General features: G+C 59.0%; 14 protein-coding genes across 14 annotated transcripts in view; 10 read left to right on the forward strand and 4 right to left on the reverse strand.

Annotated features, from left to right (window-relative positions):
- LOC148091112 (leukocyte immunoglobulin-like receptor subfamily A member 6) overlaps positions 1 to 1,970 on the forward strand; it is a 12,448-nt gene extending 10,478 nt beyond the window's left edge. The window contains 2 exon segments of the mRNA XM_087827061.1: positions 166 to 257; positions 1,824 to 1,970. Of these exon segments, the coding sequence (XP_087683187.1) occupies positions 166 to 257; positions 1,824 to 1,970 (239 nt within the window).
- A 1,340-nt stretch (positions 1,971 to 3,310) lies between these two features.
- LOC148091113 (leukocyte immunoglobulin-like receptor subfamily A member 5) lies at positions 3,311 to 5,498 on the reverse strand. The gene is made up of 6 exons (XM_087827062.1): positions 5,456 to 5,498; positions 5,257 to 5,292; positions 4,826 to 5,110; positions 4,381 to 4,683; positions 3,646 to 3,696; positions 3,311 to 3,504 (listed from the first exon to the last, which is right to left on the reverse strand). Exons 1-6 carry the CDS (start codon positions 5,484 to 5,486, stop codon positions 3,311 to 3,313), a joined length of 900 nt encoding a protein of 299 aa, XP_087683188.1. The 5' UTR covers positions 5,487 to 5,498.
- A 4,032-nt stretch (positions 5,499 to 9,530) lies between these two features.
- LOC148091114 (leukocyte immunoglobulin-like receptor subfamily B member 3) lies at positions 9,531 to 24,683 on the forward strand. Its single transcript, XM_087826934.1, has 9 exons — positions 9,531 to 9,561; positions 9,720 to 9,755; positions 9,901 to 10,176; positions 10,318 to 10,620; positions 21,033 to 21,335; positions 22,954 to 23,079; positions 23,480 to 23,532; positions 24,305 to 24,462; positions 24,536 to 24,683. Exons 1-9 carry the CDS (start codon positions 9,531 to 9,533, stop codon positions 24,681 to 24,683), a joined length of 1,434 nt encoding a protein of 477 aa, XP_087683060.1.
- Positions 12,146 to 13,965, forward strand: LOC148091115 (leukocyte immunoglobulin-like receptor subfamily B member 5). The gene is made up of 5 exons (XM_087827375.1): positions 12,146 to 12,179; positions 12,233 to 12,358; positions 12,758 to 12,810; positions 13,579 to 13,739; positions 13,815 to 13,965. Exons 1-5 carry the CDS (start codon positions 12,146 to 12,148, stop codon positions 13,963 to 13,965), a joined length of 525 nt encoding a protein of 174 aa, XP_087683501.1.
- A 3,820-nt stretch (positions 24,684 to 28,503) lies between the features above and the next one.
- Positions 28,504 to 43,467, reverse strand: LOC148091116 (leukocyte immunoglobulin-like receptor subfamily B member 3). The gene is made up of 9 exons (XM_087827063.1): positions 43,437 to 43,467; positions 43,243 to 43,278; positions 42,823 to 43,098; positions 42,373 to 42,678; positions 31,679 to 31,981; positions 30,113 to 30,235; positions 29,658 to 29,710; positions 28,728 to 28,885; positions 28,504 to 28,654 (listed from the first exon to the last, which is right to left on the reverse strand). The coding sequence occupies exons 1-9, from the start codon at positions 43,465 to 43,467 to the stop codon at positions 28,504 to 28,506; spliced, it is 1,437 nt and encodes a 478-aa protein (XP_087683189.1).
- A 4,455-nt stretch (positions 43,468 to 47,922) lies between these two features.
- On the forward strand, positions 47,923 to 50,105 carry LOC148091117 (leukocyte immunoglobulin-like receptor subfamily A member 5). Its single transcript, XM_087827064.1, has 6 exons — positions 47,923 to 47,965; positions 48,129 to 48,168; positions 48,311 to 48,594; positions 48,739 to 49,041; positions 49,723 to 49,773; positions 49,915 to 50,105. The coding sequence occupies exons 1-6, from the start codon at positions 47,935 to 47,937 to the stop codon at positions 50,103 to 50,105; spliced, it is 900 nt and encodes a 299-aa protein (XP_087683190.1). The 5' UTR covers positions 47,923 to 47,934.
- Positions 50,106 to 51,445: 1,340 nt separating this feature from the next.
- On the reverse strand, positions 51,446 to 69,390 carry LOC148091118 (leukocyte immunoglobulin-like receptor subfamily A member 6). Its single transcript, XM_087827065.1, is given in 14 exon segments — positions 51,446 to 51,592; positions 53,122 to 53,213; positions 55,095 to 55,145; positions 55,440 to 55,742; positions 55,888 to 56,163; positions 56,308 to 56,343; positions 66,775 to 66,798; positions 66,801 to 66,950; positions 66,953 to 67,055; positions 67,337 to 67,356; positions 68,296 to 68,598; positions 68,744 to 69,019; positions 69,164 to 69,199; positions 69,360 to 69,390. Coding segments are annotated over 14 exon segments (1,848 nt in total).
- Positions 60,775 to 62,959, forward strand: LOC148091119 (leukocyte immunoglobulin-like receptor subfamily A member 5). The gene is made up of 6 exons (XM_087827376.1): positions 60,775 to 60,817; positions 60,981 to 61,016; positions 61,163 to 61,447; positions 61,590 to 61,892; positions 62,577 to 62,627; positions 62,769 to 62,959. Exons 1-6 carry the CDS (start codon positions 60,787 to 60,789, stop codon positions 62,957 to 62,959), a joined length of 897 nt encoding a protein of 298 aa, XP_087683502.1. The 5' UTR covers positions 60,775 to 60,786.
- A 9,131-nt stretch (positions 69,391 to 78,521) lies between the features above and the next one.
- Positions 78,522 to 81,803, forward strand: LOC148091120 (natural cytotoxicity triggering receptor 1-like). The gene is made up of 7 exons (XM_087826940.1): positions 78,522 to 78,555; positions 78,631 to 78,666; positions 78,918 to 79,202; positions 80,033 to 80,311; positions 80,554 to 80,604; positions 81,454 to 81,498; positions 81,610 to 81,803. Exons 1-7 carry the CDS (start codon positions 78,522 to 78,524, stop codon positions 81,801 to 81,803), a joined length of 924 nt encoding a protein of 307 aa, XP_087683066.1.
- Positions 81,804 to 98,584: 16,781 nt separating this feature from the next.
- LOC148091121 (leukocyte immunoglobulin-like receptor subfamily A member 2) lies at positions 98,585 to 99,782 on the forward strand. The gene is made up of 3 exons (XM_087827066.1): positions 98,585 to 98,732; positions 98,895 to 99,179; positions 99,427 to 99,782. Exons 1-3 carry the CDS (start codon positions 98,585 to 98,587, stop codon positions 99,780 to 99,782), a joined length of 789 nt encoding a protein of 262 aa, XP_087683192.1.
- Positions 99,783 to 102,601: 2,819 nt separating this feature from the next.
- On the forward strand, positions 102,602 to 104,181 carry LOC148091122 (leukocyte immunoglobulin-like receptor subfamily A member 2). The gene is made up of 4 exons (XM_087826944.1): positions 102,602 to 102,653; positions 103,097 to 103,132; positions 103,295 to 103,579; positions 103,826 to 104,181. The coding sequence occupies exons 1-4, from the start codon at positions 102,620 to 102,622 to the stop codon at positions 104,179 to 104,181; spliced, it is 711 nt and encodes a 236-aa protein (XP_087683070.1). The 5' UTR covers positions 102,602 to 102,619.
- Positions 104,182 to 108,249: 4,068 nt separating this feature from the next.
- LOC107541317 (leukocyte immunoglobulin-like receptor subfamily A member 2) lies at positions 108,250 to 112,844 on the forward strand. The gene is made up of 7 exons (XM_087827067.1): positions 108,250 to 108,283; positions 108,727 to 108,762; positions 108,925 to 109,209; positions 109,455 to 109,754; positions 110,979 to 111,086; positions 112,563 to 112,615; positions 112,704 to 112,844. Exons 1-7 carry the CDS (start codon positions 108,250 to 108,252, stop codon positions 112,842 to 112,844), a joined length of 957 nt encoding a protein of 318 aa, XP_087683193.1.
- A 5,235-nt stretch (positions 112,845 to 118,079) lies between these two features.
- On the forward strand, positions 118,080 to 126,277 carry NLRP2 (NLR family pyrin domain containing 2). Its single transcript, XM_087827068.1, is given in 12 exon segments — positions 118,080 to 118,351; positions 118,353 to 118,511; positions 118,513 to 118,780; positions 119,417 to 119,475; positions 120,282 to 120,452; positions 121,809 to 121,973; positions 122,672 to 122,773; positions 122,775 to 122,816; positions 123,065 to 123,235; positions 124,426 to 124,596; positions 125,525 to 125,695; positions 126,139 to 126,277. Coding segments are annotated over 12 exon segments (1,890 nt in total).
- A 592-nt stretch (positions 126,278 to 126,869) lies between these two features.
- GP6 (glycoprotein VI platelet) lies at positions 126,870 to 132,041 on the reverse strand. The gene is given in 7 exon segments (XM_087827070.1): positions 126,870 to 127,011; positions 127,013 to 127,236; positions 128,069 to 128,106; positions 129,409 to 129,693; positions 129,919 to 130,176; positions 130,262 to 130,297; positions 132,008 to 132,041. Coding segments are annotated over 7 exon segments (1,017 nt in total).
- Positions 132,042 to 133,571: the final 1,530 nt, after the last annotated feature.

Here is a 133,571-nt window from a genome sequence, read left to right on the forward strand (position 1 = left end):
TCCAAAGCAAGTCCGACCCCAAGATCACTGAGCAGGAGAAAGTCTAGTTCTGGGGCTGGGTGCAGGCGGACGTCCTGTCACGGGGAGGTGGGTGCCGGGGGTGCCTGGATCCTGGGGTGACTGGTCTGTTCTGTTCTTTGTGAACCCTTTGTCCCCAATTCCCAGCCTCCCACCCCCAAGGCTACACCGTGGAGAACCTCATCCGGATGGGCGCGGTGGGCCTGGCCCTGGCGGTGCTCGGGGTGCTGCTGTTCCAGGCTCGGGGTGCTGCTGTTCCAGGCTCGGGGTGCTGCTGTCCAAGGCTCGAAACAGCCCGGGAGGGACCCGTGACGCAGCCGGGACGTGAACACAGAGGGAGCAGAGCACCGTTCAGGGCGGGGGAGCCTCGGAGCTCATCCGACGGCCCCCGCAGGTGCTGAGCGAAGGTGTGGCCCGTGGGCTGAGGGAGCCGCTGCCGATTTTCCTACTGGGAGAAATGTGGTTTGGGTCGGGGAGCGCAGTCAACTTGTTGTGACAGCTCTGGGTGGTGCCGGTGGGTGCTGGATTTATGGGGGATCACTCCATAAAGTCCACAGTTGCCGAACCAGTGCGCTGTCCACCCGACGCCAACGTGGAATACGGCGGAACCCCCGTAACTGGCTCTCTTCCCATAAAGTTTCATCACCACGGAAGAACTGGCAGTCGTGTGACTTATTGATCGGATTGTCACCTAACACCGAGGTGGCATCCGATTGCATTATGCTAATGCGTTTAATCAAGAGCCGTGGGTCTCAGACTTGCACAATGTGATGTGTTGAGTGCGTCGCAGTGAGGCCGGAAAGAGGCTCAGTCCCGGCGGGAAAGCTTCCCGAGGCCGGGGCCTCCCGACAGCGACGCTGGGGAGTTTGTGACCCACCCGCCTGCTTCCATCTGTCTACTACCGGGGGCTGGGGATCCGTCAGTCAGCCTGTCTACCTATCTATCATCTCTATCTATCTGTCTGTCTGTCCGTCTATCTATCTATCTATCTATCTATCTATCTATCTATCTATCTATCTATCATCTATCTATCTATCTATCTATCTATCTATCTATCTATCATCTATCTATTATCTATCTATCTATCTATCTATCTATCTATCTATCTATCTATTTTCTATCATCATCTATCTATCTCCATAATTCAGTCCATCTCTCTGGCCTCCAGACTCTGAGACAATAAAAGTAATTTCTGCTGTCTTAAGCCACCCAGTTAGTTGTAATTTTTTGTGGCAAACTTACGAAACTAATTCCTAATTCATTCTTTCTCTCTCCCTGTCTGTCTGTCTGTCTGTCTGTCTCTCAATAGAAGACATTGAGTCTTGACACATACAGAAGAAATGATTTCAACTAAAACAGCAAAAAGCAGACCCTTCTTGAAACGCAGAATCAGACTCTCCCTCTGCTTTCCGTTCGGCAGGAGAGTAAACGCTGAGCCCGAACAGGGCCCGACAGACAGTAGGGGCCAGCGAGGTGCCCCGTCCCCTGAGGGCTGTTCTGTGCCGTGAGCCACTTGGCACGCGAGCGGCCCGGGAATATGAGAGGCTGTGGCCGAGTCGCTGCCCGGCCTTTCGCGGGGCCGCGGGCGGCGAGGACCTGCCCGTGAGGGGAGAGTGGGGAGAACTCGCTGGAGCTCAGCGGCGGGCTCACCTCGGGCCTCAGCGCCCGCTGCTCTCGGGGAGGGGACAGCCGGGCCCTTCCTGTGCCCGCTGAGGCCTGGGCCCGCGCCCACCACATCCTGAGGCCTTCTCAGCTTTGCTCAGCCCCTGCCCCCGGCAGTCACACCGTGTTCCCCAAATCCTCAGCCTCAGGCAGAGGAGGTGACAAGAGCCACCTGGTCGGAGCTGAACATGGGCTTCGCGTTTCTGGGTTTCGCGCCCACCCGCTCCTCGGGCAGCGGAGGTGGGAAGAGCAGGCGCCTGGTGGGCGAGGGGCTGGAGGGGAGGTTCTGACACCAATGAGACACGGGCACGGTGTCTTCATGAGCGAGTATTTCAGCACTTTCAGGTGGGTTCCCCGAAGCGGGGAGCTGGGCCAGACGCTAGCTCTCCATCATCGTTTGAGGAACCTCCACACTCTTTCCCCCAGAGGCGTATTTTCCATTGACTTCAGAGAGAGAGGAAGGGAGAGGGAGGGAGAGAAACATCGGGGCTGAGAGTCGTCGAGGGGCTGCGTCCCCCACGCCCCTGCTGGGGTCCAGGCTCCCGGCCCGGAACTGAACCCCGACCTCCGGGTTCACGGGGCGACGCTCGGCCCGGACCCGCGCCGCCCGTGGGCTCAACCCTTAGCCTCCAGCCAGAGTGAGAGGTGGGGCTGGTACCCGAGGGCCTCGTGGCGTTGCCCCACGTCGAGGTGGACGGCGATTTGCACCCCTCCCAGGCATGCGCCGGGGTCTAGGCGCTCAGTGTCTCTCCACAGTTGGTCTTGTCTTGCTTTTTCTTTTTTGTCTACTGGGCGGGACTAGCATTTTGACAGCGCAGCTTCACTGAAAAGGAGGCAGGGCACTCAGGAGGAAATTACCTCCCCGCTCCCCCGGGAGCCGGGAGCACAGGAGCTGGGGGGCAGCAGGCGGCCTGGGCCTGGCCGAGCTCCCGGGGAAGGATGACTGTGCTCCCTGCACCCCGGCCGTGCGCGGCCCCCACGGCGCCACCCTCAGGGCGACAGGGCTGGAGCCTCTACACCCAGGAACCAGGCAAACGCCACAAGTCAGGGCTTTGGATAAGACGCTAATTTACTTTTTACAGCTTATTTTCCAATAGATCGCTGTACTCTCATGTGAGACACCAGTGTGCTCAGAGAATCAGGATATTTCTGGAGAAACTACGCCAGGTGTCACCTGAGAAAGAGAAAAGCACTTGCTGGGTCCACAAAGGATTTTTTTTGTGTGTGTTTTTTTTAGAATAATTTTTATTTCAATCCGTCCCCAGTTCTTCGTGATATGCACCCCCTTATCCAGGTATTCACAACACATTCGGTGTCTGAGCAAGCACACGACCGCCAGGGAATGTGCTGAATGGAAGCGGGAAGAAAGTCCCCATGAAAGTGGACAGAGCTGGCAGCCGAGCACAGGGCTGGGCCCAAGCCCGGGACGGGGCTCGTAGCCGCTCCTCACAGGGCTGAGGAAAGAGGGGCCCCATCCAGGGAAATCAGTTGTGCACAGAAGTGACATGAGCACAGTTTACTTCTGGAGAAGTCTCCCCAGCAACGGCCCGGCCTCTCCCTGCACCAGCACCCCCCCCAGCAGACAGTCCCCAGCATGGCCCACATCTGCCCCCAGGGCCCCCGGGAGTCCTCAAGGGCATTTCCCAGGCTCCACCGAGCTGAGCAGCGGGTTGGCTGTCCCCTGTGTGTCCCGTTCGGCTGCACCGCGGGGTCCTGGCCGACTGGGCCTCTCCTGAAGCAGCAGCGCCCCGAGGCCCACGAGGACCAAGCCGGCCACAGCCATCCGGACGAGATTCCCCCCCGCGTAGTCCTGGGTGCTCGGGGCTGGAGGTTGAGGACAGAGGTCACAGCGGTCAGGGCAGTACCGAGTCACCCAGCGTCCCTGAAGCCTCTCCAGGCCCCCCGACTCCATGACTGGGTGGGACCCTCGGCACTCAGCCCCGGCCGCGGGTTCCGCACACACACCTCTCTCGGCCTCCAACCTGTTCTGTGACGGCCCCAGGCCACGGGCTGCTCCTGAGAACCAAGCGCACAGAGCCGGGGGCGGGGATGGGGGGCGGGAGAGGCCCCTCCTCCACCCCCACGAGCCTGCAGAGCTAAGCACCCCCATCTCAGTCCCTGAGAGGAGCGCCCTCGGTGCCTTGTCTTGTGCGTGTTGGGGACACGAGATGAGCATCGGGCTTCATTTGTCCCGAGGTCGGGAACACGAGCCAGGGCAGGGCTGGGCCTACCCCTCAGCCCCCACCTCACCAGCTCCTCGGGTCTCTGACCCGGATTATATACGAGGGTGTTGTCCTCACCGCCACCCAGGGGACGGGCCGAGTCACACCCCGTCCTGGGGTTTCCCTGCGAGGCCCCCTCTCCCAGGAGCTCGCATCCAGAGCTGACAGGGAGTCTGAGCTCTGGGCACGATTCTCTCCTTTCTGCTTGGGGACACTGAGGTCCAGACAGGGAAGGGCAAGTCCATGTCAGCGCCTCCAGAGGTGCCTGAACCCCGACACGACTCAGCCCCTGTCCCCCACGGGCCCACCCACCCCTCCCCACAGAGCCCCTCGCTTACCCCTATGTGGGCCTGACTCCAAGGTGGGGAGGGGCCGATCCTCAGAGCCTCCTGGGGATCAGGATGGGGGGTGACTGACAGGGCGGCCTCCTACCCCTTGACCCAGCTCAACCCATGGACGGGACAGTAACGGGACTCACCTGAGACCAGCAGCTCCAGGGGGTCAATGGGCTGTGAGCACGTCTGAGGCCTGTACCTGTCACAGCCATAGCATCTGAAGGTCCACCTGTGGCTGGGGGTCACGGGGCCCACGGGGAACAGGGCCTGGGACTTCCCACTGGGCTGTGGCTGTGAGTCCCGGGTCCAGGAGAGCCTGTGGTCTCCTTCCTTAGTCAGAATGAACCTGCCAAATCCCTGCCCTGAGCCACACTGGAGGGTCACGTTCCCTCCTGAGGCCACCACACGGCTGGGCAGGGCCGAGAGGCTGGGTTTGCTGTAGGCTCCTAGGAGAGGAGGGGACAGCGAGTTAGATGGGGTCACACCTCCCTCACCCCCAGGCCTGGGCTGTGGGAGGGGGACACCCTGAGAGCAGACCCCCTTCCCGAGGGCAGAGCCTGAGGCTGGGACCCCTGAGTGTCCTCTCACCTGTCACCACCAGCTCCAGGATGTCACTGGGCTTTGACCTGCCTGAGAATCTGATATAGTAGCAGTGGTATCTCCCCGCGTCGTGCTCTGTCATGTGTGTGATGGGGAACTTGACCTTGTCCCTGGGCCTCCATTTAGTCTGTGTTTTCCAAAGCACCCGCCTTTCTTGTCGGAACATACAGAACTCCTGGGCTTCCATCGTCCCCCGACACCAGAGGGTCACAGGGCTCCCGTAAGGGACCACAGAGCCTGGCTCAGCCCAGATGGTGGGTTTTGGGGGGGGACCTGGGAAGAAACCGGAGGCTGCATTGCAAAGACCTCCACCCTCACCCGCAGCTCAGCCCGAGGCCCTCCTGGTTTATCGCCTCACCCCAGGGCCTCTGTGCTGCCTCCTGAGCCCAGGGGTGGGACATGGAGCCTGGGGGACTCACCTGCCTGCACGCGGGGCCTCTGGTCCAGACTCAGCCCTGGAAGAGAGTCCCCGTGACAGGTTTGCACCCGGACGTCTGAGCTGATCCTCTCCCGTCAAGGCCCCATCCACTCAAGCTGCCCACCCCCGAGATTTCTCACCAACGGGGGCTGTGAGCTGCTGTGTCCCCTCCCCTGTCCCTCCCCAAGTCCACAACTGACCGAGGCAGAGAAGGGCACAGAGGGCGGCCATCGTGGCGTCTGCTCTGAGCCTCCTGCTCCGCAGATGGACCAGGCCCTGGGCCTGGAGGACAGAGTCGCACAGGATGTGGCGGGTCAGGGGCCGCCGCCCTTCCGCTTTCGCAGCTGGGGACCCACAGCCAGGGGACGGCCCCTCCTGGGCCCGGTCTGGGCTTCCCCAGGCGAGGGCTCCTGGCCCCAGAGGACCAGCCGTGGCCTCTCCCCTCAGGAGCCTCTCCTGTGTTCCCCGGGCTCTGCCCGGGGTCTGAGCCGTGGGTCCTGTGACGGCAGCTTTGCATTTACTCTGCTCGTCTGGTCGCTGCTGTGCGTCCATCGGAAACAGGCGGCTCCCAGCGAAGATGCGACAGCGGAGCTCTTGGCGGTTTACCCTTCAGTCGGGAAAGTGAAGCTCAGAAAGGCAGCTGCCTTTTCACCCAGCGACCCCAGCTTGGGGACACATCCTAAGACCCCCGAGACACCCTCGGAGAGCAGAAACGCACCCTTGTCTCCAGCCCACCCTGGCTCCTCAGGGTGCTCGTTTTTAAAAGGCTCTGCTGAGCGGTGTCCCAGTGGCTACAGCATTTGTTTTAAAACAAAATTTTTTTTAATCCTCAAGCAAGGATTTTTATCCATCGCCTTCCAGAGAGAGTGGAAGGGAGAGGGAGGGAGAGAGAGAGAAGCAGCGACGTGAGAGGGACACAGCCGCTGGTTGCTTCCCAGGTGACCCCGGGCCCAGCCTGCAACCGAGGGACGTGCCCTTGCCCGGGAATCAAACCCGGGACCCTTCAGCCCGAGGGTCGGTGCTGTATCGGCTGAGCCAAAGGTTCCGGGGACCACAGCACGTCCACCACTGTCCCCGGGCGAGGGCCCTGGTAGGGTCATATCCATGCCACCCGTAGTGTTCCCCGCCTCTTTTATATTACTCGTTCCGTGTAAGCATTGGTTCCACCGGGTGGTTCAATGTACATTTTCCTGATGATTTATGAAGCTCAGGGCCATTTATTTTTTATTTTATTTTTTGCACTTAATTACATTTAATTTTTTAATTTTTGAAATTTATCTACTGTTGAAAGTACTATTTAAAAATATTGTTTTGTTAATCCTGCCCTCAAGGATACTTTCCCCCATTGATTTTTGGAGAGAGTGGGAGGGGGAGAGAGAGAAACATCGATTGGTTGCCTCCCACGGGGGGGGGGGGGTCCGGGGATCAGACCCGAAACCCTGTGGTGCCCGGGCCTAGGCTCTGACCACGGAGCCACCCGGCCGGGCCGGCGCAGCCCCTGGGCATGTTGCTGACCCCGCGGGGCCGTCAGCTGCCTGTGAAGCTCCCTGCAGCCGCGTCGCAGGTCCCCACACGATCCTCTGACCCGAGCGCCGCCCTGTCTCCCTCGGCGTCGCCAACGTCCTGTGCCCCCCGCCCACCGTGTGGCGTCCTCTCCGCTCTCGCCGGCGCCCGGGGGGGACAGACGCTCCTGATATTAGTGGGTTTCAGTGTGTCCCTTTCCGCCAAGTTCATGGTCTCGTGTCCATTTGCGTAAAGATTGTCTTCCACGAGCTGGTAAATAGTCTCTGGTTTCTCCCCTTTGTTTTTGCAAAAGAAACCGTGACTGGTTCACTTTCCCCTTTTGACCTGTGCCCGGCTGACCCCGATTATTGCACGTGGCCCGAGGCGGTGAGCTCACCCCGTCGCAGGGGCTCGCCCCCCAGGCCAGCAGCAGGCGGGGAAGCACCACACCCGCCACCGCCCTGCGAGGGCCTGTTGCTTCAGGTGACGCCACACGACGGGTCCCATCTGGACTCTTCCCTGCCCCCGGACGAGGGGTCTCTGCTCCTCAGTTTCTCAAACCTCTAAAACTTCCATGTGCTTTGAGCGGCTGGTGTCATTTCCCCGCGTCTCAGGCAAGAGGAGCGCTCAGCACGTTTGTGGGGGTGGCGCTGGCTCCGGGTGAGGTCGAGAGGACGTAGGTGGGGTGTCCTTCAGCCCTGCGGGCGGTAGTGTCACAGCTGATGAAGTGTCTGCATTTTACCGCCTGCTAACTGGACTCCCGGGAATGTCATTCTGGTCTGAATCCTGAAGAGGCTCCGCAGTTTAGGGCAGGGTGACACCGGAGACAAAGGTGCTCTGGAGAGGCAGAAATGACAGAAATCACTGACCCCAAGGAGAGGGGGAGACCCTGCTGCGCACAGAAGCAGGTCGGGGGGAGCTGTGCGGGGCTGTGCTCCAGGCCGGGGCACGAGCCGAGCTGCCCGTGGGCAGAAGCTCATTCCCCACCCGGGCCAAGGCTCCCCGCCGGGCTCAGCCTCCCACCCAGTCCTAGCCTCTCCACCTGCGCTCGTCCTCCCACCTGGGCTCAGCCTCCCCCCAGGCTTGGCCTCGCACCCGGGACCAGCCTCCCACCCGGGCTCAGCCTCCCCCCTGGGGTCAGCCTCCCCACCCGGGTACCTGTCTCTGAGGGCACCTCGGCATCTGCGGTCAACAGGGCAGGGAGGGGTCACCCCTCACACCTCTGAGGCAGCGGTCGTGTCCACCCCCTCCCTGGGCTCTGAGCTCCACGCCCTCGCCCCTTCTGCAGGTCACCGTCCACGCCAGTCTCTCAAACCTGCATTTCAGAATCTACCCTTTTTCTGCTCAAAATCCTTCCCTGGTCCTCACTGTCTTCAGGGTAAATGCAGCGTCTTTTCTCAACAGACGGCTGTTCCTGATCATCCACCTGGGGCCCTCCAGCCTCAGCTCTCGCTTCTGCCTCCCTCACCCAGACAGGGGCCGTTGCCCCGTGAACACACAGGGACACACAGGGACACACAGGGACACACAGGGACACACTCACACACTCACACTCACACTCACACACTCACACTCACACACTCACACTCACACTCACACACTCACACTCACACACACACTCACTCACACACTCACACTCACACGCACACACTCACACTCACACTCACACTCACACACTCACACACTCACGCCACCTGCTGCCCCTTCCCTGCTCCTCCAGGTCTGCTTTCCTGGGGTCCCATCCACTCCCAATCCCCCCCAGCCCACAACCGAAAGCCCAGGATGGGGAGTGACTGAGGTGCCTCTGCCGGTCCCTCCTCTGCGCGGGTCTGAGGCGGCCGAGGGCCCTGCGAGGACCGTGCGGTAAAGCCACCGAGCCCCTCGGGGACCCCTGAGGGACACGCCCGAGTGGAGCTCAGTTACTGTTGAGAGTGTATTTTACTCCCACATGTTGCATTTCTCTCCTTCGTGTGACCTTCACATTAACACTGACCCTCAGGGCCCCTTCCTACGTGTTCCTTTGGCCTAAAGATGCCACTGAGCCTCCACCAGGTGGGGGCAGGGCCACGACCCGCCGCCGCCTCAGCCTCTTCCTCGGTCACGGGCTCTCTGTGCCTCTGGGGTTCCCTGGATCGTTCCTTCCTCTCAAGACTCTTCTCACTCCCACCTGCTAGGACTCCGCCTCTTCAAACAGCCTTTCCCTCACCCAGGGTCTAGGCACGACCCCAGGTCGTCTCGGGTTTTCTCTCCTTTCTCCTCTCTAAGTAAAGTGCTGCAACATGCGCCCCAGAATACCCACACTCCGCTAAGAAGAGTCCCCCAAAAGCAGGAAATGGTCTCCGGGACCCAGGATGAGTTTCGGGTTCTCCTAGAAACCCTGGCGGGCAGTAGGGGAGCAGCAAGTGTTTGCTTAGGGGCAAGTCAGGCACAGAAAGTAAACGGTGCGTGTGGGAGGCTGGGAGCCTGTGGGGGGTCAGGGTGGGAAGAGAGCCTGGGCCCTGCCCCCTGAGCATCAGTTCAGAGCAGGCAGGGGGCCGGGGGTCAGAGGAGACCCCAGGCCTGGGCTGAGTCGCCAGAGGGCCCGGAGCCCCCTGACCCTCAGGATGGAAAACCCCCGACCAGGCCAGGGCGGGGCGGCCCCTGGCTGTGGGTCCGCGGGGGGGACCCGGAAGGGCGGCAGCAGCTCCTGACTCGCCACATCCTGTGCGTGTCTGTCCGTCGGGCCCGGGGTCTGGTCCATCCGCAGAGCAGGACACTCAGAGCAGACGCGTGATGTCCCCCCTCTGGGCTCTCCTCTTCCTGGGTCAGCTGGGGACACGGGGAGGGGGCAGCAGTCGGGACGGGGAGGTTACTCCCCCTGGTTCCTGGGGAGCCTCGGGCCCGGGCGGCTCCAGCGGACTAGGCCCCGGGGGAGAGACCGAGCGCCCTCGGGGCCAACCTCTCCCGGGGACTCTCTTCCAGGGCTGAGTCTGGCGCCGAGGCCCCGCGTGCAGGCAGGTGAGTCCCCCAGGCTCCGTGTCCCCCCCTGGGCTCAGGAGGCCGCCCCGAGGTCCCGGGTGAGGCGATAACACAGGAGGGCCTGGGGCTGAGCTGGGCTGAGGCCGGGATGGTCTTTGTAACGCAGCCTCCGCTTTCCTCCCAGGGACCCCCCCCAAACCCACCATCTGGGCTGAGCCAGGCTCTGTGGTCCCTTATGGGACCAATGTGACCATCTGGTGTCGGGGGGCTCTGGATGCCCAGGAGCACTGCCTGTATACAGGAGACAGTCCTGCAGACTTGGGCCGACAGACACCACGGGAGTGTGGGAACAGCACCAAGTTCTCCATTAGAGCAAATTATGCAGGAAGATATTACTGCCAATATGACAGCCCTGCCGGCAGGTCAGAGCCCAGTGACGCCCTGGAGCTGGTGCTGACAGGTGAGAGGACACTCAGGGGTCCCAGCCTCAGGCTCTGTCCTCAGGAAGGGGGTCTGCTCTAGGGTATTCCCCTCTCACAGCCCAGGCCTGGGGGTGAGGGAGCTGTGACCCCATCTAACACACTGTCCCCTCCTCTCCTAGGAGCCTACAGCAAACCCAGCCTCTCAGCCCTGCCCAGCCCCGAGGTGGCCTCAGGAGAGAACGTGACCCTCCAGTGTGACTCAGGGCAGGGATTTGACACGTTCATTCTGACTAAGGAAGGAGACCACAGGCCCCCCTGTACCCTGGACTCACAGCGACAGCCCGGAGGGAAGTCCCAGGCCCTGTTCCCCGTGGGCCCCGTGACCCCCAGCCACAGGTGGACCTTCAGATGCTACGGCTGTTTCAGGAAAAACCCCCTGGCCTGGTCTGACCCAAGTGATCCCCTGGAGCTCCAGGTCTCAGGTGAGGGGCCCCTGACCCCGTCCTTTTTGAGCACATTCGGCTCAGGGTCCTGTCCCCAGGAGCCATCCCAAGTTGCATGTGGGTGATGGGTTCTGGGTGGTGGTCACTCAGCAGAGATCTGCCCCTCAGGGGCCCTCTCACCTCCCCCCAGTTCTCCCCATTAACTGGGTGTGGAAGGCGGCAGGTGGGCTGGGGCTGTGCCTTTGGGGCCCCAGAGCAGACGCAGGAGAGTCTGAGTGATCTGTGGGCTCCAGGGTCAGCCCGGCCTCCACCCCCCTTTATTCTCATTTCTAGGACTCGCTGGGGGCCCTTCACCCACAGGGCCCATCCCCACAGCTGGTGAGTCACTGAGCTCTGCTCAGAGGGGCACAGAGCACCCAGGAAGGTCCTGAGGGTCTCCCAGGGGATTGACTGTCCCCAGATAGTCAAGGAAGGGGTGTGACCCTGCAGCTGGGCTCTCAGTGCCGTGAGGCTGGCAGGTGACAGGTGGGCGGTCATGGCAGAGGGAGAGGTTGGGGCCCCGGCTGGTGGAGGAGAAGCTGGGATCTAGTGGGGAGATGCAGCCCCACCCCTCACCCCCATCCTGACCCCCAAGAGGCTCTGAGGATCGGCCCTTCCCCACCACGGAGTCAGACAAGCAGAGGGGTAAGTGAGGGGCTCTGTGGGGAGGTGGTGGGCGCGTCCATGGGGGACAGGGGCTGAGTCGTGTGGGGGTCCAGGCACCTCTGGAGTCACTGACTTGGACACGCCCCTCCCCGTCTGGGCCTCAGTGTCCCCAAGCGGAAAGGAGAGAATCGTGGCCCAGATTCAGGTTTCCTGTCAGTTCAGGCCCTGACCCCCTGGGAGAGGGGGCCTCACAGGGAACCCCCAGGACGTGATGTTAGGGGGACTGTCCCCTCTGGGGCACAGACTGTGACACTGTACAGGGAGGGACAGGCAGGACAAGGGTCCGGGGCATCCAGGGCCTTCCCTCAGCTCAGGCTCAGCTCAGAGGAGGCATCAAGGGGGGTGGGGGGGTGAGACCTGGTCCAGTTCTGGGCTCTGCTGCTCCTGCTGTGGGGCCAGGGGGGCCCTTCTCCTCTCTGAGGGTGGGGTTCGTGCCTGGTCGTCCCCGGTCCCATCTGCCCACAGGCTGCTGTGAGAGGAGGTGACATAAGGGGCCTCACAGAGCTCAGGAGGCAGAGCCCCCGGCCCAGGGTGGAGACAGATCCCAGGAGGGACACGGAGTCCACCCCACACCCCTGCCCTTCCCGCGTCAGTGCTGTGCTGGGGGAGGGTCATAAGGACGGACCCTCAGCTCCCGGTGGGACAGGAACAGGCCCCTGCCGATGAGGGGCCCAGAGCACAGAGCTGGTGTCCCCCTGGGGGAGCATGAGGACAGCCCAGGGAACCCACAGCCCGGTTCCAGCCCAGCCCTGCCCCGTCCCTGCTGGGTGACCTGGGCCAGGTGACTAACTTCTCTGAGCCTCAGTGAAGGGGGTGTGGGGCCAGCACTCCCTGGTGCACCAGGGCTGTGAGGTTAGAGATGAAGGCCAGACCCAGCACGTGCCTTGCACACAGTAGGTGCTCATTAAATGGCATCACTGGCTCATTCGTATCACTCCTGTCCAAGGTCTCAGTTGGAACCTGCCTGTCCTGATCGGGGTCTCAGTGGCCCTGGTCCTGCTGCTCTCCCTCCTCCTCTCCCTCCTCTTCCTCGCCCTCCGACACCGGCGTCAGGGCCAACGCAGGACGTCGGGTGAGTAGGGAACAGGGGACCTGGGTCCCAGGGGGGAGAGGGGCTCAGAGCACCTGCCCAGGAAAACCTAACAGATGGAGAAGGTCAGTGAGGAAAAGATTTCTCCAGAACCTCAGGTCAGCCAGTGTGGAGAGAAAACGTCTCACGTGCACACACTTCATGTCACGCCCCATCGTCTCCCCTCATGACACACAAACCCCGCACAAGTGCTGAGGTTCCCTTCTTTCCTGGGGAATCACACGGGGAGGGGCCTGACCCCCCAGGGCTGAGACTGTCCCCTTTGACCAGCCCAGGGATACGGTTAATTCCTGGCTTAGTGTCCCACCTGGGAAGAGGGAGGGTCTGCAGCCCTGTGATCCGGGGCCCTGCCAGGAGACACCCCCTGTTCTGCCCCAGCAGATGCTGCCATGAAGGACCCAGAGCCTGGGGAGAGTGTGGAGCTGGACCCTCAGGTGAGACCCCTGCTTCTGTCCAGGCCAAGGACCTTCTGTTGCCCAGTTTAATCCAAAGGACCCTCCCTGTCCCCACCCACCTGGTTCTCAGCAGTGTCCACCCTGACCTCTGCTGGGCACCCAGGTCGTCCTGCTGTGCATCACTCCTCCTGGTTTCCTGTGACCTCACAGCCCCTCCTGCATGGTCCCCTCTGCTGGCCCCTCGTCCTCTGTCTGACCTTGTGCAGCCCAGGTCTCAGGAGGAGGCCTGAATAAGTGAATCACCCACAGGTCCCAGCCTCCCCTTCATTCATTCACCCAGCAGATGGGACGGGATCCCTGTTTACCAGCTCCACTCAGGAGCCACTGTGCAGCTCTGAGCAACAGCCTCCGCCCTCCTCGGGCTCACCTGTGGGTGGAGACACCATGCAAACAAGCAGACAGTGTCCTAGAGGGCAAAGTGCTGTGACGGAAAGTAAGGCAGGAGGAGGGGACAGAGTTCATGCAGGGGACACAGGGAACAGCAGGGGCAAGTGCCCTGAGGCAGGACACGCTTCTCAGGAAGATGGGCCATGAGGCTGGAGCCAAGTGAGCAAGAGATGGTGTTAGGGTAAGAGTCAGATCCTAGAAGCATCCAGAGGCCCCAAGGCCTAGGGAGTCCCTGCAGATTCCATTGGGAGAGTGACCTCATCTCTTTGAAGTGAAAATCATCACCTGGCCACATGTGATAACTGCTGGAGGATTTCAACAGTGGAGTCCAGGAGACGCTGTTTGTCTCTCTCTCTCCAGCAGAACAGGCAGGACGCAGACCCCCAGGGAGGGATGGACGCCCAGGGGAACCACTCAGGATCCAGACTCAGGCAGGGAGTGGCCACCTCGCCTTCCTCTCTGCCAGGGGGATTGCAGGACACGAAGGGCAGACAAGCAGACAAGGACAGGCAGATGGACAGTGGGTCCCATGCTCTCCAGACATCCAGGCTCCCCCAACCCCAACCACGTTTCATCCCTGTCTCTCCCCCCCTGCTCCAGGCTGCTGCATCCGACAGCCCCCAGGAGGTGACCTACGCCCAGCTGAACCTCTTGGCCCTCAAACAGGAGACAAGGGCACCCCCTTCCTCCCCGTCAGAGGAGCCCCCAGATGAGCCCAGTGTGTATGCTGCTCTGGCCACCCACTAACCCAGCAAGGACCCAGGCCCCACACTCCAGGGAGGGGGCCTGCAGGGACCCCAGAAGTCATGGGAGCTGCCCCCACGGACACTCAGCTAGTGACCTCAGCCAGCCTGGAGACCCAACGTTGACCCCCAGGATCTCCTGGGCCCCTCTCTGTGTCACCTGATTCTACCGTCAGAGATAACCAATATCCCTACGTTTTGGAAATGAAGCGATAGACTTCTCAATAATCAATCTGTGAATTTAGAACCAAACCGGAAGTGAATGTTTAGATGAAATGATAATGTAAATATTACACATCCAACGTATGAAAAGAGAAAATTAAAAACCGTGAATGAATATATGTGAAAATAAAAAGTCTTAAAAGAATCAGTGGCCTACGGTATTATATGAAGCATTTGGCCGTGGTCCGTGTGGCTCGGTTGGAGCGCTGTCCCCTGCACCCGGCTGTGGCAGGTTCCATCCCCAGGCCGGGCACCAGGGCTCCCCTTCTCCACACCCTCCCAGCGCTCGTTTGTTCCTTTGTGGATGTGGCCTTTGTGACAGGTGTGAGCTGACCTCTCATGGTGGTTTTACTCTGCCTCTTTGGTGATTAGTGACACTGAGCATCTTTTCACATGTTCCTTGGCGTGTGCATGTCCTGCTGGGGAAGCGTGTATTCAGGTCCTCGGCCCATTTTTGAATTGGATTGTTTGTCTTACTGTTGAGTTGTGTGAGCTCTTTATATATTGTGGATATTAGTCCTTCTCAGATGGGTCCTTGCAGACATGTTCTCCCTACGGCGGGCTCCCTTTCCATTGTGATGCTGGTTTCCTTTGCTGTGCAGGAGCTTCGTGGGTTGATGGCGTCCCATTTGTTCATTTTTTCCTTTGTTCTTAGAAACAGATCCTATGACCCCTGAGACGCCAATCAGAAGGAATATATGCCCGCTAGGACCACAGCGGCGTTGTTGACCATAGTCAAGGTCAGGAAACAGCGCCAGGGCCCATCAGCAGGAGAGTGGATAAAAGGCTGTGGGACGTTCACACCGTGGAGTCCTACGCGGCCGTGAAAAAGCAGGACCCCTTCCCCTGTAGACAGCACGGGGGACCCCGAGAGGATTCTGCTCAGAGAAAAAAGCCGGGCAGAGAAAGACGAGGATCCCAGGACCGCACTTATAGAACCAAATAAACTGACCAATGAAACAGACCCAGAGGCCTAGAAGCAGGGAGCAGGCTGAGGGGCCTCAGGGGAGGGAGAGGGGCCAGGAACAGAGAAACCAAAGAGCTTTCGGGGCCCATGACACAGACAACAGGCTGGTGACGGCCTCGGGGGCAGGAACCCGGCGGGTGGGGCGATGGGGGGAGAGGAGGGAGGGAGGCATTTGTAATAAGCTCAGCATAAAGGTAAAAAATAAAATAAAAACGAGAAAAGAACCGCGAAGCGTCCGGGAGGTGAACACAGAGGGGGCGATGCCCTTCACGGGGAGCCTCGGAGCTCATGTGATGACCCCAAGAGGTGCTGAAAGTCTGACCACGAGTCGGGGAACTGCCGCTCCTTTTCCAGGAGAGTAAACGCGTCAGGGGCAGGAAATGCCCGTGGGCTCCCTGTCCCGGACTCTTCCTCCAGTAAATGTGCATTTTCTCTCCCCATCCTGGTTGACTTTCCGTGATGAAGCCCCTTCTGCTCTCACCCCTGTGGTTTGAGGGTCCATCCCACACGGCTGGTTCGGGCCCACACGCCTAAGACCTCGCGCCCTCCCCACTGGTATGTGATAAAATGCTCTTTATTTCTAATCCCCGCAGTGCCCGCTGGACATGGCCCACTCAGCTCAGAGGAGCGAACCTGGGTTCAATGACTGAATAAACGGGCGAAGTGGGATACAAGCCTGGGAAACAGAGACCCAAAATCCAAAATGATGCCAAAGCCTGTCTGGACCCACAGCCCCTTCTCTGGTCACCAGCGACCACCCGAGTCACTTCCCAGAGCTGTCACCACGGGGCACGAGCACATGGTGTTTGGGGCCAGCCGGGGGGCTGCTGCCTCTGAGGAACGGGCCCAGAACCCGCTGGGCGGTGGGATTTGCCAGTTTCTGAATTTATAAAACAATATATGAAACGGAATGTCACCCAGCCGCAGGAGAGGGAAATCCTGCCATTTGCAACAACACTGATGAGCCCCGAGGGCATTGTGCCCGGAGGCAAATGGGACAGATACACACGAGCGCTGAACGAGCTCACGTGGGACCTAAACAGGCCAAAGCGATTCATTGTCTCTCAGCATCTCCCCCTCCTCTCTCAGAGAGGAAACTGAGTTTGACTCATGCACAAGAAATGACCTCAGTGAAACAGCAAACCCAGACCTCGCAGGTTTTCTTCTCTTCCTGAAACGCAGAATCAAACTTTCCGCTCTGGGTTTTGTTTGGCAGGAGAGTAGAAAATATAAAAGCCCTGCAAGGCCTAATAGATTCCGGTGCTGGAGAAATTTCTCATTTCTTTTCAATGTTCTTTTCTGTCGCTGCCGTTTTGTACGTCAGCTCGGCCCAGGAGTGTTCCCTGAGTCCCAGGAACGGAACCGACGCTGTGGGTTCCTCGGCAGCGAGCGCCGTGGGCGTCTCCATCTGACGGGGACTTTAGGGACAGTCGCGGGACAGCTCAGCGGCGAGGCTCCCGCCAGGCCCTCGGCACCTGCTATTTTTAGGGTGAGAAGAGCTGGTCGCTTTCCTGTGACAGCACCTCGCGCCCTGTGCACCCCGAGGCGCGGGACCCTGAACACCACATCCTGTGCTCTCGCCTCTGAGCTTCACTTGAGCGGCTGGAACACGAGCCGCCGAGAGCTCTGCTGTTTAACCTTCCCCCGGAGGCCACCCCTTCCTGGCGGGGGAAAGCGGGAGCCTGAGGACTTCAGAGCTGTGCTCACAGCAGCCACAGGCCAGGCCGGGCCACCCGGTCAGAGGAGGCCCCGCCGCTCCGCCCGCCCCGGCCGGGACCGGGAATGTGCATGTGCACCTGGGGGCCATCTTCAGACCACGGGCCACCGCCTCCCCAACTCTGGCCCACTTGCCTGTCACCCTGAGAGGAGGTCAGTTCAGCCCTGGGCCCTGGACAGCTCCTCCGTCCACAGGCCGCCAGGCGCGTCCCTTTTCTAGTGTCTCCTGAATTTTATACCAAAGGGGCGTGTACACGGGAGCTGACGACTCACATAGGCCTCGTGCAGAGCGTTTTACGGGCCTGGGCTTCTCGTTGAGCTTCACTGCAAGTGCGTGTTAGTCTCAGGAGACGGGGAGGAGCCCAGGGCCCGTCGGTGGCCTTGGAAAATCTCATGCAGACATTTCGTGCCCGTGGTGTGCTTAGCACCAAGGACACGTCCAACAGGAGGAACTGGAGCTTGTCTCAGAGGAAGTAACAGGACCAGAGAGTTCATTTTAGGTCCAAAACCAGAGACCCTTGGGAGCGGGGGAGTAACGGAGCTGAAGACAATAGCAGGACAGCCCCTCCGTCGAGGGGTCGAGCCCCCCAGGCCGCTGGCATTTCCCTCCCAGGAAAGGGCCCGAGTGCCCGGAGCTTCTTCCCCGACGGCCTCCAAGCCCATGTCGAGAACGGGCCAGAGCCTCAGAAGGGGACACATTCCTGCGCCCCAGCCCGGGTCCCGGAGGAGGGATGTGAACCCCCTCTGAGGGTCCAAGCGCCCGAGCCGAGGAGCCTGAGAAACGCGAGTGACGAGATGACCCTGATGTTTCCAGGGCGGGGAACTGCCGCTCAGCTCCCACTCTCCAGGGAAAGGACCTTCTGGGGACATTTTCAAACATGTCACTAGCTGGAAGCATCTCTGGTTTGTGTTTAAATATTGACAAGCGGATTCTAAAATTTACAGGACAAAGAAAAGAGCTAAAAGAGCCAAACAATGTGGAAGGAAAACAGGGGGGACTCCCAGGGTCACATTTCAAACCTCACGGAAACCTCCTGAGAAGAGGGGCCTGGGGGCTGGCGAAGCAACAGGCGCAGAGATTAATGGAACAAAACAGATGCAGGCGCCGGCCGCAAACACGCGCACAGCAGGAGGCGGCGTTTGCACAATCGTGTATTTCCCAGCTGCGTAATGTTGTCGCCCGAGGCCAGCCAAACAAATCTCCAGAACAGAGGTGGAGAAACAGACCCGCCCAATGCAGTCCACTCCGGGTTGGCAATGGCGCTCAGGCAAACCAAGGCGAAGGTTGCTCTTCCCAGCAAATGTCGCTGGAAAACTTGGACACCAAGGCTGTTTGGGGGCTGGTTGTGGAAGACGCCAGTCAGCACTTGCCCGAGGGCACCCACCAGTTCCCCCGTCACTCGGGCCTGGAGCCTCGGCGGGTCCGACCCTGCCAGGCCTGGGAGCTTCGGCCTGGACATTTCAGCCATTCTGGGTGTGTCTTGGGCCCAGGCTGTGGGCTGACGTCCACTTTCTCATGAACCATGAAGCCGAGGGGCAGTTCAGGGACAGCGTACGGGGCGGTCAATGCGGGCAGGTCCATGCCAAAGGATGCGCTTGTTTTCCTAAGCTTCCTGCCGGCATCACAGAATTTGTACAAATTTCTCAAATGCGCTCAGAACCAGTCCCCGGTCTCATCTTGGCATCAAAAATACCTTCTCGGGCTGTTTCACTCTGTGGTTTCCTCTCCACTCTCTTGTGGGGGGTTTATGAAAAACATTTCTTCTGTTTATTGTTTTTGAATTGACCAAATTTTCCACTACGTTGGTGACTTGGTAGAGATTTGAAGGCACCCGTGTTTCCATAAAGCTATAAAGATATTTTTCCACGTTTGTTTTTGTTTTTTGCTAAAAACAAGTAATGGGTTTGCTTTGTACATCTTGGCCTGTAGCCCGTCGACATCGGTTACTGTAAATGGCGTGAGGCAGGTAAGAGGCTCGCCTGTTCCACAGACTCAGCCACCCGGCCTAGCAGCAGGCGAGGGAAGGACCGAGATCTGCCCACTGCCCGGGGAGGGTCAGTCGTGCTCCAGGCGACACCGCACGCGGGCTCTGACCTGGGCTCTTCCCTCTGCTCCACTGAACGAGGGGTCTCTGCTTCTCAGGTCCCCCAAACTCCGACCTCTCCATCTGAGCCTGGAGGCCGGGTCTCCATTCCCCATGTCTCAGGGGGGTGTTCGCAGCACATTGCGGGGGGGGGGGGGGCACCACTGAGCCACAACGGAGGGGATGAGATCAGGGGGAAGTAGGCTGCCCCGGTGTCCGCCAGGCGTTCAGGATGTGGCAGTGCCACTCTCGACATTGAAGTGCGTGCCATTGTCCTGCCACCTTCCACCAGGCACTCCATGGACAGGGAGTGGCTGAGGGGCCTCTGCCGGTCCCTCCTCTGCGCGGGTCTGAGGCGGCCGAGGGCCCTGCGAGGACCGTGCGGTAAAGCCACCGAGCCCCTCGGGGACCCCTGAGGGACACGCCCGAGTGGAGCTCAGTTACTGCTGAGAGTGTATTTCACTCGCACATGTTGCATTTCTCTCCTTCGTGTGACCTTCACATTAACACTGACCCTCAGAGCCCCTTCCTACGTGTTCCTTTGGCCTAAAGACGCCACTGAGCCTCCACCAGGTGGGGGCAGGGCCACGACCCGCGGCCGCCTCAGCCTCTTCCTCGGTCACGGGCTCGCTGTGCCTCTGGGGTTCCCTGGATCGTTCCTTCCTCTCAAGACTCTTCTCACTCCCACCTGCTAGGACTCCGCCTCTTCAAACAGCCTTTCCCTCACCCGGGGTCTAGGCACGTCCAGAGGTCGTCTCGGGTTTTCTCTCCTTTCTCCTCTCTAAGTAAAGTGCTGGCAACATGCGTCCCAGAATCCCCACATTCCGCTAAGAAGAGTCCCCCAAATGCAGGAAATAGTCTCCGGGACCCAGGATGAGTTTCGGGTTCTCCTAGAAACCCCGGCGGGCAGTAGGGAAGCAGCAAGTGTTTGCTTAGGGGCGAGTCAGGCACAGAAAGTAAACGGTGCGTGTGGGAGGCTGGGAGCCTGTGGGGGGTCAGGGTGGGAAGAGAGCCTGGGCCCTGCCCCCTGAGCATCAGTTCAGAGCAGGCAGGGGGCCGGGGGTCAGAGGAGACCCCAGGCCTGGGCTGAGTCGCCAGAGGGCCCGGAGCCCCCTGCCCCTCAGGATGGAAACCCCCGACCAGGCCAGGGCGGGGCGGCCCCTGGCTGTGGGTCCGCGGGGGGACCCGGAAGGGCGGCAGCAGCTCCTGACTCGCCACATCCTGTGCGTGTCTGTCCGTCGGGCCCGGGGTCTGGTCCATCCGCAGAGCAGGACACTCAGAGCAGACGCGTGATGTCCACCCTCTGGGCTCTCCTCTTCCTGGGTCAGCTGGGGACACGGGGAGGGGGCAGCAGTCGGGACGGGGAGGTTACTCCCCCTGGTTCCTGGGGAGCCTCGGGCCCGGGCGGCTCCAGCGGACTAGGCCCCGGGGGAGAGACCGAGCGCCCTCGGGGCCAACCTCTCCCGGGGACTCTCTTCCAGGGCTGAGTCTGGCGCCGAGGCCCCGCGTGCAGGCAGGTGAGTCCCCCAGGCTCCATGTCCCCCCCTGGGCTCAGGAGGCTGCCCGAGGTCCCGGGTGAGGCGATAACACAGGAGGGCCTGGGGCTGAGCTGGGCTGGGGCCGGGATGGTCTTTGTAACGCAGCCTCCGCTTTCCTCCCAGGGACCCCCCCCAAACCCTCCATCTGGGCTGAGCCAGGCTCTGTGGTCCCTTATGGGAGCCCTGTGACCATCTGGTGTCGGGGGGCTCTGGGTGCCCAGGAGTACTTCCTGTATACAGGAGACAGTCCTGCAGACTTGGGCAGACAGAAGCCATGGGAGTTTGGGGACAGGACCAACTTCTCTACTGAAGCCACTTATGCAGGAAGATATTACTGTCACTATGACAGCCCTGCTGGCAGGTCAGAGCCCAGTGACGCCCTGGAGCTGGCGGTGACAGGTGAGAGGACACTCGGGGGTCCCAGCCTCAGGCTCTGCCCTCAGGAAGGGGGTCTGCTCTCAGGGTGTCCCCCTCCCACAGCCCAGGCCTGGGGGACCTGAGGGAGGTGTGACCCCATCTAACACACTGTCTCCCCCTCTCCTAGGATTCTATAGCAAACCCAGCCTCTCAGCCCTGCCGAGCCCTGTGGTGGCCTCAGGAGGGAACGTGACCCTCCAGTGTGACTCAGGGGAGGTATTTGACAGGTTCATTCTGACTAAGGAAGGAGACCACAGGCCCCCCTGGACCCGGGACTCACAGCCACAGCCCAGTGGGAAGTCCCAGGCCGTGTTCCCCGTGGGCCCCGTGACCCCCAGCCACAGGTGGACCTTCAGATGCTACGGCTATTACAGGAAAAACCCCCTGTCGTGGTCTGACCCAAGTGATCCCCTGGAGCTCCTGGTCTCAGGTGAGGGGCCCCTGACCCTGTCCTTTCTGAGCACATTCGGCTCAGGGTCCTGTCCCCAGGAGCCATCCCAAGTTGCATGTGGGTGATGGGCTCTGGGTGGGGGTCACTCAGCAGAGATCTGCCCCTCAGGGGCCCTCTCACCTCCCCCCAGTTCTCCCCATTAACTGGGTGTGGAAGGCGGCAGGTGGGCTCGGGCTGTGCCTTTGCGGCCCCAGAGCAGACGCAGGAGAGTCTGAGTGATCTGTGGGCTCCAGGGTCAGCCCGGCCTCCACCCCCCTTTATTCTCATTTCTAGGACTCGCTGGGGGCCCCGGCCCTTCACCCACAGGGCCCATCCCTACAGCTGGTGAGTCACTGAGCTCTGCTCAGAGGGGCCAGAGCACCCAGGAAGGTCCTGAGGGTCTCCCAGGGGACTGACTGTCCCCAGATAGTCAAGGAAGGGGTGTGACCCTGTAGCTGGGCTCTCAGTGCGGTGAGGCTGGCTGGTGAGAGGTGGGCGGTCATGGCAGAGGGAGAGGTTGGGGCCCCGGCTGGTGGAGGAGAAGCTGGGATCTAGTGGGGAGATGCAGCCCCACCCCTCACCCCCATCCTGACCCCCAGGAGGCTCTGAGGATCGGCCCCTCCCCACCACGGAGTCAGACAAGCAGAGGGGTAAGTGAGGGGCTCTGTGGGGAGGTGTTGGGTGCGTCCATGGGGGACAGGGGCTGAGTCGTGTGGGGGTCCAGGCACCTCTGGAGTTGCTGACTTGGACACGCCCCTCCCCGTCTGGGCCTCAGTGTCCCCAAGTGCAAAGGACAGAATCGTGGCCCAGATTCAGGTTTCCTGTCATTTCAGGCCCTGACCCCCTGGGAGAGGGGGCCTCACAGGGAACCCCCAGGACGTGATGTTAGGGGGACTGTCCCCTCTGTGGCAGAGACTGTGACACTGTACAGGGAGGGACAGGCAGGACAAGGGTCCGGGGCATCCAGGGCCTTCCCTCAGCTCAGGCTCAGCTCAGAGGAGGCCTCGGGGGGGTGAGACCTGGTCCAGTTCTGGGCTCTGCTGCTCCTGCTGTGGGGCCAGGGGGGCCCTGATCCTCTCTGAGGGTGGGGTTCGTGCCTGGTCGTCCCTGGTCCCATCTGCCCACAGGCTGCTGTGAGATGAGGTGACATAAGGGGCCTCACAGAGCTCAGGAGGCAGAGCCCCCAGCCCAGGGCCCTCCAGGGTGGAGACAGATCCCAGGAGGGACACGGAGTCCACCCCACACCCCTGCCCCTCCCGCGTCCCTGCTGTGCTGGGGGAGGGTCATAAGGAGAGACCCTCAGCTCCCGGTGGGACAGGAACAGGCCCCTGCAGATGAGGGGCCCAGAGCACAGAGCTGGTGTCCCCCTGGGGGCAGCGTGAGGACAGCCCAGGGAACCCACAGCCCGGTTCCAGCCCAGCCCTGCCCCATCCCTGCTGGGTGACCTGGGCCAGGTGACTAACCTCTCTGAGCCTCAGTGAAGGGGGGGTGGGGCCACCACTCCCTGGTGCACCAGGGCTGTGAGGTTAGAGATGAAGGAGGACCCAGCACGTGCCTCGCACACAGTAGGTGCTCATTAAATGGCATCACTGGCTCATTCGTATCACTCGTGCCCAAGGTCTCAGTTGGAACCTGCCCGTCCTGATCGGGGTCTCAGTGGCCCTCATCCTCCTGCTCTCCCTCCTCCTCTCCCTCCTCTTCCTCGCCCTCCGACACCGGCGTCAGGGCCAACGCAGGACGTCGGGTGAGGAGGGAACAGGGGACCTGGGTCCCAGCGGGGAGAGGGGCTCAGGGCACCTGCCCAGGAAAACCTAACAGATGGAGAAGGTCAGTGAGGAAAAGATTTCTCCAGAACCTCAGGTCAGCCAGTGTGGAGAGAAAACGTCTCACGTGCACACACTCAGGTCACGCCCCATCGTCTCCCCTCATGACACACGAACCGCGCACAAGTGCTGAGGTTCCCCTCTTTCCTGGGGAATACACGGGGAGGGGCCTGACCCCCCAGGGCTGAGACTGTCCCCTTTGATCAGCCCAGGGATACGGTTAATTCCTGGCTTAGTGTCCCACCTGGGAAGAGGGAGGGTCTGCAGCCCTGAGATCTCGGGGGCCCTGCCAGGAGACACCCCCCTGTTCTGCCCCAGCAGATGCTGCCATGAAGGACCCAGAGCCTGGGGAGAGTGTGGAGCTGGACCCTCAGGTGAGACCCCTGCTCCTGTCCAGGCCAAGGACCTTCTGTTGCCCAGTTTAATCCAAAGGACCCTCCCTGTCCCCACCTCACCTGGTTCTCAGCAGTGTCCACCCTGACCTCTGCCGGGCACCCAGGTCGTCCTGCTGTGCATCACTCCTCCTGGTTTCCTGTGACCTCACAGCCCCTCCTGCATGGTCCCCTCTGCTGGCCCCTCGTCCTCTGCCTGACCTTGTGCAACCCAGGTCTCAGGAGGAGGCCTCAATAAGTGAATCACCCGCAGGTCCCAGCCTCCCCTTCATTCATTCACCCAGCAGATGGGACGGGCTCCCTGTTTACCGGCTCCACTCAGGAGCCACTGTGCAGCTCTGAGCAACAGCCTCCACCCTCCTCGGGCTCACCTGTGGGTGGAGACACCATGCAAACAAGCAGACAGTGTCCTAGAGGGCAAAGTGCTGTGACGGAAAGTAAGGCAGGAGGAGGGGACAGAGTGCATGCAGGGGACACAGGGAACAGCAGGGGCAAGTGCCCTGAGGCAGGACACGCTTCTCAGGAAGATGGGCCATGAGGCTGGAGCCAAGTGAGCAAGAGATGGTGTTAGGGTAAGAGTCAGATCCTAGAAGCATCCAGAGGCCCCAAGGCCTAGGGAGTCCCTGCAGATTCCATCGGGAGAGTGACCTCATCTCTTTGAAGTGAAAATCATCACCTGGCCACATGTGATAACTGCTGGAGGATTTCAACAGTGGAGTCCAGGAGACGCTGTTTGTCTCACTCTCTCCAGCAGAACAGGCAGGAAGAAGACCCCCAGGGAGGGATGGACGCCCAGGGGAACCACTCAGGATCCAGACTCAGGCAGGGAGTGGCCACCTCGCCTTCCTCTCTGCCAGGGGGATTGCAGGACACGAAGGACAGACAAGCAGACAAGGACAGGCAGATGGACAGTGGGTCCCATGCTCTCCAGACATCCAGGCTCCCCCAACCCCAACCACGTTTCATCCCTGTCTCTCCCCCTGCTCCAGGCTGCTGCATCCGACACCCCCAGGGAGGTGACCTACGCCCAGCTGGGCCTCTTGGCCCTCAGACGGGAGACAAGGGCACCCCCTTCCTCCCCTGATAAGCCCCCAGATGAACTCAGTGTGTATGCTGCTCTGGCCACCCACTAGCCCAGCAAGGACCCAGACCCCACACTCCAGGGAGGGGTCCTGCAGGGACCCCAGAAGGGGCAGAGACCCTACATCAACCCCCAACAGCTGCCGGGACTCTCAGAGAGTCCCCTGGTTTATGGGGAAGATTACCAGCATCCCTGCATTTTGAAAATAAAGCAATGGACTTCTCAATAATCAATGTTTAAATGACGCAGAAGTGAATGTTTTTAATTAAATGATAATGTAAATATTACACATCAAACTTATGAAATGAGAAAATTAAAAACCATGAATGAATATATTGGAAAAGAAAAAGCCTTAAAAAAGTTAATGGCCTAAGCTATTATATCAAGAGTTTAGAAGAATGAAAGAAAAGATTACGTTGAACCTTTAGATCCGTGGACGACCGCACAGAAGCACGTGGACTGTATGCTCAGTGGACCTTGTCAGCCACAGGAAGAAAGAAACCCTGCCCTTTGCAACACCATGGGTGAGCCCTGAGGGTGTTATGCCGAATGAAATCGTTTAGACAGAGAAAGATTTCACTTACATCTGGAACTTTTAACCATAAAACAAAACAAAACAGAAACAAACTTATAGAAACAAAGAAGAAACTGATGGTTGCGGGGGGGGGATGGGTGAAACAGGAACATAATCAATAACCTGTGATCACTGCACTTAGCGTGGGGAGCACATGGGGTGACACATAAATATCAAATCAGTGCTGTGCCACTGAAACTAATACGATACTGTGTGCCTGCTACGCTTTAATAAAAATATTCAATTAAAATAATTGGTAGGTTTTTTGTCAGGGGGAGGGCAGGTCAGCACGGCCGTGGAGTAGGGGGATCTTGCTCTCAACGCCTCCTCGAACCAGACGGGAAGTTACAGCTAAACTGGAAAACAATCACCCTGAAATACCAACTGGAGACTATCCGAAGGGGAGACTTTTAACCAAGGGCAGTCTCCCACTTTTCACCAAGGACTGCAGGAGACACCTTGAGACCAGTAGGCGGGGTGGAGTCTTGAATGGGGCTGGACCCACTCCTGGGGGCAGCAGGTGGAGGCTACAAAGGGACGTCTCAGCTGTGGAGGTTCCCCTGAGATACGAGAAGCCTAGTCCCCGGCCGGGGCTCCCCAGCCCAGAGTGCCAGAGCCGGGAGCAGGTGTCCCCATCACATCCAGCTGTGAAAGGCAGGGGGCATTCTGTCTGCCAGGGCGAGGTGGAGACCACTGGAGTCAAAGCCACCCATTTAAAAGGCCAATTCACAAAACGTTCACAGACCCTCCCCCGGAGCACCAGCGGAGGGAGGGTGGTGAGGTCTGGAGTCACTGTGGAGAGTCTGGGGTGGCGGCTGGCTTTGGGGAGAGGCATGGGGGAGCGCCCACTAGGATCCGGTGCTTGGTCATCCCCCCACTCTGCAGCAGCCATTTTTGGGGTGGAATAATAAACCCATTCCAAGAGGCATCAGCCTGGGGAAAGGCAACTACCCCCACCCTCTGGCATTCTGCTTACCCAGCCCCATGGGATCCCCCTTTCCCCACCCTGCATGTTAAGCCCTGCTGAGGAGTGGGCAGCTTAGGCTGGGGCCTAGAAGGCTGGGCAGTTCCAGGGGTTCCAGTGATTCCCTTTGGGATGATAGATAGATGATAGATAGATGAGAGATGATGATAGACAGAGATAGATGATAGATAGATAGATAATAGATGATAGATAGATAGATAGATAGATAGATAGATGATAGATAGATAGATAGATAGATAGATAGATAGATAGATAGATAGATAGATAGATGATAGATAAATAGATATAGATACATAGATAGATATAGATGATAGATGATGATGATGATAGATGATAGATATAGATAGATGATATATAGATAGATGATAGATAGATAGATAGATAGATAGATAGATAGATAGATAGATAGATAGATATAGATAGATAGATGATAGATGGTAAAATACAGGAAAAAACACCTTCCTCCTGGCCTGGTCTCTTTCTCCCTAACATTCCCTCTAGTAGCTCCCTCTTTCTATAAATAGCACCCCCTTTCTCTTCACTGCCCTCTTTCAACGCAGTGTCAGTATTTTCCTGGGGGACACCCAGCCTGTCTTGGGCAGGACTCTGCTTCTCACACTGAGTTCTCTCTGCAAACACTGGGTGGGAGACCATTCAGATTTTAATCCATTGAAATGAGATCTGTAAGGTTTGTGGACTGTCAGCCCTGAGTGAGTATTTCCCCTCCCGAGTCTCTTTCCCTCCCTGTGGTGAGGTGAGGATGCCGCCTCTGCTCAGCCCTGCTGGGAAGGAGCAGTGGTCCCGAGACACGCAGGGCACCGTCGGGCAGGTGTCAAGGAACAGTGAGCACAGGTGCAGGCTGGAGACCCTGCGGCTGTCAGGGCGTCAGACGCCACAGGAAAGGGCTGGTTGCAGGCACCTTCCACACATCACTTCTCCTCCAAACACACAGAAATGTGGGCTACTGTTCCTAAAACACGTGGTCACAGTCCAAACAGACAAGAGAATCGAAAGTGAGAGAAAAGCGGGGTAACTCTCGGAAAAGAGCAGAGGCCAGTGGGGGTGGGCCTGGCTGGTGAGGTACCAGAGAAGGGGCCACAGGGCCGGTAAGCGAAATCTGTGTGGAGACAGGGGTGCTGTTCCCAGGGGTGACACTGGGGTCCTGCTAGAAAGTCCCCACTTTCCTGCGCCCCAAGCTGGGGGGTCCTGTTGGCGCCGAATTGCAGGTGACGACCTTGGGTTGACAGTGCCAGCATTTTCCTGGGCTGGTGAGAAGTGTTGGGAGGCATGTCTCCTTTTCTTGCCCAGGGAAGTTTGTGTGGATTTGGAGAGCGCGTGTGTCTCACAAGTGTTGGGAAGAAACCGCCGACGAAGCTCCCTGCCCAGGGCTTCAGTTGTGCACAGTTTATGGTGAGAGTCGCTGTGTTTGATCTATGTCTAGGGTGACGCAGATTTGGTTTTTACCATTAGCATTTGGTAAAGTTTACATCTGAAGGTGTCCATTTTATACTTTCATGGCCGAGACTATTACAGATGTGCTCACTCCCCCCTTCGCCCACCTGCACCCAGCCCCACCCACCTCCCCCGGCATGGCCACCCTGTTGTCGGCGTGTGGGTTGTGCATACGTGTTCTTCGGCTCATCCTTCTGACCTGCTTCATCCAGCCCCGCTCCCCACCCTCCCCTCTGGCATGTGTCAGTTGCTTGTTTCATTTTAAAGCCAATTTTATTGATTGATTTCAGAGAGTCAGAAAGAGAGAGAGAGACATCGATGTGAGATAGAAGCATCGACCTGTTGCACCCCAGGGACCCCAGCTGGGGATCGGACCCACCAGGGTATGTGCCCGGCCTGGGAATGGAACCTGCCACAGCGGGTGCAGGGGACAGCGCTCCAACCAACTGAGCCACACTGATCACGGCCAAATGCTTCATATAATACCTTAGGCCACTGATTCTTTTAAGACTTTTTATTTTCACATATATTCATTCATGGTTTTTAATTTTCTCTTTTCATAGGTTGGATGTGTAATATTTACATTATCATTTCATCTAAACATTCACTTCCGGTTTGTTTCTAAATTCACAGATTGATTATTGAGAAGTCTATCGCTTCATTTCCAAAACGTAGGGATATTGGTTATCTCTGACGGTAGAATCAGGTGACACAGAGAGGGGCCCAGGAGATCCTGGGGGTCAAAGTCGGGTCTCCAGGCTGGCTGAGGTCACTAGCTGAGTGTCCATGGGGCAGCTTCCATGACTTTTGGGGTCCCTGCAGGCCCCCTCCCTGGAGCTTGGCGTCTGGGTCCTTGCTGGGTTAGTGGGTGGCCAGAGCAGCATACACACTGGGCTCATCTGGGGGCTCCTCTGACGGGGAGGAAGGGGGTGCCCTTGTCTCCCATCTGAGGGCCAAGAGGCCCAGCTGCGCGTAGGTCACCTCCTGGGGGGTGTCGGATGCAGCAGCCTGGAGCAGGGGGACAGACAGGGATGAAACGTGGTTGGGGTTGGGGGAGCCTGGATGTCTGGAGAGCATGGGACCCACTGTCCATCTGCCTGTCCTTGTCTGCTTGTCTGCCCTTCGTGTCCTGCAATCCCCCTGGCAGAGAGGAAGGCGAGGTGGCCACTCCCTGCCTGAGTCTGGATCCTGAGTGGTTCCCCTGGGCGTCCATCCCTCCCTGGGGGTCTGCGTCCTGCCTGTTCTGCTGGAGAGAGTGAGACAAACAGCGTCTCCTGGACTCCACTGTGGAAATCCTCCAGCAGTTATCACATGTGGCCAGGTGATGATTTTCACTTCAAATGGATGAGGTCACTCTCCCGATGGAATCTGCAGGGACTCCCTAGGCCTTGGGGCCTCTGGATGCTTCTAGGATCTGACTCTTACCCTAACACCATCTCTTGCTCACTTGGCTCCAGCCTCATGGCCCATCTTCCTGAGAAGCGTGTCCTGCCTCAGGGCACTTGCCCCTGCTGTTCCCTGTGTCCCCTGCATGCACTCTGTCCCCTCCTCCTGCCTTACTTTCCGTCACAGCACTTTGCCCTCTAGGACACTGTCTGCTTGTTTGCATGGTGTCTCCACCCACAGGTGAGCCCGAGGAGGGCGGAGGCTGTTGCTCAGAGCTGCACAGTGGCTCCTGACTGGAGCCGGTAAACAGGGAGCCCGTCCCATCTGCTGGGTGAATGAATGAAGGGGAGGCTGGGACCTGCAGGTGATTCACTTATTGAGGCCTCCTCCTGAGACCTGGGCTGCACAAGGTCAGACAGAGGACGAGGGGCCAGCAGAGGGGACCATGCAGGAGGGGCTGTGAGGTCACAGGAAACCAGGAGGAGTGATGCACAGCAGGACGACCTGGGTGCCCGGCAGAGGTCAGGGTGGACACTGCTGAGAACCAGGTGAGGTGGGGACAGGGAGGGTCCATTGGATTAAACTGGGCAACAGAAGGTCCTTGGCCTGGACAGGAGCAGGGGTCTCACCTGAGGGTCCAGCTCCACACTCTCCCCAGGCTCTGGGTCCTTCATGGCAGCATCTGCTGGGGCAAAACAGGGGGGTGTTTCCTGGCAGGGCCCCTGAGATCTCAGGGCTGCAGACCCTCCCTCTTCCCAGGTGGGACACTAACCCAGGAATTAACCCTGCCCCTGGGCTGGTCAAAGGGGACAGTCTCAGCCCTGGGGGGTCAGGCCCCTCCCCGTGTGATCCCCCAGGAAAGAAGGGAACCTCAGCACTTGTCCGCGGTTCGTGTGTCATGAGGGGAGACGATGGGGCGTGACCCTAAGTGTGTGCACGTGAGACGTTTTCTCTCCACACTGGCTGACCTGAGGTTCTGGAGAAATCTTTTCCTCACTGACCTTCTCCATCTGTTAGGTTTTCCTGGGCAGGTGCTCTGAGCCCCTCTCTCCCCTGGGACCCAAGTCCCCTGTTCCCTACTAACCCGACGTCCTGCGTTGGCCCTGACGCCGGTGTCGGAGGCCGAGGAAGAGGAGGGAGAGGAGGGAGAGGAGGAGGACGAGGGCCACCGAGACCACAATCAGGACAGGCAGGTTCCAACTGAGACCTTGGGCACGAGTGATATGAATGAGCCAGTGATGCCATTTAATGAGCACCTACTGTGTGCGAGGCACGTGCTGGGTCCGTCCTTCATCTCTAACCTCAAGCCCTGGTGCACCAGGGAGTGCTGGCCCCACCCCCCCTTCACTGAGGCTCAGAGAGGTTAGTCACCTGGCCCAGGTCACCCAGCAGGGACAGGGCAGGGGTGTGGGGTGGAGTCCGTATCCCTCCTGGGATCTGCCTCCACCCTGCAGGGCCCTGGGCCGGGGGCCCTGCCTCCTGAGCTCTGTGAGGCCCCTTATGTCACCTCATCTCACAGCAGCCTGTGGGCAGATGGGACCGGGGACGACCAGGCATGAACCCCACCCTCAGAGAGGAGAAGGGCCCCCCTGGCCCCACAGCAGGAGCAGCAGAGCCCAGAACTGGACCAGGTCTCACCCCCCCGAGGCCTCCTCTGAGCTGAGCCTGAGCTGAGAGAAGGCCCTGGATGCCCCAGACCCTTGTCCTGCCTGTCCCTCCCTGTACAGTGTCACAGTCTCTGCCACAGAGGGGACTGTCCCCCTAACATCACATCCGGGGGTTCCCTGTGAGTCCCCCTTTCCCAGGAGGCCAGGGCCTGAACTGACAGGAAACCTGAATCTCGGCCACGATTCTGTCCTTTGCACTTGGGGACACTGAGGCCCAGACGGGGAGGGGCGTGTCCAAGTCATCGACTCCAGAGGTGCCTGGACCCCCACATGACTCAGCCCCTGTCCCCCATGGACGCACCCACCACCTCCCCACAGAGCCCCTCACTTACCCCTCTGCTTGTCTGACTCCGTGGTGGGGAGGGGCCGATCCTCAGAGCCTCCTGGGGGTCAGGATGGGGGTGAGGGGTGGGGCTGCATCTCCCCACTAGATCCCAGCTTCTCCTCCACCAGCCAGGGCCCCAACCTCTCCCTCTGCCATGACCGCCCACCTCTCACCTGCCAGCCTCACGGCACTAAGAGCCCAGCTGCAGGGTCACACCCCTTTCTTGACTATCTGGGGACAGTCAATCCCCTGGGAGACCCTCAGGACCTTCCTGGATGCTCTGGCCCCTCTGAGCAGAGCTCAGTGACTCACCAGCTGTAGGGATGGGCCCTGTGGGTGAAGGGCCGGGGCCCCCAGCGAGTCCTAGAAATGAGAATAAAGGGGGGTGGAGGCCGGGCTGACCCTGGAGCCCACAGATCACTCAGACACTCCTGCATCTGCTCTGGGGCCCCAAAAGGCACAGCCCCAGCCCACCTGCCACCTTCCACACGCAGCTAATGGGGAGAACTGGGGGGAGGTGAGAGGGCCCCTGAGGGGCAGATCTCTGCTAAGTGACCCCCACCCAGACCCCATCACCCACATGCAACTTGGGATGGCTCCTGGGGACAGGACCCTGAGCCGAATGTGCTCAGAAAGGACGGGGTCAGGGGCCCCTCACCTGAGACCAGGAGCTCCAGGGGATCACTTGGGTCAGACCACGACAGGGGGCTTTTCCTGAAATAGCCGTAGCATCTGAAGGTCCACCTGTGGCTGGGGGTCACGGGGCCCACGGGGAACATGGCCTGGGACTTCATACCGGGCTGTGGCTGTGAGTCCCGGGTCGAGGGGGGCCTGTGGTCTCCTTCCTTAGTCAGAATGAACCTGTCAAATCCATGCCCTGAGCCACACTGGAGGGTCACGTTCCCTCCTGAGGCCACCACGGGGCTGGGCAGGGCCGAGAGGCTGGGTTTTTTGTAGAATCCTAGGAGAGGAGGGGACAGTGCGTTAGATGGGGTCACACCTTCCTCACATCCCCCAGTCCTGGCCATTGGTAGGGGGACACCCTGAGAGCAGACCCCCTTCCTGAGGGCAGAGCCTGAGGCTGGGACCCCTGAGTGTCCTCTCACCTGTCACCGCCAGCTCCAGGGCGTCACTGGGCTCTGACCTGCCAGCAGGGCTGTCATATTGACAGTAATATCTTCCTGCATAATTTGCTTTAATGGAGAACTTGGTGCCATTCCCACACTCCCGTGGTGTCTGTCGGCCCAAGTCTGCAGGTCTGTCATCTGTATACAGGCAGTGCTCCTGGGCATCCAGAGCCCCCGGACACCAGATGGTCACACGGCTCCCATAAGGGACCACAGAGCCTGGCTCAGCCCAGATGGTGGGTTTGGGGGGGGTCCCTGGGAGGAAAGCGGAGGCTGCGTTACAAAGACCATCCCGGCCTCAGGCCAGCTCAGCCCCAGGCCTTCCTGTGTTATCGCCTCACCCGGGACCTCGGGGCGGCCTCCTGAGCCCAGGGGGGGACACGGAGCCTGGGGGACTCACCTGCCTGCACGCGGGGCCTCGGCGCCAGACTCAGCCCTGGAAGAGAGTCCCCGGGAGAGGTTGGCCCCGAGGGCGCTCGGTCTCTCCCCCGGGGCCTAGTCCGCTGGAGCCGCCCGGGCCCGAGGCTCCCCAGGAACCAGGGGGAGTAACCTCCCCGTCCCGACTGCTGCCCCCTCCCCGTGTCCCCAGCTGACCCAGGAAGAGGAGAGCCCAGAGGGTGGACATCACGCGTCTGCTCTGAGTGTCCTGCTCTGCGGATGGACCAGACCCCGGGCCCGACGGACAGACACGCACAGGATGTGGCGAGTCAGGAGCTGCTGCCGCCCTTCCGGGTCCCCCCCGCGGACCCACAGCCAGGGGCCGCCCCGCCCTGGCCTGGTCGGGGGTTTCCATCCTGAGGGTCAGGGGGCTCCGGGCCCTCTGGCGACTCAGCCCAGGCCTGGGGTCTCCTCTGACCCCCGGCCCCCTGCCTGCTCTGAACTGATGCTCAGGGGGCAGGGCCCAGGCTCTCTTCCCACCCTGACCCCCCACAGGATCCCAGCCTCCAACACGCACCGTTTACTTTCTGTGCCTGACTCGCCCCTAAGCAAACACTTGCTGCTCCCCTACTGCCCGCCGGGGTTTCTAGGAGAACCCGAAACTCATCCTGGGTCCCGGAGACCATTTCCTGAGTTTGGGGGACTCTTCTTAGCCGAATGTGGGGATTCTGGGGCGCATGTAGCCAGCACTTTACTTAGAGAGGAGAAAGGAGAGAAAACCCCAGACGACCTGGGGTCGTGCCTAGACCCTGGGTGAGGGAAAGGCTGTTTGAAGAGGCGGATTCCTAGCAGGTGGGAGTGAGAAGAGTCTTGAGAGGAAGGAACGATCCAGGGAACCCCAGAGGCACAGCGAGCCCGTGACCGAGGAAGAGGCTGAGGCGGCCGCGGGTCGTGGCCCTGCCCCCACCTGGTGGAGGCTCAGTGGCGTCTTTAGGCCAAAGGAACACGTAGGAAGAGGCTCTGAGGGTCAGTGTTAATGTGAAGGTCACACGAAGGAGAGAAATGCAACATGTGAGAGCAAAATACACTCTCAACAGTAACTGAGCTCCACTCGGGCGTGTCCCTCAGGGGTCCCCGAGGGACTCGGTGGCTTTACCGCACGGTCCTCGCAGGGCCCTCGGCCGCCTCAGACCCGCGCAGAGGAGGGACCGGCAGAGGCCCCTCAGCCACTCCCTGTCCATGGAGTGCCTGGTGGAAGGTGGCAGGACAATGGCACGCACTTCAATGTCGAGAGTGGCACTGCCACATCCTGAACGCCTGGCGGACACCGGGGCAGCCTACTTCCCCCTGATCTCATCCCCTCCGTTGTGGCTCAGTGGTGCCCCCCCCCCCCCCGTAATGTGCTGCAAACACCCCCCTGAGACATGAGGAATGGAGACCCGGCCTCCAGGCTCAGATGGAGAGGTCGGAGTTTGGGGGACCTGAGAAGCAGAGACCCCTCGTTCAGTGGAGCAGAGGGAAGAGCCCAGGTCAGAGCCCGCGTGCGGTGTCGCCTGGAGCACGACTGACCCTCCCCGGGCAGTGGGCAGATCTCGGTCCTTCCCTCGCCTGCTGCTGGGCCGGGTGGCTGAGTCTGTGGAACAGGCGAGCCTCTTACCTGCCTCACGCCATTTACAGTAACCGATGTCGACGGGCTACAGGCCAAGATGTACAAAGCAAACCCATTACTTGTTTTTAGCAAAAAACAAAAACAAACGTGGAAAAATATCTTTATAGCTTTATGGAAACACGGGTGTCTTCAAATCTCTACCAAGTCACCAACGTAGTGGAAAATTTGGTTAATTCAAAAACAATAAACAGAAGAAATGTTTTTCATAAACCCCCCACAAGAGAGTGGAGAGGAAACCACAGAGTGAAACAGCCCGAGAAGGTATTTTTGATGCCAAGATGAGACCGGGGACTGGTTCTGAGCACATTTGAGAAATTTGTACAAATTCTGTGATGCCGGCAGGAAGCTTAGGAAAACAAGCGCGTCCTTTGGCGTGGACCTGCCCGCATTGACCGCCCCGTACGCTGTCCCTGAACTGCCCCTCGGCTTCATGGTTCATGAGAAAGTGGACGTCAGCCCACAGCCTGGGCCCAAGACACACCCAGAATGGCTGAAATGTCCAGGCCGAAGCTCCCAGGCCTGGCAGGGTCGGACCCGCCGAGGCTCCAGGCCCAAGTGACGGGGGAACTGGTGGGTGCCCTCGGGCAAGTGCTGACTGGCGTCTTCCACAACCAGCCCCCAAACAGCCTTGGTGTCCAAGTTTTCCAGCGACATTTGCTGGGAAGAGCAACCTTCGCCCTTGGTTTGCCTGAGCGCCATTGCCAACCCTGAGTTGACTGCATTGGGGGGTCTGTTTCTCCACCTCTGTTCTTGAGATTTGTTTGGCGGGCCTCGGGCGATAACATTACGCAGCTGCGAAATACTCGATTGTGCAAACGCCGCCTCATGCTGTGCGCGTGTTTGCCGCCAGCGCCTGCATCGGTTTTGTTGCATTAATCTCTGCGCCTGTTGCTTCGCCAGCCCCCAGGCCCCTCGTCTCAGGAGGTTTCCGTGAGGTTTGAAATGTGACCCTGGGAGTCCCCCCTGTTTTCCTTCCGCATTGTTTGGCTCTTTAAGCTCTTTTCTTTGTCCTGTAAATTTTAGAGCCCGCTTGTCAATATTTAAACACAAACCAGAGATGCTTCCAGCTAGTGACATGTTTGAAAATGTCCCCAGAAGGTCCTTTCCCTGGAGAGTGGGAGCTGAGGGGCAGTTCCCCGCCCTGGAAACTTCAGGGTCATCTCGTCGCTCGCGTCTCTCAGGCTCCTCGGCCCCGGCGCTTGGACCCTCAGCCGGGGTTCACATCCTTCCTCCGGGACCCGGGCTGGGGCGCAGGAATGTGTCCCCTTCTGAGGCTCTGGCCCGTTCTCGACATGGGCTTGGGAGCCGTCGGGGAAGAAGCTCCCGGCACTCGGGCCCTTTCCTGGGAGGGAAATGCCAGGGGCGTGGGGGGCTCGACCCCTCGACGGAGGGGCTGTCCTGCTATTGTCTTCAGCTCCGTTACTCCCCCGCTCCCAAGGGTCTCTGGTTTTGGACCTAAAATGAACTCTCTGGTCCTGTTACTTCCTCTGAGACAAGCTCCAGTTCCTCCTGTTGGACGTGTCCTTGGTGCTAAGCACACCACAGGCATGAAATGTCTGCATGAGATTTTCCGAGGCCACCGACGGGCCCTGGGCTCCTCCCCGTCTCCTGAGACTAACACACACTTGCAGTGAAGCTCAACGAGAAACCCAGGCCCGTAAAACGCTCTGCACGAGGCCTATGTGAGTCGTCAGCTCCCGTGTACACGCCCCTTTGGTATAAAATTCAGGAGACACTAGAAAAGGGACGCGCCTGGCGGCCTGTGGACGGAGGAGCTGTCCAGGGCCCAGGGCTGAACTGACCTCCTCTCAGGGTGACAGGCAAGTGGGGCAGAGTTGGGGAGGCGGTGGCCCGTGGTCTGAAGATGGCCCCCAGGTGCACATGCACATTCCTGGTCCCGGCCGGGGCGGGGGGGGGCGGCGGGGCCTCCTCTGACCGGGTGGCCCGGCCTGGCCTGTGGCTGCTGTGAGCACAGCTCTGAAGTCCTCAGGCTCCCGCTTTCCCCGCCAGGAAGGGGTGGCCTCGGGGGAAGGTTAAACAGCAGAGCTCTCGGCGGCTCGTGTTCCAGCCGCTCAAGTGAAGCTCAGAGGCGAGTGCACAGGATGTGGTGTTCAGGGTCCCGCGCCTCGGGGTGCACAGGGCGCGAGGTGCTGTCACAGGAAAGCGACCAGCTCTTCTCACCCTAAAAATAGCAGGTGCCGAGGGCCTGGCGGGAGCCTCGCCGCTGAGCTGTCCCGCGACTGTCCCTAAAGTCCCCGTCAGATGGAGACGCCCACGGCGCTCGCTGCCGAGGAACCCACAGCGTCGGTTCTGTTCCTGGGACTCAGGGAACACTCCTGGGCCGAGCTGACGTACAAAATGGCAGCGACAGAAAAGAACATTGAAAAGAAATGAGAAATTTCTCCAGCCCCGGTATCTATTAGGTCTTGCAGGGCTTTTATATTTTCTACTCTCCTGCCAAACAAAACCCAGAGCGGAAAGTTTGAGTCTGCGTTTCGAGAAGAGAAGAAAACCTGCGAGGTCTGGGTTTGCTGTTTCACTGAGGTCATTTCTTGTGCATGAGTCAAACTCAGTTTCCCCTCTGAGAGAGGAGGGGGAGATGCTGAGAGACAATGAATCGCTTTGGCCTGTTTAGGTGCCACGTGAGCTCGTTCAGCGCTCGTGTGTATCTGTCCCACTTGCCTCCCGGCACAACGCCCTCGGGGCTCATCAGTGTTGTTGCAAATGGCAGGATTTCCCTTTCCTGCGGCTGGGTGACATTCCGTTTCATATATTGTTTTATAAATTCAGAAACTGGCAAATCCCACCGCCCAGCGGGTTCTGGGCCCGTTCTTCAGAGGCAGCAGCCCCCGGCTGGCCCCAAACACCATGTGCTCGTGCCCCATGGTGACAGCTCTGGGAAGTGACTCGGGTGGTCGCTGGTGACCAGAGAAGGGGCTGTGGGTCCAGACAGGCTTTGGCATCATTTTGGATTTTGGGTTTCTGTTTCCCAGGCTTGTATCCCACTTCGCCCGTTTATTCAGTCATTGAACCCAGGTTCGCTCCTCTGAGCTGAGTGGGCCATGTCCAGCGGGCACTGCGGGGATTAGAAATAAAGAGCATTTTATCACATACCAGTGGGGAGGGCGCGAGGTCTTAGGCGTGTGGGCCCGAACCAGCCATGTGCGATGGACCCTCAAACCACAGGGGTGAGAGCAGAAGGGGCTTCATCACAGAAAGGCAACCAGGATGGGGAGAGAAAATGCACATTTACTGGAGGAAGAGTCCGGGCAGGGAGCCCACGGCATTTCCTGCCCCTGATGCGTTTACTCTCCTGGAAAAGGGGCCGCAGTTCCCCGACTCGTGGTCAGACTTTCAGCACCTCTTGGGGTCATCACATGAGCTCCGAGGCTCCCCGTGAAGGGCATCGCCCCCTCTGTGTTCACCTCCCGGACGCTTCGCGGTTCTTTTCTCGTTTTTATTTTATTCTTTTACCTTTCTTGCTGAGCTTATTACAAATGCTTCCCTCCCTCCTCTCCCCACATCGCCCCACCCGCCGGGTTCCTGCCCCGAGGCCGTCACCAGCCTGTTGTCTGTGTCATGGGCCCCGAAAGCTCTTTGGTTTCTCTCTTCCTGGCCCCTCTCCCTCCCCTGAGGCCCCTCAGCCTGCTCCCTGCTTCTAGGCCTCTGGGTCTGTTTCATTGGTCAGTTTATTTGGTTCTATAAGTGCGGTCCTGGGATCCTCGTCTTTCTCTGCCCGGCTTTTTTCTCTGAGCAGAATCCTCTCGGGGTCCCCCGTGCTGTCTACAGGGGTAGGGGTCCTGCTTTTTCATGGCCGCGTAGGACTCCACGGTGTGAACGACCCACAGCCTTTTATCCACTCGCCTGCTGATGGGCCCTGGGGCTGTTTCCTGACCTTGACTATGGTCAACAACACCGTTGTGGTCCTAGTGGGCATATATTCCTTCTGATTGGCATCTCAGGGGTCATAGGATATGTTTCTAAGAACAAAGGAAAAAATGAACAAATGGGACTCCATCAACCCACGAAGCTCCTGCACAGCAAAGGAAACCAGCATCACAATGGAAAGGGAGCCCGCCGTAGGGAGAACATGTCTGCAAGGACCCATCTGAGAAGGACTAATATCCACAAGATATAAAGAGCTCACAGAACTCAACAGTAAGACACACAATCCAATTCAAAAATGGGCCGAGGACCTGAATACACACTTCCCCAGCAGGACATGCACACGCCAATGGACATGTGAAAAGATGCTCAGTGTCACTAATCACCAAAGAGGCAGAGTAAAACCACCATGAGAGGTCAGCTCACACCTGTCACAAAGGCCACATCCACAAAGGAACAAACGAGCGCTGGGAGGGTGTGGAGAAGGGGAGCCCTGGTGCCCGGCCTGGGGATGGAACCTGCCACAGCGGGTGCAGGGGACAGCGCTCCAACCAACTGAGCCACACCGACCACGGCCAAATGCTTCATATAATACCGTAGGCCACTGATTCTTTTAAGACTTTTTATTTTCACATATATTCATTCACGGTTTTTAATTTTCTCTTCTCATAGCTTGGATGTGTGATATTTACATTATCATTTCATCTAAACATTCACTTCCGGTTTGGTTCTAAATTCACAGATTGATTATTGAGAAGTCTATCGCTTCATTTCCAAAATGTAGGGATATTGGTTATCTCTGACGGTAGAATCAGGTGACACAGAGAGGGGCCCAGGAGATCCTGAGGGTCAAGGTTGGGTCTCCAGGCTGACTGAGGTCACAAGCTGAGTGTCCGTGGGGGCAGCTCCCATGGGGTCCCTGCAGGCCCCCTCCCTGGAGTGTGGGGTCTGGGTCCTTGCTGGGCTAGTGGGTGGCCAGAGCAGCATAGACGCTGGGCTCATCAGGGTAGGAAGGGGGTGCCCTTGTCTCCCGTCTGAGGGCCAAGAGGTTCAGCTGGGCATAGGTCACCTCCTGGGGGGTGTGGGATGCATCCGCCTGGAGCAGGGGGAGAGACAGGGATGAAACGTGGTTGGGGTTGGGGAGCCTGGATGTCTGGAGAGTATGGGACCCACTGTCCTTGTCTGCTTGTCTGCCCTTCGTGTCCTGCAAACCCCTGGCAGAGAGGAAGGCGAGGTGGCCACTCCCTGCCTGAGTTTGGATCCTGAGTGGTTCCCCTGGGCGTCCATCCCTCCCTGGGGATCTTCGTCCTGCCTGTTCTGCTGGAGAGAGTGAGACAAACAGCGTCTCCTGGACTCCACTGTGGAAATCCTCCAGCAGTTATCACATGTGGCCAGGTGATGATTTTCACTTCAAAGAGATGAGGTCACTCTCCCGATGGAATCTGCAGGGACTCCCTAGGCCTTGGGGCCTCTGGATGCTTCTAGGATCTGACTCTTACCCTAACACCATCTCTTGCTCACTTGGCTCCAGCCTCATGGCCCATCTTCCTGAGAAGCGTGTCCTGCCTCAGGGCACTTGCCCCTGCTGTTCTCTGTGTCCCCTGCATGCACTCTGTCCCCTCCTCCTGCCTTACTTTCCGTCACAGCACTTTGCCCTCTAGGACACTGTCTGCTTGTTTGCATGGTGTCTCCACCCACAGGTCAGCCCGAGGAGGGTGGAGGCTGTTGCTCAGAGCTGCACAGTGGCTCCTGAGTGGAGCCGGTAAACAGGGAGCCCGTCCCATCTGCTGGGTGAATGAATGAAGGGGAGGCTGGGACCTGCAGGTGATTCACTTATTGAGGCCTCCTCCTGAGACCTGGGCTGCACAAGGTCAGGCAGAGGACGAGGGGCCAGCAGAGGGGACCATGCAGGAGGGGCTGTGAGGTCACAGGAAACCAGGAGGAGTGATGCACAGCAGGATGACCTGGGTGCCCAGCAGAGGTCAGGGTGGACACTGCTGAGAACCAGGTGAGGTGGGGACAGGGAGGGTCCTTTGGATTAAACTGGGCAACAGAAGGTCCTTGGCCTGGACAGGAGCAGGGGTCTCACCTGAGGGTCCAGCTCCACACTGTCCCCAGGCTCTGGGTCCTTCATGGCAGCATCTGCTGGGGCAGAACAGGGGGGTGTCTCCTGGCAGGGCCCCTGAGATCTCAGGGCTGCAGACCCTCCCTCTTCCCAGGTGGGACACTAACCCAGGAATTAACCCTGTCCCTGGGCTGGTCAAAGGGGACAGTCTCAGCCCTGGGGGGTCAGGCCCCTCCCCGTGTGATTCCCCAGGAAAGAAGGGAACCTCAGCACTTGTGCGCGGTTCGTGTGTCATGAGAGGGGAGACGATGGGGCGTGACCCTAAGTGTGTGCTCGTGAGACATTTTCTCTCCACACTGGCTGACCTGAGGTTCTGGAGAAATCTTTTCCTCACTGACCTTCTCCATCTGTTAGGTTTTCCTGGGCAGGTGCTCTGAGCCCCTCTCCCCCCTGGGACCCAGGTCCCCTGTTCCCTACTCACCCGACGTCCTGCGTTGGCCCTGACGCCGGTGTCGGAGGGCGAGGAAGAGGAGGGAGAGGAGGAGGGAGAGCAGCAGGATGAGGGCCACTGAGACCCCGATCAGGACGGGCAGGTTCCAACTGAGACCTTGGACACGAGTGATACGAATGAGCCAGTGATGCCATTTAATGAGCACCTACTGTGTGCGAGGCACATGCTGGGTCCGTCCTTCATCTCTAACCTCACAGCCCTGGTGCACCAGGGAGTGCTGGCCCCACCCCCCTTCACTGAGGCTCAGAGAGGTTAGTCACCTGGCCCAGGTCACCCAGCAGGGACGGGGCAGGGCTGGGCTGGAATCCAGGCTGTGGGTTCCCTGGGCTGTCCTCATGCTCCCCCAGGGGGACACCAGCTCTGTGCTCGGGGCCCCTCATCTGCAGGGACCGGTTCCTGTCCCACCGGGAGCTGAGGGTCCGTCCTTATGACCCTCCCCCAGCACAGCAGGGGCGGGGGAGGGGCAGGGGTGTGGGGTGGACTCCGTGTCCCTCCTGGGATCTGTCTCCACCCTGCAGGTCCCTGGGCCGGGGGCCCTGCCTCCTGAGCTCTGTGAGGCCCCTTATGTCACCTCATCTCACAGCAGCCTGTGGGTGGATGGGACCAGGGGCGACCAGGCACGAACCCCACCCTCAGAGAGGAGAAGGGCCCCCCTGGCCCCACAGCAGGAGCAGCAGAGCCCAGAACTGGACCAGGTCTCACCCCCCCCCCCCTTCCTCCTCTGAGCTGAGCCTGAGCTGAGGGAAGGCCCTGGATGCCCCGGACCCTTGTCCTGCCTGTCCCTCCCTGTACAGTGTCACAGTCTCTGCCACAGAGGGGACAGTCCCCCTAACATCACGTCCTGGGGGTTCCCTGTAAGGCCCCCTCTCCCAGGGGGTCAGGGCCTGAACTGACAGGAAACCTGAATCTGGACCACAATTCTGTCCTTTCCACTTGGGGACACTGAGGCCCAGACGGGGAGGGGCGTGTCCAAGTCAGCGACTCCAGAGGTGCCTGGACCCCCACATGACTCAGCCCCTGTCCCCCATGGACGCGCCCACCACCTCCCCACAGAGCCCCTCACTTACCCCTCTGCTTGTCTGACTCCGTGGTGGGGAGGGGCCGATCCTCAGAGCCTCCTGGGGGTCAGGATGGGGGTGAGGGGTGGGGCTGCATCTCCCCACTAGATCCCAGCTTCTCCTCCACCAGCCAGGGCCCCAACCTCTCCCTCTGCCATGACCGCCCACCTGTCACCTGCCAGCCTCACGGCACTGAGAGCCCAGCTGCAGGGTCACACCCCTTCCTTGACTATCTGGGGACAGTCAATCCCCTGGGAGACCCTCAGGACCTTCCTGGGTGCTCTGGCCCCTCTGAGCAGAGCTCAGTGACTCACCAGCTGTGGGGATGGGCCCTGTGGGTGAAGGGCCGGGGCCCCCAGCGAGTCCTAGAAATGAGAATAAAGGGGGGTGGAGGCCGGGCTGACCCCGGAGCCCACAGATCACTCAGACTCTCCTGCGTCTGCTCTGGGGCCCCAAAGACTCAGCCCCAGCCCACCTGCCGCCTTCCACACCCAGCTAATGGGGAGAACTGGGGGGAGGTGAGAGGGCCCCTGAGGGGCAGATCTCTGCTTAGTGACCACCACCCAGAGCCCATCACCCACATGCAACTTGGGATGGCTCCTGGGGACAGGACCCTGAGCCGAATATGCTCAGAAAGGACGGGGTCAGGGGCCCCTCACCTGAGACCAGGAGCTCCAGGGGATCACTTGGGTCAGACCACTGCAGGGGGCTTTTCCTGAAATAGCCGTAGCATCTGAAGGTCCACCTGTGGCTGGGGGTCACGGGGCCCACGGGGAACAGGGCCTGGGACTTCCCACTGGGATGTGGCTCTGAGTTCTGGGTCCAGGGAAGCCTGTGATCTCCTTCCTTAGTCAGAATGAACCTGTCAAATCCCTCCCCCCCTGAGCCACACTGGAGGGTCACGTTCCCCCCTGAGGCCACCACGGGCCTGGGCAGGGCCGAGAGCCTGGGTTTGCTGTACGATCCTAGGAGAGGAGGGGGCAGAGTGTTAGATGGGGTCACACCTCCCTCACGTCCCCCAGGCCTGGGCTGTGGGAGGGGGACACCCTGAGAGCAGACCCCTTCCTGAGGACAGAGCCTGAGGCTGGGACCCCTGAGTGTCCTCTCACCTGTCACCGCCAGCTCCAGGGCGTCACTGGGCTCTGACCTGCCGGCAGGGCTGTCATATTGACAGTAATATCTTCCTCCATAATTTGCTCTAATGGAGAACTTGGTGCTGTTCACACACTCCCGTGGCTTCTGTCTGCCCAAGTCTGCAGGACTGTCTCCTGTATACAGGCAGTGCTCCTGGGCATCCAGAGCCCCCCGACACCAGATGGTCACACGGCTCCCATAAGGGACCACAGAGCCTGGCTCAGCCCAGATGGTGGGTTTGGGCGGGGTCCCTGGGAGGAAAGCGGAGGCTGCGTTACAAAGACCATCCCGGCCTCAGCCCAGCTCAGCCCCAGGCCCTCCTGTGTTATCGCCTCACCCGGGACCTCGGGGCGGCCTCCTGAGCCCAGGGGGGGACACGGAGCCAGGGGACTCACCTGCCTGCACGCGGGGCCTCGGCGCCAGACTCAGCCCTGGAAGAGAGTCCCCGGGAGAGGTTGGCCCCGAGGGCGCTCGGTCTCTCCCCCGGGGCCTAGTCCGCTGGAGCCGCCCGGGCCCCAGGCTCCCCAGGAACCAGGGGGAGTAACCTCCCCGTCCCGACTGCTGCCCCCTCCCCGTGTCCCCAGCTGACCCAGGAAGAGGAGAGCCCAGAGGGTGGACATCACGCGTCTGCTCTGAGTGTCCTGCTCTGCGGATGGACCAGACCCCGGGCCCGACGGACAGACACGCACAGGATGTGGCGAGTCAGGAGCTGCTGCCGCCCTTCCGGGTCCCCCCGCGGACCCACAGCCAGGGGCCGCCCCGCCCTGGCCTGGTCGGGGGTTTTCCATCCTGAGGGTCAGGGGGCTCCGTCCCTCTGGCGACTCAGCCCAGGCCTGGGGTCTCCTCTGACCCCCGGCCCCCTGCCTGCTCTGAACTGATGCTCAGGGGGCAGGGCCCAGGCTCTCTTCCCACCCTGACCCCCCACAGGCTCCCAGCCTCCCACACGCACCGTTTACTTTCTGTGCCTGACTCGCCCCTAAGCACACACTTGCTGCTCCCCTGCTTCCCGCCGGGGTTTCTAGGAGAACCCGAAACTCATCCTGGGTCCCGGAGACCATTTCCTGCGTTTGGGGGACTCTTCTTAGCGGAATGTGGGGATTCTGGGGCGCATGTTGCCAGCACTTTACTTAGAGAGGAGAAAGGAGAGAAAACCCGAGACGACCTGGGGACGTGCCTAGACCCCGGGTGAGGGAAAGGCTGTTTGAAGAGGCGGAGTCCTAGCAGGTGGGAGTGAGAAGAGTCTTGAGAGGAAGGAACGATCCAGGGAACCCCAGAGGCACAGCGAGCCCGTGACCGAGGAAGAGGCTGAGGCGGCGGCGGGTCGTGGCCCTGCCCCCACCTGGTGGAGGCTCAGTGGCGTCTTTAGGCCAAAGGAACACGTAGGAAGGGGCTGTGAGGGTCAGTGTTAATGTGAAGGTCACACGAAGGAGAGAAATGCAACATGTGCGAGTAAAATACACTCTCAACAGTAACTGAGCTCCAATCGGGCGTGTCCCTCAGGGGTCCCCGAGGGGCTCGGTGGCTTTACCGCACGGTCCTCGCAGGGCCCTCGGCCGCCTCAGACCCGCGCAGAGGAGGGACCGGCATAGGCCCCTCAGTCACTCCCCGTCCTGGGCTTTCCGCTTTGGTCTGGGGGGGATTGGTAGTGGATGGGACCCCAGGAAAGCAGACCGGAGGCGCCGGGGAGGGGCAGCAGGTGGTGTGAGTGTGTGTGAGTGTGAGTGTGTGAGTGTGTGTGAGTATGTGTGAGTGTGAGTGTGTGAGTGTGAGTGTGTGTGTGTGTGAGTGTGTAAGTGAGTGTGTGTGAGTGTGAGTGTGTGAGTGTGAGTGTGTGTGTGTGAGTGTGTAAGTGAGTGTGTGAGTGTGAGTGTGTGAGTGTGTGTGAGTGTGAGTGTGAGTGTCTGTGTGAGTGTGTGAGTGTGAGTGTGTGAGTGAGTGTGTGTTTGTGAGTGTGAGTGTGTGAGTATGAGTGTGAGTGTGTGTGTGAGTGTGAGTGTGTGAGTGTGTGAGTGTGTGTGAGTGTGTGAGTGTGAGTGTGTGAGTGTGAGTGTGAGTGTGTGTGTGAGTGTGAGTGTGAGTGTGTGAGTGTGTGAGTGTGTGTGAGTGTGTGAGTGTGAGTGTGTGAGTGTGAGTGTGTGTGTGAGTGTGAGTGTGAGTGTGAGTGTCTGTGTGTGTGAGTGTGTGAGTGTGAGTGTGTGTGTGAGTGTGAGTGTGAGTGTGTCCCTGTGGGTCCCTGTGTGTCCCTGTGTGTCCCTGTGTGTTCACGGGCCAACGGTCCCTGTCTGGGTGAGGGAGGCAGAAGCGAGAGCTGAGGTTGGAGGGCCCCAGGTGGATGATCAGGAACAGCCGTCTGTTCAATAAGACGCTGCATTTACCCTGAAGACAGTGAGGACCAGGGAAGGATTTTGAGCAGAAAACGGGCAGGTTCTGAAATGCAGGTTTGAGAGACTGGCGTGGACGGTGACCTGCAGAAGGGGCGAGGGCGTGGAGCTCAGAGCCCAGGGAGGGGGTGGACACGACCGCTGCCTCGGGGGTGTGAGGGGTGACCCCTCCCTGCCTTGTTGACCGCAGATGCCGAGGTGCCCTCAGAGACAGGTACCCGGGTGGGGAGGCTGACCCCAGGGGGGAGGCTGAGCCCGGGTGGAGGCTGAGCTCGGGTGGGGAGGCTGAGCCCTGGGGGGGCTGTGCTTGGGGGGAGGCTGATCCCAGGTGGGAGGTTGAGCCTGGGTGGGGAGGCCGAGCCCGGGTGGGAGGCCAAGCCCGGGTGGGAGGCTGAGCCCGGGTGGGAGGCTGTGGCTGGGGGGAGGCTGGTCCCGGGTGGGAGGCCGAGCCCTGGTGGGGAATGTGCTTCTGCCCACGGGCAGCTCGGCTCGTGCCCCGGCCTGGAGCACAGCTCCCCGCACAGCTCCCCCCGACCTGCTTCTGTGCGCAGCAGGGTCTCCCCCTCTCCTTGGGGTCAGTGATTTCTGTCATTTCTGCGTCTCCAGAGCACCTTTGTCTCCGGTGTCACCCTGCCCTAAACTGCGGAGCCTCTTCAGGATTCAGACCAGAATGACATTCCCGGGAGTCCAGTTAGAAGGCGGTAAAATGCAGACACTTCATCAGCTGTGACACTACCGCCCGCAGGGCTGAAGGACACCCCACCTACCTCCTCTCGACCTCACCCGAAGCCAGCGCCACCCCCACAAACGTGCTGAGCGCTCCTCTTGCCTGAGACGCGGGGAAATGACACCAGCCTCTCAAAGCACATGGAAGTTTTAGAGGTTTGAGAAACTGAGGAGCAGAGACCCCTCGTCCGGGGCCAGGGAAGAGTCCAGATGGGACCCGTCGTGTGGCGTCACCTGAAGCGACAGACCCTCGCAGGGCGGTGGCGGGTGTGGTGCTTCCCCGCCTGCTGCTGGCCTGGGGGGCGAGCCCGTGCGACGGGGTGAGCTCACCGCCTCGGGCCACGTGCAATAATCGGGGTCAGCCGGGCACAGGTCAAAAGGGGAAAGTGAACCAGTCACGGTTTCTTTTGCAAAAACAAAGGGGAGAAACCAGAGACTATTTACCAGCTCGTGGAAGACAATCTTTACGCAAATGGACACGAGACCATGAACTTGGCGGAAAGGGACACACTGAAACCCACTAATATCAGGAGCGTCTGTCCCTTCCGGGCGCCGGCGAGAGCGGAGAGGACGCCACACGGTGGGCGGGGGACACAGGACGTTGGCGACGCCGAGGGAGACAGGGCGGGGCTCGGGTCAGAGGATCGTGTGGGGACCTGCGACGCGGCTGCAGGGAGCTTCACAGGCAGCTGACGGCCCCAAGGGGTCAGCAACATGCCCAGGGGCTGCGCCGGCCCGGCCGGGTGGCTCCGTGGTCAGAGCCTAGGCCCGGGCACCACAGGGTTTCGGGTCTGATCCCCGGGCCCCCCGTGGGAGGCAACCAATCGATGTTTCTCTCTCTCCCCCTCCCACTCTCTCCAAAAATCAATGGGGGAGAATATCCTTGAGGGCAGGGTTAAGAAAACAATATTTTTAAATAATACTTTCAACAGTAGATAAATTTTAAAAATTAAAAAATTAAATGTAATTAAGTGCAAAAAATAAAATAAAAAATAAATGGCCCTGAGCTTCATAAATCATCAGGAAAATGTACATTAAACCACCCGGTGGCACCAATGCTTACACGGAACGAGTAATATAAAAGAGGCGGGGAACACTACGGGTGGCCTGGATATGACCCTACCAGGGCCCTCGCCCGGGGACAGTGGTGGACGTGCTGTGGCCCCCAGAACCTTTGGCGCAGCCGATACAGCACCGACCCTCGGGCTGAAGGGTCCCGGGTTTGATTCCCGGGCAAGGGCACGTCCCCCGGTTGCAGGCTCGGCCCCGGGCCCCTGGGAAGCAACCAGCGGCTGTGTCCCTCTCACGTCGCTGCTTCTCTCTCTCTCCCTCCCTCTCCCTTCCACTCTCTCTGGAAGGCGATGGATAAAAATCCTTGCTTGAGGATTAAAAAAAATTATTTTTAAAACAAATGCTGTAGCCACTGGGACACCGCTCAGCAGAGCCTTTTAAAAACGAGCACCCTGAGGAGCCAGGGTGGGCTGGAGACAAGGGTGCGTTTCTGCTCTCCGAGGGTGTCTCGGGGGTCTTAGGATGTGTCCCCAAGCTGGGGTCGCTGGGTGAAAAGGCAGCTGCCTTTCTGAGCTTCACTTTCCCGACTGAAGGGTAAACCGCCAAGAGCTCCGCTGTCGCATCTTCGCTGGGAGCCGCCTGTTTCCGATGGACGCACAGCAGCGACCAGACGAGCAGAGTAAATGCAAAGCTGCCGTCACAGGACCCACGGCTCAGACCACGGGCAGAGCCCGGGGAACACACGAGAGGCTCCTGAGGGGAGAGGCCACGGCTGGTCCTCTGGGGCCAGGAGCCCTCGCCTGGGGAAGCCCAGACCGGGCCCAGGAGGGGCCGTCCCCTGGCTGTGGGTCCCCAGCTGCGAAAGCGGAAGGGCGGCGGCCCCTGACCCGCCACATCCTGTGCGACTCTGTCCTCCAGGCCCAGGGCCTGGTCCATCTGCGGAGCAGGAGGCTCAGAGCAGACGCCACGATGGCCGCCCTCTGTGCCCTTCTCTGCCTCGGTCAGTTGTGGACTTGGGGAGGGACAGGGGAGGGGACACAGCAGCTCACAGCCCCCGTTGGTGAGAAATCTCGGGGGTGGGCAGCTTGAGTGGATGGGGCCTTGACGGGAGAGGACCAGCTCAGACGTCCGGGTGCAAACCTGTCACGGGGACTCTCTTCCAGGGCTGAGTCTGGACCAGAGGCCCCGCGTGCAGGCAGGTGAGTCCCCCAGGCTCCATGTCCCACCCCTGGGCTCAGGAGGCAGCACAGAGGCCCTGGGGTGAGGCGATAAACCAGGAGGGCCTCGGGCTGAGCTGCGGGTGAGGGTGGAGGTCTTTGCAATGCAGCCTCCGGTTTCTTCCCAGGTCCCCCCCAAAACCCACCGTCTGGGCTGAGCCAGGCTCTGTGGTCCCTTACGGGAGCCCTGTGACCCTCTGGTGTCGGGGGACGATGGAAGCCCAGGAGTTCTGTATGTTCCGACAAGAAAGGCGGGTGCTTTGGAAAACACAGACTAAATGGAGGCCCAGGGACAAGGTCAAGTTCCCCATCACACACATGACAGAGCACGACGCGGGGAGATGCCACTGCTACTATATCAGATTCTCAGGCAGGTCAAAGCTCAGTGACATCCTGGAGCTGGTGGTGACAGGTGAGAGGACACCCAGGGGTCCCAGCCTCAGACTCTGCCCTCAGGAAGGGGGTCTGCTCTCAGGGTGTCCCCCTCCCACAGCCCAGGCCTGGGGGACGTGAGGGAGGTGTGACCCCATCTAACTCGCTGTCTCCCCCCTCCTAGGAGCCTACAGCAAACCCAGCCTCTCGGCCCTGCCCAGCCCCGTGGTGGCCTCAGGAGGGAACGTGACCCTCCAGTGTGGCTCAGGGCAGGGATTTGGCAGGTTCATTCTGACTAAGGAAGGAGACCACAGGCTCTCCTGGACCCTGGACTCACAGCCACAGCCCAGTGGGAAGTCCCAGGCCCTGTTCCCCGTGGGCCCCGTGACCCCCAGCCACAGGTGGACCTTCAGATGCTACGGCTGTGACAGGTACAGGCCTCAGACGTGCTCACAGCCCAGTGACCCCCTGGAGCTCCTGGTCTCAGGTGAGTCCCGTTACTGTCCCATCCATGGGTTGAGCTGGGTCAAGGGGTAGGAGGCCGCCCTGTCAGTCACCCCCATCCTGATCCCCAGGAGGCTCTGAGGATCGGCCCCTCCCCACCTTGGAGTCAGGCCCACAGAGGGGTAAGCGAGGGGCTCTGGGGAGGGGTGGGTGGGCCCGTGGGGGACAGGGGCTGAGTCGTGTCGGGGTTCAGGCTCCTCTGGAGACGCTGACATGGACACGCCCTTCCCTGTCTGGGCCTCAGTGTCCCCAAGCAGAAAGGAGAGAATCGTGCCCAGAGCTCAGACTCCCTGTCAGTTCTGGATGCGACCTCCTGGGAGAGGGGGCCTCGCAGGGAAACCCCAGGACGGGGTGTGACTCGGCCCGTCCCCTGGGTGGCGGTGAGGACAACACCCTCGTATATAATCCGGGTCAGAGACCCGAGGAGCTGGTGAGGTGGGGGCCTGAGGGGTAGGCCCAGCCCTGCCCTGGCTCGTGTTCCCGACCTCGGGACAAATGAAGCCCGATGCTCATCTCGTGTCCCCAACACGCACAAGACCAGCACCGAGGGCGCTCCTCTCAGGGACTGAGATGGGGGTGCTTAGCTCTGCAGGCTCGTGGGGGTGGAGGAGGGGCCTCTCCCGCCCCCCATCCCCGCCCCCGGCTCTGTGCGCTTGGTTCTCAGGAGCAGCCCGTGGCCTGGGGCCGTCACAGAACAGGTTGGAGGCCGAGAGAGGTGTGTGTGCGGAACCCGCGGCCGGGGCTGAGTGCCGAGGGTCCCACCCAGTCATGGAGTCGGGGGGCCTGGAGAGGCTTCAGGGACGCTGGGTGACTCGGTGCTGCCCTGACCGCTGTGACCTCTGTCCTCAACCTCCAGCCCCGAGCACCCAGGACTACACGGGGGGGAATCTCGTCCGGATGGCTGTGGCCGGCTTGGTCCTCGTGGGCCTGGGGGTGCTGCTGCTTCAGGAGAGGCCCAGTCGGCGAGGACCCCACAGTGCAGCCGACGCGACACACGGGACAGCCAACCCGCTGCTCAGCTCGGTGGAGCCTGGGAAATGCCCCTGAGGACGCCCGGGGGCCCTGGGGGCAGATGTGGGCCATGCTGGGGACTGTCTGCTGGGGGGGGTGCTGGTGCAGGGAGAGGCCGGGCCGTTGCTCGGGAGGCTTCTCCAAAAGTAAACTGTGCTCATGTCACTTCTGTGCACAACTGATTTCCCTGGATGGGGCCCCTCTTTCCTCAGCCCTGTGAGGAGCGGCTACGAGCCCCGTCACGGGCTTGGGCCCAGCCCTGTGCTCGGCTGCCAGCTCTGTCCACTTTCATGGGGACTTTCTTCCCGCTTCCATTCAGCACATTCCCTGGCGGTCGTGTGCTCGCTCAGACACCGAGTGTGTTGTGAATACCTGGATAAAGGGGTGCATATCAGGAAGAACTGGGGACGGATTGAAATAAAAATTATTCTAAAAAAAACACACACAGAAAAAATCCTTTGTGGACCCAGCAAGTGCTTTTCTCTTTCTCAGGTGACACCTGGCGTAGTTTCTCCAGAAATATCCTGATTCTCTGAGCACACTGGTGTCTCACATGAGAGTACAGCGATCTATTGGAAAATCAGCTGTAAAAAGTAAATTAGCGTCTTATCCAAAGCCCTGACTTGTGGCGTTTGCCTGGTTCCTGGGTGTAGAGGCTCCGGCCCTGTCGCCCTGAGGGTGGCGCCGTGGGGGCCGCGCACGGCCGGGGTGCAGGGAGCACAGTCGTCCTTCCCCGGGAGCTCGGCCAGGCCCAGGCCGCCTGCTGCCCCCCAGCTCCTGTGCTCCCGGCTCCCGGGGGAGCGGGGAGGTAATTTCCTCCTGAGTGTCCTGCCTCCTTTTCAGTGAAGCTGCGCTGTCAAAATGCTAGTCCCGCCCAGTAGACAAAAAAGAAAAAGCAAGACAAGACCAACTGTGGAGAGACACTGAGCGCCTAGACCCCGGCGCATGCCTGGGAGGGGTGCAAATCGCCGTCCACCTCGACGTGGGGCAACGCCACGAGGCCCTCGGGTACCAGCCCCGCCTCTCACTCTGGCTGGAGGCTAAGGGTTGAGCCCACGGGCGGCGCGGGTCCGGGCCGAGCGTCGCCCCGTGAACCCGGAGGTCGGGGTTCGGTTCCGGGCCGGGAGCCTGGACCCCAGCAGGGGCGTGGGGGACGCAGCCCCTCGACGACTCTCAGCCCCGATGTTTCTCTCCCTCCCTCTCCCTTCCTCTCTCTCTGAAGTCAATGGAAAATACGCCTCTGGGGGAAAGAGTGTGGAGGTTCCTGAAACGATGATGGAGAGCTAGCGTCTGGCCCAGCTCCCCGCTTCGGGGAACCCACCTGAAAGTGCTGAAATACTCGCTCATGAAGACACCGTGCCCGTGTCTCATTGGTGTCAGAACCTCCCCTCCAGCCCCTCGCCCACCAGGCGCCTGCTCTTCCCACCTCCGCTGCCCGAGGAGCGGGTGGGCGCGAAACCCAGAAACGCGAAGCCCATGTTCAGCTCCGACCAGGTGGCTCTTGTCACCTCCTCTGCCTGAGGCTGAGGATTTGGGGAACACGGTGTGACTGCCGGGGGCAGGGGCTGAGCAAAGCTGAGAAGGCCTCAGGATGTGGTGGGCGCGGGCCCAGGCCTCAGCGGGCACAGGAAGGGCCCGGCTGTCCCCTCCCCGAGAGCAGCGGGCGCTGAGGCCCGAGGTGAGCCCGCCGCTGAGCTCCAGCGAGTTCTCCCCACTCTCCCCTCACGGGCAGGTCCTCGCGGCCCGCGGCCCCGCGAAAGGCCGGGCAGCGACTCGGCCACAGCCTCTCATATTCCCGGGCCGCTCGCGTGCCAAGTGGCTCACGGCACAGAACAGCCCTCAGGGGACGGGGCACCTCGCTGGCCCCTACTGTCTGTTGGGCCCTGTTCGGGCTCAGCGTTTACTCTCCTGCCGAACGGAAAGCAGAGGGAGAGTCTGATTCTGCGTTTCAAGAAGGGTCTGCTTTTTGCTGTTTTAGTTGAAATCATTTCTTCTGTATGTGTCAAGACTCAATGTCTTCTATTGAGAGACAGACAGACAGACAGACAGACAGGGAGAGAGAAAGAATGAATTAGGAATTAGTTTCGTAAGTTTGCCACAAAAAATTACAACTAACTGGGTGGCTTAAGACAGCAGAAATTACTTTTATTGTCTCAGAGCCTGGAGGCCAGAGAGATGGACTGAATTATGGAGATAGATAGATGATGATAGAAAATAGATAGATAGATAGATAGATAGATAGATAGATGATAGATAGATAGATAGATAGATAGATGGATGGATGGATGGATGGATGGATGGATGGATGGATGGATGGATGGATAGATAGACGGATAGATAGATAGAGATGATAGATAGGTAGACAGGCTGACTGACGGATCCCCAGCCCCCGGTAGTAGACAGATGGAAGCAGGCGGGTGGGTCACAAACTCCCCAGCGTCGCTGTCAGGAGGCCCCGGCCTCGGGAAGCTTTCCCGCCGGGACTGAGCCTCTTTCCCGCCTCACTGCGACGAACTCAACACATCACATTGTGCAAATCTGAGACCCACGGCTCTTGATTAAACGCATTAGCATAATGCAATCGGATGCCACCTCAGTGTTAGGTGACAATCCGATCAATAAGTCACAAGACTGCCAGTTCTTCCGTGGTGATGAAACTTTATGGGAAGAGAGCCAGTTACGGGGGTTCCGCCGTATTCCACGTTGGCGTCGGGTGGACAGCGCACTGGTTCGGCAACTGTGGACTTTATGGAGTGATCCCCCATAAATCCAGCACCCACCGGCACCACCCAGAGCTGCCACAAGTTGACTGCGCTCCCCGACCCAAACCACATTTCTCCCAGTAGGAAAATCGGCAGCGGCTCCTTCAGCCCACGGACCACACCTTCGCTCAGCACCTGCGGGGGCCGTCGGATGAGCTCCGAGGCTCCCCCGCCCTGAACGGTGCTCTGCTCCCTCTGTGTTCACGTCCCGGCTGCGTCGCGGGTCCCTCCCGGGCTGTTTCGAGCCTGGGACAGCAGCACCGCGAGCCTGGAAGAGCAGCACCCCGAGCCTGGAACAGCAGCACCCCGAGCACCGCCAGGGCCAGGCCCACCGCGCCCATCCGGATGAGGTTCTCCACGGTGTAGCCTTGGGGGTGGGAGGTGGGAATTGCGGACAAAGGGTTCACAAAGAACAGAACAGACCAGTCACCCCAGGATCCAGGCACCCCCGGCACCCACCTCCCCGTGACAGGACATGTCCGCCTGCACCCAGCCCCAGAACTAGACTTTCTCCTGCTCAGTGATCTTGGGGTCGGACTTGCTTTGGGATGGGTTTGTGGTGTCAGCTGCCCTGAGAATCATGACAGGAGGGTGTGAGTGAGGACCTGGGGACCCACGAGCCTTCCTCCTGGCTCTGAGGACTCGGGTGCCCCGCTCTCGGATCACAGCTGTCACAGGCCCGCAGTGAGCCCTCCTCTCCGCGCCAGGTTCCCTGGTCTCCACGTGGGTTTATCTCAGGCTCCGGGGACCCGAGTTCAGCATCTGCCCTGTGTTACGTTGGACCAGAGTTTGGCTGTGACCCAGGCGCTCGGGATTGGAGAGAGAAATGCTCCCGGCACAGAGGGTTGAGCGCTGCATGTTGGGCGCCGCCTGAGGCACACCCCCCAGAAGTTCACTCCCTGCAGCTGCGAGGCCCAGCGCGCCCCCCTCGGGGACCCGGCCCATGGAGGACGGGGTGCACTCAGGGGCTGCTGATGTTCTCCTCTGCGGGGCCCCTGCACCCCTCATTTATTACTGTCCCAGGCTCTGAAGAGACAGGGCCCTGAGCTGGCTGCCCTTAGAAAAGACATGGTGAGTGTCCCCTGGCCTGAGACCTGAGGCTCCAGGGGCGACTGGGCTGGGACGGCAGGTGGGGGTTGGTGCTGACTGAGCTGTAGCACCTGTAGGTGCCCCCGTGGGCTGAGGTGACAGGACTCATGGGGAACTCTGCCTGGGCCTGCTGAGCTCCCTGCTTTGATCTAAGACGCAGGGGGGGATCGGCTGCCCCTCCTTGGACAGAAGGAAAGTGTCCCTCAGGCTCTGTGACTGACACAGCAGGGTCACGTTCTCTCCTGAGGCCACCCTGGGGCCGGGCTGCACTACAATGAAGTGTCTCAGGGACCCATCCTAGAGAAAGGGAGGGTGGGCTGGGCTGGGGGCCCTGCCTCCTGAGCTCTGTGAGGCCCCTTATGTCACCTCATCTCACAGCAGCCTGTGGGCAGATGGGACCAGGGACGACCAGGCACGAACCCCACCCTCAGAGAGGAGAAGGGCCCCCCTGGCCCCACAGCAGGAGCAGCAGAGCCCAGAACTGGACCAGGTCTCACCCCCCCCCCCCCCCCGAGGCCTCCTCTGAGCTGAGCCTGAGCTGAGGGGAAGGCCCTGGATGCCCCGGACCCTTGTCCTGCCTGTCCCTCCCTGTACAGTGTCACAGTCTGTGCCCCAGAGGGGACTGTCCCCCTAACATCACGTCCTGGGGGTTCCCTGTGAGGCCCCCTTTCCCAGGGGGTCAGGGCCTGAACTGACAGGAAACCTGAATCTGGGCCACAATTCTGTCCTTTCCACTTGGGGACACTGAGGCCCAGACGGGGAGGGGCGTGTCCAAGTCAGCGACTCCAGAGGTGCCTGAACCCCCACATGACTCAGCCCCTGTCCCCCATGGACGCGCCCACCACCTCCCCACAGAGCCCCTCACTTACCCCTCTGCTTGTCTGACTCCGTGGTGGGGAGGGGCCGATCCCCAGAGCCTCCTGGGGTCAGGATGGGGGTGAGGGGTGGGGCTGCATCTCCCCACTAGATCCCAGCTTCTCCTCCACCAGCCGGGGCCCCAACCTCTCCCTCTGCCATGACCGCCCACCTGTCACCTGCCAGCCTCACGGCACTGAGAGCCCAGCTGCAGGGTGACACCCCTTCCTTGACTATCTGGGGACAGTCAGTCCCCTGGGAGACCCTCAGGACCTTCCTGGGTGCTCTGTGCCCCTCTGAGCAGAGCTCAGTGACTCACCAGCTGTGGGGATGGGCCCTGTGGGTGAAGGGCCGGGGCCCCCAGCGAGTCCTAGAAATGAGAATAAAGGGGGGTGGAGGCCGGGATGACCCTGGAGCCCACAGATCACTCAGACTCTCCTGCATCTGCTCTGAGGCCCCAAAGGCACAGCCCCAGCCCACCTGCCGCCTTCCACACCCAGCTAATGGGGAGAACTGGGGGGAGGTGAGAGGGCCCCTGAGGGGCAGATCTCTGCTGAGTGACCACCACCCAGAGCCCATCACCCACATGCAACTTGGGATGGCTCCTGGGGACAGGACCCTGAGCCGAATGTGCTCAGAAAGGACAGGGTCAGGGGCCCCTCACCTGAGACCAGGAGCTCCAGGGGATCACTTGGGTCAGACCACTGCAGGGGGCTTTTCCTGAAACAGCCGTAGCATCTGAAGGTCCACCTGTGGCTGGGGGTCACAGGGCCCACGGGGAACAGGGCCTGGGACTTCATACCGGGCTGTGGCTGTGAGTCCCGGGTCCAGGAGAGCCTGTGGTTTCCTTCCTTAGTCAGAATGAACCTGTCAAATCCATGCCCTGAGCCACACTGGAGGGTCACGTTCCCTCCTGAGGCCACCACGGGGCTGGGCAGGGCCGAGAGGCTGGGTTTTTTGTAGAATCCTAGGAGAGGAGGGGACAGTGTGTTAGATGGGGTCACACCTCCCTCACGTACCCCAGGCCTAGGCTGTGGGAGGGGGACACCCTGAGAGCAGACCCCCTTCCTGAGGGCAGAGCCTGAGGCTGGGACCCCTGAGTGTCCTCTCACCTGTCACCGCCAGCTCCAGGGCGTCACTGGGCTCTGACCTGCCGGCAGGGCTGTCATATTGACAGTAATATCTTCCTGCATAATTTGCTCTAATGGAGAAGTTAGTCCTGTCCCCACACTCCCGTGGAGTCTGTCGGCCCAAGTCTGGAGGCCTGTCTCTTGTATACAGGAAGTACTCCTGGGCATCCAGAGCCCCCCGACACCAGATGGTCACAGGGCTCCCATAAGGGACCACAGAGCCTGGCTCAGCCCAGATGGTGGGTTTGGGGGGGGTCCCTGGGAGGAAAGCGGAGGCTGCGTTACAAAGACCATCCCGGCCTCAGCCCAGCTCAGCCCCAGGCCCTCCTGTGTTATCGCCTCACCCGGGACCTCGGGCGGCCTCCTGAGCCCAGGGGGGGACACGGAGCCTGGGGGACTCACCTGCCTGCACGCGGGGCCTCGGCGCCAGACTCAGCCCTGGAAGAGAGTCCCCGGGAGAGGTTGGCCCCGAGGGCGCTCGGTCTCTCCCCCGGGGCCTAGTCCGCTGGAGCCGCCCGGGCCCGAGGCTCCCCAGGAACCAGGGGGAGTAACCTCCCCGTCCCGACTGCTGCCCCCTCCCCGTGTCCCCAGCTGACCCAGGAAGAGGAGAGCCCAGAGGGTGGACATCCCGCGTCTGCTCTGAGTGTCCTGCTCTGCGGATGGACCAGACCCCGGGCCCGACGGACAGACACGCACAGGATGTGGCGAGTCAGGAGCTGCTGCCGCCCTTCCGGGTCCCCCCCGCGGACCCACAGCCAGGGGCCGCCCCGCCCTGGCCTGGTTGGGGGTTTTCCATCCTGAGGGTCAGGGGGCTCCGGGCCCTCTGGTGACTCAGCCCAGGCCTGGGGTCTCCTCTGACCCCCGGCCCCCTGCCTGCTCTGAACTGATGCTCAGGGGGCAGGGCCCAGGCTCTCTTCCCACCCTGACCCCCCACAGGCTCCCAGCCTCCCACACGCACCGTTTACTTTCTGTGCCTGACTCGCCCCTAAGCAAACGCCCACCGGGGTTTCTAGGAGAACCCGAAACTCATCCTGGGTCCCGCAGACCATTTCCTGCGTTTGGGGGACTCTTCCTAGCGGAATGTGGGGATTCTGGGGCGCATGTAGCCAGCACTTTACTTAGAGAGGAGAAAGGAGAGAAAACCCCAGACGACCTGGGGTCGTGCCTAGACCCTGGGTGAGGGAAAGGCTGTTTGAAGAGGCGGAGTCCTAGCAGGTGGGAGTGAGAAGAGTCTTGAGAGGAAGGAACGATCCAGGGAACCCCAGAGGCACAGCGAGCCCGTGACCGAGGAAGAGGCTGAGGCGGCCGCGGGTCGTGGCCCTGCCCCCACCTGGAGGAGGCTCAGTGGCGTCTTTAGGCCAAAGGAACACGTAGGAAGGGGCTCTGAGGGTCAGTGTTAATGTGACGGTCACACGAAGGAGAGAAATGCAACATGTGCAAGTAAAATACACTCTCAACAGTAACTGAGCTCCACTCGGGCGTGTCCCTCAGGGGTCCCCGAGGGGCTCGGTGGCTTTACCGCACGGTCCTCGCAGGGCCCTCGGCCGCCTCAGACACGCGCAGAGGAGGGACCGGCAGAGGCCCCTCAGCCACTCCGCGTCCTGGGCTTTCGGCTGTGGGCTGGGGGGGATTGGGAGTGGATGGGACCCCAGGAAAGCAGACCGGAGGAGCCGGGGAGGGGCGGCAGCAGGTGGTGTGAGTGTGTGAGTGTGTGAGTGTGAGTGTGAGTGTGTGAGTATGTGAGTGTGTGAGTGTGTGTGTGAGTGTGTGAGTGTGTTTGTGTGTCCCTGTGTGTCCCTGTGTGTCCCTGTGTGTTCACGGGCCAACGGCCCCTGTCTGGGTGAGGGAGGCAGAAGCGAGAGCTGAGGTTGGAGGGCCCCAGGTGGATGATCAGGAACAGCCGTCTGTTCAGATAAGACGCTGCATTTACCCTGAAGACGGTGAGGACCAGGGAAGGATTTTGAGCAGAAAACGGGCAGGTTCTGAAATGCAGGTTTGAGAGACTGGCGTCGACGGTGACCGGCAGAAGGGGCGAGGGCGTGGAGCTCAGAGTCCAGGGAGGGGGTGGACACGACTACGGCCTCTGGGGTGTGAGGGGTGACTCCTCCCTGCCTTGTTGACCGCAGACGCCGAGGTGCCCTCAGAGACAGGTCCCCGGGTGGGGAGGCCTGGCCCAGGTGGGAGGCTGAGCCCAGGTGGGAGGCTGTGCCTGGGGGGAGGCTGAACCCGGATGCGAGGCCAAGCCTGGGGGGAGGCTGAGCTCGGGTGGGGAGGCTGAGCCCAGGGAGAGGCTGTGCTTGGGGGGAGGCTGATCCCAGGTGGGAGGTTGAGCCTGGGGGGTGAGTCTGAGCCCAGGTGGAAGGCCGAGCGCGGGTGGGAGGCTGAGCCCGGGTGGGAGGCTGGGCCCGTGTGGGAGGCTGAGCTCGGGTGGGGAGGCTGAGCCCAGGGAGAGGCTGTGCTTGGGGGAAGGATGAACCCGGGTGGGAGGCCAAGCCCGGGTGGGAGGATGAGCCCGGGTGGGAGGCCAAGCCCGGGTGGGAGGATGAGCCCGGGTGGGAGGCTGTGCTTGGGGGCAGGCTGAGCCCGGGTGGGAGGACAAGCCCTGGTGGGGAGGCTGGGCCCGGGTGGGGAATGTGCTTCTGCCCACGGGCAGCTCAGCTCGTGCCCCGGCCTGGAGCACAGCTCCCCACACAGCTCCCCCGACCTGCTTCTGTGCGCAGCAGGGTCTCCCCCTCTCCTTGGGGTCAGTGATTTCTGTCATTTCTGCCTCTCCAGAGCACCTTTGTCGCTGGTGTCACCCTGCCCTAAACTGCGGAGCCTCTTCACGATTCAGACCAGAATGACATTCCCGGGAGTCCAGTTAGAAGGCGGTAAAATGCAGACACTTCATCAGCTGTGACACTACCGCCCGCAGGGCTGAAGGACACCCCACCTACCTCCTCTCGACCTCACCCGAAGCCAGCGCCACCCCCACAAACGTGCTGAGCGCTCCTCTTGCCTGAGACGCGGGGAAATGACACCAGCCGCTCAAAGCACATGGAAGTTTTAGAGGTTTGAGAAACTGAGGAGCAGAGACCCCTCGTCCGGGGGGAGGGAAGAGTCCAGATGGGACCCGTCGTGTGGCGTCACCTGAAGCAACAGACCCTCGCAGGGCGGTGGCGGGTGTGGTGCTTCCCCGCCTGCTGCTGGCCTGGGGGGCGAGCCCCTGCGACGGGGTGAGCTCACCGCCTCGGGCCACGTGCAATAATCGGGGTCAGCCGGGCACAGGTCAAAAGGGGAAAGTGAACCAGTCACGGTTTCTTTTGCAAAAACAAAGGGGAGAAACCAGAGACTATTTACCAGCTCGTGGAAGACAATCTTTACGCAAATGGACACGAGACCATGAACTTGGCGGAAAGGGACACACTGAAACCCACTAATATCAGGAGCGTGTGTCCCTCCCGGGCGCTGGCGAGAGCGGAGAGGACGCCACACGGTGGGCGGGGGACACAGGACGTTGGCGAAGCCGAGGGAGACAGGGCGGCGCTCGGGGCAGAGGATCGTGTGGGGACCTGGGACGCGGCTGCAGAGAGCTTCACAGGCAGCTGACGGCCCCAAGGGGTCAGCAACATGCCCAGGGGCTGCGCCGGCCCGGCCGGGTGGCTCCGTGGTCAGAGCCTAGGCCCTGGCACCACAGGGTTTCGGGTCTGATCCCCGGACCCCCCCCCCCGTGGGAGGCAACCAATCGATGTTTCTCTCTCTCCCCCTCCCACTCTCTCCAAAAATCAATGGGGGAGAATATCCTTGAGGGCAGGATTAACAAAACAATATTTTTAAATAATACTTTCAACAGTAGATAAATTTTAAAAATTAAAAAATAAAATGTAATTAAGTGCAAAAAATAAAATAAAAAATAAATGGCCCTGAGCTTCATAAATCATCAGGAAAATGTACATTGAACCACCCGGTGGCACCAATGCTTACACGGAACGAGTAATATAAAAGAGGCGGGGAACACTATGGGTGGCCTGGATATGACCCTACCAGGGCCCTCGCCCGGGGACAGTGGTGGACGTGCTGTGGCCCCCGGAACCTTTGGCGCAGCCGATACAGCACCGACCCTCGGGCTGAAGGGTCCCGGGTTTGATTCCCGGGCAAGGGCACGTCCCCCGGTTGCAGGCTCGGTCCCGGGCCACCTGGGAAGCAACCAGCGGCTGTGTCCCTCTCACGTCGCTGCTTCTCTCTCTCTCCCTCCCTCTCCCTTCCACTCTCTCTGGAAGGCGATGGATAAAAATCCTTGCTTGAGGATTAAAAAAATTTTGTTTTAAAACAAATGCTGTAGCCACTGGGACACCGCTCAGCAGAGCCTTTTAAAAACGAGCACCCTGAGGAGCCAGGGTGGGCTGGAGACAAGGGTGCGTTTCTGCTCTCCGAGGGTGTCTCGGGGGTCTTAGGATGTGTCCCCAAGCTGGGGTCGCTGGGTGAAAAGGCAGCTGCCTTTCTGAGCTTCACTTTCCCGACTGAAGGATAAACCGCCAAGAGCTCCGCTGTGGCAGCTTCGCTGGGAGCCGCCTGTTTCCGATGGACGCACAGCAGCGACCAGACGAGCAGGGTAAATGCAAAGCTGCCGTCACAGGACCCACGGCTCAGACCACGGGCAGAGCCCGGGGAACACACGAGAGGATCCTGAGGGGAGAGGCCTCGGCTGGTCCTCTGGGGCCAGGAGCCCTCGCCTGGGGAAGCCCAGACCGGGCCCAGGAGGGGCCGTCCCCTGGCTGTGGGTCCCCAGCTGCGAAAGCGGAAGGGCGGCGGCCCCTGACCCTCCACATCCTGTGCGACTCTGTCCTCCAGGCCCAGGGCCTGGTCCATCTGCGGAGCAGGAGGCTCAGAGCAGACGCCACGATGGCCGCCCTCTGTGCCCTTCTCTGCCTCGGTCAGTTGTGGACGTGGGGAGGGACAGGGGAGGGGACACAGCAGCTCACAGCCCCCGTTGGTGAGAAATCTCGGGGGTGGGCAGCTTGAGTGGATGGGGCCTTGACGGGAGAGGATCAGCTCAGACGTCCGGGTGCAAACCTGTCACGGGGACTCTCTTCCAGGGCTGAGTCTGGACCAGAGGCCCCGCGTGCAGGCAGGTGAGTCCCCCAGGCTCCATGTCCCACCCCTGGGCTCAGGAGGCAGCACAGAGGCCCTGGGGTGAGGCGATAAACCAGGAGGGCCTCGGGCTGAGCTGCGGGTGAGGGTGGAGGTCTTTGCAATGCAGCCTCCGGTTTCTTCCCAGGTCCCCCCCCAAAACCCACCATCTGGGCTGAGCCAGGCTCTGTGGTCCCTTACGGGAGCCCTGTGACCCTCTGGTGTCGGGGGACGATGGAAGCCCAGGAGTTCTGTATGTTCCGACAAGAAAGGCGGGTGCTTTGGAAAACACAGACTAAATGGAGGCCCAGGGACAAGGTCAAGTTCTCCATCACGCACATGACAGAGCACGACGCGGGGAGATGCCACTGCTACTATATCAGATTCACAGGCAGGTCAAAGCTCAGTGACATCCTGGAGCTGGTGGTGACAGGTGAGAGGACACTCAGGGGTCCCAGCCTCAGGCCCTGCCCTCAGGAAGGGGGGCTGCTCTCAGGGTGTCCCCCTCCCACAGCCCAGGCCTGGGGGTGAGGGAGGTGTGACCCCATCTAACTCGCTGCCCCCTCCTCTCCTAGGAGCCTACAGCAAACCCAGCCTCTCGGCCCTGCCCAGCCCCGTGGTGGCCTCAGGAGGGAACGTGACCCTCCAGTGTGGCTCAGGGCAGGGATTTGGCAGGTTCATTCTGACTAAGGAAGGAGACCACAGGCTCTCCTGGACCTGGAACTCACAGCCACAGCCCAGTGGGAAGTCCCAGGCCCTGTTCCCCGTGGGCCCCGTGACCCCCAGCCACAGGTGGACCTTCAGATGCTACGGCTGTGACAGGTACAGGCCTCAGACGTGCTCACAGCCCAGTGACCCCCTGGAGCTGCTGGTCTCAGGTGAGTCCCGTTACTGTCCCATCCATGGGTTGAGCTGGGTCAAGGGGTAGGAGGCCGCCCTGTCAGTCACCCCCCATCCTGATCCCCAGGAGGCTCTGAGGATCGGCCCCTCCCCACCTTGGAGTCAGGCCCACAGAGGGGTAAGCGAGGGGCTCTGTGGGGAGGGCTGGGTGGGCCTGTGGGGGACAGGGGCTGAGTCGTGTCGGGGTTCAGGCACCTCTGGAGACGCTGACATGGACACGCCCTTCCCTGTCTGGGCCTCAGTGTCCCCAAGCGGAAAGGAGAGAATCGTGCCCAGAGCTCAGACTCCCTGTCAGTTCTGGATGCGAGCTCCTGGGAGAGGGGGCCTCGCAGGGAAGCCCCAGGACGGGGTGTGACTCGGCCCGTCCCCTGGGTGGCGGTGAGGGCAACACCCTCGTATATAATCCGGGTCAGAGACCCGAGGAGCTGGTGAGGTGGGGGCCTGAGGGGTAGGCCCAGCCCTGCCCTGGCTCGTGTTCCCGACCTCGGGACAAATGAAGCCCGATACTCATGTCGTTTCCCCAACACGCACAAGACAAGGCACCGAGGGCGCTCCTCTCAGGGACTGAGATGGGGGTGCTTAGCTCTGCAGGCTCGTGGGGGTGGAGGAGGGGCCTCTCCCGCCCCCCACCCCGCCCCCCGCTCTGTGCGCTTGGTTCTCAGGAGCAGCCCGTGGCCTGGGGCCCTCACAGAACAGGTCGGAGGCCGAGAGAGGTGCGTGTGCGGAACCCGCGGCCGGGGCTGAGTGCCGAGGGTCCCACCCAGTCATGGAGTCGGGGGGCCTGGAGAGGCTTCAGGGACGCTGGGTGACTCGGTACTGCCCTGACCGCTGTGACCTCTGTCCTCAACCTCCAGCCCCGAGCACCCAGGACTACGCGGGGGGGAATCTCGTCCGGATGGGTGTGGCCGGCTTGGTCCTCGTGGGCCTGGGGGTGCTGCTGCTTCAGGAGAGGCCCAGTCGGGCAGGACCCCGCGGTGCAGCCGACGCGACACACGGGACAGCCAACCCGCTGCTCAGCTCGGTGGAGCCTGGGAAATGCCCCTGAGGATGCCCGGGGGCCCTGGGGGCAGATGTGGGCCATGCTGGGGACTGTCTGCTGGGGGGGGTGCTGGTGCAGGGAGAGGCCGGCCGGTGCTGGGGAGGCTTCTCCAGAAGTAAACTGTGCTCATGTCACTTCTGTGCACAACTGATTTCCCTGGATGGGGCCCCTCTTTCCTCAGCCCTGTGAGGAGCGGCTTCGAGCCCCGTCACGGGCTTGGGCCCAGCCCTGTGCTCGGCTGCCAGCTCTGTCCACTTTCATGGGGACTTTCTTCCCGCTTCTATTCAGCACATTCCCTGACGGTCGTGTGCTCGCTCAGACGCCGAGTGTGTTGTGAATACCTGGATAAAGGGGTGCATATCACGAAGAACTGGGGACGGATTGAAATAAAAATTATTCTAAAAAAAACACACACACAAAAAATCCTTTGTGGACCCAGCAAGTGCTTTTCTCTTTCTCAGGTGACACCTGGTGTAGTTTCTCCAGAAATATCCTGATTCTCTGAGCACACTGGTGTCTCACATGAGAGTACAGCGATCTATTGGAAAATCAGCTGTAAAAAGTAAATTAGCGTCTTATCCAAAGCCCTGACTTGTGGCCTTTGCCTGGTTCCTGGGTGTAGAGGCTCCGGCCCTGTCGCCCTGAGGGTGGCGCCGTGGGGGCCGTGCACGGCCGGGGTGCAGGGAGCACAGTCGTCCTTCCCCGGGAGCTCGGCCAGGCCCAGGCCGCCTGCTGCCCCCCAGCTCCTGTGCTCCCGGCTCCCGGGGGAGCGCGGAGGTAATTTCCTCCTGAGTGCCCTGCCTCCTTTCAGTGAAGCTGCGCTGTCAAAATGCTAGTCCCGCCCAGTAGACAAAAAAGAAAAAGCAAGACAAGACCAACTGTGGAGAGACACTGAGCGCCTAGACCCCGGCGCATGCCTGGGAGGGGTGCAAGTCGCCGTCCACCTCGACGTGGGGCAACGCCACGGGGCCCTCGGGTACCAGCCCCGCCTCTCACTCTGGCTGGAGGCTAAGGGTTGAGCCCGCGGGCCGCGCGGGTCCGGGCCGAGCGTCGCCCCGTGAACCCGGAGGTCGGGGTTTGGTTCCGGGCTGGCAGCCTGGACCCCAGCAGGGGCGTGGGGGAGGCAGCCCCTCGACGACTCTCAGCCCCGATGTTTCTCTCCCTCCCTCTCCCTTCCTCTCTCTCTGAAGTCAATGGAAATTACGCCTCTGGGGGAAAGAGTGTGGAGGTTCCTGAAACGATGATGGAGAGCTAGCGTCTGGCCCAGCTCCCCGCTTCGGGGAACCCACCTGAAAGTGCTGAAATACTCGCTCATGAAGACACCGTGCCCGTGTCTCATTGGTGTCAGAACCTCCCCTCCAGCCCCTCGCCCACCAGGCGCCTGCTCTTCCCACCTCCGCTGCCCGAGGAGCGGGTGGGCGCGAAACCCAGAAACGCGAAGCCCATGTTCAGCTCCGACCAGGTGGCACTTGTCACCTCATCTGCCTGAGGCTGAGGATTTGGGGAACACGGTGTGACTGCCGGGGGGAGGGGCTGGACAAAGCTGAGAAGGCCTCAGGATGTGGTGGGCGCGGGCCCAGGCCTCAGCGGGCACAGGAAGGGCCCGGCTGTCCCCTCCCCGAGAGCAGCGGGCGCTGAGGCCCGAGGTGAGCCCGCCGCTGAGCTCCAGCGAGTTCTCCCCACTCTCCCCTCACGGGCAGGTCCTCGCGGCCCGCGGCCCCGCGAAAGGCCGGGCAGCGACTCGGCCACAGCCTCTCATATTCCCGGGCCGCTTGCGTGCCAAGTGGCTCACGGCACAGAACAGCCCTCAGGGGACGGGGCACCTCGCTGGCCCCTACTGTCTGTTGGGCCCTGTTCGGGCTCAGCGTTTACTCTCCTGCCGAATGGAAAGCAGAGGGAGAGTTTGATTCTGCGTTTCAAGAAGGGTCTGCTTTTTGCTGTTTTAGTTGAAATCATTTCTTCTGTATGTGTCAAGACTCAATGTCTTCTATTGAGAGACAGACAGACAGACAGACAGAGAGGGAGAGAGGGAGAGAGAGAGAATGAATTAGGAATTAGTTTCATAAGTTTGCCACAAAAATTACAACTAACTGGGTGGCTTAAGACAGCAGAAATTACTTTTATTGTCTCAGAGTCTGGAGGCCAGAGAGATGAATTAAATTATGGAGATAGATAGATGATGATAGAAAATAGATGGATGGATGGATAGATAGATGATAGATAGATAGATAGATAGATAGATAGATAGATAGATAGATAGATAGATAGATTGATAGATAGATAGATAGATAGAGATAGATAGATGATAGATAGAGATGATAGATAGGTAGAGAGGCTGACTGACGGATCCCCAGCCCCCGGTAGTAGACAGATGGAAGCAGGCGGGTGGGTCACAAACTCCCCAGCGTCGCTGTCGGGAGGCCCCGGTCTCGGGAAGCTTTCCCGCCGGGACTGAGCCTCTTTCCGGCCTCACTGCGACGCACTCAACACATCACATTGTGCAAGTCTGAGACCCACGGCTCTTGATTAAACGCATTAGCATAATGCAATCGGATGCCACCTCGGTGTTAGGTGACAATCCGATCAATAAGTCACACGACTGCCAGTTCTTCCGTGGTGATGAAACTTTATGGGAAGAGAGCCAGTTACGGGGGTTCCGCCGTATTCCACGTTGGCGTCGGGTGGACAGCACACTGGTTCGGCAACTGTGGACTTTATGGAGTGATCCCCCATAAATCCAGCACCCACCGGCACCACCCAGAGCTGCCACAACAAGTTGACTGCGCTCCCCGACCCAAACCATATTTCTCCCAGTAGGAAAATCGGCAGCGGCTCCCTCAGCCCACGGACCACACCTTCGCTCAGCACCTGCGGGGGCCGTCGGATGAGCTCCGAGGCTCCCCCGCCCTGAACGGTGCTCTGCTCCCTCTGTGTTCACGTCCCGGCTGCGTCACGGGTCCCTCCCGGGCTGTTTCGAGCCTAGGACAGCAGCACCCCAAGCCTGGAACAGCAGCACCCCGAGCCTGGAACAGCAGCACCACGAGCACCGCCAGGGCCAGGCCCACCGCGCCCATCCGGATGAGGTTCCCCACGGTGTAGCCTTGGGGGTGGGAGGCTGGGAATTGCGAACAAAGGGTTCACAAAGAACAGAACAGACCAGTCACCCCAGGATCCAGGCACCCCCGGCACCCACCTCCCCGTGACAGGACATGTCCGCCTGCACCCAGCCCCAGAACTAGACTTTCTCCTGCTCAGTGATCTTGGGGTCGGACTTGCTTTGGGGTGGGTTTGTGGTGTCAGCTGCCCTGAGAATCATGACAGGAGGGTGTGAGTGAGGACCTGGGGACCCACGAGCCTTCCTCCTGGCTCTGAGGACTCGGGTGCCCCGCTCTCGGATCACAGCTGTCACAGGCCCGCAGTGAGCCCTCCTCTCAGCGCCAGGTTCCCTGGTCTCCACGTGGGTTTATCTCAGGCTCCGGGGACCCGAGTTCAGCATCTGCCCTGTGTTACGTTGGACCAGAGTTTGGCTGTGACCCAGGCGCTCGGGATTGGAGAGAGAAATGCTCCCGGCACAGAGGGTTGAGCGCTGCATGTTGGGCGCCGCCTGAGGCACACACCCCAGAAGTTCACTCCCTGCAGCTGCGAGGCCCAGCGCGCCGCCCTCGGGGACCCGGCCCATGGAGGACGGGGTGCACTCAGGGGCTGCTGATGTTCTCCTCTGCGGGGCCCCTGCACCCCTCATTTATTACTGTCCCAGGCTCTGAAGAGACAGGGCCCTGAGCTGGCTGCCCTTAGAAAAGACATAGTGAGTGTCCCCTGACCTGAGACCAGGAGCTCCAGGGGCGACTGGGCTGGGACGGCAGGTGGGGGTTGGTGCTGACTGAGCTGTAGCACCTGTAGGTGCCCCCGTGGGCCGAGGTGACAGGACTCATGGGGAACTCTGCCTGGGACGGCTGAGCTCCGTGCTTTGATCTAAGACGCAGGGGGGGATCGGCTGCCCCTCCTTGGACAGAAGGAAAGTGTCCCTCGGGGTCTGTGACCGACACAGCAGGGTCACGTTCTCTCCTGAGGCCACCCTGGGGCCGGGCTGCACAACAATGAAGTGTCCCAGGGACCCAACCTAGAGAAAGGGAGGGTGGGCTGGGCCGGGGGCCCTGCCTCCTGAGCTCTGTGAGGCCCCTTATGTCACCTCCTCTCACAGCAGCCTGTGGGCAGATGGGACCAGGGACGACCAGGCACGAACCCCACCCTCAGAGAGGAGAAGGGCCCCCCTGGCCCCACAGCAGGAGCAGCAGAGCCCAGAACTGGACCAGGTCTCACCCCCCCCCCCCGCCCCCCCAGGCCTCCTCTGAGCTGAGCCTGAGCTGAGGGAAGGCCCTGGATGCCCCGGACCCTTGTCCTGCCTGTCCCTCCCTGTACAGTGTCACAGTCTCTGCCACAGAGGGGATTGTCCCCCTAACATCACGTCCTGGGGGTTCCCTGTGAGGCCTCCTCTCCCAGGGGGTCAGGGCCTGAACTGACAGGAAACCTGAATCTGGGCCACGATTCTGTCCTTTACACTTGGGGACACTGAGGGCCAGATGGGGAGGGGCGTGTCCAAGTCAGCGACTCCAGAGGTGCCTGGACCCCCACATGACTCAGCCCCTGTCCCCCATGGACGCATCCACCACCTCCCCACAGAGACCCTCACTTACCCCTCTGCTTGTCTGACTCCGTGGTGGGGAGGGGCCGATCCCCAGAGCCTCCTGGGGGTCAGGATGGGGGTGAGGGGTGGGCTGCATCTCCCCACTAGATCCCAGCTTCTCCTCCACCAGCCGGGGCCCCAACCTCTCCCTCTGCCATGACCGCCCACCTGTCACCTGCCAGCCTCACTGGACTGAGAGCCCAGCTGCAGGGTGACACCCCTTCCTTGACTATCTGGGGACAGTCAATCCCCTGGGAGACCCTCAGGACCTTCCTGGGTGCTCTGGCTCCTCTGAGCAGAGCTCAGTGACTCACCAGCTGTGGGGATGGGCCCTGTGGGTGAAGGGCCAGGGCCCCCAGCGAGTCCTAGAAATGAGAATAAAGTGGGGTGGAGGCCGGGCTGACCCTGGAGCCCACAGATCACTCAGACTCTCCTGCGTCTGCTCTGGGGCCCCAAAGACTCAGCCCCAGCCCACCTGCCGCCTTCCACACCCAGCTAATGGGGAGAATTGGGGGGAGGTGAGAGGGCCCCTGAGGGGCAGATCTCTGCTGAGTGACCACCACCCAGAGCCCATCACCCAATGCAACTTGGGATGGCTCCTGGGGACAGGACCCTGAGCCGAATGTGCTCAGAAAGGACGGGGTCAGGGGCCCCTCACCTGAGACCAGGAGCTCCAGGGGATCACTTGGGTCAGACCACTCCAGGGGGCTTTTCCTGAAACAGCCGTAGCACCTGAAGGTCCACCTGTGGCTGGGGGTCACGGGGCCCACGGGGAACAGGGCCTGGGACTTCCCACTGGGCTGTGGCTGTGAGTCCCGGGCCCAGGGGGGCCTGTGATCTCCTTCGTTAGTCAGAATGAACCTGTCAAATCCCTCCCATGAGCCACACTGGAGGGTCACGTTCCCCCCTGAGGCCACCACGGGGCTGGGCAGGGCCGAGAGGCTGGGTTTGCTGTACAATCCTAGGAGAGGAGGGGACAGAGTGTTAGATGGGGTCACACCTCCCTCACATCCCCCAGTCCTGGCCATTGGGAGGGGGACACCCTGAGAGCAGACCCCCTTCCTGAGGGCAGAGCCTGAGGCTGGGACCCCTGGGTGTCCTCTCACCTGTCACCGCCAGCTCCAGGGCGTCACTGGGCTCTGACCTGCCGGCAGGGCTGTCATATTGACAGTAATATCTTCCTGCATAATTTGCTCTAATGGAGAACTTGCTGCTGTTCCCACACTCCCGTGGTGTCTGTCGGCCCAAGTCTGCAGGACTGTCTCCTGTATACAGGCAGTGCTCCTGGGCATCCAGAGCCCCCCGACACCAGATGGTCACAGGGCTCCCATAAGGGACCACAGAGCCTGGCTCAGCCCAGATGGTGGGTTTGGGGGGGGTCCCTGGGAGGAAACCGGAGGCTGCGTTACAAAAACCATCCCGACCCCAGCCCAGCTCAGCCCCAGGCCCTCCTGTGTTATCGCCTCACCCGGGACCTCGGGCGGCCTCCTGAGCTCAGGGGGGGACACGGAGCCTGGGGGACTCACCTGCCTGCACGCGGGGCCTCGGCGCCAGACTCAGCCCTGGAAGAGAGTCCCCGGGAGAGAGGTTGGCCCCGAGGGCGCTCGGTCTCTCCCCCGGGGCCTAGTCCGCTGGAGCCGCCCGGGCCCGAGGCTCCCCAGGAACCAGGGGGAGTAACCTCCCCGTCCCGACTGCTGCCCCCTCCCCGTGTCCCCAGCTGACCCAGGAAGAGGAGAGCCCAGAGGGTGGACATCACGCGTCTGCTCTGAGTGTCCTGCTCTGCGGATGGACCAGACCCCGGGCCCGACGGACAGACACGCACAGGATGTGGCGAGTCAGGAGCTGCTGCCGCCCTTCCGGGTCCCCCCCGCGGACCCACAGCCAGGGGCCGCCCCGCCCTGGCCTGGTCGGGGGTTTCCATCCTGAGGGTCAGGGGGCTCCGGGCCCTCTAGAGACTCAGCCCAGGCCTGGGGTCTCCTCTGACCCCCGGCCCCCTGCCTGCTCTGAACTGATGCTCAGGGGGGCAGGGCCCAGGCTCTCTTCCCACCCTGACCCCCCACAGGCTCCCAGCCTCCCACACGCACCGTTTACTTTCTGTGCCTGACTCGCCCCTAAGCAAACACTTGCTGCTCCCCTACTGCCCGCCGGGGTTTCTAGGAGAACCCGAAACTCATCCTCGGTCCCTGAGACCATTTCCTGCGTTTGGGGGACTCTTCTTAGCGGAATGTGGGGATTCTGGGGTGCATGTTGCCAGCACTTTACTTAGAGAGGAGAAAGGAGGGAAAACCCCAGACGACCTGGGGACGTGCCTAGACCCTGGGTGAGGGAAAGGCTGTTTGAAGAGGCGGAGTCCTAGCAGGTGGGAGTGAGAAGAGTCTTGAGAGGAAGGAACGATCCAGGGAACCCCAGAGGCACAGCGAGCCCGTGACCGAGGAAGAGGCTGAGGCGGCGGCGGGTCGTGGCCCTGCCCCCACCTGGTGGAGGCTCAGTGGCGTCTTTAGGCCAAAGGAACACGTAGGAAGGGGCTCTGAGGGTCAGTGTCAATGTGAAGGTCACACGAAGGAGAGAAATGCAACATGTGCGAGTAAAATACACTCTCAACAGTAACTGAGCTCCACTCGGGCGTGTCCCTCAGGGGTCCCCGAGGGGCTCGGTGGCTTTACCGCACGGTCCTCGCAGGGCCCTCGGGCACCTCAGACCCGCGCAGAGGAGGGACCGGCAGAGGCACCTCAGTCACTCCCCGTCCTGGGCTTTCGGCTGTGGGCTGGGGGGGATTGGGAGTGGATGGGACCCCAGGAAAGCAGACCGGAGGAGCCGGGGAGGGGCGGCAGGTGGCGTGAGCGTTGTTGGCTCTGCCATGGGCGGCGTGAACCCTTCAGCTGGCCGACGGGGATGCGCCTGGGTTTCTCGACCTCACGACCTTTCACTCTTGGGAGCACATGATCCTTAGTTTGGAGGAAATGTCCTGTGCTTTGTAGCACGTTTAGCGACATTCTTGGCCTCTATCTACTAGATTGCTTCACTTGTGACAGCCTAAGGTGTCTCTATTTTTTTAAACATATCTTTATTAATTTCAGAGAGAGGAAAGGAGGGGGAGAGAGAGAGAGAAACATCAATGATGAGAGTCATTGATCGGCTGCAGCCCGCAACCTGGGCCTGTGCCCTGACCAGGGATCGAACCCCAATCACCTGGATCCTACGTCGATCCTCAACCGCTGAGCCACGCCCGGCCACCCCAAAGGTGTCTCTAGATGTTGTCAAATTGTCCCTGGATGGAAGAAATATCTCCTCTTGAGAACCCTGGTTTAGGTCATGATAGTAGGTAACCAATGGGCCTCGGTTAATGGTGGCATCTGTCTCTCTCTCGCTCTCTCTCTCTCTCTATATATATATGTGTGTGTGTGTGTGTGTGTACTATATATATATATATATATATATATATATATATATATATTACACACATATAATCCTCACCCAAAAATATTTTTTTCCATTGCTTTTCAGAGAGAGTGGAAGGCAGAGAGAGAGGGACATCAGTGTGAGACAATCGATTGGTTGCCTCCCGCTCAAGCCCAGCATGGCCCGGAACTGACCCTGCAACCCAGGTATGTGGCCTTGGCCAGAATCGAACCTGGGACCCTTCAGTCCGTGGGCCGATGCTCTAACCACTGAGCAAAACCAGCCAGGGCTCCGTATATTTTTAAAAATAGTTTTTAAAGCACGAATGCATTGGTGAGTCAATGATACCGACCATAAGGATGTCCTACAGGGTCTGTCTTGCGTGAGAACAACCCTCGTAGGGACAGCAAACTGGATCCCACACTTTCCAAATGGTGAGTGGTGTGTTATGAATCCACCTCAACAAAATATATATATATTTATATAAAGGAAGAAATGTGGTCCCTGAAAAGGCTCTTCATTTCCTCAAAAGCTAAATATACAATCCTCCTACGTTCATAACCAAAGGAACTGAAAGCAGGGACTCAAGCAGAGCACAGCCGTCCCCACAGCGATGTCACTCAAACAGCCGAACGGCAGCGGCCCGCGTGTCCGTGGCCATGAGCAGCTCCATGAAATGTGGTCCCTCCATACAATGGACTAGCGAAAGGACATTCTGACAGGTGCCACGACGCGGCTGGGCCTCAAGGGCATTAAGCTGCGTGAAACACCCCGGACACAGACAGACACCGGGCTGTTCCGCCGTTAGGAGCTCCCCCGAGGAGACCAGGTCAGAGGCAGAAAGCAGGTTAGACGTTAGCAGGCGCCGAGGAGAGGAAGTGGGGAGCGGTGCTTGGTGGTTGCAGGCTTCTGTTTGGAGCCCTGGCGGTGCTGATATTTAAACAAGACGATGGGATGCAATTAACGCCACTGGGTTGCACAGGTAAAAATGGTTAAAATTGTACATTTTAGGTATATATATTTTACCACATTATAAAATACCCCTCTGCCCAAAAAAAAGCGAACTATTTAAAAAGAGAGGAATTAGCTCAGTCTCTTGAGCATGGGCCCCAGACTGAGGGGTTCCAGGCTCGAGTCCGGCCAAGGGCAGGTGCCTGGGGTGCAGGCCCCCTGCCCGGCCCCTGCCGGGGAGGCAGCCAGTCTACGCGTCACATCAGTGTTTCTCTCCCTCCCTCCCTCCCTCCCTGGGCCGTGGAACAGCTGAGTGTCACCGGCACGGCCTGAAGAGCCCGGAGGACTCCACACGAGGTGCTGCCCGAGAGCCTGGGGTCTCAGAAGGGGGCCGAGCCTGTCCTGGAGCATCTGGGTGCAAACGCCGCGGGCGTCATCAGGGCCGGTGCGTGAGAAAACCACGCCGGCCAGAGCGTAGCCAGGCCCGGAGCTGGTGGTGACAGGTGAGCAGACAGCCGGCGTCTCCAGCCCTTGGGTGTTTTCTCTCTCTTTTTTTTTTCTTTCATAGACTTTGTTTTTGTTTTTCTAAATAAATGTATTGGGGTGACATCGGTTCATAAGACTTTGTTTTTAGAACACTTTCAGATTTACGAGGAAATTAAGAATATATGCCAGAGCCCTGGCCGGTGTGGCTCAGTTGGTTGCGCGTCATCCTCAGGCACCAAAAGGCGGCCGGTCGGTTCCCAGTCAGGGCGCGTGCGCGGGGTGCGGGCTCGGTGCCCAGCGGGGGCGAGCAGGACGCAGCCCATCGACGTTTCGCTCTCACATCGATGTTTCTCTGTCTCCCTCTCCCTTTCTCTCTCTCTAAAAAAATCAATTAAAATGTTTTTTTAAGGAAAGACTATGTGACAGAGTTTCGCATACCGGACACCTCGTTCCCTCATTGTGAACATCGCCCCCTTAGACGCAGGTTCCTTGCCATTCATGAACTAATGTCGATACATTGTTACCAGCTGAAGTCCACGGCTCTTTCGGGTTTCCTTCGTTTTCACTTAATGCCGTTCATCTCTTCCCAGATCCCACCCACGTTATATTCGGTTGTTACTCCTCCTGGCCGGGGGGTCCCTCAGACTTCCCTTGTCCTTGGCGACCTCGGCGGTGCTGAGGAGCACTCGTCAGATAGGATGTCTGGGTGCCCCAGTGCTGGAAGTTCTCCAATGTTTCCCTCGCGAGGAGATGGGGACTACGGGGCCTGTGAGGAAGGAAATCCACCGAGGCAGAGCCATTTCCCTCCCGCCCCACTAAGGGCGCACACCATGGGAATGGCCATGGCCGTTGCTGTTGACCTTGAGCGCCTGGCCGAGGTCATGTTGGCCGGGTGTCTCCACCCTAAAATGATCCTTCCTCCCGCCGACCCTTTGCAAATGGCAGGAAATCACTATGTGCAGCCCACGTCTAAGGAGCGGGGGAAATACACTCCCTGCATGAGCCCAGTCCTCAGGTTTTTAAAAAATATGTTTTTATTGATTTCAGAGAGAGGAAGGGAGAGGGAGAGAGAGAAACATCAGTGATGAGAGAGTCACTATCGGCTGCCTCCTGCAGGCCCCCCCGGGGATCGAGCCCGCAACCCGGGCCTGGGCCCTGACGGGGAATCGAGTCACAACCTCCTGGATCCTAGGTCAACACTCAACCCCTGAGCCAGGCCGGCCGGGCCCAGTCCTCAGCTTTAAGCTCTGTCCTCAGGGGGGTGGCTGGACCCTGTGTTTCTAGAAGGGTGCACCCCAGATTTCCAGGTCGTTCTACCTGCCGACACGCTTCTCACACGTGTCACCTCCTTCAGCCCCTGACATAGCTTCTCTGACTCTCAAGATACCATCCCCTCCTGTTCCTCAACATACGGCTTGTGATACTGTGATTTGTAATAAGACACGCATATCTGGCCCTGGATGGTGTGGCTCAGTGGTCAGAGCGCCGGCCGGAGCCCCAAAGGGTCCGAGATTCAATTCCTGGTCAAGGGCGTGTCCCCGGGTTGCAGGTTCGCCCCCCACCCCAGTCAGGGCACGTGCCGGAGGCAGCCAGTCGAGGTGTGTCTCACACCAACATTTCTCTCTCTCTCTCCCTCCCCTTCCCTGCCTCCTTTCCACTCTCTCTAAAATCAGTGGGAAAATATCCTCGGGTGAGAATTAAAATTAATAATAATAATAATGTCGCAGCATCTTGCCTTCTCTTAACATGGATCCAACGTGACCTGCGGGAATGAAGGCGGAAGGAAACACGATCTTCCCAGCGGCCCACTGTCCTCTCTCAGGCTTAGGTGACAGTCCCCCCTCTGCGCTGCTGGGGCCGCGTGGTGACGCCGGGAGAGAAGTGCCCCGCAGTGTGGCTCCGCACACATCCTGTTTGATAGCTTCACACCCAGCAAGGAGGGAGGAGCCGCCCGGCCCCAGCACCACAGTGGGGGCCCCGGCAACCTCCCTCCGGGCCCTTGAACCTCAGCCTCTCGCGGAACTACAGGCGCTGCGGTTGGTGTCCTGGCCGCCCCTCCGAGCGGCCGGTCCCGGTGACGCCCTGCAGCTTGTGGTTGTGGTCCTGGGTAAGTGCCCCTCAGCTTTGTGTCCTGCCCCTCGTGGCCCCCGCTGACTGTCCAGGGCCTTGGCACTGGGTGGGGACAGGAGATGCACTGAGCCCTGGCCGGTGTGGTTCAGTGGTAAGAGCCATGGTCCACACACCAAAGGGTCCTGGGTTTGATTCTGGTCAAAGGCACATACCCGGGTTGCAGATCAGATCCCGGCCCCGGTTGGGACTCGTGCAGGAGGCAACCCGTCGATGTGTCTCCCTCTCTCCCCTCCCTCCCTCCCTTCCACTCTCCAAAAGTCAATGGGAAAAAGCATCCTTGGGTGGGGTTAACAAAAGAAACAGCAGCGGGGCAGCAGGGAGGCACGACACAGGGCCGCGGGGAGAGAAGGCGCCGCCCACACGGGCCTCCGGGTCCTCTCCAGGGGCTCCCCAGGCAGCACCCCTTGGACACACGTGGCCTCCTTCATAAAGGAGAGGTGGCCGGAGTTCAGAATTCCCTTACGGGGCGTTGTTGAGACAACATACACCGGACACGCCCTTAGACTGACCCACCTCTGATCTTCTTTTTGAATTAAATTTATCGGGGTGACATTGGTTAATAAGGTTATGTTGGTTTCAAGTGTCCGATTTTACAGCAAGAGAAAGTAAAATGCTACCATTTGCAACAACATGGATGGGTCGCAAGAGTACCACGCTCAGTGAAGTCAGAGGGCGGAGGGGGCGGGTGGTGATGGAGGGGGGCTTGGCCTGCGGTGGTGGACACTCTGCCATTTACAGACGATGTGGCGCAGAACTGAGCACTGAAGCCTGCATAATTTTATTAACCAATGTAAATAAATACATAAACAAATAAATAAATAAACACATAAATAAATAAATACATAAATAAATAAATACATAAATAAACCATGTGATTTCACTCACAGGTGGGATATAAAATTGAAAGCAACAAATGAACAAAAAAAAACACAAACACTCATAGACACAGACAGCACTATGAGGGTCCCCAGAGGGAAGGAGACGGGCAAAGGGGTGAAATCCGTGGCGGCCTCGGGCTGGCGATGCTTGCCTGCCGCCGGAAACCCTTAAACGAACCCAAGCCATTTCCCAGAATCCGCTCGCAGTGACCGACGGGGAACTGGCGGCTCATGGGGAGAAGCCTTTAAAACTCCATCATGAGCCCCATTTCACAGCGCTCGCCCGCATCGCTCTGCTCAGAGGGGGAAGCAAGAATTGCCGCCGTGGCTCAGTGGTTAGAGCACCGGCCAGAACGCCCATCAAGGGCACGTACCTGGGCTGTGGGTTCGAGATCCCTGGTCCCGGTCAGGGTGCAGGTGGGAGGCAACCAAGCGATGTTTCTCTCTCTCTCTCTCTCTCTCCCCGCTTCCCTCCCTCCCTCCCACTCTCTCTAAAAATCAATGGGAAAAATATCCTTGGGTGAGAATTATCCAAAAAAAAGAAATTAAAAAGATGAGAAATTAAGATATTTTATGGAGGCGGAAGATGTCTTACAAGCTCAGAGACATCTCTCACCTGCGGGTGAGCCTGACCCATCATCTCCTTCAAAGCAGTCGCACCTGCCTCCCTCCCTCCCCCAGGCTTTAGCATCTGAACGTTTCCACAGACCAAGTGTGATTAAAAAAGAAAAAAAAGCTCATAGGCAGCTTTCTCACATGCATGGGCTGTGTCTTCTCTCTCTGTGGTCAACATGGAAACTCTGACGGGTGGCCCCGGGTTCTCACCCACTGTTTCCTGCGCACCCACCAAGGCTAAGGCCTCCAAACCTTGCAAAACAGGAAGTTAGCTTGAAGCACTCAGCTGGACTCTCGGCGTGTCCTGCGTTGGAGACCCCGGCACTGCTGCCAGGCAGCAGCAGTCCAGCAGGGGACCCTGCACCCAGGGAGAGCAGAGCTGCCGATTTTAGGTCAGCATCTGCCTAGGAGTTTGATGTCCAAGCTGCCATTTCGATCAGGAATGAACCTCTCTTTAGCTTTTGTTTCCCTACCGGCCCCCCACCACCACCAAGGTAGCTTCTGAGCAAGATGTTATATACACATGAAGATGACACCTTCCCTCCAAATGTTATAAGAACATTCCAGGCCCTAGCCAGTTTTCCCAGCGGTTAGAGCTTCAGCTCATGGACTGAAGGGTCCCAGGTTCGATTCCAGCCAAGGGCACATACTGGGTTGCAGGCTTGATCCCCAGCCCTGCAATCAATCGATGTCTCTCTCTCACATCAGTGTCCCCCCTCTTTCACTCTCTCTGAAAACCAATGGAAAAATATCCTCGAGTGAAGATTCAAAAAATAATAAAGAACATTGTGGTGGAGAACTATCTAGACAGGTAGAAAGGATGGATACTGGCCGGTTAGAGAAGGAAGATTCTGAAATTTGGAGCCGAAGATTGAAGGCGACAAAAAATAATGGAATGGGAATCCTGTCATTTGCAAGAACATGGATGAGTCCGGACGACACTATGCTAAGTGAAATGCGCCAGACACACCAGGACTGATACTACTTATATAAGGATGGAATTGTTCTGTATTTTTTAAACTTTTTTTCAACCACAGTTTTCAGTCAATACTATTTTGTATTAGTTTCAGGTGTACCGCCTGGTGGTTAGACAATCATGTACTTTACAAAGGGATCCTCTGATATTTCTAGTCTCCACCTGGCACCATCCATAGTTATTACAATATTATTAACTAGATTCCCTGTGCTGTACTTTGCGTCCCAGTGACTATTTTGTAACTGCCAACCTGAAACTGTTCTATATTTTGATTGAGATACTGGTCACATGACTGTGCATTTATCAAAACTCACAGAACTAAACATCAAACAAGTGGATTTTCTTGTCCATAAATAAGAATGTGAATAGAAAATACTCATCAACATTAAGAAATAGGAACAAAAGCTAATCGATTGGGGAAGATTTTCTCATAAAATATGAGGCAGAATATAAATTGGCATAGCATTTCATTTTCAAAACTTGTTTAGACCCTTGGGGGTAAAAGAGCAATGAATTATTTTGAGTTTTAAAATAGATTAAAATATTTTATCTTAAATAACTTTAATGCAAATTTAAATTTAATACTAATTTTTTATTTTATTGTATTTTAATATTTAAAACTCAGACTAAACTTAATATTTAAGTAACGGACTAAACAAAGGTGTTTATGTAAGAAATAGAACATTTTTTGCTTACAAAATTGCACTTCACTGAAACATTATAACAAATCTTACAAAATTGCACTTGATTGAAACATTGTAACAAATCTTCTTACAAAATTGCACTTGATTGAAACATTGTAACAAATCTTTGAAGAAGATGGTGTTATCATTGTATTCTGATTGAACCATTAACTTATCCAGGCATATACATGCTGTACTCAGGGCCCCACAGTTAAACACACATTTTTTTTCGAATGATTCTATCCCTGGCTGAGTAGTTCAATCAGTTAGAGCATTAACCTGATATGCCAAGGTTGCCAGTTCAGCCCCTGGTCAGAGCACCAACAAGAGTCAACCAATGGGTGGGCAGAATAACAAGTCTGCGTTTCTCTCTCCCTCTCTCTCTAAAAATCAATTAAAAAGTGATTCTAAGGTTTTTGCTTGAACACTGCCCGATGCCTTCCCTGACATAATGTCCACATTTCAAAACATAGAAATTGACCCAGAAATGAGTTGGCGGGGGGGGGGGGGGGGTGGCAGACAATTGTCAGAGGATCTGGTTAGGCCTCAGATATGATCAGAGGTGGCGTGAGAACCATGTCCTCTCCTTACACCACATAGTCAGAGGCAGAGGAAGAGCTCTGAGCCTTCTAATAAATCAGTTGGCGTGAAAGGCCCTGGCTATTGGTGCTGGGCCTTCCGCATCACATCCTGTGCATCCGCCTCGCCCGCTGGGCCCAGTCTCCACCAAGCTGCCCTGCGTCTGCCTGGCCTGGCCGGCTCTGCTATGCCTTCCACACTCACCGCCCTGCTCTGCCTCGGTGAGTTCCTGCGGGGACAGGGACGGAACCCAGGGTCCGGGTGGGGCCGCCCGTCTCACTGTTCCTGTCTTCCAGGACTGTATCTGAGCCGGAGGATCAGCACTCAGAAGCGTGAGTCCTCCCTTCAAAGGCCCACAGTCACTCTTCCAGGCTCAGCCTGGGCATAATGCCCACAGTTCCAAATGTAGAAGTTGACCCAGAAATGAGTTTCCGGTAGGGCCGACCATTGAGCCCACCTGAGAGCAACTGGACAGGAGGCGGGGGGGAGGCTTGCTGGGGGGGGAGGCTTGAGACTGGCCGCTGGGTGGAGATGAGGGTGGGGAGGGGCTTTGTCTAGAACTCAGCCTCTGATTCCCTTCCAGAGACCTTCTCCAAGCCCATCATCTGGGCCGAGCCCAATTTCATGATTCCCAATGGGAAGCTGGTGGCCATCTGGTGCAAGGGGACTTACAGGGCCACTGAGTACCGACTGCATTTTGAGAGACAGCTTTTAGCCTCGGGGAGACCGAAACTCCCTGGACTGATGAACAAAGTCAATTTCTCCATCCAGCCCATGTCTTCATCCACCGCAGGCCAGTATACATGCTTCTATCGCATTGGGGAGCTCTGGTCAGAGCCCAGCGACCCTCTGGATCTGGTGGTAACAGGTAACTGTCCCATTGTCTAGCCATAGAGGCAGCTCCTCAGCCTGAATCCTGGAGAGCATCGCTATTTATTCATCTCTCTTTTCTTTTAACCCCCACCACAGTGTCTCTCTCACATTGATATTTCTCTCTCTCTCTCTCCCTTCCACTCGGTAAAAATCAATAGGAAAAATACCCTTGGCTGAGGATTTCTTTTAAAAAGTCAGATTCATAGAGACAGAAAGGAGAATGGTGGGTGGCAGGGGCTAAGGGGAGGGGAAATAGGAAGTTATTGGTTACGGGGACAGAGTTCTAGTTTTGCAGGATGGAAAGAGTCCTGTGGATAGAAGGTGGTGGTGGTCGCCCGGTATTATGGATGTACTTAGTACCACTGAACTGTACACTTAAAAATGGTTAAGGTGGTAAATTTTATGTTATATATTTCATAGCAACTAAAAATAATAATGATTTTTTTTTTTTTTTACAACATAGATGGCTGCCCCCAACCCCTGAGTCCCTGAGGCAGTGAGTCCGGGGCAGAGCCTGAGAATTTTCATTTCTAACAAACTTCCAGGCGATGCTGATGATGTTACTGGTCCCAAGGACCAAACCCCGAGAACCGCTGGTGCAGGGCAATCCCGAGAGAGAGATTTACGCTAACACCCCTGAGAGCTACGGGAGTGTCTCAGTCCTGGAGGGAGAGGTCGTGGGGCTGCCTCCAAGACCGAGACAAATCAGGACCTAGAAGAGCCGGCGCTCTGAGGAGGGGGTCCCCGTCTCAAGCACAAGGCGGGGGGTGGGTACAGGAGGCCGGATAAGAATGGTCTTTACCCACCAGCCACCTTGCCTCGCAGGAATGTATGACACGCCCACCCTCTCGGTGCACCCCGGGCCCGAGGTGATCCCGGGAGCGAACGTGACCTTTTATTGCCACCTGGAGACTGCAACGAACACGTTCTTTCTGCTCAGGGAGGGGCGGTCCAGCCGCCCGCAGCGCAGATACGGCAGCAGGCAGGCCGAGTTCCCGATGGGCCCGGTGACCACGGCCCACAGGGGGACCTACAGGTGTTTCGGTTCTTATAACGACCACATATGGTCTCTCCCCAGCGAGCCTGTGACGCTCCTGGTCACGGGTGAGGAGCCCCCAATGTTTCCCCCATGTCCTCTCTGGAACCCTGCGTGACCCCCAAGTGATGAGGGACACGTGGGGAGATGGAGAGAGGGCGGGTGCCTCCCGCCAGTGCCCCTGCCACCCCCATGTCCCAGAGGCCCGGTGATGGCGCATGAGGGAAAATAGGGCAGGGGGGCGTGGAGAACAGGGGGGAGGCCAGGGGAGACCCGGCGCCCTGACTTTCTTCCTTGACTCCACGGTCAGGAGACGCTGAGGACACCAGCCTTGCGCCCACGGGACAGCCCTCCTCTCCGGGTGAGTCACTAGCGCCCCTAAGCCTGGGGAGGGAACCGCCGCCTGCAGCCCCATCGGTCCACCAGACAGGTGCCCTTGCTCTTGGGACACTTGTATCTCAGCAGGAGACGGACCATGGGTCAGAGTCGGGACACGTAACCCAACTAGATGGCCCGCGGGGAGGAAGGGGTGGCAAGGAAAAAAGGCGAAGCAGGACAGTCGGCGTTAAGGGGGTTGGGGGCAGGGGGCATTAGACAGAGCTGGCCCCGCCGGTGTGGCTCGGTGGCTAGAGTGTCGCCCGCAGAACGAAGGGTCTCGGGTTCAATTCCCAGGCAAGGGCACGCACCTGGGTTGCGGGTTCGGTCCCTGGCCCGGGTCAGGGCGCGTGGGGGAGGCAGCCAGTCATGTGTCTCTGTCACATCGATGTTTCTCTCTCCCCACCCTCCCTTCCACTCTCTCTGAAAATCAATGGCAAAAATATCCTCGAGTGGGGATTCAAAACACACACCCACAAAAAAGGAGACCAGCGGGCCTAGAAATCCTGTCAAACGGGCCGGGAGGGGCTGGGCAGCTCACTGAGGACCCTGAGGGGAGCGCGAGCCGGGTTTCACCACGCGGAGGAATGACGCTGGCTGAGCGAGGGGACCCGGGGCGCAGAGAGGAGACGCACACTTGCCAGTCCCAGGGCTGAGTCCTCCCTCGCGCCCCCTGCCTCTCGACTCTCCTCTACCTGCCCGATGGCGCCCCTGGGACCTGGAGGGTGGGACGGGCCCTCGAAAAGCCATAGACTGTCCCGGGGTGCGTCCAGGGGAAGGACCAGGCCAACCTCAGCTCCTGTCCTCAATTATGCGCTTTTCTTGTCACCCGCAGACTCTTGGGAGCCCCACCTGTTAAACACAAAGGGATTCCAGGCAGGTGAGCCAGCGGCTGGGCGCAGGCTCCGAAGGACGGAGCTGGGGGAGCGAGGGGGCGGTGACAGGGACGCGTTCCCCCTGTGATGTCCCACCCACGGTCTCGCAGCCCCAGGCCCCGCCTTCTGGGATCCCACCACCGAGAATCTCCTTCGGATCAGCCTGGCTGTCCTCACGCTGGGGGCCCTCCTGTGCCTCCTGACCCAAGAGTGGCTTTCTGGGACTAAAACCCCTGACGAGGGAACCAGCAGGGCTTCGGGTCGGGAACGCAGGGTGAGGTTCAGGACGCAGAGGGGCCTGGACGAATGACCGAGACGCCAGGCGGCCGCAGGCAGAGCTGAAGGCTGGTCCCGGCCTTGGGCTGTGTGTTTGAAGGAAACCAAGAGACAGCCGCATGGAGTTCGACCAGCTGTCCCCGAGGAGCCCGGGGGGGCTGCGGAGATGCTAAAGGTCTTCCGCAGGCGGGTCCCACTGTCTCCTCTAGGCTCTAAGTAGGTGGTTGTTGTTGAATTTATTGGGGTGACGTCGGTTAATAAAACTGTATAGGTTTCAGGTGTCTGATTCTCGCCCACATCACCTGTACGCCGTGGTGTGCGCACCACCCCGCCAGGTCTCCCTCCACCACCACTGTCCCCCCTTCCCTCTGGCCGTCACCACGCCCGCCTGTGTCTATAAGTTTTCGGTGTTTGGTTTGTTTTGCTTCCTCCCGGCACCTTCTTGGCTCGGCCCCAGAACCTCCCTCCGCCCGCCGCCGGGCGCCTCCGCATCTGTGGGCCTGCGGGATGCTGCTCGGCTGTAGAGAGGAAAACCTGCCCGACCAGGCGGCGCATTTGGTTGGAGCGTCGCCTTGGACACCAGAGAGGTTCCGGGTTCGATGCCCCGTCGGGGCGGGTGTGGGAGGCGGCTGACTGGTGTTTCTCACACCTCTCTCTCCCTAAAATCAATAAAGACACGCCCTCGGGGAGGGAGGGGGGGCATCTCCAGTGAGCCGAGAGGAGGCTGCCCCGTTGTTCTTGGCGAAAGTCGATTAACTACTCAGGGAGGTGACCGCCCTCGACATAGTTCAGGCACCGAAGCCAGGCCTCCTTTCACTGTTTAGAAATGACGGCTGAGCACGCGGCCGAGTCACCAACTAAAGTTTGTAAATTGGGCAACTGCGTGGATGGAAGGGGCATTTTCCCTGTAATTGCCCCCCATGGGTGCTGACACTGTGGATGAACCATGGGAGGTGTGGTGAAAAGATATTTGGGGGCAGAGTCGGAGCCGCAAATTAGTCTCCCCAAACGGAAACATTTTTTCCATGGAAACATGCCCCGTGGACACGGGCAATGATTTGGTAAAGGCCATGGGAAGGGTGGGCCGGAGAGGGCGGAGGGGGGCAGGGGTGGGGGAGGGGGGCTCCTGCAACAATGTCAACACTAAAAGTTTTGTAATTAAAAAATATAAATAAAAATACAATTGACATGTAACATTGTGTACATTTAAGGCGTGCAATTTGATACGTTTATGTGTTGCAATGTGATTGCCATTGTAGCATAGCTAACACCTCTGGGGCGTCACGTAATTCTTTTTTGTGGTGAGGATAATTGAGATTTAGCCCCTTAACAATAACACAACGTTGTCTGTCATCACCGTCCTGTGCGTTAGATCTCCGGGACTGACCTTTCTACTCGCTGCAAGTTTTCACCCTCGAACATCTCCCCGTTTCCCCCAGCCCAGCCCCTGGTCACCACCATCTGCTGTGTTTCTACAAGTTCAGCTTTTTTAGATTCCACACATACTTTTTCAACTTTATTTTTATTCTTGATACTATTACGGTTTCCCCTCTTTCCCAGCCCTTCCCTCCGGCCATCCCCACTCTGCCGTCTGTGCCCGTGGGCTGTGCATCTGTGCCCATGGGCTGTGCATCTGTGCCCGTGGACTGTGCATCTGTGCCCGTGGGCTGTGCATCCGTGCCCGTGGACTGTGCATCCGTGCCCGCGGGCTGTGCATCTGTGCCCGTGGACTGTGCATCCGTGCCCGCGGGCTGTGCATCCGTGCCCGCGGGCTGTGCATCCGTGCCCGTGGACTGTGCATCCGTGCCCGCGGGCTGTGCATCCGTGCCCGTGGGCTGTGCATCCGTGCCCGTGGACTGTGCATCCGTGCCCGCGGGCTGTGCATCCGTGTCCGCGGGCTGTGCATCCGTGCCCGCGGGCTGTGCATCCGTGCCTCTGGGCTGTGCATCCGTGCCCGTGGGCTGTGCATCTGTGCCCGCGGGCTGTGCATCCGTGCCTCTGGGCTGTGCATCCGTGCCCGTGGGCTGTGCATCCGTGCCCGTGGGCTGTGCATCCGTGACCGTGGGCTGTGCATCCGTGTCCGTGGGCTGTGCATCCGCGCCCGTGGGCTGTGCATCTGTGCCCGCGGGCTGTGCATCAGTGCCTCTGGGCTGTGCATCTGTGCCCGTGGGCTGTGCATCCGTGCCCGCGGGCTGTGCATCCGTGCCTCTGGGCTGTGCATCCGTGCCCGTGGGCTGTGCATCTGTGCCCGCGGGCTGTGCATCCGTGCCTCTGGGCTGTGCATCCGTGCCCGTGGGCTGTGCATCCGTGCCCGTGGGCTGTGCATCCGTGACCGTGGGCTGTGCATCCGTGTCCGTGGGCTGTGCATCCGCGCCCGTGGGCTGTGCATCTGTGCCCGCGGGCTGTGCATCAGTGCCTCTGGGCTGTGCATCTGTGCCCGTGGGCTGTGCATCCGTGCCCGCGGGCTGTGCATCTGTGCCCGTGGGCTGTGCATCTGTGCTCTCCGGCTCCTTCCTTCCCTCCTCTCGTCTCACAAGTGACTATCATGCAGCGTTTCCCTTTCTCTGTCTGCCTTATGCGACTTAGGTCCACCCAGATTGTCCCAAATGACAAGATCCCTTAGTGTCTCGCGGCCGCACAATACTCTGGGTGGGTGGGTGCGTGTGCGCGCCTGAAGCGGGCGGCTCCTCCCTGCGCCGCAGCACCGCCCCGGCCGCCCCCTCAGGTGCTCACGCGGGGCCACCGTTCCCGCAGGTTGACGCTATCGTCCTGGTCTCTGGGCCTGGGAAGAGCAGCTGTGTGAAGACGGGCGAGCGCAGGAGGCAACCAATCGCAGTGTCTCTCACATCGATGTTTCCCTCCCCCCCTTCCACTCTCTCTAAAAAATCAGTGGAAAAAATATCCTCAGCTGAAGATTAACAAAATAACAACAAACTGTGTTCCTGAGGCAAGACGTCTTCTTTCCCACCTTCCATTCGCCCAAAGGGTGGAACGGTAGCTCCTTCTTTTCAGTGCTATGAGGACGTGACGTCACCCTAGGGACCTGCCAGCGCTCCTGGGTCATTACCCAGCCAGCCCCGGGAACAGTTTCCCAGCTCTGAGTTACAAAGAAAAGTCAAAGCCCAGGTCTGCAGGAGACTGTCCATCTCTGGCCTCCCCGGTCCCTGATGTGGAGCCCGATTCCCGGAGATGTCACCCACCCCCGCGGGGCGCGCTCTGCCACCCACGGCACCCCTCAGCTGCCCAAGCCGGTTTCTCGCCGGTTTCTCCCCGACACTTCCTCTGAGCTGCTTTCGTGCCGGGTGCTAATGAGCTTCCTGGAACTTGCAGGGGACACTTCTGAGCCTTTCATCTTTGCTCCGCTGCCCGGCCCTGACCGCTTCCTCCCGCCCCCACCGCCCGCCCGGCTTTCTCCAGTCACGCTCGGCACCAGCAGCTTTCAGACGCTCTGGGGCTCGCTGGCAGACCCGCCTTGCTCCGGACACACGCCTGGGTTGATCTCATTCGAGTCCAAGGCTTCAGCTTCTCCAAGATCAAGGCCCAAATCTCTTTCTCCCAACCCGGATTTGTTATTTCTTTCTGGAACTTCAGCTGTGATACCCACCAGGCAGGGAACCCCGAGTGCAGAGTCTGAGGTGGGCTGGAGGCGGGGGGCCTGGGGCAGGTTCAGGGGAGGGGCCAGCGGGCCGAGGAGAGAACCCCTTAATTTTTGTTTGTCAAAGCTCCCCCATCTGTTTCTCCCTTCCAGCTTTGCTCTTTACCTTTCACTGGTGTGGGAACCTAAGGCAGAGTCCTGAAAACAGGGGTGTCTCACCCTAAGCTGATGCTTTGCCGGAAACTAATAACCGCCTTCAGTCGCGCAGTAGGGTTGCAAGCCCGGGGCAATTCTCCAAGCTCAGCCAAATGTACATTTATGCCAGGTTGGCTCCTGGGCAGATTAATAAACATGCCTTCAACCTGGCCAGGCGGCTCAGTTGGTTGGAGCTTCGTCCTGGGCGCCCAAAGTTTGGGGGTTCAATTCCCGGTCAGGCACATGCCTGGGTTTCGGGTTGGACCCCTAGTTGGGCTGCTTACAGGGGGCAACTGATCTATGTTTCTCTCTCACATCAATGTTCCTCTCCCTCTAAAAATAAATCAATAAGCATGTCCCCAGGTGAAGATTTTTTTTTTTTAAAAAAGGCTCAACATCACCACGGCCGGTGTGGCTCAGTTGGGCGCCACCCCCGTGTGCTGACCGGCGGCCGCTCGGCTCCCGGGCCGGGCACGTGCTGTGTTGGGCTTGATCCCCGGTGGGGTGTGCACATGAGGCAGCTGATCGACGTTTCTCCCCCTTCCTCTCTCTAAAACTCAATAAAACTGAAATAAATGCAGCTTAGACATAGTTGCTTTGCCTTATATTCTGTGTCCTTGGGGGAAAACAGACATTTGACATAAAGTGGGTACCAGCCTTGTGCAGAATTTGCTGTACACGGGGGGGGGGGGGGGGGGACGACAGAGCTTCTTCTCCTTTCTGACCCGGTCATTAGCCTTCGGCCCACCTGGGCTTCACCGTAAGATGTGGAGAGACACGTGGGTGACGGGGCGACCTCAGGGCCGTCAGGACAGGAAGTCGCAGTAGGACGGCCTGGTCGCGCGGACACCCTGACAGTCGATGATCAGCTTGGGGCTGCTGTCTCTCACTTCCTTCAGCAGCTGCTGGGTCTGGCGCTGGATTCGTCTGTCCTCAGCCTGAGCGTCTTCAAGGGGCAGGGGCTTCGTTTCAGAGCCTTGAAGAGCAAGGCGACCCCTCGCTGGCCCAGCGCGTTCTGGCCCAGGTCCAGCGCCTCCAGCCTCTGGTTGCGGGCGAGAGCGGACGCGAGCTCCTGGCAGCAGAAGGCCGAGATGAGCAGCCCCGGAGCCTGCGGGAGAGCAGACGCTGAGCCCCTCCCGGCCGGCCCTGCGTGGAGCCTCCTGGTGGCCGGCCACGCTCTGGCCGCTGGGGGCCTCGTCGTGGAGAAACGGGGGGGGGGGGGGGTGTCATTTTCTCCATGAAGCTAATTGGGGGCCATCAGACATAAGCACATGGTTTCTGTTTTGTTTTGTTTTTTTTAAGCTGAATTGCAATTCCTTTTTTAGAATATATATTTATTGATTTCAGAGAGGGGGAGAGAGAGAAAAACATCAATGATGAGTCACTGATCGGCTGCCTCCTGCACGGCCCCTGCTGGGGATCGAGCCTGAAACCCGGGCCTGTGCCCGGACCGGGATCCAACCTCGATCTCCCGGATCCTAGGTCGATGCTCAACCGCTGAGCCACGCTGGCCAAGCCACATGGTGTGTTTTCTTATCTTTATTGTTGAGAATGTTATAGACGTCCCCCTTTTCCCCCTGCCCCCCTCCACCTGGTTCCCACCTTGAAGACCACAGGAATGAACTGTTAGGGTAAGTGAACCAGAGAGAGATTAGGTAGGTTGATGCTGGTGAACGAGCTCCTTTGTTGTTCGTCTCACCTGCGGGTATTCTTTCCACTGGCTTTTAGAGAGAGGGAAGGAGACCTGACCTGGGGTGGTGAACACACAATACAATACACAGCCTATATTCCAAAGTACCTCGCAGAGGCTGGGTACTCCCAAAACGCCATTACGAGCAGAAGCACCTACCCCAGGCACCTGAGGTTGCAGCTGGGCCTCTTCGGCGCCTCACAGAGGAAGCACAGCCCCGTGGCGATGGGGTTGAGGCCCAGGCCCAGGTGCGTCAGGCTGGAGTCTCCCTGGAGAAGGGCGGAGATGTGCTTGCAGCCGAGTCGGGCTATGTGGCACTGACTCGGCCTGTGGAGAGTCAGGAGAAGAGAGGGCTGCATCCACCTGGGACAGTCCCCGGGAGGCCACTGCCGCCGACCATACCAGGGAGCCTCCCCCTAGAGCCCTGTGCTCCAGGTGGGCTCGCACGCAGCAGGCAAGTGGACCGGTGGTGATGGAATTTCCACCTGCCCAGGTGGCAGGGGGTGGAACCGGCCTCCAGCTGCCTCCTTTTATTATAGATAAACACACACAGACACGCAGCCGGGGGACTCACGCCAAGGTCTGCAGCCGACTCTCGGGGTAGCTCAGGCCCTCGCACAGAAGCCTCACCCCACCGTCCCCAAGGTCGTTCTTGGCCAGGCTCAGGTGCGTCAGCCGAGGGTTGACCATCAAAGCGGACGAGAGCTCCTGGCAGCAGGCTTGTGTGAGGCGACAGTTTTCCAACCTGCGGGAGCCCCGCAGCCTCGGTCAGACGGTGAGAAAGCAGCTCCAAAGCCTGACCTTCCCGGCGGAGAGCTCGCCGGGCTCCCTCCCACCCTCTACCTTGCGCCATGAAGGGCCAGAAACGAGAGAAGGGCAAGAAAAACGTATGATTCACCTGCCTGGGGCCAAAACGTGGGGCCAGGTGTTGGCTCCCTTGGTGGGTGGCCCAGCAAACAGGGGCGTTACCGTAGCTCTTCCCCGTGGGGCCCCAGATCTAAACACAAAGACGCCCCCGTGGGGAAAGGGGGGACACTCACACCAGCCGCTGCAGGAGGCACTTCGGGTGCCTCAGACTCGTGCCCAGCAGCTTGGCGCCCTGGTCCCCGAGCTCGCTGGCCGTGAGGTCCAGGGATTGCAGGGACTGGTTGACTTCGAGGGCCAAGGAGATATCATCCCACTGCTGAGCGAGGTCAGAACAAGCCCCCAGCCTGTGGGTGCATGGGGGCCAGTCATCCTCCGGGGGAAAGACAGGTCCTGTCGGCTTATAATTGTCCCCCAAAGATCACGTCCCTGATTTTCATCTCAGTCTGCCCAGGGTGCGCCCCACCCCGGCCTGAATTACTGGAGAGAGTTTATCTCCTTTACTTCTTCAGACATCCCCACGGTCATCTGGTCAATGTCCAGCCTCACCTCACATCTGTGAGACAGTCCTGGGTGGAGTTGCACCCGCACGACCTGCTGTTTTTCCTCATCTCATCTAATATGGTCACGTTTCCTGCCCGAGTCTGTCCGACTCTCCCTGAGGCCTAGACATGCGATTCTACAGAGGAGCCCCGGCCCGGCGGCTCGGCTGGTTGGAGCCTTGTCCCGTACACCAGGAAGGTTGCGGGTTCGATTCCCGGTCAGGGCACATACCTGGGTTGCAGGTTCGATCCCTGGCCAGGGCGTGTAAGGGAGGCAACGGATTGAAGCTTCTCTCACATCAATGTCTCTCTCTTCCCCCCTTCCTCTAAAACAATAAAAACATCCTTGAGTGAGGATTTTAAAACATGAAAAATGGGGCTGCCTTTTGACCCAGCGATCCTACCTCTGGGAATATATCCTAAGGAACCCAAAACACCAGTTCGAAAGAATATGTGCGGCCCGGCCGGGCGTGGCTCAGTGGTTGAGCGACGACCTGGGACCCAGGCGATCAGGGTTCGATTCCCGGTCAGGGCACATGCCCGGTTGTGGGCTTGATGAATGACTCTCTCACCATTGATGTTTCTGCCTCTCTCTCTCCGTCTCCTTTCCTCTCTCTGAAATCAATAAAGATATGTTTAAAAAAAAAAAAAAAAGAATGTGTGCAGCCCTGTGCTCATAGCAGTGCTATTTACAACAGCCAAGACCTGGAAACGGCCCAAGCGCCCATCAGTAGATGAGTGGATAAAAATGAAAAAATTTTAAACATTAAAAAAATCAAAACTGGTACATTTACAAAATGGAATACTACTTTTAAAATACGGGAATCTTACCTTTTGTGACAGCATGGATGGGCCTGGAGAGTATTAGGCTAAGACTGAGTTAAGCCCGTCTGAGAAAGACAAGCACCACATCTCACTTACACGTGAAATCCAATGGACAAAATAAACTCATGAGCAAGACAGAGTGGCCTGGAAGCATGGAGCAGACTGGCAGCTGTCGGAGGGGCGGGAGATTACCCAAAAACACGCGTAACCCACAGACACAGACGACAGCGTGGCGGTGCCCAGGGGGAGGCGCAGGGGGCTGGAGGCGGGCGAGCGGGGCGGGGGGCTGGGGCACCTGTAATAGTGTCGCAGCGTCAGCAATAAAGGTAACATTTAAAAGAAAAAACGGCGCCCTAAAGATGAGCGGCGGTCATGAGAGCGCCGCCTCGGGCGTTCACCAGGGAAGGGGTCCCTCTGGGGCCGGTGAGCCGCCGGGAACCAGGACCCTCGGCGCCTCTAGGGGTGACTGAGCGGGCGCTCAGGGCGACGGCGCCGCGGCCCCGAGGACAGGCCACAACCCTGGGTGTTTCGGTGCATTTGGGGCTCAGGAGACCCGCCGGCTGGACAGAGGGGGGCTGGAACCGCCCCCGTGCGGCGGGAGATCCAATCAGAGCGGCGCCCTGTTCCGTGGGGCGCACAGCCGGGCACACAGAGGGGGGGCGCGGGGGGGGCACAGCGGGGGGGGCACAGCGGGGGGCACAGCGGGGGGGGCGCACCGCCGGGCACACAGAGGGGGGGCGCGGGGGGGGCACAGCGGGGGGGACACAGCCGGGGGCACAGCGGGGGCGCACAGCGGGGGGGGCGCACAGCCAGGCGCACAGCGGGGGCACAGCGGGGGGGGGGGGGCACAGCGGCCAGCTGAGGCGCACCTGAGATGCCGCAGGTTGCACCCCCTGAGCTTCAGGGCCTCGCGCAGCAGCCCCCCCCCCCCCCGCCCGGGCGCGGCGCCCCAGGGCCAGGTGCGTCAGGGTCCCCTTGCCGAGCGCCAGGCAGAAGTCCCCATAGGCTTCCGCGGGGGGACGTTTCTAACCCTAGGACACAGGAGGGAGGGCCCTGTTGGGTGCTGAAGGCGGGTGGTGAGGGGAGATGCCCCAGGTCAGGAAAAGGGGAAGATGGTCCGATGCGCCGACTGGAGAGGACACGTCCGTGGAATAGAGGAACCCAGGGCCCTGAGCGGCAGAAGTCCCCGGCGCGGGCGAGGGTCAGAGGGTCAGAGGGTCAGAGGGCAGGGCCAGCACACCTGCCTCCGCTCACGCGACCCCCAGGTGAAATATCCCGATCCTGATCTTTTCAAAATACTTTGATGTTTAAAGAGAGAGGGAGAGAGGGAAACGATGGATGCGAGAGCGAAACATCCGCGGGCGGCCTCCTGCTCCCCCACCGGGGTGATCCCGGCACAGCCTCCTGCAGGGCGGCCACCGACCCTGCAACCCGGGCTGTGCCCAGACCAGGAGTCCGGCGCGCAGGGCCCTGCTCCGCCAGCTGAGCCGCGCGGCCGGCGCCTTGTTCTCTGAGCTGCGTGCTCCCCTCGCGTTCAGCTCTCACTTCCCGGCCCCCTGGGCGCCCACCGCCTTTCTGTGAGAATAAGTCACTTCTCCCCGTAACCCCAGGTGGCCCCTATTTCCACAGAGCAGCGCTCGCGTCGGCTACAGCAAGTCGTGGTTTCTAAGTTAGCAAGTAAAGTGGGATCCTTGATGGCACGGACCACGAAGAGCTGGTTTGTTTTGTTTGTTTTACTCATAGACACAGTCTGGTGGTTACCGGGGGAAGGGGGCCGAGGGTAGTAAAGGGTCCCCCAAAAACGTATACACACACTCTGGATAATTATAAAGGCAGTGTTCATTAAGATACATTTTCAAAACTGAGCTACCAGCCGTTCAGGTGTGTATACATTTTTGGGGGGACACCCTGTACATGGTGACGGGAGGAAGTTTGGCTTTGAGTGTTGGGCACAAATGCAATGTGCAGAACATGTGTCATGGAAACCTATATGACCCTGCTAACCAATGTCACCCCAATAAATTCAGTAAAAAATGATAAGTATTTTTAAAATGCAATGGGTGTTTGCATGCATCCAAACTCTTGGCCAGGTTTCATGAAAATGACTCGATATGACAGAGGAGTGTCCCACCGGCCACCTCTAAGGCTAAGAAGCGTCTCATTTCTTTGTATTCGGAGCACCTGGCTGGTCAGAGCCTGGTCGGGCGTTTGAATATTGCTTCACGATAGTAAACGTCTGGGGACGGCCATTACAAGGTTGTCTTCCACTTACACCACCTTCTGGAGGCGACAGGCGACTCGGGTTATCTGCTCACAGAGGATCCGCAGGGAGGAGCGGCTCAGGGAGCTCTGGCTCACGTCCAGCGAGCTCAGCCTCTCGTTCGAGCTCAACACGGAGCAGAGGTCCACCCAGAGGCGAAGAGCCTGGTGGTCGGGCTGGGACCTAGGAGGGAGGGACAGAAAAGGACGCCTATTAAAGGACACACGGGGCCCTGGCCAGTGTAGCTCAGCGGTTGAGCATCAGCCTAGGATCCAGGAGATCGGGGTTCCATCCCCAGCAGGGGGCGAGCAGGAGGCAGCCCATCGGTGATTCATCCTTGATGTTTCTCTCCCTCTCCCTTCCTCTCTCTGAAATCAATAAAAATATTTTTTTTTTAAATAATTGGTAGAGAGGGAACATATATGAAATGTTGAGACTGTCTGGGGACATCCTGAACCTGTTCCCCACATGAAAACTGTAGCAAAAAACGGGAGGCTGGACTTCGGGTGGTGAGCACACGATGCCTTATCATGAAGTTGCGCCCCTGTTTATGCAACGTCGCTAATCAAAGGTTCCCCTATATGTTTCACACAAAAATCAGAGGTTCCAAAGTCCCCCCCGTCCTAATCTGAACGCCGTGGTGTCTCCGCTGAACGCTGAGCCCGCGGGAAGGAATTCCAGCAGGAGGAAAGCACCGCCCGAGCCACCGAGCAGCCGGCTGCCCCCGCGGAGCCCGGCACGGGGCTGGGGCGACGCGCGAGCCCGTGGCGAAGGCGCGTCCTCACCTCTCGGCCCACGTGCCCGGCTCGGCCGCGCCCCGCCTCCAGGAAGCCCCCCGTCCCCAGCTGCAGGGAGAGTCCCCCAGGTCCCGACAGCGCCCCCCGCAGGCGCAGGCACGGCTCCGGGACCCGCCTCCTGGGACTCCCGCTCCCGCAGCCCGGCGCGGAGAAGGGCGGCGCCCGCCTCAGCCCGGGACGCGCGCAGCCGACAGCCGCCTCCAGCCCCTGGCTCGCTGCTCGTGGCACCGGCCGACCGGGGAGGGGACCACGGCGCCCAGGTCGGGGCTCCGCAGCCTCGCTTCGGGGACAGCAGCGCCCGCAGGTCCCGACGCGGCGCCCGGGCCGTCCAGGGGCAGAGCGGGCGGCGGGGCCGCTGCAGGCCGGGCGGAGGGATCCGCGGCCGCCCTGCCCTCCCCGCGCCCGCAGGACGCTGCGCCCAGGAAAGGCTGCAGGTCCGCCCCTGGACCCCGGGCGCCCCAGGCCCCCTCCGTCGAACCGACGCCTGCGCCCCGACGCCCCGGCCGCCAGGAGGCCCAGGGCCCGCAGCGCAGCCGGGAGGCGCGGGCGGGGGGCAGCGGGGCCGCGGAACCCGCCGCACAGGAAACGCGGGACAGCGAGGTGCTGGTCGGGCCGCGGGGCCGGGGTCCCCCCTTCTCCATCTGCCCTCTCAGACGGTGCCGGGCACCAGCACCCGGCGGGGCGCGCCCAGGTGGAGCAGGGCCGGGCTGCCGCTCGCCAGCTCGGAGGCGCGCAGGGCCCGGGCCTGCCCCCCAAAGCGCTTCAGGAAAAACTCCCTCCTGTCGGGCTCCCGGAGCCCCCACCTCCAGGAGCAGCGGCTGGCCCACCAGGAGCCGGAGCTCTCAGGGCCCCGGGCGCTGGCGACCAGCAGCGTGGCCTTGGGCAGCAGCTTTCTCTTCAGCAAGCTGCCCAGCAGGACGGCACCGGCTTCTCCTCCTCCAGTCCCCGCAGGTGTCAGGGATGAGTGACCCCGAGGGGACCCTCAGCTCATCGAAAACGTCCACGACAAACAGGACCTTCCGCCCCTGGGCCAGGATCGCGCTGGCTCCCGGGCACCCGGGCATCTCTCAGCTATCAGCTCCTCGAGAGTGCTCCCGGCAGCTGAGATAGAAGGTGGCACCGGGTGTCCCGGGGGCGTTGCCCTGTGTCCAGTCCAGCATCCACTTCTTGGCCAGCGTGGTCTTCCCGAGGCTGGCGGGGCCGTGCAGCACCACTGTGAGCGGCTTCAGGTGCGCAGGTGTCTTGGGGTTGGAGAACGATGTGAACTTTTGGCTTCCCTGGGTGATTTTATAGCGAAAGTCATCCCCGTTTCCACACCAGAACGTGTGCTTCCAGATAGAGTAAAATTTCTCCATCCTGCTGTTCCCGCTCCGTTTCACCTGTAAGGACCCGGACGGGAGAAGTTTGCAGCGCCCGCAGGGTGCCCAGCAGGAAAGACACTTTGTAAAGAGCCAGAAGTGAGGCGCCGGAAGAAACAGCCTCCCACCGACTCAGGCAGCGGGGCCAAGGCGCCTGTAGGACAGGCCTGGCCCACTTGCCTTTTCTAACCTCCGAGACCCCTGCTGTCTTGGGTCCGCTCGCAGTTGGTTTGGGGAGGAAGGAACTTAAAAGGGGGACTGGGTCACCCATGTCAGAGTCGTCAAAAGGGGAACTCAGCTGAGGGGGGGAGAGACCTGGACGAGGGCCGGTGAAGGGATGAGCCAGACGCAGGCCTGGGTGTGGGGTGGGCCGGGTCTTTATTTGAAATAGGCCTGAGCGATGCCGGGTAAAGACCAGAGCTGGGAAACTCAGGAGCTGAGCAGAACGAGCCTCAGAGGCTCTCGCTGTGGTTGGAACAAAAGTGAAGGCACCTGCGCCCAGGCCGGGTAGCCCGATTGGTTAGAGCGTCAACCCCATACGCCCAGGCTGCTGGTTCCATCCCGTCAGGGCACATGCAAGAAAGCAACCAATGGTGCGGAGGTCAGTGGAACAACAAACCCATGCTTCCCTCTTTCTCCCCTCTCCAAAGTCTATTTTAAATTTTTTTTTAAATATATCTTTATTGATTTCAGAGAGAGGAAGGGAGAGGGAGAGAGATGGAAACATCAATGATGAGAGTCATCGATCGGCTGCCTCCTGCCGCCCCCGACTGGGGATCGAGCCCGCAACCCGGGCCTGTGCCCTGACAGGGAATCAAACCCCAGCCACCTGGATCCTAGGTTGACGCTCAGCCACTGAGCCACCCAGGCCGGGCTATTTTAAATTTTTTTAACTTAAAGTAAATAAAAATAAAGGCACCTACTAAACTGTGCACCTGAAACAAATATAAAATAATATTGAACATCAACTGTAATAGAAAAATAAATGAATGAAAGTTGGTCATGTATGCCAAAAAAAAAAAAAAGATTAAATAAGGGGAGGGGGTACAAAACTATAAATTCCATGACATCACTCTCCTGGAGCCTGCATTTCCGTGACACTTGTATCCGTGTTTTGGGGCCCAGCCGTGATACCACCCAACCCACAGGTGAAAGTCGGGGAGCAGCCCAAGCGCCCCTCAGCAGGTGAGTGGGTAGAAAAGCGGTGGCGCATTTGGGCCATGGGCCACTACGCAGCTGTGAAAAGGGAGGCCCCTTCCCTTCGCCACCGCGCGGGTGGGCCTGGGGGTATTCTCTACGTGAAACAGCCGCCCGATCTCACTCCCAGGTGGAATCTAATAAAAGCAAACGGACGAACAAAATAGAACCAGAGGCCTGGATGCTCGGACAGACCAACAGAGGTCAGAGAGGGGACAGGGCGGATGAAAGGAGGTGAGGGGATGGGCCAAAAACACCCCCACAGCCCGTGGCACAGACAGTGTGGTGATGGCGGGGGGGGGGGGGCAGCTGCAATAGTGTCAGCAGTAAAAAACGTAAATTAAAAATAGAAGAGACAGAGGACGAGGTAGGGGGGCTGGTGCTCACCTGCCTGAGGCTAGGGCTCCCTTGCTGCCCGAGGGTGGTCCTTGCAAGGGAGGCCTCCCATAAGAGCTGGGCCAAGCTCCGTGATTGGCGGGGGACCCCGGGGGGTGGGAGCAGGCCTTCCCCCCAGGTGGCCTGAGCCCCTGTGATGATCACCGGGTGCTTCTCCACCTTCAAAACGAGGCTCACATTGAAAGGGCCTGGGCCCCGTCTTGGGTGATTCAATTGAATTGGTCTGGGGGGGCCTTAGAGAACCAGGGGCCTTCAGAGGCTCCTCCAGTGACTCTGGTGCTCAATCTCGCTCCTAGACCGTTTTACATTCTATATAAAATAAAATCCATGTATCAGGACAGCCAAGCTCATTTGTTCTACAGTTGATGTTAGTACTTTGTGTTGACACTTAAATGTGACATAAATTTAAATGAGACACTTCAATCTGAATTTGTCTGACTTATTTTGCATTAATTCTTACGTGTATTAATTTTTACTTCTTTTGCCAATTTGAAAGCCAATTTTTTTCCAGGGGAAAAAAAATTGAAAACTGAAAGATTCTCTAGGCTCTATGACTGGAAATTAGACTATGGCTACATAAGATGGATGAAAGGATTCAACAAGTTGTTTGTAGGTTTTTGTTTTAGTTTTATTTATTTATATTTTTTTGGCTTGGGAATTTTCTCTCCAAGATACTTGCTTATCTCCAGGGTATTACGGGTCTCGGATGAGAGAAAAAGAGAGAGACAGAGACAGAGACAGAGAGGGAGAGAGAGGGAGAATGTTAGATCTGTCTAACTTTGACGTTTAGGGGAAGAATTAGGGAGAAGAGGTAGGGAAATAAAGAATTGAGGTGAAAATAATAAGTCAATAACAAGAGTGGTAACAATAATTACTATAAAAACATAACCTTAGTCACGATTACGTGCCTGATCTTTCTAAGCGATCGCATATATTAAATCATTTACTCCTCAAACAATAGGAGGACGTAGGCATGACTATTAGCACAGTGTCCTGCAGATGACACGCCTGAGGCACAGGGAGCTTGAGAGGCAGTGACAGTCTGCAGGGGAGCCCGGGCGGGTGGCTCAGCTGGTTGGAGCAGAGTCCCAGACGCTGAAAGGTTGCGGGTTCAGCCCCCAGTAGGGATGCAACCCATGGGTATTTCTCTCTCACATCTACGCTCCTCTCTCTCTCCCCCCGCACGCCCTCCCCTAAAATCAATGAAGATATCCCCAGGTGAGGATTAAAGAAAAAGAAAAAAGGCGGGATGGCGTGAGAGCCAGTGCCTTGAACAATTAGCTAAGCACCATAACCAGCTAGCTAACCAAGTTAATAAACCGGCAAATGCATAAGTTAAAGTACACAATCACTTATTCGCACAAATACAGTTTAGTGCTCAGGGAACCAGCTGGGAGGCAACAGGATCACACGCGTCGCGTCTGGAGCCCACGCCCCGGGGCCAGTTACTGCACTGTCCCCGCCTGTCGCCAGCCTACAGCCCCGGCGCCTTCACGCTCCCGGTGCACCGCCGGAGAAACCGGGCTGACGTGCGGAGCCACAGCCCGGCTCCCGCTCACAGAGCTCGCGGCGCGGGGCCGGATGGGCTTCAACAGACTTCTGCTGGAAGAAGAAGGGAGCCTGGGTGCGGCAGGCAGAGCCTGAAATGTGGTTAAATGTGAAAAAGAGGAACCACGCGGCCGGGACGAGCGCCGGGTGGACTGATAAGAGGCCACAATCAGAAACACGCCAACAGAATGCCCCGAGTCGTTAAAACAGATCTGAGCCAGGCCACCGGGGTCTCTGCAAGGGGGCAGGCATGGCAGGGGCAAGGCAGGGCTGTCGCCTGGAGAGGGGGGAACAAAAGCCACCCCCTACACCACCTGCTTCCAAACAAGCCCTCGGAGCCCTGCCACTGGTGACGACGCCGATGGACCTGGGGGGCGCCGTGCGAGGTGCAAGAAGTCGGAGAAAGACAAGTGCTGCGTGATGTCGCTTATACGGGGGATCTGAAAACGCTGAGCTCATAGGAACAAAGGGCGCAGTGGTGGTTACCGGGGCTGGGTGGGCAGGGAGACGTTGGCCAAGGGATACAAAGCTCCCATTATAAGATGAGTAAGTCCTGGGGATCTAACCAACAGTATAGTGATGCTAGTCCACAAATTGATATTATGTATTTGAAAGTTGCTAAGAGAGTAGCCACCAAAAAAAAAAAAAAAAGAGGTAATTATGAGAGGCTAACGTTACAGTGGCGGTCACATCGCGGTATATAAATGTATCAAATCAGCACATCCTACGCCTTAAGCTGACACAACGTAATATGTCAACTATATCCCAGTCGATAAAAATAAATAAAAAGAAACGAGTTGCTGCCCTGGCTGGCTCAGTGGTTAGAGCGTAGATCCAAGCACCCAAGGGTCTTGGGTTCAATTCCCAGTCAAGGGCCGGGAGGCAACCAATAGAGGTGTCTCTCTCTCCACTTCCCTTCCCCTCCACTTTCTCTAAAATCAATGGAAAAAATATCCTCGGGTGACGACTCACAACAAAGAAAAAGAAAGAAACTCAGAATCGAGAAGTGGCGACCAGGGCTTCGCGCGCTGGGCCTTCGGTTGGAAACTGCTTCCTTGCCGGTCTGCGTCCTGTGGTTTTCTTACCCCACCCACGGCACAAAAACATTAGAGGGGCCCAGGGGGTGGCCATCACTTTAGGCTGACCACAGGGCCCGGTTTTGCTTCTGAGCCATAGCGGCCTGGTTGATCCGCGCCCTTGGACAGGCTGCGGCCTGGCCCGGACCAGCTGGTGGACTCTGGTGGTCCCCCCCAAATACACCGCCCCCCACGTCTCGCCCGGCACTGGCCGCAGCTCGCCTCTCCGATGCTGAGTGATTTCAGCTGCGCCTACGGCCTCGCCAAAGGAACCGCAGGAAAAGGGCAGCAGGGCCTCCGCGCTCCTCACTTCTGCTGCAAGAAGAAGTGAGTCTGGGTGCGGCGCAGGCCGCTCACGCTCGCCCGGCAGCGCGGGGTCACTGTCACCCCCGTCTGCGCCCAGGCCCCCAGGAGCACGGGTCACTGTCTGCACCGTATCACTGAGGCCAGGGGCCTGCCAGGACCCGGGACCATGTACGAGGCTCTTCCCATCCTGCTCGACCTGGGAGAGTCTGGAGAGAAGCTGGGGGCAGGAAGGTCATTGTTCTACAAGGCGGGCTGTTCTCACCTGTGTTTCCTTCCAGGGCTGTATCTAGCCCAGGGCACTCGGGCTCAGGACGGTGAGTGTCTTTTCAATACTCAAGGACTGAGTAGGGTTTGGCCAGATGCCAGCTCTCTCGGTGGCTGGGAAGAGGGGTCTTGGCATTTAAACCCGTGGCTGCAAGAGGGGAGGAGGTGGAGAATGGCACCAACACCGGTAAATGTATCACCTGTTCTTCTAGGACGACTCCCCCCACCGGTTATCACAGCTCGGCCTGCGTCCGTGGTTCTGTCTAAAAGCCCTGTGACCATCCTGTGCCAGGGGCCTCCAGACGCTGAAGCATATGAGATATTCAAAGAGAAAGGACCTGAGCCGAGGAACAGGCTGGAATTCCAGGTGGCCGGGAAGACCCGCACTTTAAATTTCCAAGAGATGAGACCAGACCTGACAGGACTGTACAGCTGTTCCTACAGGAGGGGGGAACACCAGTCCCTGCTCAGTGCCCCCCTGCACCTGGTGATGACTGGTGAGTGGCACACGGGCAGCAGGCCCAGGGCACCTCTTGGCAGAGGAGAGAACCAGGATCTGAGATGAGAAGCTCCAGGCAGCAAAGCCTCCGTCTCTAGGAAGGAATCGGGGAGGGTGCAGGGACGGATGCCCTCCGGGCGGGACACCCAGGGGAGAGAAACCAGAGCCAGGGCTGCTCCCGGCGACCAGGAGGACAGTGCACGTGCGTGGCCCCCCCTTTCTCACTAAACTTCCTTGTCTCTCAGGAGCTTATGACAAACCCTCACTCTCGAGCATGAACGGCACCGTGGTGGCTTCGGGAGACAATGTGGACTTACAGTGTTTCTCCAAAGCCAAGTTTCAAGCATTTCTTCTCACCAGAGACGATGCACCTCACCCCACCCAGAGACAAAGCTCCACCCCCCAGGACAATGGACCTCAGGCCACCTTCCACATGGACCATGTCTCCCCCACTCAGGCAGGGGCCTACAGATGCTACGGTGTCTTCACCACTGACCCCTACCTGTGGTCTCACCCCAGCGACCCATTGGAGCTTGTGGTCACAGGTGAGGAAGCCCGTCCATCCCCACATCCCACTCTGGGGATCCCACTGTCCAGTTAGAGCAGTGACGGGGCAAAAGAGAACATCATGTGGGAAGCCCATGGCACCCCATCTGCTTCCAGACAAAGCTACGAGCACCCCACCCCTCACCCCTCACCCCTCACCCACTGTGCAGCCCTCCTAACATATCAGGGGCTGGGAGAGCATGCAGGTCACTGGGAGTCGGGGAGGGAGCCTGAGCACAGATAAATAAACCACCCCCATTTCATGCCCATCTGCAGGAGCTCCTGCTGACCCTGCTCCCACAGAACCCAGGCCTCCTCACGGTGAGTCACTGCTAATCCTCACAGAAGGGGCAGGACAGGCAGAAGGAAGATCATGTGCCAAGGGAACCAGGCAGAGAGAAGCTTTAGTGCCCACAGAATGTCAGGGAGGCCAGACCCCGCCGGCTGGGTCAATAGTTTAATCAGAGGGACAGGCACAGGCAGGGCTCCAGTGGAGAAGACTGAAAGCACCCGGTCCCACTTCTGTCTTTCTTGACCCGAGAATTCCTTAAGGAAATCAGGACAGTGCTCACAGTGACAAGGGGAAAGAAGCCTTATGCACGCTGTGGGCTTGGACCCATCAGATCCAGAAGACTGGAGACATGAGCTCGTGCAACGGGCTTGGCCCTGCTCTGTAACCTCTGTCCTTTCTCTCTCAGAACCTGCTGGTTGGAGTGTTTCAGCCGAGAACCAAGTCCGGCTTATGTCCATGGTGATGTGTAAATTCCTAAGAGCGGTTGTACTGGAGGGAGGAAAACAGGCCTAGAAGAGAAAATGCTGATTTTTTTTTCCAGTAATAAATTTTCTTATACTGTTTTTTATTTTTCAATTCCAGTTGACATTCAGTGTTATTTTGTATTAGTTTCAGGTGTACAGCGTAGTGGTTAGACAATCCTATACTTTACAAAGTGATCCCCCCAAGATTTCCAGTACCCACCTGGCACCATCCATAGTTATCACAATATTATTGACAATATTCCCTATGTCATGCTTTACATCCCCGTGATATTATGTAACTACCAATTTGTGCTTCTTAATCTCTCCACCTTTTCCACCCAGCCCCCAAACCCCTTCCCACCTGGGGACCATCAGTCAGTTTCTGTTTCTATGAGTCTGTTTCTACTTTGTTTCTTCATTTTGTTCTTTAGATTCTAAATAAGACAAATTGTATTTGTCTCTCTCTGTCTGATTTATAATCAAAGAGCACAGAAAGCAAACATAAAAGATGGGTGTCTGTGTTGGTTGGTTTCAGGACTGAAGTCACACAGCTATTTTTGGTTCACCAATTATTTCTGCTTGGGGTTTGGTTTTTTGTTTCACTGTTTTTGTTGTTATGTTTCACTCCTGAAGAGGAGACACCTTTAAAAGCAGGAGAGTAAAACAACAGAGTTACAGGAACCTAAACCCGGCCGCTATTACAGCTGAGTTGAGGAAATAATTCAGTACTGTTTTTTCTTGCAATTTATATTTTTTAATTGAATTGATTGGGGTGACATTGGTTAATAAAATTATATAGGTTTCAAGGGTATAATTCTATGTCATCTGTGTATTGTATTGTGTGTTCTAAGAAAAAATTAATATCCTTTGACCTAAGCCACTCTGTGCTCGGTTGGTGTGGCTCAGTGGTCGGGCAGCATCCTGTGCACCAAGAGGTCACTGGTTCAATTCCCAGTCAGGGCACATGCCCAGGTTGCAGCTCGATCCCCAGTGGGGGGCATGCAAGAGGCAGCCAAGTGATGTTGCTATTTCTCTCTCATGGACTACTTGAATGGGTTGTGATGCTGGGGCTCAGCTTGGGTGGAGGTAGACTGAAACACCACAACCAGAGGGAAACCCTAGAGCAGCAGGAGGTATTTCTGAATATGCAGAACCAGGTAGGATTTATCATTGTCTACAAAGTCCTCAGGGTCTGATGAATGAAGAGCTGACTAAATAACTTGGAGCATTCCCAACCTACCGCAGCTCTTGGGAAGAATATTTTAACTTTCCCCATGGGGTCTTTATAAAATGTAAACCCAGGAAAGGTCAGCTGTTACATTATCTCAGATATGTATGGAAGAATGACTCCCGTAGGTGCAAAAACAGGAAGATTTAAAATCAAAATGATGTGTTTATGAAGAAGAGTGGATGGCATAGCTACTCAGTAAGATTCAGGCAGTACAATTGTTTAAAAACAAAAGGGTGAAGAGAGCTGGCACTCAAATAAACCTCTTTCCTTTCACCGGCAAAAAAAAAAAAAAAAGTGACAAAACCCAGTGAAATTACCTTGTTTAGGTTCATCATTTTCACCAATGGACAGAGTCAGTGCTAACACTGACTGTGGTGGGAACATACACAGAAGGCAAAGAACTAATAATTATGTCATTGCCTCCCAGGCAGGGCCTGCTCTGGGCAACGTGCACACACTGTGAGGATAGCATTCCATAAAGTCATCACTATTGCCCCATTTGGTACATAAATAGAAGGAAGCTCTGAATTTTGTAGCAAGAGCCATGAGCTCATGGAGAATTTCAGAGCAGACCTCTGGCTGGGTTCAACTTCTCACCTGCTCTTTCCCTGTGATTTCTCTTACTGCTCACTTTATACAGAAAGATTAAGTGCTCATGAGGAACCGGGGACAGAAGATATAGACCACATTAGACTGACAGGTTTGAAGTTCAGGCGACTAACATCTTCATGATCTCAGCTGCACTTGCACAACTTACTGAGAACAGGTTGTGAAATGCCTTCACTAAGAGGAGTAAGAACCGAGGCCATCCCACCACTTCCTGTGCTTTGTGTGACATCTAGCGAAGTCCATTTGCCATAAAAGCGTCGTCGCTGAGGCCAGTGGGCCAGACAGGACCCAGGATCATGTTCATGGTTCTTCCAACTCTGCTCTGTCTGGGTGAGTCTGGAGGGAAGGCCCGGGGGGCAATGCTACAGGGGCAGGTGGGTGGTTCCAGAGGCTGGACTCTTGTCCAATATAAGTAAATAACGGAAACAGAAACAGACTCACAGACACAGAGAACAGACTGATGGCTGCCGGAGGGAGGGGTTTGGGAGCTGGGTGAAAACGTGAAGGAGTTGAGAAGGACAGATGGGAAGTTACAGAACAGTCACGGGGATGTGAAGTACAGCACAGGAAACATGGGCCATAAAATTGTAATAACCATGGATGGGGCCAGGCGGGTGCAGGAAATATCAGGGGGAAGCACTTTATAAAGCATACGATTGTCTAGCCACTAGGTTGTATACCCAAAACTAATGCAAAATAATATTAAATGTAAACTGCAAATTGAAAAAACATTTTTTTAAGACTGGGCTGTTCTCACCTGTGTTTCCTTCCAGGGCTGTATCTAGCCCAGGGCACTCGGGCTCAGGACGGTGAGTGTCTTTTCAATACTCAAGGACTGAGTAGGGTTTGGCCAGATGCCAGCTCTCTCGGTGGCTGGGAAGAGGGGTCTTGGCATTTAAACCCGTGGCTGCAAGAGAGGAGGAGGTGGAGAATGGCACCAACACCGGTAAATGTATCACCTGTTCTTCTAGGACGACTCCCCCCACCGGTTATCACAGCTCGGCCTGCGTCCGTGGTTCTGTCTAAAAGCCCTGTGACCATCCTGTGCCAGGGGCCTCCAGACGCTGAAGCATATCACATATTCAAAGAGAAAGGACCTGAGCCGAGGAACAGGCTGGAATTACAGGTGGCCGGGAAGACCCGCACTTTAAATTTCCAAGAGATGAAACCAGACCTGACAGGACTGTACAGGTGTTCCTACAGGAGGGGGGAACACCAGTCCCTGCTCAGTGCCCCCCTGCACCTGGTGATGACTGGTGAGTGGCACACGGGCAGGAGGGCCAGGGCACCTCTTGGCAGAGGAGAGAACCAGGATCTGAGATGAGAAGCTCCAGGCAGCAAAGCCTCCGTCTCTAGGAAGGAATCGGGGAGGGTGCAGGGACGGATGCCCTCCGGGCGGGACACCCAGGGAGAGCAACCAGAGCCAGGGCTGCTCCCCGGGACCAGGAGGACAGTGCACGTGTGTGGCCTCCGCTTTCTCACTAAACTTCCTTGTCTCTCAGGAGCTTATGACAAACCCTCACTCTCGAGCATGAACGGCACCGTGGTGGCTTCGGGAGACAATGTGGACTTACAGTGTTTCTCCAAAGCCAAGTTTCAAGCATTTCTTCTCACCAGAGATGATGCACCTCACCCCACCCAGAGACAAAGCTCCACCCCTCAGGACAATGGACCTCAGGCCACCTTCCACATGGACCATGTCTCCCCCACTCAGGCAGGGGCCTACAGATGCTACGGTGTCTTCACCACTGACCCCTACCTGTGGTCTCACCCCAGTGACCCATTGGAGCTTGTGGTCACAGGTGAGGAAGCCCGTCCATCCCCACATCCCATTCTGGGGATCCCACTGTCCAGTTAGAGCAGTGACTGGGCAAAAGAGAACGGCATGGTGAGAAGCCTATGGCACCCCATCTGCTTCCAGACAAAGCTACGAGCACCCCACCCCTCACCCCTCACCCCTCACCCCTCACCCACTGTGCAGCCCTCCTAACATATCAGGGGCTGGGAGAGCATGCAGGTCACTGGGAGTCGGGGGGGGAGCCTGAGCACAGATAAATAAACCACCCCCATTTCATGCCCATCTGCAGGAGCTCCTGCTGACCCTGCTCCCACAGAACCCAGGCCTCCTCACGGTGAGTCACTGCTAATCCTCACAGAAGGGGCAGGACAGGCAGAAGGAAGATCATGTGCCAAGGGAACCAGGCAGAGAGAAGCTTTAGTGCCCACAGAATGTCAGGGAGGCCAGACCCCGCCGGCTGGGTCAATAGTTTAATCAGAGGGACAGGCACAGGCAGGGCTCCAGTGGAGAAGACTGAAAGCACCCGGTCCCACTTCTGTCTTTCTTGACCCGAGAATTCCTTAAGGAAATCAGGACAGTGCTCACAGTGACAAGGGGAAAGAAGCCTTATGCACGCTGTGGGCTTGGACCCATCAGATCCAGAAGACTGGAGACATGAGCTCCTGCAACGGGCTTGGCCCTGCTCTGTAACCTCTGTCCTTTCTCTCTCAGAACCTGCTGGTTGGAGTGTTTCAGCCGAGAACCAAGTCCGGCTGAGCCTGGCTGGCCTGATTCTCTTGGTCCTGGTGATCCTGGTGGCTGAGGCCTGCTGCAGCTGGAAGAGGTCCTTCCGTGGGCTCAGATGAGCTCCCCCAACCCCATGAGTCATGACAAACGCCGACGACACTCTTGGCATCTAAGGACAGTGTTGTCCTGAAGGGCAGCCAGAAGGCACCAGGCTGTGGCTGTGCTGTCTACCAGATAATGGGGTGTATCCGTCTCCTTTGAAATCTGTAACAATTCCCCATAATCACAGTGGATTAAAGCCCCATACTAATGTATTCTCTTTGAGGTCTGAAGAGCGAACGCCTAAAATGTATCTGCAGACCTGCATGGCTAGTTTATTTTCTTTTATTAAATTTATTGGGATGACATTGGTTAATAAGATTATATAGGTTTCAGGGGTATAATTTTATGACACATGATCTGTATATTGCATTGTATGCTCTCCGCCACGAGAAAAGGTAAAATATTGCCATTTGTGACATCATGGATGGACCTTGAGAATATTAGGCTAAGTGAAATAAGTCAGTCGGGAAAAGCAAAGAACCGTATGATTTCACTCATATGTGGGATAGAAAACTGAAACTCACAGGAACAGACAACTGTACTGTGGTTACCAGAGACGGGAGTTGGGGGTAGTAAAGGGGATCAAATATATGGAGACGGAAGATAATTGACTTTGGGTGAGTATGGAGGCTCCTCAAGAAATTAAAAATAGAGTTATGGATGTGATCTCATCGAAAAACTTCATAACCGTTATTGGCATTGCTATTTTCATTTCCAGTCTTCGTTCTTGCCCCTTTCCTCCCCCCACACTCTGCTTCTTGCCTCCAACTTCCTTCATCGTTCCCACCCTCCAGCCTCCCCTTCATGAGGACCCTTGTGACTGCATTGGGCCCAACACCAACATCCTGAGCTCGGTCACATCTGCCATGTCCCTTTTGCCACATGAGGTCACGTTCACGGGGTTTGAGAACTAGGTGTGCACAGTGTGGAGGTGTCACTCAGACGAGCACCTGGAGCTCACTGACCAGGCCGATATGCCAGGCTGTCCTTGCGTTTATGCTCTGCCTCAGGGGTAGGCCAGGGGATAAATGTTTTAATACTGCTTAGAACTTAGGATAGGATGTGATTTAAACAGACAGAGTGAGTGAGAAAGAGAGTCTTGGAGAGACAGAAAGAGAGACAGAGAGATGCTTAACACCCTTTGCTTATGTCCATGGTGATGTGTAAATTCCTAAGAGTGGTTGTACTGGAGGGAGGAAAACGGGCCTAGAAGAGAAAATGCTGATTTTTTTTCCAGTAATAACTTTTCTTATACTGTTTTTTATTTTTCAATTCCAGTTGACATTCAGTGTTATTTTGTATTAGTTTCAGGTGTACAGCGTAGTGGTTAGACAATCCTATACTTTACAAAGTGATCCCCCCAAGATTTCCAGTACCCACCTGGCACCATCCATAGTTATCACAATATTATTGACAATATTCCCTGTGCCGTACTTTACATCCCCGTGATATTATGTAACTACCAATTTGTGCTTCTTAATCTCTCCACCTTTTCCACCCAGCCCCCAAACCCCTTCCCACCTGGGGACCATCAGTCAGTTTCTGTTTCTATGAGTCTGTTTCTACTTTGTTTCTTCATTTTGTTCTTTAGATTCTAAATAAGACAAATTGTATTTGTCTCTCTCTGTCTGATTTATAATCAAAGAGCACAGAAAGCAAACATAAAAGATGGGTGTCTGTGTTGGTTGGTTTCAGGACTGAAGTCACACAGCTATTTTTGGTTCACCAATTATTTCTGCTTGGGGTTTGGTTTTTTGTTTCACTGTTTTTGTTGTTATGTTTCACTCCTGAAGAGGAGACACCTTTAAAAGCAGGAGAGTAAAACAACAGAGTTACAGGAATCTAAACCCGGCCGCTATTACAGCTGAGTTGAGGAAATAATTCAGTACTGTTTTTTCTTGCAATTTATATTTTTTAATTGAATTGATTGGGGTGACATTGGTTAATAAAATTATATAGGTTTCAAGGGTATAATTCTATAATACGTCATCTGTGTATTGTATTGTGTGTTCTAAGAAAAAATTAATATCCTTTGACCTAAGCCACTCTGTGCTCGGTTGGTGTGGCTCAGTGGTCGGGCAGCATCCTGTGCACCAAGAGGTCACTGGTTCAATTCCCAGTCAGGGCACATGCCCAGGTTGCAGCTCGATCCCCAGTGGGGGGCATGCAAGAGGCAGCCAAGTGATGTTGCTATTTCTCTCTCATGGACTACTTGAATGGGTTGTGATGCTGGGGCTCAGCTTGGGTGGAGGTAGACTGAAACACCACAACCAGAGGGAAACCCTAGAGCAGCAGGAGGTATTTCTGAATATGCAGAACCAGGTAGGATTTATCATTGTCTACAAAGTCCTCAGGGTCTGATGAATGAAGAGCTGACTAAATAACTTGGAGCATTCCCAACCTACCGCAGCTCTTGGGAAGAATATTTTAACTTTCCCCATGGGGTCTTTATAAAATGTAAACCCAGGAAAGGTCAGCTGTTACATTATCTCAGATATGTATAGAAGAGTGACTCCCGTAGGTGCAAAAACAGGAAGATTTAAAATCAAAATGATGTGTTTATGAAGAAGAGTGGATGGCATAGCTACTCAGTAAGATTCAGGCAGTACAATTGTTTAAAAACAAAAGGGTGAAGAGAGCTGGCACTCAAATAAACCTCTTTCCTTTCACCGGCAAAAAAAAAAAAAAGTGACAAAACCCAGTGAAATTACCTTGTTTAGGTTCATCATTTTCACCAATGGACAGAGTCAGTGCTAACACTGACTGTGGTGGGAACATACACAGAAGGCAAAGAACTAATAACTATGTCATTGCCTCCCAGGCAGGGCCTGCTCTGGGCAACGTGCACACACTGTGAGGATAGCATTCCATAAAGTCATCACTATTGCCCCATTTGGTACATAAATAGAAGGAAGCTCTGAATTTTGTAGCAAGAGCCATGAGCTCATGGAGAATTTCAGAGCAGACCTCTGGCTGGGTTCTACTTCTCACCTACTCTTTCCCTGTGATTTCTCTTACTGCTCACTTTATACAGAAAGATTAAGTGCTCATGAGGAACTGGGGACAGAAGATATGGACCACATTAGACTGACAGGTTTGAAGTTCAGGCGACTAACATCTTCATGATTTCAGCTGCACTTGTACGACTTACTGAGAACAGGTTGTGAAATGCCTTCACTAAGAGGAGTAAGAACCGAGGCCATCCCACCACTTCCTGTTGCTTTGTGTGACATCTAGCGAAGTCCGTTTGCCATAAAAGCGGCATCGCTGAGGCCAGTGGGCCAGACAGGACCCAGGATCATGTCCGTGGTTCTTCCAACTCTGCTCTGTCTGGGTGAGTCTGGAGGGAAGGCCCGGGGGGCAATGCTACAGGGGCAGGTGGGTGGTTCCAGAGGCTGGACTCTTGTCCAATATAAGTAAATAACGGAAACAGAAACAGACTCACAGACACAGAGAACAGACTGATGGCTGCCGGAGGGAGGGGTTTGGGAGCTGGGTGAAAACGTGAAGGAGTTGAGAAGGACAGATGGGCGGTTACAGAACAGTCACGGGGATGTGAAGTACAGCACAGGAAACATGGGCCATAAAATTGTAATAACCATGGATGGGGCCAGGCGGGTGCAGGAAATATCAGGGGGAAGCACTTTATAAAGCATACGATTGTCTAGCCACTAGGTTGTATACTCAAAACTAATGCAAAATAATATTAAATGTAAACTGCAAATTGAAAAAACATTTTTTTAAGACTGGGCTGTTCTCACCTGTGTTTCCTTCCAGGGCTGTATCTAGCCCAGGGCACTCGGGCTCAGGACGGTGAGTGTCTTTTCAATACTCAAGGACTGAGTAGGGTTTGGCCAGATGCCAGCTCTCTCGGTGGCTGGGAAGAGGGGTCTTGGCATTTAAACCCGTGGCTGCAAGAGAGGAGGAGGTGGAGAATGGCACCAACACCAGTAAATGTATCACCTGTTCTTCTAGGACGACTCCCCCCACCGGTTATCACAGCTCGGCCTGCGTCCGTGGTTCTGTCTAAAAGCCCTGTGACCATCCTGTGCCAGGGGCCTGCAGACGCTGAAGCATATGAGATATTCAAAGAGAAAGGACCTGAGCATAGAAACAGGCTGGAATTCCAGGTGGCCGGGAATAACCGCACTTTAAATTTCCAAGAGATGAAACCAGACCTGACAGGACTGTACAGGTGTTCCTACAGGAGGGGGGAACACCAGTCCCTGCTCAGTGCCCCCCTGCACCTGGTGATGACTGGTGAGTGGCACACGGGCAGCAGGCCCAGGGCACCTCTTTGCAGAGGAGAGAACCAGGATCTGAGATGAGAAGCTCCAGGCAGCAAAGCCTCCGTCTCTAGGAAGGAATCGGGAGGGTGCAGGGACGGATGCCCTCCGGGCGGGACACCCAGGGAGAGAAACCAGAGCCAGGGCTGCTCCCCGGGACCAGGAGGACAGTGCACGTGTGTGGCCTCCGCTTTCTCACTAAACTTCCTTGTCTCTCAGGAGCTTATGACAAACCCTCACTCTCGAGCACGAACGGCACCGTGGTGGCTTCGGGAGACAATGTGGACTTACAGTGTTTCTCCAAAGCCAAGTTTCAAGCATTTCTTCTCACCAGAGACGATGCACCTCACCCCACCCAGAGACAAAGCTCCACGTGCCAGGCTAATGGATGTCGGACCACCTTCCACCTGGACCATGTCTCCCCCACTCAGGCAGGGGCCTACAGATGCTACAGTGTCTTCACCAATGAGCCCGATGTGTGGTCTCACCCCAGCGACCCATTGGAGCTTGTGGTCACAGGTGAGGGGCCCCATCCGTCCCCAGCCTCCCTCCTGAAGTTGAGGATGTCCAGTGAGAGGGACGCCTGGGAGAAAGGGGGGAGCAGGCTGGGGAAGCGGAGTCAGCTCCCTCACCTCACCCCCAGGCAGCCCTCCCACCCCACGCTCAGCGCCCGGTGAGCGCACGTCGGTCATCACGAGCCTGGGGAGCGAGAGCCTGAGACAAACCACAGAAACCACCCGCATTTCAGGCCCGTGTGCAGACCCTCCCGAGGAACCCGCACCCACGGAGCCCCGACATCCACATGGTGATCCCCTGGTTGTGTGGAAAGTAGAAAGCACACGTTCCCTTATCTCTTCTCTCAGACTCGCAGTAGGAATGTCATTTACCAGGGACAGAGACTATCTATATAGGGTCCCCCCAAAATGTGTACACACTTTAACAGCTGATAGCTCAAGTTTGAAAACGAAATGTATTTTAGTAGACACGGCCTTCGTAATTAACGTGTGTGCATCCATTTCGGGGGACACCCTGTGTATACAGGGGTGGGCAAAAGTAGGTTTACAGGTTTGGATTATTACAATCGTTTTATTAACTGAACAGAAAGTCGCAATGCAACTGCAAACCTACTTTTGCCCACCCTGCGTGTGCATGTGTGTGTGCGTGTGTGTGTGTGTGTGCGTGTGTGTGTGCGTGTGTGTGTGCGTGTGTACGCGTGTGTGTGCGCGTGTGTGTGTGTGCGTGTTGGGGGCGTGTGTGTGTGCGTGTGTGTGTGTGGGTGTGTGTGTGCGTGTGTGTGTGTAACACATAGACACAAACAACAGTGTGACAGCCTTTTACTGAGTTGTACGCTTGAAACCTGTGTGGTTTTTGTGAACCAATGTCCCCCCCAATAAATTCAATTAATTAAATAAATAATAAATAAAGGCGGGGAAGGAAAGAAAGGCCCTGGCCGGTGTGGCTCCGCCGGCCGGAGCGCCGTCCCGTTCACCAGAAGGTGGCAGGTTCGATTCCCGGCCGGGGCGCACACCCAGGTGGCAGGTTCGAACCCAGGACCCTTCAGTCCAAGGGCTGGAGCTCTAACCACTGAGGAACCGGCCAGGGCAGCTCCAGATCCATTTTAAAGTGGCTCCGTTGACACGGTGGTTCACAGGGCGGACAATCCGGGACCGTGCTGGGGTCTGGGCGAGGGCCCGGCCCCCGCCCTGGGTGAAGGCGGCTCCTATTCTCTTTCCTCCCTCACAGGCCCGAACCGCGCCCAGGGCCACGGCCAGTGGTACCTTCTGGTTGGCCTCCCAGTGGCCGCCGTCCTGCTGCTCCTGCTCCTGCTCCTGTTCCTGCTCATCAAAAACAGTGCGTCCTTCAGAGAGGGAGGGAGCCGGGCAGAGGCCCCTGTGGGGCATCCTGCGGGGAACCGGGAGGGGCACTTGGGGGGGGAGGGGGCCCCAGGCTGCGGGCGTGGGCCGCTGGGCTGGCCCAGGCTGCGACTGCGGTAACTTCTTTCTGTGTTATTGTCAGTCCTCAGCCAAGGATATTTTTTTCATTGATTTTTAGAGAGTGGAAGGAGGGAGGAGACAGAGAGAGAGAGACATCGATTGGTTGCCTCCAGCGTGCACCCCAACCAGGACCCGGGACTGAACCTGCCACCCAGGTACCTGCACTTGAACGGAAATTTGTGCCGGCGGGTGCTCTCACCGCTGAGTCACCCTGGCCGAGGAAACTTTCTCCTTTTTTTTATTGATTTTGAGAGGAAGAGAGAAATAATAAACATCAACATGTTTCCCACCTATCGACGAGTCATTGGTTGCTTCTTGTATGTGCCTTGACCGGGGATCGAACCCACGACCTTGGCGTAGGGGGACGATGCCCTCACCAACTGAGCCGCCCGGCCAGGGCCCTGTGATAACTTTCGGAGCCACGGCTTCTGCCTGTGACATCAGAGGACAGGGCTGGGGACACCTGCAACAGCCTCTCTGCAAACATAACCCCTCTGGCTCCGTCCATCCTGGCTGCTGTCACAGAAAACCGTCGATCGGGCGGCTCGGGCGGCGTTCGCTCCTCTCAGCTCTGACGGCTGGGAGGTCCTCGGCCAAGGCTCCTGGTGGGGTCCTCATGAGGTGCCAGAGAGAAGCAGCCGGAGCTCTGGCCTTTTCTTAGGAGGACACTAAGCCCATGATGGGAATTCCACCCTCTGGCCTCCCCTAAACCTGTCACCTCCCAGCGGCACGGCCTTCCAGTGCCACCACATGGGGGTAGGGCTTCAGCATGTGTATTTCGGGGATTCAGACACGCGGCCTTCGCCCTGGCCGGGTGGCCCAGCTGGTGGGAGCGCAGCTCTGTGCACCAAAAGGTCGTGGGTTCAGTTCCCAGTCGGGACGCGTACCTAGGCTGTGGGTTCGATCCCAGGTCGGGTGCATATTGGGAAGCAACTAATAGATGTTTCTCTCTCACTCTCACTCTCTCCCTTCCTCGCTCTCTCTCTCTCTAGAATCAATTAAAAAAAAAAAAAAAAGCAAACACATCCTTGAGTGAGGATTGAAAAAAGAATTTTTAATAAAACATGCAGCCCTGCGGGGCCTGCGGGGCTCAGTGGTTGAGCGTCAACCTATGAACCAGGAGGTCGCAGTTCGATTCCCGGTCAGGGCACACGCCCCGGATTTCGGGCTCGATCCCCAGGAAGGGGCGTGCAGGAGGCAGCCGATCAGTGACTCTCTCTCATCATTGATGTTTCTGTCTCTCTTCCTCTCTCTGAAATAAATAGAAAAACATATTCAAAAATAAAATAAAATAAAATATGCCGTCCCTAACAACTGCTCCTTCCCCCCCCAGAAGCTGCCAAGACAAAGAGACAGCCACAGGCCTCCAATCCCATGAGCGGGCGGGTAAGTGTTCCCTCCCCTCCCCTGCCCCCCCACAACCCCTTGTCCCCAGCATCACCCCACCATGTCCTATCCCCCCTTCCTTCCTCAGGCCTCTGAAGCTAGAGACCAGCAGGATGTCACCTATCTCCAGGTGGCCTTCAAGGTCCCCACCCAGGGGTCGGCTGCGACACCCTCCTCGCTGCCCCGGGAGGCCCAGACCAGCGAGTATGCCACAGTCGCCCCGAGATGAGCCAGGCTCTGGGCAGAAAGACTCGGATCTTCCTCCTCTGAAGGTTCCCTCCCCCGGCAGCCCTGCTCCTAAATCTGAGGCTGTCCCTCGCCGCAGGGACCCATGTTACCCCAAAGGCCCCGCTGCCCCCTGAAACTGAAGACCTGGAGATTATCACCCAGGCAGTTCCAGAAGCTCCACGGGGGTCTCCACGGAGCTCTGTCTCAGGGCCTTTCGCACTGAAGTTCCCGGGACCCTCCGGAGTTACTGGGACAATGACAGAGCGATTTTTATGTTTTCATTGATTAAACAAATATACTGAAATCGTTGTGGGTGCCAGGTTTTATGTTACAGCCTCGACACACAGAAAAAATCCTAAAACCATTCTCCCTTGTCACAAATTGGTGGACTAGCCCTGGCTGGGTGGCTCAGGTGACTGGAGCACTGTCCTGTGCACCAAAGGTTTTGGGTTCGATCCCCAGTCAGGGCACATGCGGGAGGCAACCAATCGGTGTTTCTCTCTCCCTCCCTTCCTCTCTCTAAGATCTATCTGATGATAGATGATAGATGATATAGATAGATAGATAGATAGATAGATAGATAGATAGATAGATAGATGATAGATAGATAGATAGATAGATAGATAGATAGATAGATAGATAGAGATAGAGATATAGATATAATATATATAATGTGTATATATAATGTGGTCTAGTGCAGGCTCAGCAAATTATCACCCACGCGCAGGCCAAACTTGGCGAGCCACAGGTTTTTACACAGCCCCACATCTTCATTTTTTTCTTTGCATTTTCAGTGGTAAAATATATAAGATGTCCATGAAAGAAGCGTTCAGACTAGTGCCACGGGTTTCGTCGGGTATGTGAGGTGCCAGGCGGGCGCTGGAACTGTCAAGGGGACACTTTGTAAAGCGTACGGCCCTGCGACCACTGTGCGGCCCGCCTGAACCTGACATAAAGTAATATTGAAAGCAAGCTGTCGCTGGAGGATCTCACACCCTCCTGCTCCCAGGGACAAACCGGAATTACAGCGAAATTAAAGAACAATCCCCCAAATAACCAGCCGAAGGCCAGCCGAGAAGGACTCTTATAACCGAGGACTTACGGAAGAGGCCACACGGCGACTGGTAGGAAGGGCGGAGACACGGCAGGGCCGGCCCTGCTCCAGAAACATAAAAAATGAAATGAAAAAACAGAAAAAGGGGTTGGGGTGAAGGGGAGTGCTGGCTGGAGCCGTGATGCACCCGGACGTATCTGAGACAGTCTCCCCGGAGACCGCAGTGGAGTCGGGACCGAAAGGGACTGAGGGGACGGGAGACCATTGGCCGGCGCGGGAAAGAAGCCGGGTCAGAGGAGGTCAGGCCCGAGCCCTCATTAGGCCACAAGCATGGACGGAAAGCAGGTCTTACAGCTGCCCGGGGCTGCGGCAGCCGGCCTGCCTTGTGGTGGAGTCAGAAGGGGAAGTTGGGGCTCTTCCTGGAGCTTGCCCGCGCCTCCCCCGCCCCCCAAGCCCCAAGGGCCCCCTATTTTGCCTCTGGAACTTGTTTCCCGAGCCCACTTCTTCCACCTCTGTGACTTTCTAACCTAATTTTAAAAAAAAAAAAAAAAACGAAGTTGTGAGAAGCATCTGTTGTGCGGAATTTCTTGGGAACTGCCTGCACCACCTCTCAAAATAGAAGATGTGAGTCACGTTCGAGGCAACGTTTGGGGAACCTGACCTCAGGGTTGGTTACACAAGGAGGAATTCTCCGGAAATCTCAGTTCAGTCTTCTTTAAATAGCCACAGAGAAACACACAAGCTCACACAGACATTCACACACAAAAAAAATGTTGTGGCCCAGCCGGGGTGGCTCAACGGTGAGCGTCGACCTAGGATCCAGGAGATCGGGGTTCGATTCCCGGTCAAGGCACAGGCCCGGGTTGCAGGCTGCAGCCGATCAACGACTCTCTCATCATTGAGGTTTCTCTCTCTCTCTCTCTCTCTATCTCTCTCTTAAAGATATATTTAAAAAATTAATAAATAAAAATAAAATAAAATACCCGGGCCCTGGCCTGGAAGCTCGGCTGGTTAGAGCGCTGTCCTGATGCGCCAAGACTGTGGGCTCAGTCCCTGGCAGGGCGCACACAGGAATCAGCCAATGAATCCAACGGGTGCATAAATACGTGGAACAACGAATCTCTCTCTCTCATCAATTTTTTAAAAATCTGCATGCAGCAGGAGGCAGCTCCTCGCGGCCGAGGCCCCGAGCTTGGCGGCGATTGCAGGCACCTGGGCTCCCCGACGAGCCCTGGCCTCCGCCGGCCGGGTCAGAACCTCTGGGCACCGGCACTTGAACGCGACGCTGGAGGCAGGGGAGTGGATCCGCTGCCAGGTCCCAGGACACTGAGGAAACGGCGCTCGCGTGGAAGGAAGGGCCTCCACCCGTCGCTAACCACGCCGGATGCGGGGTCTTCCCGGCCATGGGGTTGGGTCCCGAGGGCCGATCACAGAGTTGGGGCGAAAACAGAGGCTTTTTTATGGGAAGGTTCCCAGACCTCGGCGCTCAGTGGCCAGAGAGCGGGTCGGGTGCCGGAGGTGAGTGCGTCTGGCCGAGTCTACAGTAAAAATCTATCATCTCTCTTTTTTTTTTTTAACGTTTGTAGTTTTAACTTTTGAAGTTTCAAGTCAGATTTCGCTTTGGGAAAAGACGGAACCGGCCTTGGCTCCGCCACCCTGAGCGGCTTTTCTTTTCTCCTGCCGAGCCCGCGTTTGCCAAGGTCCCCGGGTAAACGTGTCGACTGGGTTCACTTGCCCCGACGAGAACAACAGAAAACGGCGCGTTTTCCGTGAAACGTGTGCCCTTCGCAACGTTTCCGGGGCAAAGACGCACTCGGGAGTCTAGGCCCGAAGCTCCCGTTGCCCCGAGGCCGGCGCCTGGTCCCTGGTTCCCCGGCCCTGGGCCACCGCCCTGGACGTGGCGGTCGGCGCCTTCCCCGCATCACCCCCTCGCGCCTGCTCCCGTCCTTCGCGATCCAGCATCTGGCCCGATGCTTTCCCCGAAACCACTCTTGGTGGGAGCTCGTCTGCTAAACGCCAGGGAAAGTTGGGTCCTTCTCTGACCCGCGGCCTCCGTGATGCAGCTGAATCGTTTTTGCTATTAAATGGGTCCTGGTGCAAATAAAACGCAGGCTAATTAAAGGCAGAAAGGTTGAGCCCAGGGCTAAGAATCTGCAGCTGCGTGTTTTAAATTTTATCTTTATTGTTGAAAGTACTACAGATGTGCCCCCTTTCTCCCCCCGTGGGCCCCGTGCCCCGCTCCCGCCTCCCCCCGCCTTCACCGCGCCGGTGCCCGCGGGTTACGCTTATAAATTATTTGGCTAATCTCTTCCCACCCACCCCCTCCTGTTGCATTTCCTTTTTTCCTAGTTACTTTTCATTTCATTTTTTGATTGCATGGATATTCGCTATTTTAATTACTCTCAGGCCTACAGCGCCGGGGTTGGGCATTTATATAGCTCACCACGTGTTCCCCCGATAAGCCCGGCCCCGGCCCCCGGCCCCCCGTGGTTACTGCGCTGTGACCATGTTCCCCGGGCGGCACCTCAGGCCCGCGACTGTCCCGTAACCACCGCGCGCTTCTCACCCCCCTTTCCCCCCAGGCCCCAGGCCCCCTCCCCTCTGGCAGCCCTCAGTCCGTCTGTCCTGTGTCTCTGAGTCTGCTTCAGTTTTGTTTATTTATTTGGTTTTGATTCCACCCATAAGTGCCCCACTTACGCTCTTAAATGTGTTTCACTGTGAGCGTGTCACGGGGTCACGGTGCCCCCGCTTCCCCCTGGGCCTCAGCCTCGTTTCAGCGCAAAGGCGGCCACCGGGCGCCCGGGGGTGGCGCTGTCCCCGTGAGACCCGCTCCACCGCCACCTTTCTCGCCTCCGCTGCGGTTCCACAGCGAGTGTTGCCCAACGATCCGCAGCCTCGAAACAGGCGGGTCTGGGCCATTTCCCTTCTCTCTCCCGGGGAACGAAGCGCTTCATTCCCAGTGTAACCGCTGGCTTTTTCCTTCTGAAACGCCCTGGCCTGCACCCTGGAGGCTGTGCGGGCGTCTCGGGGGTCAGTCTGCTCCCTGCTCCCCGGCCTACTTTGTTCACCAGTTTATTCGGTTCGCTAGACTCCCCCTACGAGCGAGGTCACGGGGTGCTTGTCTCTCTCTCGCTCGATTCTTTCACTCAGCGCAACACCCTCCGGGTCCCTGGGCGCCGTCGCAGACGGTAAGAGACCCACTTTTTGTGGCATGAACGCCCCGCGGCTTTCTCTCCCCTCGCCCGCCGGTGGGCGCGGCTGTCCCCGGATCCTGGCCGTCGTGAATAACGCGCTGTGGACGTGGGGGGCATGTAGTCCTTCAACTTAGCATTTCCGGTTTCTTAGGGTATATTTTCAAATGTGGGGTCACTGGGTCCTAAGGCAGCTCCATTTTTAACGTTTTGAGGGCCCTGCGTCCTGGTTCCCGCGCCGGCGGCCCGTCTGCGCTCCCACCAGCGGTGCCCGGGGCTCCCCTCCTCCCCTCCCCCCTCATTTTCTCCGCTATCTACAATCACCAACTGTCTCATGGAGGATGACTGAGAAGAATTCGAATTCAGCTCCTAGGAAAGTAGGAGTATTTGGCGAGAGTTTCTCTTAGATTTTGCACTTGAACATGCTCAGGCGACTTCAGTTCTAGCAAACTGAGGCCCTCGCCCAGCTCCACGGTGAAGCCTCGCCCCAGCGGATGACCTGGGCCGTTGAACACGCGTCCTTCTCTCGAGCCTGCCGGGTGGCGGGATTTCTTGGCTTTTTCCAACTATAATTGGTGCATCATGTCTTTCACGCCAAGTGCACTAGTAATAATTTCCAGTAAATTTTGCAGAGTTTTGCAGGTGGCAAGAGTTTGTTCTTTTTCGTGGCCGTGTAATACTCCGTTGTCTGCAGGGCACACCTATCGTGTGTCACACGCACTTTAATTTCTCTTTTCCAGAGTTCACACAAGTACAGGGAGAAAGTGTCACGAGCCCAGAAGAACTAAGGGGGAGTCTGGAAGGAGCAAAGCAGGTCTGTCCCACGCCTTTCAGGAGAGAGCCCGGTGGCAGGCGGCTCTTCGGGAGCCTCGCTTCTCCGTGTTTTTCTTTCCCACGTAACACAAAGCACTTTTTTCCTAATGATTGACCAGCTCTATCTGTCCATCCCCTTTCTCCTGTCCCTGAAGGTTCACGGGGTGTATACGGAAGGATGTCGAAGACATTCGGGCCCATCGGGGAGAAAGGCCTCTGGCCCGGAGCCAGTGAAAACCTCCATCAATTCACCCAGAGATACGACAGGCTGGTCCCCTCCCGTGACCCGAAAAAGCTCGCAGGCCCCTTTCCACACACGGTGGTGCTGCATGGCCCGGCCGGCCTTGGGAAGACCACGCTGGCCAAGAAGTGGATGCTGGACTGGACACAGGGCAACGCCCCCGGGACACCCGGTGCCACCTTCTATCTCAGCTCCCGGGAGCACTCTCGAGGAGCTGATAGCTGAGAGATGCCCGGGTGCCCCGGGAGCCAGCGCGATTCTGGCCCAGGGGTGGAAGGTCCTGTTTGTCGTCCACGGTTTGGATGAGCTGAGGGTCCCCTCGGGGTCACTCATCCCTGACACCTGCGGGGACTGGAGGAGGAGAAGCCGGTGCCGTCCTGCTGGGCAGCTGGCTGAAGAGAAAGCTGCTGCCCAAGGCCACGCTGCTGGTCGCCAGCGCCCGGGGCCCTGAGAGCTCCGGCTCCTGGTGGGCCAGCCGCTGCTCCTGGAGGTGGGGGCTCCGGGAGCCCGACAGGAGGGAGTTTTTCCTGAAGCGCTTTGGGGGGCAGGCCCGGGCCCTGCGCGCCTCCGAGCTGGCGAGCGGCAGCCCGGCCCTGCTCCACCTGGGCGCGCCCCGCCGGGTGCTGGTGCCCGGCACCGTCTGAGAGGGCAGATGGAGAAGGGGGGACCCCGGCCCCGCGGCCCGACCAGCACCTCGCTGTCCCGCGTTTCCTGTGCGGCCGGTTCCCGGCCCCGCTGCCCCCCCCCCCCCCCCCCGCCTCCCGGCTGCGCTGCGGGCCCTGGGCCTCCTGGCGGCCGGGGCGTCGGGGCGCAGGCGTCGGTTCGACGGAGGGGGCCTGGGGCGCCCGGGGTCCAGGGGCGGACCTGCAGCCTTTCCTGGGCGCAGCGTCCTGCGGGCGCGGGGAGGGCAGGGCGGCCGCGGATCCCTCCGCCCGGCCTGCAGCGGCCCCGCCGCCCGCTCTGCCCCTGGACGGCCGGGCGCCGCGTCGGGACCTGCGGGCGCTGCTGTCCCCGAAGCGAGGCTGCGGAGCCCCGACCTGGGCGCCGTGGTCCCCTCCCCGGTCGGCCGGTGCCACGAGCAGCGAGCCAGGGGCTGGAGGCGGCTGTCGGCTGCGGGCGTCCCGGGCTGAGGCGGGCGCGGCTGCGCTGGGGCCGGGCGGGCGCCGCCCTTCTCCGCGCCGGGCTGCGGGAGCGGGAGTCCCAGGAGGCGGGTCCCGGGGCCGTGCCTGCGCCTGCGGGGGGCGCTGTCGGGACCTGGGGGACTCTCCCTGCAGCTGGGGACGGGGGCCTTCCTGGAGGCGGGGGCGGCCGAGCCGGGCACGTGGGCCGAGAGGTGAGGACGCGCCTTCGCCACGGGCTCGCGTGTCGCCCCAGCCCCGCGCCGGGCTCCGCGGGGGCAGCCGGCTGCTCGGTGGCTCGGGCGGTGCTTTCCTCCTGCTGGAATTCCTTCCCGCGGGCTCAGCGTTCAGCGGAGACTCCACGGCGTTCAGATTAGGACGGGGGGGGGGGGGGGGACCAAACCTTGTTTGGGGGCCTTTCTTTTACTGAGCAATTTTTTTATTAAATTTATTGCGGAGAATATTTCAGACGCCCCTCGTCTCCCCCTTCAGCCAGCCTCTGCCCCGTATTGTCTGTGTCCATCCGGTTAATCTCCTCCCCGGCCCCCTTCCCCCTGGGACCCCTCGGTCTGCTCCCTGCTTCTGTGTCTCTGCACCTGTTTCGTTCATCAGTTTATTCTGTTCGTTAGGTTCCACATATGAGTGAGATCATGCGGTTCTCGTCTTTCTCTGCCTGGCTTCTTTCGCTCAGCATAATACTCTCCAGGTTTGGGGGTTTTTTTTTTAACTCCCACCCAAGGATGTGTTTAAAGAGAGGAGAGAGGGAGAGAGAGAAACATCGACCGGTTGCCTCCCACGTGCCCCCGACCAGGGATAGAGCCGGAAGCCTAGGTCTGTGCCCTGCGCGGGAACCAAACCCGCAACCTTGGCCTGTCGGGATGACGCTAGAAATGGGCTACCCGGCCAGGGCCGCCATCCCACGTTGGGCTGAACTCATTCATTAGGGGCGGGTGCCCAGAGCCCCCTAAATAGCTCCACAGCGACGTCCAAGCGTGATTCCCTCCCGTGTGGCCGCCCGCAGGTCCCGGGAAGATGGGCCCCTGCTCCCCTTCTGGGTGGACCTGTGCCCCACCTTCGGCTCCAACAAGAACCTCACGTCTCTGGATGTCAGCCAGAGCTTCCTCGGCGCCTCGGTCCTCAGGATTCTCTGTGAAAAAATAGCCTCCGCTCCGCGCAGTCTCCAGAGAGTGGTGTAAGTGGGCGCCGGCCGGGATCGAACCCCCAGGGCACGACCCAGCTCTTCGGAGCTGTATTTGAGCCCTTGCCCCCCAACTCCAACCAAGTGCTCAGGACATAGAGATTTAGGTGGTCTAGTCCCCAGGTTTGTCTATTGAATCCTATAGAGTAATTTTTCCACTTATTTTTCCGCGGGGCTCGGCGGCTGAGCACTGACCCAGGAACCGGGAGATCGCGGTTCGATGCCAGGTCCGGGCACAGGCCCGGGCTTTGGGCTCCATCCCCGGCAGGGGGCGCAGGAGGCAGCCGATCAGTGACTCTCACCATTGACGTTTCTCTCTCCCTCTGCCTTCCTCTCTCTGAAATCAATAAAGACACATTTTTTTAAATATGTGATAACAGACAACTAACCACCTTAAACGTTAAGAGTGCAGCTCGGTGGGAGCAAGTGCGTTCGTGTCGTCCGGCCTTCGCCTCCACTGGGCTGCAGAACTGTCTTCGTCTCGCAGAGCTCGCACGTTGTCCTTACTGTTTTTACTGATGAGAGAGCGAGAGAGACACCGACCTGCTCTGCTCCTTTATGCCTCACTGGCTGGTCCTTGTGTGCACCCTGGCCCGGGATCGAACCCGCCACCTCTCGGGGTACAGGGCGATGCTCCAACCGCCTGAGCCACCCGACCAGGGCGATAAACCTAATAAAAAGGGGAGGAAATGCGGTCGGACAGCTTTCGCCCGGAGCAGCTGCTCACGACCGACTTCCCTTCGGCAAGAGTGTGAGGCGACCGAAGAAGCCGGAGCTTCTGCCCTGGCCGGTGCACCCAGTGGTTAGAGCGTCCGCCCTGCCCCGAAGGGTTGCGGGTCCGATTCCCGGCCAGGGCACCTACCCAGGTTGCAGGTTTGATCCCCGGTCACACACCCATCAATGTTTTTCTCTCTCCATCTCCCTTCCTCTCTCTCTGGGATCAATGAAAAAAAAAAAAAATCTTCATTTTAAAAAAAGAAGTTGGAGCCTCTGATCGTTTCTAGAATGAGATGAGCGTCGCGGGTGCCAAGGCTCCGGAACGCGAGACACGTTCCTCCAGCCTAGTGAGGGGTTCGCTCTCGGGGGCTCTGGCCACACAGTGCAGAAGCGCTAACCCCGGGGGCGAGGGAAATGCTGATCAGCGCGGGCGCCGCGGCCTCTCGGGGCCACGCGTATGGAAAGCGCAGTCCTGCGCCTTAAACACACAGTGGGTGCGTGTTTGTAATCCCTCAGGAAAGGGGGAAACGTGAGGGGAAAGGGGCGACGCTGAGACGCCCGGAGCCCCTGCTTTCGGGGGGGTGCGGGGCGGGGCGGGGGTGCGAAGGCTCACCCTCGATTTCCCCGCCCCAGCCTCGGGGACCTGTCCCCGGCCGATGCCCATCGGAGCCTCGGGGTCCTTTTCAGCGGCTACGAGACCCTCACGCACCTGACCCTTCAAGGGAACGACCAGAACACTGTGCTCCCCGTCCTGAGTGAGGCCCTGAGGCACCCCAAGTGTCACCTGCAGTGTCTCGGGTACCTCTGGCCACCCTACGAGCCCCCTGCACAGGAAGGGAGCTGCCTGCACAGCCTCGGCCAGCAGGGCGGCGCCCTAACCACCCAGCCACCCGCCAGGGCCACCTGGGAACTTCTTTTTTTAGTTTTTACCCGAGGATGTTTTTTCCGTTGCTTTTCAGAGAGAGTGGGGGGGGGACATCGATGGGAGAGACACATCCATTGGCCGCCTCCCCCACGCGCCCCGACCAGGGCTGGGGGCCAGGCCTGCAGCCCAGGAACGTGCCCTTGACCGGGAATCAAACCCGAGACCCTTCGGTCCGAGGCCCGACGCCCTGACCGCTGGGCCACACCGGCCAGGGCTCAGGGCTGAGAATTTCTTCAAACCCAGACTCTCCCGTCTCGTGCAGATCTTCCCAGTCAGGCTCTGGGCACATGGCCCAAGGACTTGCTGTAGCTCATCTCCCGGGTGATGGCAGGGCCCCCCGAAAACACAGATCACTGGACCCTGCACCCAGGGTTTCTGGAGATGTCCGTCCCTAGCTTTTGGCCAAACGGTGGTGACGCAGGGGGTCCAGGGACGGCACTTTGACAGCCATCCTCCCGACCGACCACGTGGTCCAGGCTGTCGCCCGACCGACCGCGTGGCGCGGGGGGTGGACCTGGAGGCGGGACCGGGTTTGGTTCTCCAGGATGAGTTCATCCCACGTCCCCTGCAGGCTGGTGTCCTGTTCGGCCACCGCCCAGCAGTGGGCCGATCTCGCCGCCTCCCTCGAGGCCCACGGCTCCCTCACCTGCCTGAACCTCACGGACGGCGAGCTCGGCGGCCCTGAGGCACCCCAAGTGCCTCCTGCAGCGGCTGGCGTGAGTGTCCCCTCCTTGCCCGCGGGGCGTCTTTGTGTTTGGATCTGGGGCCCACGGGGAAGAGCTGCGGCAACACCCCGTTGGCTCGGCCCCCCCCAGGGAGACAACGCCTGCCCCACGTCTGGTCCCTGCGTCCCGCTCCCCTCCCGGGGTCGCTGGCAGGCGCGGGGTCGCCGGGAGGGGCGGGAGCGAGGCGAGCTCTCCCCGGGTCGGGCTTTGGAGCCGCTTTCTCGCCGTGGGACCCGCAGGTTGGAAAACTGTCACCTCACCGGAGCCTATTGCCAGGAGCTCTCGTCCGCTTTGGTCGTCAACCCTCGGCTGACGCGCCTGAGCCTGGCCAAGAACGACCTTGGGGACCGTGGGGTGAGGCTTCTGTGCGAGGGCCTGAGCTACCCCGAGAGTCGGCTGCAGCCCTTGGTGTGAGTCCCCGGCTGCGTGTCTGTGTGTCCCTGTGTCTGTCCGTGTGTCCCTGTGTCTGTCCGTGTGTCCCTGTGTCTGTCTGTGTGTCTGTGTCTGTGTGTCCATGTGTCTGTGTCTCTCTGTGTGTCCCTGTGTCTGTCCGTGTGTCCATGCGTCTGTCTGTGTGTCCCTGTGTCTGTCCGTGTGTCCGTGTGTCTGTCCATGTGTCCGTGTGTCTGTCCGTGTGTCCGTGTGTCTGTCTGTGTGTCCGTGTGTCCCTGTGTCTGTCTGTGTGTCTGTGTCTGTCTGTGTGTCCCTGTGTGTGTCCGTGTGTCCGTGTGTCTGTCTGTGTGTCTGTGTCTGTGTGTCCATGTGTCTGTGTCTGTCTGTGTGTCCCTGTGTCTGTCCGTGTGTCTGTGTCTGTCTGTGTGTCCCTGTGTCTGTCCGTGTGTCCGTGTGTCTGTCCGTGTGTGCCCTGGCGTCCAGCGGGGCTTCGTAATTTCTCTGAACCCCCGAGTGTGATGCTGACGGTGAGACCTGGGGAGAGGGAGGGAGGGAAAGCACAGACGGTGTCGATATTTCAGGGGAACTTGGCGGCTGCGGCTGCCGCCGGGTCGGGTTTCGTTTCCCGTGTGCCCTCAGGGCCGCGTGGCACACCCAGTGCCTGCAGCTGGGTGCAGGTGCCGTGGCCGCGGGCACACTCAGCGCTGCTCCTGTCAATATAACCTCGCGGACGCGTTTTCAGGCAGAAACCGGCTGCACTGCTTCTACTCGGAGATTCTGTTCAGCCTCGTTTTTGTTTTTGCTCTAACCCTCCCCCCGAGGGTTTTCCTGCTGCTTTTCAGAGAGTGGAGGCGGCAGGGAGGGGGACAGACATCGATGGGCCGCAGCCAGGTCCCTGCCTTGGCCGGAGTCGGACTCGGGGCCCTTCAGTCCACCGGCCGATGCCCTGGCCACTGAGCCAAACTGGCCAGGGCTGTGCTGTATGATTTTATTAACCAATGTCGCCCCAATACATTCAGTTTAAACAAATAAATTTTAAAAGGAGGGAAGGAGGGAGGGAGGGGGGGGGAGGGGGAGGGGCGGGGGGGGAGGGGGGAGGGGGGAAGGGAGGCTGCCCCGGCCGGAGGCCGCGGCCGTGGTCTGGCTGGTCTCGCCAGCGAGGGCTAGCAGAGCTCGTTTGCTTTCTGCTCCGTGGGACGACGTCCAGGCTATTCCACTGCAACATCAGCGGCGATGGCTGCATTGCCCTCTCGACGCTTCTGCAGCAGAGCTCGAGCCTCAGGCACCTGGACCTGGGGCTGAACCACGTGGGGGCCGCGGGGCTGAGGTTCCTGTGCGAGGCCCTGAAGAGGCCGTCGTGTGGCCTCCGGCGTCTGTGGTCAGTGGCTCTTGTTTCTTCCGTCCGTCCGTGTCTGAAGGGGGGTCGGCGTAGCAGCCCCTCCCCGCAGCTCTAACGGGGCTGGAATGAGCCCAAGTCAGCGTTTTAAGTGCCCTGGACCGGGCAGCGCAGTGGGTTGGAGCGTCACCCCGACGCCCAAAGGTTGGGGGCTCGACCCCCAGTCAGGGCGCTTGCAACGAGGACCCCGATGCATCAGCAAGTGCAGCAGCCAGTCTCCCTCCCTCCCTCCCACTCACGAGTCAGTCAGTTGTTAGGACTGTTTTGTTTCCTCACAACAAAAGCCTTCGTGTGTCGCCTTTATTCCTCTGTCCTTTCAAATACCGGGTGTCGCCCTTGTTGGAACCGCGCTGCCCTTCCAGGCGTCTGGATCTGTTCTCCACGCCCCCAACACGCCCGCACACGCACACACGCGCGCACACACGCATACACGCATGCACATGCACACGCACGCACACGCACACGTATGCGCACGCACACACATGTGCGTGCACACGCCCCAACATGCATGTGCATGCGCACACGGACACACACGCCCGCACATGCACACACATGCACACGGACACACACACATGCACACGGACACGCACACACACGCACACACGCGCACACACACGTGCACACACAACGCCTCTGTGCTCGCGCTCTACCCCTCAGGCCTCCCTCGCCCCTCGCGGTGGGCGCCCGTCTCTCCTTCGCCCCCGAGCCCCGTCACCCTCCTCTTCTCCTTGTGGACAGCACACCAGTCGCTGCTCCGTCTCATTTCCAAACTCCGAGGGGAGAGACCCGCGTGGCCCAGGGCTGGGCCCCGACACCCACGAGTGTGCCGGCGCGTCCGGTGGCTCCAGTGAGCCCAGGCTGGGCGAGCGGACGAGTGAACGCGGGACGGATCTCGGCGTTTCTCCCGCAGGCTGTGGGGCTGCGCCATCACCCCTCTCGGCTGCGCGGACCTCTCGTCCGCCCTGCGCAGCAGCCGGAGCCTCGTCGCCCTGGACCTGGGCCAGAACCCCTTGGGACCTAGCGGGACAGGGGTGCTGGGCGAGGTCCTGAAACTGCAAAGCTGCCCCCTCCGGGAGCTCAGGTATGACCCCCGCCCCCCACGTTTGCTCCGTGACTATAGATTTTGAGGGAGCGCCAAGGACGGGGCTCCTGGCGGGCGCCTCTGTCGCTAACGGTCCGTTTACGTCCATTGATGTTCCGTCGCCAGATACCTGTCTGTCCATCCCTCCTGCTGCTGTGGCCGGTAAATCGAGTCAAAAGATAAGACCGGCCCTGGCCGGCGTGGCACCCGTCAGGGCGTCGGCCGGTGAACAAAGCGTCCGGGCCGATCCCCGTCAAGGGCGTGTGCCCGGGCTGCAGGTCCCACCTGGGCCCGCGGGGCGCGTGCAGGAGGCCACCCATCGATGTGTCTCTCGCGTCCACGTTTCTCCCCCCTTCCACTCTCTCTAAAAAAACCAACGGCAAAAATGTCCTCGGTGCGGATGAGCCGGGAAGAAAGCTGTGATCCCCCCACGGTGCCGCCAGGTTGAAGACGGATCCGCCGGACGCCCACACCCAGGAGCTGCTGAGAGCGATCAGGGGGAGCAACCCAGGGCTGGCGATCGAGGAGCAGAACGCGCGCCCCAGGAATAAGAGGCCGTCCGCCCGTGACTTTGTTCTCTGAGCGCCCCGGGCCGCTCAGCCCCGTGGGGCGCGGGTCTCCGAGGCGGGGAGCCCTGCCGGCCCCTCCGGGCCCTCGCCGCTGCCCCGGTGCGTCTGGGCCCCGGCCGCGTCCCCCCTGCACGTCGGTCACTCGGTCACGCGGGCCTCGCGGGTGTGGAGGGAAATAAAGGGCAGAGCACGTGTGAAGGAGGCTGGCTGCGCTCGCGGATTCCGGCCGCGCCCAGGCCGTCGGGCACCCGGCTGGCAGGAGGTAGAGGGAAGACGGGGAGGCTGGGGAGCGCGGGGTCCACGGCGAGACCTGGGGTCCGCTAGCCGCCTTCCGTCCCAGGCACAGGCAGTTTTTTAATCTTTATTGTTGAGAGTATTACATGTGCCCCCCTCCCCTCCCCCCCGTGGTCCCCGCCCCAGGCCTTCCCCACCCTGTGGTCCGTGTCCACGGGCCACGCACACGTGCGTGTAAGTTCAGCAGGAAGCCGCGTACACCTGACTCATCCAAAAGGCCGAGACGCCATCGGAAAGCCAAGTAGATACTGACTCAGAGGCTCCTCGGTGAAGCACCGAGAAGACACCCCGCTTTCCACAGCTGCGGCCCCTCACCTGCGCTCAGGCCCACGCCCCACGCCGCTCCAAGTCCCCTCCCCGCCCGCGGCCCCTCTCGGTGCGACCAAGCTCTTGAGGCCCCCACGGCGTCGGCCGAGGTCATGACCATCCGGCCGGCCCCTCCCCGCGGCCGTGGGCTCTCTGGGCCCGCGGGAGGGGCGGGAGCGGCCTGTGGGCAGCTCGGCCCCGGCCCGGGGGGCACGTCTTGCGGCTGTGCCAGTCTTCTACCAGGATCCCCACCAGGAGGAGGAGGATCACAGCCCCGAGGCATATCTGGACCAGGTTGCCCTTCGCGTGGGACTGACGGGCGAGACCTGGGAGTGAAGAGGGACGGGAGCTGGTGACAGAGCCCAGGTCCGGCTTCCACAGCCGGGTGCCCCCGAGACCCGGTGTCCCTCCTGGAGGCCCCCGCACCAGGGTCAGGGCTCCACAGGCCCAGCTCCCTGCCACAGCCGCCTCCACGCCCCCCGCGGGCCCTGGAACCGCCGCCCGGCGGGCGCTGCCGGGTCACTGGGCTGACGGAGGAAGAAGAGGCTACTCTGGGGGGGGACTCGATCGCCCTCTGACCCTCCAGGAGCCCTCGACCTCCCCACGCCCGGGCGCCCGCCGTGTACGGTTATTTCCCCTCCGCTTCATCCGCGATACACCCGGGCCCGGCCGTGGCTTCTGGGCGGGGAAGCTGTGAGCTTGAGGTGGAGACCCCGGGGTGGGCGGGGGAGGCGGGGATGGCGATACCCCGGGGGCTCTGGGGTCACAAAGAGGAAGGGCCGGGGGTGGGCCATCTCCTCTACCCCCCAACGTGGAAGTTAAACTAGGGGCGGCCCTGGCCCCAGGGGTTGGGCATCGCCTGGATGCCCGACGGTGCGGGCTTGACCCCGGTCAGGGCACAGCCAGGAATCAGCCAGCGGCCTGGCCCCGGCCCTCGCACCACAGGGCCTCGGGTTCAAGGCCCAGCCAAGGGCGCGTACCCGGGTTGCAGGTCTGACCCCAGCCCCGGTCAGGGCGCGTGTGGGAGGCAACCGACCGACATTTCTCTCTCTCCGCTCGTCTCTCTAAAAATCTGTCTACTCAGGATACTCCCATTGTCTTCAGGCAGAAATAAGGGGTTTTTTTAATAATGCAAATTGGTGAAAGAGACAAGTGAATCCAATGGAGAAATCGGATGAAAGGGAGAAAGGAGGGGAGGGCCCACGGCCTGGCTGGGTGCTCGGTGGGTTGGAACCGCGTCCCCTGCACCAGAAAGTCGTGGGTTCGACTCCCGGTCGGGGCGCATACGGGAGGCGGCTGATCCGTGTTTCTCTCTCTCCCCTCCTCTCTCTAAAATCAAAAAGCATTTCCTTGGGTGAAGATAAAAGAAGGGGTCCAGGTGCCTCAGACCCCAGACAGCAGGGTGAGCCCTGAGGACTTACCTGTTGCAGAGGTGGGTGCGTCTGTGGGCGCGTCTGTGGGCACCTCTGTGGGCGCGTCTGTGGGCACCTCTGTGGGCGCGTCTGTGGGCACCTCTGTGGGCGTGTCTGTGGGCACGTCTGTGGGCGCGTCTGTGCGAAGCCGCCTGGGTGCCGCCGTGACCCCTGAGAAACCAGAGGAAGCGGGAATCCTGTGCCCTGGGCGCGGTAGGCCCTGAGCTAGCAGACATCTCTGCCACCCAGACCCCGCACCTGGAACGAGCACAGGCTCACACCCCCGGGTGCTAAGTGGCATTTGAGAGGCGCCCCTGCCTCACTCTGGGGCTACCTCGCAGTGACCGCCGCTGCGCCTCCTGAACCCCAGTTCTGCCCTTTCACTGCATCTCTGCCACCTGCACCCTCATTTGGGCCCCAGGAGTAAGACCTGCTCCTGCGGGTACCGGAGGTGACAGGACCCGTGGGATAAGCTTGCGGGTGGGGCGGGCACCCACGTGGGAGGGAGAGCGGCCTCGGAAAGGGCACAGCCCCTCCCGGTCGCCCCGCACACTCAGCGACCCCCACCTCCCCCCCACCTGCGCCAGCCCCGCCCGCCCGCCCCCCGGCTCAGCCGGCCCCCAGGACCAAAGGGCCCCGGGTTCGATTGCGGCCAAGGGCACGTTCCTGGGTTGCAGGTTCAGTCCCAGGCCCCAGCCGGGGCGCGTGTGGGAGGCACCAGTGACTGTCTCACCGATGTTCCTCCCCCCCTTCCACTCTCTCGGGAAAGCAACGGAAAAAATACCCTCGAGTGGGGGGGACGGGTCTCTGGGAGAAGCCCCCCTTCTAGGTGCTAACAGAGCTGCGCACCTCTTTTTACACTGTTTTTATTTTCCCGTTGCAGTGGGCATTCAGTACGATGAGGCTCGGGGGCACGGCCTGACTCGGTCACAGGCATGACCGTCCGCACGTGCGCGCCGTGTGCACACCGGCCGCTGCAGGCACACAGCGTGCGTGAGGAAGCCGCCTGCGGGCGGGTGGGACCCTGCAGCCGGGCTGGGCTGAGGGCGCAGCAGAGGCTGGGGGGCCCTCCCCTCGGATTTGCATCAGGGCCGGGGGCAGAGGAAGGCAGGCGCCCTCTGCACCCCCTCACCTGTGACCACGAGCTCCAGGGGGTCGCTGGGGGCCGACCACAGGTACGGGGACCGGCTGGAGAAGCTGTAGCACTGGTAGGTCCCGCTGTGCGCGGCCGTCACCGTGATGATGGGGAACGGAGCCCGGTACCACCTCTCGGGGCCCCGGTAGGGCCGGCTGTCCCCCTTCTTGTACAGGGCGTACTGGTCGAAGCTGTATTTGCTGTGACACTGCAGAGTCACGTCGCCTCCCGGGGACACCGCCGGGCCGGGCTGGGCGGACAGCGAGGGCTTCTCATAAACCCCTGGGAACAAAGACAGAGGCCACTGCCCCCTGGTGCGGCTCCGTCCTGGGCGCCCAGGGGCCGCGGGTTCGATTCCCGTCGGGCGCGTGCGGGAGGCAGCCAGCCGGTGATCCTCCCTCTCCCTCCCTCTCCCTTCCTCTCTCTGAAACCAACAAAAAACACATTTTTAAATAAAAGGCAGGGGCGGGGGTGAGACGGTTCCCCTCCCTGAAGGCCGGGGCTCACCGGTGGCCACCAGGTCCAGCAGCTCGCTGGGGGCCGACCAGCGGCTCCCGTTCTGGTAGGAGCAGCGGTACTGGCCGGCCAGGTCCTGCCTCATGGCCGGGATGAACAGCACCGCCTGGTCCTCGTACTTCCTGGGCCGCAGCCTCTCCAGCCGGTACAAGTCCACGCCCGGGGGCCCCTGGCAGCGCAGGGTCACCGGCTTCTCCAGGGGCACGAGCGAGCTGGGCAGGGCCTGCAGGGAGGGCTTGGGGAGCAGGCCTGGGAGGCGGGCCCAGGGCAGCAGGTCAGCCCCCCGCCCACCCGCCCCCTCGCTGGCAGAACCCGAGGCGGGGGCTGGACTCACCGTGCTGGGCTCGAATCGCCTGCCCCAGGCACAGCCCTGAGGACGCAAGGGCAGGGCTGAAGGCCAGGGCCACGCGGGAGCCCGGGTTCCCGCCGCCGGCCCGGTGACAAGACATCGGCCAGCATGGACCGTCTTTGTCATCATTGTTTTGAAAAATACACAGGCACTTAATTGAAGTGAAAGAAACCAGCCATAAAAGGCCACTATGGTGTGATCCCTCGTATAGGAAATGTCCAGAATAGGTCAATCGGCCCAGAGACAGAAGGCGGATTAGGGGTTGACGGGGGCGGGGAGGGAAGGTGGAGGGGTGAGTTACGGGTACGGAGCTTCCTTTCGTCGTTGTTGTTAATCCAACCCCCAGGATATTTTTCATGGATCGTCAGACAGAGTAGAAAGGACGGAGGGAGGGAGGGAGGGAGGGAGGGAGGGAGGGACGGAGGGAGAGGGAGAGAGACACGGATGTGAGAGAGGAGACACACCCATTGGTCGCCTCCTGCAGGCCTGACTGGTATCAGAGACTGAACCTGCAACCCAGGTACGTTCCCTTGACCCAGGAATCGAACCTGCGGCCCTTCAGTTCATGGGCTGACCCTCTAACCACTGAGCCACACTGGCCAGGGCCCACGCACACGCTTGACAACTAGATAGAGAATTACATCTTCTCTGAGAAGGGGACTATTTTTTCCAGCTTTGCTGAGATGTAATTGACACGCTACATTGTGTACGTTTGTTGATTTGATACATTTACATGTTGCACAATGGTTGCCACTGTGGCCTCAGCTAACACCTCGATCCCACCACATAGTTACCGTTTCTGAGGATATTGAAGATCTACTTGCTTAGCAGCTCTCAAGTATATGGTATCATCTGTGGTCCCCACGCTGTTCATTACACCCCGGAACCCACTCATGGCTTAGCTGGAATTTCTGCCCCGTGGCCAACGCCCGCCCCTTCCCTTCCCTCACCGGCCGCCCGGCCGCGGCCCTGCTTCTGCGAGCTGGGCTCCTAAGGTTCCATGCACGAGCTCCTGCAGCATTTCCTCCCTCTGTCCGGCTCGGCCCACCAGGCACGAAGCCCCCAAGGTTCACCCACGTTGTTGCAAATAGCAGGATTATTTGCCCCAGGACCACAAGGGAATTTGACAGATTAAATCCATCACCCAGGCTTGATATTACCGAGTCCATGTTTTGCTTTTTGCATTTAAAGTGGGGTCTGGGTGGAGCCCAAAGGGGGGAAATGGGAGACTTCTGTAATAATGTCAACAATGAAAAAAGAGTGGTGCAGTGGCCCTGACGGTCGCTCGGCTGGCTGGAGTGTTGCCTTGTGACCAAAAGGCTGTGGGTTCAATTCCCAGTCAGGCACATACCTCGGCCTCCAGTTCACTCACCCGTCCGGGGGGCTGTGGGAGGCAACCCATCGATGTCTCTCTCTCTCTCCTCTTACTTTCTCTCTAAAACTCAATAAACATATCCTCAAGTGAGGATGAAAATTTTAAAAAGTGGCGTCATGGGAGAAAATTACAGCCAATTCTGAGAAACCTCTGTTCACTTCCTGCCGGGCGTGAACAGGAGAAAAACTCGGACAACGTTCGGCCTCCCTGGCGCCCGCCCGACTGTCCACCATCGAGAGGCCCTCACAGGCCGCCTCTGGCTCTGAAACCCAGCGCTCCTGCCATTTTTAAACAATGATTGGTCTGCTCCCGGGCGCCTGTCCCTCTGCGTCTCCCAGGTCACCCGCAGGACTCACCGAGACACACAAGGGCGGGCGGAGACGGGGACATGGCTCTGCAGCGGGTCCTGAGCTCTGCGGCCCAGGAGGGAAGCCTGAGGGCTGAGCGGCCGGGTGCGAGGGGAGGAAGCAGCCCCCTCCCGCCGGCCCTTCCCCGCTGGGGCTTATCGAGTGGAGCCGCTCCTCCGGACAATGACTTGCACACAAGCTCCAGGGAGCCTCACTTATCTCCAGCCGCCAGCGGTGCAGGGCCCCGGTCCCACTGCCCCCGCCCGCCTCCGGCAGCCTCTGGGGTCCTGCAAATCAAAACCCCAAGGAGATACCATCCGGCACCTACCAGGGTGGCTGTCACCAACAAGCTAGGCGGTGACAAACGTCCCCAAGGATGCGGGGAGCTGGGAGCCCCAGCCCGGCTGGCCAGACGGTGAAATGGTGCAGCCGCTCCGGGAGCCAACTTGGAATCACCGGGGACCCAGCCGCTCCACTCCTGGGGTACACCCCGAAGAGGGAAAACAGCCTGAGCCCGGTCAACCCCCAACCACACTCGCCCCAACCGGGGACCAAACCCGACGCCGAGGCCTGGGCCCTGGGCGGGAGTGGGACCTGCACCCTTTGGTGCAGGCGATGCTGAACCAGCTGGGCCCCGCGGGCGGGGCAGGGGGGCTTCTCGGCTCCTCCGTGCCCACCGGCGGGAAGAGCCGGGGCTGGGGAGCTTTCGGGGGAAGGGTAAAGGTTTCCCACCAGGCTGGGGCCATGGTGAAGAACTGCCAAGGCCGCGGGGCGGGGCTCGGCCGAGGAGCGCCCACCAGGGTCCGGGCGACCGGGCTTCGATTCCCGCGCGGGCCACGCGCCGCGTTGCGGGCTCCTGGGTCCCCAGCAGGGCCGTGCGGGGGCAGCCGATCCACGGCGCTCTCGTCGTTGCTGTTTCTCTCCCTCCCTCTCCCTTCCTCTCTCTCTGAAATCAACTTAAGGAAAAAAAAAATTACCAAATCCGTACATAAATACCACGAAGAGCTTGGGAGACGGGAGATGGGGGTCCTCGCAGGCGGAGACGCCCAGGTCAGGACACCCCGCGGCTTCGGGCCCTTCCCGCTGGGCGGCGCATCCCTGGGGAGCAGGGAGGGTGCCGGCTCCTCCCGCAGGTCAGGGCTCCGCGCAGCTCCGCCGCCTGGCCCCCGACTCCCCCGTGGGTTTCCCGCCCGGCCTCCCCGCCGCGGGCACGTGGGAGGCGGGGCGGGGCTGCCCCGGGGCCTGCGGGGGGCCGTGACGGTTTGCGAAGGGCGGCGGGGCGCCGCGGGAAAGGCCGCGGCGAACGCGCAGGATCCCGCGCAAGCGCTGCGCTCGGATCTTCAGGCCCTGGTGCAGCCTGAAGATTTGGCGGCCGCGTGTTTTCTGTTCCTTTGTTGTTTCCTGCGGCCTCACAGGAGGGTGCTTTTCCATAGATTTTGGGAGGGAGGGAGGGAGAGAGAGAGAGAGAGAAACCATCGATGTGACAGACGCGTCGCTGGCTGCCTCCCGCAGGTGCCCCGCCCGGGCTGGGGATCGAGCCCGCAACCTAGCTGCGTTCCCTGGACTGGGAGTT

The sequence above is a fragment of the Miniopterus natalensis genome, chromosome 18, assembly GCF_054644295.1.
Source record: "Miniopterus natalensis isolate mMinNat1 chromosome 18, mMinNat1.hap1, whole genome shotgun sequence".
In the NCBI taxonomy this organism is placed as follows: domain Eukaryota; kingdom Metazoa; phylum Chordata; class Mammalia; order Chiroptera; family Miniopteridae; genus Miniopterus; species Miniopterus natalensis.

What these genes read in the sequence shown, in the direction of transcription:
- LOC148091113 (XM_087827062.1), bottom strand. Translation starts at nt 5,486, where the DNA reads ATGGCCGCCCTCTGTGCCCTTCTCTGCCTCG. An exon ending in CTGTGCCCTTCTCTGCCTCG is followed by an intron (nt 5,293 to 5,455) that starts GTCAGTTGTGGA and finishes ACTCTCTTCCAG; the next exon opens with GGCTGAGTCTGGACCAGAGG. An exon ending in CCTGGAGCTGCTGGTCTCAG is followed by an intron (nt 3,697 to 4,380) that starts GTGAGTCCCGTT and finishes CTTGGTTCTCAG; the next exon opens with GAGCAGCCCGTGGCCTGGGG.
- LOC148091114 (XM_087826934.1), top strand. Translation starts at nt 9,531, where the DNA reads ATGTCCCCCCTCTGGGCTCTCCTCTTCCTGG. An exon ending in GGGCCAACGCAGGACGTCGG is followed by an intron (nt 23,080 to 23,479) that starts GTGAGGAGGGAA and finishes CTGCCCCAGCAG; the next exon opens with ATGCTGCCATGAAGGACCCA. An exon ending in GTGTGGAGCTGGACCCTCAG is followed by an intron (nt 23,533 to 24,304) that starts GTGAGACCCCTG and finishes TCTCTCCAGCAG; the next exon opens with AACAGGCAGGAAGAAGACCC.
- LOC148091115 (XM_087827375.1), top strand. Translation starts at nt 12,146, where the DNA reads ATGAAGGCCAGACCCAGCACGTGCCTTGCACACA. An exon ending in CAGCACGTGCCTTGCACACA is followed by an intron (nt 12,180 to 12,232) that starts GTAGGTGCTCAT and finishes CTCCTGTCCAAG; the next exon opens with GTCTCAGTTGGAACCTGCCT. An exon ending in GGGCCAACGCAGGACGTCGG is followed by an intron (nt 12,359 to 12,757) that starts GTGAGTAGGGAA and finishes CTGCCCCAGCAG; the next exon opens with ATGCTGCCATGAAGGACCCA.
- LOC148091116 (XM_087827063.1), bottom strand. Translation starts at nt 43,467, where the DNA reads ATGTCCACCCTCTGGGCTCTCCTCTTCCTGG. An exon ending in CCTGGAGCTCCTGGTCTCAG is followed by an intron (nt 31,982 to 42,372) that starts GTGAGGGGCCCC and finishes CTCCTCTCCTAG; the next exon opens with GATTCTACAAAAAACCCAGC. An exon ending in GTGTGGAGCTGGACCCTCAG is followed by an intron (nt 28,886 to 29,657) that starts GTGAGACCCCTG and finishes TCTCTCCAGCAG; the next exon opens with AACAGGCAGGACGCAGACCC.
- LOC148091117 (XM_087827064.1), top strand. Translation starts at nt 47,935, where the DNA reads ATGGCCGCCCTCTGTGCCCTTCTCTGCCTCG. An exon ending in CCCCGCGTGCAGGCAGGTGA is followed by an intron (nt 48,169 to 48,310) that starts GTCCCCCAGGCT and finishes GTTTCTTCCCAG; the next exon opens with GTCCCCCCCAAAACCCACCG. An exon ending in CCTGGAGCTGGTGGTGACAG is followed by an intron (nt 48,595 to 48,738) that starts GTGAGAGGACAC and finishes CCCCCCTCCTAG; the next exon opens with GAGCCTACAGCAAACCCAGC.
- LOC148091119 (XM_087827376.1), top strand. Translation starts at nt 60,787, where the DNA reads ATGGCCGCCCTCTGTGCCCTTCTCTGCCTCG. An exon ending in CCTGGAGCTGCTGGTCTCAG is followed by an intron (nt 61,893 to 62,576) that starts GTGAGTCCCGTT and finishes CTTGGTTCTCAG; the next exon opens with GAGCAGCCCGTGGCCTGGGG. An exon ending in CAGGTCGGAGGCCGAGAGAG is followed by an intron (nt 62,628 to 62,768) that starts GTGCGTGTGCGG and finishes CTCAACCTCCAG; the next exon opens with CCCCGAGCACCCAGGACTAC.
- LOC148091120 (XM_087826940.1), top strand. Translation starts at nt 78,522, where the DNA reads ATGCCTTCCACACTCACCGCCCTGCTCTGCCTCG. An exon ending in TCTGGATCTGGTGGTAACAG is followed by an intron (nt 79,203 to 80,032) that starts GTAACTGTCCCA and finishes CTTGCCTCGCAG; the next exon opens with GAATGTATGACACGCCCACC. An exon ending in CACAAAGGGATTCCAGGCAG is followed by an intron (nt 81,499 to 81,609) that starts GTGAGCCAGCGG and finishes TCGCAGCCCCAG; the next exon opens with GCCCCGCCTTCTGGGATCCC.
- LOC148091121 (XM_087827066.1), top strand. Translation starts at nt 98,585, where the DNA reads ATGTACGAGGCTCTTCCCATCCTGCTCGACCTGGGAGAGTCTGGAGAG. An exon ending in GGGCACTCGGGCTCAGGACG is followed by an intron (nt 98,733 to 98,894) that starts GTGAGTGTCTTT and finishes CTGTTCTTCTAG; the next exon opens with GACGACTCCCCCCACCGGTT. An exon ending in CCTGCACCTGGTGATGACTG is followed by an intron (nt 99,180 to 99,426) that starts GTGAGTGGCACA and finishes CTTGTCTCTCAG; the next exon opens with GAGCTTATGACAAACCCTCA.
- LOC148091122 (XM_087826944.1), top strand. Translation starts at nt 102,620, where the DNA reads ATGTTCATGGTTCTTCCAACTCTGCTCTGTCTGG. An exon ending in TCCAACTCTGCTCTGTCTGG is followed by an intron (nt 102,654 to 103,096) that starts GTGAGTCTGGAG and finishes GTTTCCTTCCAG; the next exon opens with GGCTGTATCTAGCCCAGGGC. An exon ending in GGGCACTCGGGCTCAGGACG is followed by an intron (nt 103,133 to 103,294) that starts GTGAGTGTCTTT and finishes CTGTTCTTCTAG; the next exon opens with GACGACTCCCCCCACCGGTT.
- LOC107541317 (XM_087827067.1), top strand. Translation starts at nt 108,250, where the DNA reads ATGTCCGTGGTTCTTCCAACTCTGCTCTGTCTGG. An exon ending in CCTGCACCTGGTGATGACTG is followed by an intron (nt 109,210 to 109,454) that starts GTGAGTGGCACA and finishes CTTGTCTCTCAG; the next exon opens with GAGCTTATGACAAACCCTCA. An exon ending in CCAATCCCATGAGCGGGCGG is followed by an intron (nt 112,616 to 112,703) that starts GTAAGTGTTCCC and finishes TTCCTTCCTCAG; the next exon opens with GCCTCTGAAGCTAGAGACCA.